Here is a 136783-nt window from a genome sequence, read left to right on the forward strand (position 1 = left end):
CTCTGGTGGGTCGCCCAGGCCCAGCCCCTCCCCAGCGCCTCCCAAACGCCACCCAGGGGGTGACCAAGTGGCAGAGCAGGGGCTGAGCAAATGCCCCCCCGGGGGGCGGAGACTCACAGCTCCTTAGTTTAACGGGGACACCCGTGGGCTTCCTCCAGCCTGGAGGTCTTCTGGGGAGACGAACCCCGATGTTGCATTTCAAGATCCGTGCCTGCAGCTGTGCGGAGAAGTGGAAGACGCAGGCCCTGCTTCTGACCATTCCTGCCTGCATTTCCTCCCCGACCCCCCTGCGCTCCCCCACCCCCCTCCCTGCCCCCGCCCTGAATGCCTGGGATGCTCACCTCCACACCATCAGGGATGCAGGCTGCGGTCTCACTTCCTCAGTTAGGCAGGACTCCGGGCCTCTGACGGGACCACGCAGTTCCATTTGGGGATTCTGCACAGCTGTGTTCGTCAGAACGATGCCATCTGTGGGCTTCTGGCAAACAGATACGTGGATTTTCCCGGTTTCGTGCTTGCTCTTGGGATTATTTTTTTTTTGACATGCAAATAAAGTGGGGTGTGGCATTCTGCCCCCACACTTTGCCCTGAAATGGGGAGGGATTTCATTGACGCGGCGGGTGGGGGGGCGGGGGGCGGGGGGGATGAAATGCCACACCATGGCCTGCAGGGGGCGGTGTGATCGTCCGCCCACGGGAATAGGGAAGCTTCAGCAGCTACCCTCGGCCCAGGGAATGCAGCGAATCTGTGAGTGGTGTGGACCCAGAGGGGCACCCAACGAAACCCCACAAGCTGAAGGGGACTGCGTGGTGGCCTCCCACACTCGGACCCCGAAAGGAACCCCCCCAGCACGGTCTGAAAACGAGAGCTTCCTAAGGCAGAGCTGGTCACGGGCAGGGAGTCCTGGCCGAGGCCGGATCGTTCTCTGGCGAGTGCCCATCTCCCCCTTGACCGAACCTGTCTGTGGTCTCTTCGCCTCTGTAACCCTCCTTGGGGGCGTCCGATTTCCTTGGCTGGACCCCTCGAAGCACAGACTCTGCACCTGGGGGAGACCGCCAATCCCTCCCTGTTATTGCTCTGGGGTTCATTGTCCACTGTTGAGGACCCCGCGCCCACCTGTGTGAAAGAAGCCATGGGAACCCCTTATGCCCCCTCCTCCGATTGCAATGTCTAAAGGCGCTCAACCGCCATTATCTGGAGCATTTTCTCACTCCCTTCGCACTCGGCTTCCGGGCAATGCTCGTCATTGGGGCTCCAACAAACTCGTAAAAACTCTGACCGTTTGGTCTTTCCGAGGTTGCCCGTGTCAGAGAAGTGGACGCTGAAAGACACCCTGAAAACGGCCCTGGCTGGTGGGGCTCAGTGGGTGGAGCGCGGGCCTGCACACCAAAGGGGCGTCGGTGTCTCTCCTGGCCAGGGACGGGTCCTGAGTTCTGTGACCTCACAACGCTGAATAAGCATGAGCCTCTTGCAGGGAGAGAGCCCGGCTGGCTTGTCAGAGGCAGCTGCTGACCCCTAGTGACCAAAAGTTCCACCGGAGGCACAAGGAGGAAGGAAGCAGCCTGCAAGGCTGGTTTGTCTAAAGCCCCGCCCACCAGGACGAGAGACCCTAAGGGACCCAGGGACGCTCTGTGGCTGGGCCAAGGGTCTCGGCTGCTCTGGCCGGTGGCCCCACTTGAGTTTCCCTGTGTCTCTGCCCCCCCGAAAATTAAAATTTGAACCCTTAGTCTTCTCAATACCATGTTGTCTGGACACAGGGCCTTTGCAGGTGGGGTGAGTGGAAGATCCGAGAGGAGGTTGTCCTGGGTCAGGATGGCCCTGTGTCCAATGACAGTGTCCTTAGAAGGGACAGAAGAGGAGACACAGACCCAGAGGAGAAGCCACGTGGAGACGGAGGCAGAGACGGGAGGGACGCGGCCACCAGCCCAGGCGGAAAGGCCCCTCCCTGGAGCCTGTGGAGGGAGCGCGGCCCTGGGACCCCTGAGTGACCTCAACCGTCAGTCTGGTCTCCAGGGTGGGGGAGGGTGTATTTCTGTTGCGTTAAGCCCCTGCTTGGTGGTCATTCGTTCCTACACCATTGCACAGTGACCGTATTTAGGGTGTGGCCCGGAAACAAGCAGCTGTGCAATCCCCCAGCAACTCCTAAAATGGCCCGGCTCAGAAATCGGCTCTGCCTGTCAGGGGCACCCACGGCGAGTGACCACAGATGGACCCCCGAGGATGGGACAGACCCGTTGGCCTGGCTCAGCTCTTGCCTTCGGAGCCCACTCTCCAGGCAAGGAAGACCACAGGCCAACCGGAAGACAGTGAGGAGACAGTGCGGACAGAGAGAGAATTAGCAAGGTGCCTGGAACATCTGAGCTGCCCCACGTGGAGGGGGGTGAGGCGTTCAAGGGGTGGGGGGAGGGGCAAATTTCCTCCGTGGTCCGCAAACCAGAGCCCGCCACCTGGCGGGCCATTCGGTCCCTCAATTTGTTTCCCGTAGGGACCCCAATGGAACTGGGTGGCAAAGACCGTTCTCCGAATGAGCCGCCCCTGAAAACGGAGGTTTCCACCCAAGGACTCCTGCGTGGTAGGAGGGATTCGAATTTCAGCATTTGTGGGGTGGGGGAGGGGAGGCACGCAGTTTGAGCCCCGTGGGGACACTGGCCACAGCAGCTGGGGCACAGAGGGGAGGCTTCATCTACCTGGTGGCTCAGCCCGTCCTGTCTCAGGGGCCAGAGTGTCCTGCCAGGCCGGACACACCAGGGACCTAGGGCTCTTGCTTCTCCTGCATTGTGTTGTCCTCGAATCGAAGTTTTGGCCACTAGGGGCCAGTAGTGCCCTCGGAAACGCCAGTGCCGTGTCCGCTCCGTGACCGGGACACTGCGAGAGCTTCTCTTTGGGCAGCTTGACGGGGGGGGGGGGGGGGGGGGGGGGGGGGGGGGGAGGGCGCAGAACTACGAGCAGAGTCGCACGCAGCCAGAGGTGCACACACAGGGCGCCGCCCAGCCCCTTCCACACCGGGAACACGCGTGGTTTCTGGGCGTGACTCCGCGCCCTGAAAGTCCCCACACGGCGAAGCAGCCCCTTCTGCCTCCTTGGTGGCAGGGACCCCCACCGCACTCGGCAGCAACAAGGGGTAGGGGTCCCTTTCCCGGTGGAGAGTCAAAGGGTCCGAGTGGACCTCCGGCTTGCTGAGATCGCCGCGTGTCCCTCAAGCAGACTGGTAGGGGCCGAGACAGGGCACGCCCTCGCTCCTCACCTGTCCCCCCCCACCCCGGCCTCCACCCCCTCTGCTCCGCGCCCCCCCCCGCCCCCCGCAGGTGCCTTGTCCCTGAGGCAGCAGAAACGGAAACCCTGAGGTTTCTGAGCTGGGATTTCAACACCCTCTACCATTCTCTCACCCCTGCCTGCCTGCTACACTCAAGGGTTCTGGGGAGGGGAGGTGTTTAAGGGGGGTCCGCAGCAGCTCCTGAAGAGCCCCGTACACACCCCACACCCGCTCCGCCCAGACACCCTTTCCTCACCTCCGTCTGCCTGCTGCTCCCCCATCAGAGCTGTCCCCCGACTCCACCCCACCCTCAATAATCAGCAGGGCGCCCCGGTGAGCCGCAGCCCCACTGCTCCTGGTGTGTCCACCCCTTGGACGTCCGAACGCCCCGGTCCACATCGTAGGAAGCAGCTTACAGAGAGAGGGGTGTGTGCAAAACGTCTCCTCTGGGCTTGGGGAACACAGGCAATGGTGTCACCCCTGGGCAGCCAGAGCTGGGGACCCCCGTCCCGGGCAGAACACACCGAGTGCCCAGGGAAGTCTGCATTTCAGGTCGGCGACGAACGAAGCCTGTCTGGGACTAGTCACCCTGCCGCTGGTGAAACGGTGTTTAAAGACAGAAGTGCAGTCCTGATTGATCTGAAAGTCAGGGCGTCTCGTGTTTCTAGTTGTGGCCAGGCACACTCTCTCGTGCGGTGACACGCCCCGTCCAGCCACCCTGCGGCGGCAAGCCGGCCCTTCAGACAACAAAGGGAGGAGGGAAGTCTCGGAAACGCTCGGGAATTCCCGGCTGGCAGGGAGTTCCCGATTCCTTGGACAAGTTTCTCGGTTTGGGGAAGTGTGGCTCGGAAAGCCTGAGGGTCATTGGCCTCTCTGGGGACTGAGGCTGTGGTTCCCGGCAACGCTGGGGGGGTCCCCAAGCCTTCCTCACTGGGACGGGGGTGGGGGACGTCTTCTGGACGGAGTCATTCTGACCCAACCGCACCTGTTCGGCCCCACAGAGCCGCTGGGGGGGCGGGGGGAGAGACCTGGCCTTCGCAAGGAAGCCAGAAGTCAAAGGCAGGTATTTATGGATCTGCCGTGGCTGGCTGACTTCTCGGGAACAGGAGATGAAAGGTTAATCTGTCCCCGGTGATACCCAATCCCTTCTTGTTCTATTGTCCCTTTTCAATGGGTTTTCATAAAAGTGAGCGCCCGCCTAGGCTTCCTCGCGTCCTCCGGAGAGCTGTTACTTCTTTTCACCCACCTCGGGTCAGGCCCCGCACGCTGCCCTGTGCCTTCCCGGCTTTGGTTTGTTTTCTCCCCTCGTAGACACCTTGCACCGCTGGTCCGGCGCCCTACCGGGGAGGGGACTCTCTTCTGTCCACCGCTGCGGCGTCTACTGTGTGGGAGGGGCCCTACGCTGCGCGTCCGGGCAGGCTCTCAGACTGCTGCTGGTGTTTGTTGTTGTGTGTGTTTGCTTGTTTCCCCCCCCCCAGCGTGTCCAAGCACAGAGCCCCGTGGGGTGACTCAGGGGCAGCTAGGGAGACATTACCGTCGTGACCTCGTTGCCCAGTTTGCCCCTGGTCACTGTGTGCCCCGCGTCAGTCGGGGATGTGTGTCTGTCCACATGAGTGCCGTACCGCCTTTATCAACGTTTCAAACCTGTATTTTTTCATCCTGAGAACATGCAGAGCTTTTGTGTCTCCGTGGGCGCACACGTGTGTGTGTGTGTGGCTATGTATGTGTATATACGAGGTCTGTTCGGCAGGTGTCCAGCCACGTCCCGTGAAAAATAGACACATTTACCGAAGAAGATACAAGAAAGATTGGCCACAGGACAAGGACGCCTCCGTGCCCTTCAGAGGAGGCACCAGGGGACCTCACACAGTTCTCCCAATCGCCATCCGCTGCCCCGTCCTACTTTCCTGAAGCTCCTCCACGGTCTGAAACCTCTTCCCTTTCAAAGGTGATTTTAGTTTTGGGAAACGCCAGAAGTCACAGGGCTCAGAATCTGGGCCGTGGGGGGCGGGAGGGGCACCGAGTCCCCTGGGTGATTGGACGTTTCGCCAAAAAACTCCGCCCGAGACGTGATGCCTGAGCGCGCACACTGTCCTCGCGCTGAAGCTGCCCCTGACCGGGTGCCCCGAGCTGCGGCCTTCCGCGTCATCTGAATCGTTCTGACGGAGGAAGGTTCGAGCGTCGCAGTGTGTAGAGGCTTTGCTGTACGGATTCAGTCATTTTTTATGTGACAGCCAGCCCGTGCCTATCCGCACTCGACAGCACGTACCACCCCCACGGACCAGTACAGCGAAGTCACCTTTGTTCACACAGGCACATTCCAGTCCGCTCTCCTTGGTCCTCCGAGGCCGGCGCGCCGGCGGTGACGTTTCTGAGCCGGTTCGGGAGTGTCCCGACTCGGTTCTCCGGTCAGAGTGGAAGGCACTCACGCCTGCCCCAGGAGTCACGGCCGCTGTGGAGACGGAGACACCCCACTGCACTTCTGATCGAATTTAGAGAGGGCCCCGCCCCCGGGCAGGCCTCAGGCTCCCTCCCCTGGGTCGTCAGCCTGCGGGTCCCCCCCCCCCCCGCCGGCAGGTTTTGAACTGGCCAGCCTCCGGGACCCTGTGAGCCAAGTCCTTACAGGGTCTTCTTCTCTCTCTGCTCACATCCACATCCCCTGGGCTCTGTGTCTTGGGGGAGACGTCGGACAAATACAGATTCTGCGCCCACATTGTGGTTCTACCGCTTGGCCCAGAGGGTGGGGGACGGGGGTCAGCCGGTAAGAGCTCTGGTCGTGAGTATGTTCGACGTTTCGACCCATCCCTCCGATTTCCACGATCACCGTCCTCACCGGGATGAACAGCACCTTCGTCACCGTCCCCACCCCCACCGTCATCACCACCACCTGGAGTGGACCCTGGCCAGCCGAGTCCGCCTGCTGTGGCTGAAGACGAGAATCCATGCACAGGCGACAACGATCCTGTGTGGAAAAGGGGAACAGGCACGACTACTCTCTCAAGAGGGGAGCACCCCTGCGGCTCTTAAAGGTTCCACCTGTGCCCGAGAGGTGAGGCAATTGTCAGAGAGAGAGCGTGCAAGGCTTCTGCTTCCTAAAGACAGTGTGGTCGCAGAGAGAGCGACCTTGGAAAAATACTCTTTTTCCCTAAGATACAACACACTCTACGCCCTCCGACAAGCGCTTGGGGTCGTCGGCCCTACCTGGGCTTTTGTGAGCATCCCACCCGTGTGGTTGTGTTGACCGCAACCTGGTAGCCTTGGCCGGTAGCCTTCGCGCCTCTGTGCCTGGGCTCCAGATGTAGTGATGACCACCACCACCACCCTCCTCACCAGACTGCAGCCCTCTCCCTGCCCTCTTTGCTGGCTCTACTTCTCCGCCGACTCAATGCCCAGCTTTCGGCCGCAAGGCCACCCCGGTCGTTCTGCCTGCCCCTCACCACTCACAGGGGTCTTCCCCCATCCGGCTGTCCTTCCGACTCCTCAGCCCTGGGACCCCGCTCACGATGGGGGTCTGCGGCCGCCGCACCAACATGGCCATCAGGGGCAATGACGGGCCAGGCCAGAGCTGGCTCATCTCAACCCACGGCTGCAGGCAGCGTGATCTGTGAGCTCAGCCTCCGTGCACACCTGCCCACTCATGAGGAGACGCTCGTCCCAGCCCAGGGCAGCCCGGGACCACTCACTTCTGCTTTAACCCGGGAGGAAGTGAGCGTGTCCTGTGTGGCAACATCCAGTTCTGTGCCTGTGTCCCCTCCCCCCACGGGCCTTGGGCTCAGCCTTCTCGTCGTGTGAGCTGCCCACCTCCTTCCCACCGGCTCTGCTAGGTGCCCACCCCTGGGGCGCCGGGGAAAGAAAGAGCTGATGAAGCGAGCGGAACAGAACCGGCCCACGTGCCCAAGGTTGCGGGCGGGCGTGCACTCCTGAGGACAAGAAGACCCAGCGTGGGGTCTACCCTGAGCCCCCTCGTGCGTCTGTGAACTTCTCGGGAACGTCCACGTCTTTGTCGATGGCCCGAGGCTTTGAGGATGTGGCCCCACCGAAAACAACAGGCGCGCCACAGTGCCCACGGGGAGCCGGGCCAGCCGGGGTGCGGGCCACTCTCTGGAAGACGACCTTCCCTGGGTTGCACCTGACCCCTTCCAAGAACAGGCAGCCCGAGGAACGCGTTCTGTTCGGTCGCCTCTCCCCCTTGCGGTCGTTGGAGACGTCACGTCAGCCTCTGTGTTAGAGGCACCTCTGTGGTGCCCACAGACACCCGCACACGCGACAGAAATCAGAAATGAGGAAGAGAGACGAACCAGGGGGAGGTCATAGAATTGACCACGCCAGAAACTCCTCAGTGTTGAGCTGACATTTCCTGAGTGCAGTCGGTGTGTGCAACTTTCGGACGCTGAGGAGACGCACGGAGGTGGGTGCGTCGGGAGACAGAGCCCGTAGAGGCGGGTTGACGGAGGAGAGCCTGGCGTCGTGGGGTAAGCCGGCGCCGCCTGCTGTGGGCATTGAATGGGTTGTCGCTGCCGTGCGTTTTTCTGTGTCCGTGGCTCCTGGTGGCAGGTTGTGCTCCAGGTCCGTGGGGAGCTCGGGGTGGGGCACGGGGGTTGTGGGATAAAGGGCGCCCCTCTAAGAAGCACAGCCAGGCAGTGAGTCTAACACACGCAGGTGTCCGTTCGCGGAGGGAATTTGGCAGCACGCGCCGGCAGCTTCCCGATCTCCCAGGCGACTGGGAGCGCCCCCCAAATGCTGGGGAAAATCTGGGAGCAGCGGCATGTATGCCATTCACAGGGCGAACGGGGGTCTCCGTGTGTCAGGAGATCGCTGGCTGGCAGCCCCCCTTTATCTCCAAGTCCTGGCAACCAACCTGAGCCTCTGGCCGGGCGGAGCTGGATCTGTCGTGGGGGGGGCCAGGGCGTTTCATCGGCTCAGGGAACAGGGGGGCCGTTCCTCCCCGCCGACATCTCTAGAAAGCTGAAATCTAGGTCAAGGAGAAGGGGAACGGCGTGGTGACGGCCGAAAGAACAGAAAGCGGGTTGGGAGTCCGTGCCAAACACCCAAATATGGTATGGGTTTCCGTTCACCCGAAGCGCCCGAATGTGCCTGCAGGAAGCCGCAGGGACCCAAGGCAGGCGGTTGCCAGGGCCTGGGGGACGGAGAAGACAGGGGTGCCGGGTCTCCTCTTGGGGGACAAAACAGCCCTGGAAGCAGATAGAGGCGATGGTGCCCCCCGCCCCCCGCCGTGCGGCCATTCCACGTCTCCGTTGGGCACTTGCAAGGGGAACAGGCTTACACGCCACGCGAATCTTGCCTTGATTTCACAGCGATCCCCACGACATGATAAGAAATCAGTGAGATACTCCTGAACTTCCGTTTGGGGGGACGTCTGGGGTGGGGACGTCGGGGTGTGCCTCATAAGAGGGGTGGGAGGGACAGACCAGGGACGACGAGACCGGCGGGTGAGAGCCCGGCTCCTCCCGGGCCGGGGCTGAACCCTGCTGGAGGGGAGGGCCCCCCCCCCCCCCCCCCCCCCCCCCCCCCCCNCCCCCCCCCCCCCCCCCCCGTTCTCATTGCCCAACCGGCCGGTGTTGTCCCAGCCTGTGTATTTAAAAGTGGAACCGTTGCGTAGGTTTCTGGGGGAGATTCTCACTCCTTGGGGCCTTTCTTCTCAGGGGAGTTTGGAGAACTTTACAGGGTTTCCCAATCGTGGTGAAAGGGCGTCTGGCTTCGGAAGAAGCAGATGGGGAACATGCATTTCAGGGCTCGAATCTGGTGTCACTTCCGTGCCGTGTCTACTTCCCTCCTGGGGAAGGGACTTCGCTTTGGGGGCTCAGAGCTGGCACCTCTTCCCTCCGGTGGGCACGCGCCCAGCCAGCCACAGGCGCCTGTGGCCACCCGGACCCAGGGGTGACGGTGGCGGGCTCTGACAAGGGAGACGCAGGCTCCCAGCCTGTGTGCCCTCTTCACCTGTTTCTGTCCTCGCCAAGCTGCCGGGGACGGGGCATTGTGACAAGTGTGCACATGTGGGTGTGGGAGCTGCAGGGCCCGCCCCAGGGCAGAGAGCCCCCCTCCCCACCCACACACCCACCCCTGCAGGGAGGCTGGGTGGGCAAGGCCAGCTTACAGGTGGAGGAAGCCCGTCCTGCCCATCTCATCCCTGGGGCCCTGGCCTGGGAGACTCAGGCGTGGTGTCCGAGGCTGCCATCTCCCCTTGGGCAGAGAGGAAGGCTCCCCTCCGTGCAGGGACGGCTCGGGCAGGTTGGGAGGGGTGGGCCGGAGGCTGGGTGGCCCCCAGGTGCTCAGAGGCCCAGGTGCACACACCCGAAGTGGGGAGTGGGCGGGGCTGTCCTGGGCCACAGCCCGGAGTCGGTGGTCCAGGGCCAGCGCGCGCAAGGCCTTCAGGGTCTCGATGAACCGGCAGACGCTTGGAGAGACGTGGAAAGCAGGGCCGCAGGTGGGTCGGTGGGGCGACAGGGACATTTAAACCTTGAACCGAACGTGCAAGGTTCAAGCTTGGTGTGGCTGGGGAGTCCCAGAGAGATGGCTTGGATGTAGGAGACGTGGTCAGGGGTGGGGCGAGACCCATAGGCACAGGGCTCTGAGGGGTTGGAGAAGGACCATGGGACCGGGGAAGTCCCTGCAGGTGGGTGGGGGGCCCTGAGACTCCCCGGGCGGAGCCCTGGGGTGGGGCTGTGGGCTCAGCCGGGGGCGTCGTCCACGTGTGGGGTTGAGCGGGGAGCGGAAGAGCGTCTGTGGGGACAAGAAGGAGCGGCGACGGAGACGAGCGAGACCAGGGGGCCGCTGTGGGGGGCGTGGTGGCTGGACCCCTGAAAGGGCACGCTGGACACCACCGGACAGGAGGGCAATTGACCACAGGAATGCCTGTAATGGAGGGCAGACAGGGAGGAAAGGGAGGGAGGGAGGGAATGAGTGGCCGTTGGTCGCCGCAGACCCTAGAAAGCTAACCTACCGGGAAAACGGGTGCACCATTTAGGCCAATAGAGTCCACGAACCCAAAGACACCGCAGAAAATGTGGAGCGTGGGCCCGAAAACAGAGAGAGGAGCCTCAAAGGAGAGACGGGTGGTCAGCACAGGGCTGGTGTCCCTGGGGCCACAGGGACGTGAGCAGGCACGAGGAGGGGAATGCTTGGGTGGCCGGGCAACGTACCCACTGGAGCCCCTACGGGCAAAGACCCCGCCCGCCGCCGAAAACAGCGTCGGGACACGACCCGCCAGTGGACACACAGACGCCAGCCAAGCTCTCCGTGGACTGAGCCGAACAGTTTGCTTTCCAACTTCAGCTTTTAGGTCGTTTTCGACAGACTGGTGTTGAAAGCTTTTTAAAAAAAAAATTCATGTGTCGTTATTGTGATATTACTGACGATGTTTCCTGTGTTGGACTTTACTATTGTCCCCGAGACTGCTCTGTAACTACTTCCCACACGTCTCGGTCCCTCCACCCTTTTCACCCCCCCCAAGCCCCCTCCCCTCTTGCGTTGGCTTTGTTGCTCAGATCCCCCATACCTGTGACATCATACAGCATCTGTGTTATGCGCCCGACACGCTTCCTCACACACAGGCGGGGCGGGGGGCGGAGAGCGCCCCAGGGTGCCCTTGCCCCTTCCGCCACATGTCCCCTGGGATTTGTCAGGGTCTGGGATCACAGGGGTAACTGCGTCCTCGTTCGTGAGCCGACAGGGACACGCCGTCTCGCCTCGAGGCCACCGCGGGCATCAGGAAGCACGCTCGCTGTGGGACCCTCTCTGGGCGTGGACCAGTGCGGGATGACGTGCGTCCACCCCCGTGGGGTCCCACAGTGGGGTGTCGTCACGGCCGTCCCGTCCTCTGCGCTCCCCGACTCATCCTCCCGCCAATCCGGCGACCCCCCATCTGTCCGTGTCCCCATGCACTCGCCCTTCCCAGGGTGTCCCGGAGTGAGGACCACGCAGTCTGTAGCCTGTGCAGACGGGCTCCTCACCGAGAGGTGGGCACTGAAGTGTCTTCCCTGAGGGCTCTCCACAAAGTCACCAGTTCTCTCTCTCTCCGCCGCCCCCCACCCTTCCCTCTGTCTCTGAAATCGATCAACATATCCTCGGGTGAGGGTTAGAAGAGCCACACCCCACGAATCAACGTTCGGGGATTTCTTCCAAAGGCACCGCAAGTCGGCGTTGCCTGGGGACCTGGCGTCCGGGCCCCCCCACCCCCGCACCCCCAGGCAGCAAGGCAGATCCAACAGGCGCATGGGAACGTCTGGGGTCCCTTCAGCCCCACCCTCGCCGAGCGGGCTGCAGGGGCTCCCAGCCGGGAACTTGAAAGCAGAAGCCTGTGGGTACCTAGGTGGGCGGGCCAGCTCCGGAGGAGGCGGCGAGTTTAGAAAAACAAAACCTCGGCGTGGGGCCTAAGGGGGTGACTCTGGGCTCCGCCCCTGAGCTCGGGCACAGAGAGAAAGGTGTGTCCCCGGCACCCGGAGTCACAGCCAGCCGCCCGGCCACACCTGGACAGTCTGTCTTCTCGAAGGGGGCGGGGGGAAGGGTCGCAGGGGGCGTGGGGGAATCCCAGGTCCGGAAATGAACTCCCAGGCCCGATTCGGTCGGGACGGTGGCCGGTTTCGGGAACCTGCAGGACACAGGGCAGGACGTGATTTCCGTAGGAACGGACCTCGGTTACAGTCACACGCAGCCTCTCAGCGGGGGGCCGTGGAAAGCAGTCTGCGTTGCGGCCCGCCCAGCTCGGGGCCCAGACGGCCACTCCCCGAGGGTCGGGCCGAGTTCCACATCCTAACCCAGAATCCCCGTGGCAGCCGGCTCCCCACTAGTGTGACTGTGTCTCTGTCCAGTGTTGCCGTGTCCCTCCGGCGGCCCCATGGGTCCACTGGCCACAGCCGTCCTGGTCGCCATGCTGCTGGACCCGGCGTCCCTCTTCACCCAGCACGGTGAGTGTGTGAGCGCGCTGGACGGCTTTCTGCCCCTCTCACTCCGGTGCCCGGGGTCTGGGGACACGTCCCAACGTGTGGCTCTGATTTCGTTTTCTCTCTGATGTGTGTGTATCGTGTGTGGGCCCCGCATGGGTCTGCCTCCCCCCACGGCGCTCGGCCGACGAGGAAATGGAGGCTCAGACAGAACCATGGTCTGACCCAAAACCCGTGAGCTTGTGGTGCGACCAGCGTGCAGAGCCGAGGTCGATCTGATGAAAGGGGGCCGAGAGCTCCCCCCCTGGGGTCCGCTCCTGAGGCGTGGGACGGGTAGGGCGTGGGGCGCAGACACGAGGAGAGAGTGATTTCGGCATCTGGCGCCCACCTCTTCCAGGTCCGCCCACCGTAGAGACCACCCCCAGTATCCGCGTGCAGTTCGACCCGTGGAGAATGACCTTGACGTGGGACTGCACGCAGAACGTCACGGCCGTCGCGTGTGGCATGATGAGCAAGGACACGGGAATGCTGAAAATGAAGGTAAGGGGTGGGGCACGCCGCACCGGGCGCCCTACACACAAACCGCGCCCGGTCGGACATGGGTGGGAGTGACAGACCCCCTTCCTGGGAGACCCTGGGGGGCCCTCAACGGCTCTGATGCCAAGGGCCCGGTAACAGCAGCAAATGAGGTGCAGCAGCAAGCGTCCCAGAGGTTGGACCTGGCAGACGACGGGGTGGCACCCTGGGGACCTTCAGCCGCCCGAGGACGGGGGGTTGGGGCTGGCTGGCAAGAGAGGGGGCCCGGAGCGGCAGCACGGCGTCCCAGATGGGCCCTGGAACGCTCCCAGAATTTCCAAATTCAACAAAGACAAAAACAACAAGGAGGGCACGTGGAGCTCCGTGACATTTAAGGTGATGCGAGACGTCCCTCCTCACGTTGAGGGCACAGTCGGCGTCCCCAGAGACCCTGTCTAAGACGCAGCGTCTCGGGCCACGCCCAGGACTTGCTGAACTAGAATCGGCACGTCCACGAGGTCGCCGCCGATGTGGGTGCTGTTCTGACTTTCTAAACATAGCCCTAGGGTGTGAACCTGCGGTCCCACCTGCCAGGGGGCTTGTGGGCGTACACCCGGAGAGGGCGTGTGGGGGGAGGGGCGGGTTTCACGCCGGGGGAAAGACAAGGTCACGGAGCTGAGGTGGGAGCAAGCAGGGTCGTGAGCAGAGGAGACAGGCCTGCTTCCTAATGCGCTGGCCGGTTGCCGTCTCTTTAGCTCCAGAAGAATACTTGCCAATGCCCGTTTCAAGACCGTATTCTCCACGAGGGCGCCACATTTACGGTGACAGTCAACGTCAGCCAGAGGCAGATTACAGAAAAATTGGTCTACACGAACCCAGGTAGGAGCGATGTCGCTGGAGACCCTTCTCCACCCTGCCAGCTTCAAAGTGGGTGCCTCGGTGTTCAGCTCTCTTGAGAGCTAACTGGAACATAAGGACTGACTGTATTTACGGGGTTTGGTACCTGTGCGCTCGGCGAAATGATTTCCATACTCACACCAGCCCTTTTCTTGCCGTGACTGATTGATTTTTCTTAGTGGGGAGGACGCTGGGGGTCTGTTCTCCTAGCCGGTGTCAAGTGAACAGGAGGTGAGTGTTCACGGGACGGCCCCATCAGGTGTCCAGAACATATGCCTTTGTGCAACGGGGCGGTTGTTTCTGTTGACAAATATCTTCCTGCTCCCCACCACCCTCCCTCCCCAGCCTCGTCGTTCCAGTTTCTGGTTCCGGGAGTTTGACGGTCTGGCATCCCACACGTGGGAGATCGGACGCTATTTGTCTCTCTGAGTCTGATTTATCTCACCGAGCATAATGCTTCCCAGGTCCATCCATGGTGTCACCAATGGCTGTCTCTCCTCTTTCGTGGCCGAGTCACATTTCATTATAGGCATCTGCCCCGTGGCTTTATTCTCACTCAAGCACGCGTTTATTGATTCTAGACAGAGAGAAGGGGATGAGAGAGAGAGAGAGAGAGAGAGAGATCGGTGTGAGAGAGAAACATCATTTGGTCGCCCGCATTAGGCACCCCGCCCGGGGATCAAACCAGCAACCTAGGTGTGTATCCTGCCCAGGAGTCGGACCCACAGCCTTCTGGGGAATGGGACAATGCCCAACCAATGGAGCCACCCGGCCACCTGCCACATTTTCTTGACCCCATTTATCCATCCACGGACCATGAGTTTCTCTTCCTTTCTCTTCCAGTTCTTCTCTGCTCTGCAGAACTCGGCAGGAAATCTCTCTTCAAGGGCCGGATCCCGTTTTCTGTAACGAAATACCCAGAACCGAGATTGCTGAGTCATATGGGGGTTCTATTTTTACTAGGTGGAGGAAGTGCCTTGTTCCCCCACAGGGCCACGCCGAATGGCCCTTCCACCCACACAGCACGAGGGTCACCATCCCTCCATGTGCCCCCCCAGCACTCACGACCCCTGGCCTTAGGTCAAGGTCCTTCTCCCAGGCGTGAGGTGGAATGTCCCCCTGTGGTTGCCACTTGCATTTCCCTGGTGGTGAGCGATGCTGAGCCCCCTCTTCAGGCGCTGGGTCGGCCAAACAGTGTCGGGGTTTTCCCGTAGCATCAAAGACACGCTTTTCATTTTTGCCAATAACTTTATGGATTGGGACATTTGGAGTATGTGGACAACCTCCGGCTAGTGGTTTCCAGTGGGGAGGAGCCAGGGGTGCTGCTGAAGGTCTTGCAATACCCGAGACAAGCCCACGGCACAGACGCATTGGCAAAAAAGGTCAACAGTACCAAGAAACCTTGCAGACCACGTCTGACCCGTTCCATCAGTCACCTCACCTTCCCTGCGCGCGGCACTTGTCTTTCTGTGCATTTCAGTTGCATCGTTACCTTTCTCAATACAACAAAGCACCCTAGGCCAAACAACATTGTGTAACTCCTTCCATCGTCAATGTTGAAATGGCGGCACAGAAATTCACCAATTTGAATGGGTGTTTTTTTTTTTTAATGTCCACGGAGATGACCACTCTCATAATACATCCTCACAAAATTCCTTAGAATGAAGCTAAAGACAACGGGTCGCGACTCGAGCCGTCGTACGCAAACACCCAAAATGGCCCCGGCTGGTGTAGCTCAGTGGATGGAGCGCCGGCTTGCGAACCAAAGGATCGCGGTTCGATTCCCAGTCAGGGCACATGCCTGGTTGCAGGCCAGTTCCCAGCAGGAGGTGCACGAGAGGCAACCGTACATGGATATTTCTCTCTCTCTCTCCTTCTCTTCCCCTCTAGAGATAAATAAATAAAATCTTTAAAAACAACAACAACAACAACAACAACAACAAAATCACCCAAAACGGACTTTTTGGCCAGCCCTACCTGTTGCCCACCCGTAGGTTTTCTTTGAAAACCCGTCTGGCCAGGTCCTTTGCGCGTTTTGCAATCCAGTTATTTGGGTGTTTTATTCATTGTTTTCTCTCCTCTCAGGTTGTCTGTCCCTAGAATACTAACCCCATTCTCCAGCAGGCTGGTATTTTGCTGAGCATCTCGACGTCACAGTTCATCAGGCACACGTCTTGTCTTGCGTTTCTGTTTGACTTTGACGTGAGGCGGACGCCGCCCCTGACGAGTGCGGCAGGTCTCCCTCTTTGAGGTTTTGGAAGAGTTCGAGGCGGGTTGGAATGACCGCGTCCTTGGCGGCCGGGTGGACGGGCCGACCCTGAAGCCATCTGGTCCGCCCCTTTCAGGTTCCCCCTTCAGGTGGACATTCCTTTGCTCTCGTCTCTCCCCAGGCGGGAACAACACAGCCGCGCAAAACTTCTCCTGCTTCGTCTACCAGGCCGATTTCATGAACTGCACGTGGGCCAAGGGCCGAGCGGCCCCCGAGGACGTCCAGTACTTTCTGTACGTCCGAGACTACAAGTAAGCCTTCCCTCGGTGGGCACGCCCTTGAGAAACGCAGCAGAGAAAGAAACACAACCATGTCCCGCTCGCTGTCTCACCCCCGGGGACTCTTGCAGGAGGAAGACCGAGAGACAGTGTGGTCACTACGCCACCGAGGCAGGGACCCACGTGGGATGCCACCTGGACTTTGTCTCCACGTTGCGTCACCAAATTTACGTCCTGGTCAACGGCTCCAGTGAGAGCGCGGAGGTCCAGTTCTTCGATGCCATTCTGCTGCTGAAGAAAATAGGTGAGACAGCATCCGCCCTGAGATCGATGCCTGGGCGTCGGATGCCGTTGGCGGTGGAATCTGCCTCTGTCTCCTGTTGGATGTAGGCAGACATTGGCCGCAGGCCGGAGGCTCAAAACAGGCACAGGTTGTCTCGCCCCACCCTGGAGACCCAGGTGTTCCAAGGTCGTGCTCCCTCCCAGGCTCCGGGGAGGGGCCCTCCCGCCCCTTCCAGCTCCCGGGGCTCCAGGCGACCCTCCCGTCTCCGCCTCTGTCTCCACGTGGCTTCTCCTCTGGGTCTGTGTGTCCTCTTCTGTCCCTTCTCAGGACACTGTCATTGAATGCAGGGCCACCCCGACCCAGGTCCACCTCATTTCACGTCTCTTGTTCAACCTCATCCGGAAAGACCCCGTTTCCAAATAAGTTTAGGTATAATAATAGAACGTGATCGTTTTAGGGCTTGCCGAGTTTAGGCTTCCTCTTGGCTCGTTCCCTTTGACTGCACGGAACCACGGGGCCGCGGACTGGAGACACGTTGCAAACACAGGGTGTCCCCTCTGCTTTTATTCTGAAGAGGACACAGGACATGGGCTGTTGCTGGTGACCCACAGAGGAAGCAAAGGCCCCTCTACGTCCCCTGTGCCCCTGGGTATGCCCTGGACACTCAGGGGGGTTGCCTGCCGTCAACAGCAAAGCCCCCCACCCCACCCCCGGGACCAAAGGGTGCATAGGAAGTTGGGTATGCGGGCCCCTGCACGGGTGTTCCCTACATGCCAGGAGTCACATTCCCTCTTACCTAACTCCGGGGGGGGGGGGCAGACGTGCCGTGAAACGTCTCCCTGAGCTAGAAATACAGCCTCCCAGGAGGAGCAGGGAGATGCTACACCAGACCCTGCACAGACTCCCCACGTGGCTTCCTGTCTCCCCCGCAGACATCCTTTCAGGGTCCTCCAGTCCCTGGCCCTTGTCACTCCCTGCTGGAGTGGCAGGTGCGTTAGACAGTCACAGGGAAGGCGGAGTGGCCGGTTTGACGCAGGGAAATGCACTCCGTGCCAATTCTGTTCACACCCTTGGGTGCGCCACCTGCAGGCTCACCTGTGTCGGAACCTCCTGCCGTACACACCTGGCCACGCGCCGGGTCCACCGACCAAGCCTGCCTCTCTCCATCTGCATTCCCCACAGGGGCCGCAGACGGGGGCTCAGCTAAATTTGGTGGCCCAGAATCTTTGTCCTCCCTCCCCGTGTTTCTGATGTTGTTATGCAAGCCAAGGCATCCCCCTCGTCATTGGAAATGTACTCCTGTAAGTTTGCAGTCTAGAGTAATACATCTACAGTGGGCCCGCCGTTCCCGAAACTCTTGGAATTTCCGGTCGTGAAAGGGAGAGCAGTGTCTTTAGTTAGGTCGAGGGGGTGGGTTCTGCAAAGGCCCTAAAAGCTGAGGCAGGTCACCACGTAGGCAGGAGGGGCGGCAGGCCGAATTCAGTCACCTATTTCCTCCGACTCGCGAAGGCCGAAACCCACCAGGATGGGGTTCGTGGAGTGTGGGGGTGGTGAGCCCGTGGAGATTCGGGGAGAGGGGAGCCCTGCTTGTTCTGAGTGTAGAAATCGAGGGTTTGAGGGACAGCGTCTGTCGACTCACAGAGCTCCCCGAGGCCGACGTGCATCCCACGGGGTGTTCGGCCCTCACAGGGGGCTGCCCTTGGCCGTGTTGTACAAACACAACCTTACGTGGTTCCAGTGACCAGCCAGGTCGCTGTGTGGGGAGCTGACTGGTCGCCAGTTAAAACGGAATCCAGACAACTAGCAATAGCTCCTGCCTAATCCCGTCTCCTTGCTCACTCGGCCCCCATTCCCCCCCTCCCACCCCCCACCCCCCGTCTCCCACCCCACCCAGCAACCAGCACTCTGCTCTCTGTGTCTGCGAGTCCCCTTCTGTTCGGCAACCACATTTCCCGAGGACACCACGGTGCAAGTTACAGAACCTCCTGATGGTGGCCAGGTGGTGCAGTGGGTAGGAACATTCCCCACCCCCCTCCGCCGACTGTGCACCAGAAGGTTGCAGGTTCAATTCCCAGTCCGGGTGCACGCCTAGAATGCATGCTCAATCCCTGGTCAGGGAGCACACGAGAGGCAGCGGGTGGATGTTTCTTTCAGAGTCCGATGTTTCTCTGCTTCTCTCTCTCTCTTTCCGTTCCTCTCTCTCTGAAAAATGAAAAGTAAATGCATATATATGAAAACATAAACACTGTTTGTTAAGGAGTCGGGTGCAGAGCCGCCAGGGAGTCTGCTCAGACGGGTGTGTGTGGCTCCCCTGGGAAACTGCGCCCCCCCCCCGTGGACCCTGGATCTCCCCCGCCCCTCACTTTTGGGTCTCCCCACAATGGCCGACGGGCATGTGACCCTACAGAGCAGCCGCCTGCCTCTCCTTACAACCCAGAACCCTGCAGGGAGCCCTCACGCCCCCATCTCAGGCCACAGGGGATGGGGGATGTTTTTGGTTGATTTGTCTAGTTTCCCAGCTTCTTCTTTTTCCCAGAACCCTGTCCCCAGAGGGCCTCTGGGGGACCCTCCCACAGGCCTTACACGCTCTTGTCTTACAAAGCTCCCCTTGGGTCTGCCCACAGACTCCCTGACCCGGTATTTTGCCTCTCGCCTCTGAAGCTTGTCGCCACCCCATGACCCCGTGAGCCTCTGTCCTGACCACCCCATGCACCCCCAGGTCCCTCCCTGGGCCCCCAGACCCCAACTGCCTGACCTCAGCGCATGGCAACCAGCCAATCGCCTCCCCCAAGTGCCAACACAGAGCCACGCCCACGCCCCTGTGGGCCTACAGAAGGGGACCCTCCGAGACAGTCTGGCAGGAAGGGTCTCACTGCCGCGGTCTCCGCACCGGGGTGTCACCTCCGCTCTGGCTCAGCGGCGCCCCCTGCGTTCTCCCGGCAGAAGTGCACAGCCCGCCCAGCAACATCACCGTGGGCTGCAACGCGTCCCACTGCCTCATCCGCTGGAAGAGGCCGAGGAGCCACCTCAGCACGTCCGACAGGGACTTCCAGTACCAGCTGCACATCCAGAGGCAGGTGAGCGAGCGCGGCGCCGCGTGCAGAGCCGGAGGGTGCGCCCAGGGCCCCGTGGGAGGTCTGGGGCGGTGAGGGGGGTGGGGCGCCTCGGAGACCCGGGCAGGGCACGGGCGTTCTTGGCGGAGCGTCACCAGGGCAACAGCCCCACGCAGACCACCACAGAAGGAAGCGTCCCTGCAACTAGATTCGGAGGCAGACAGGGCAGCAGCAGATGCGTGTTCCACCCGCACGCAGGGTAGACCAGGAGGGACCCCCTGCTCCCTGGGCCCCCTGCTCACGTCCTGCGGCCCGGCCGCGTGCGTCTGCCTGCGCTCCCTTCCCGGGTAGCCACCCTGCCCTTGACCCTGGCTGCCCCAACACCAGACCGCGGGAAACGTCAGAGAGGCCTTCGCAATGGAGAAAGGGCAACCCTTTTTCTGTTTGTCTTTCCAGGACAGGGAGCAGCAAGGTGACAACCAACTGGTGAGTTAAGGGTGGGGCGGAAACCCTCGCCCTCTGCAGCCCCATCAGAGAAGGGGTCGCACTCACAGAGAAGAAAGGCAGACCTGGCCCCTGGTGGCCAGCCTGGGGCAGGGCTGTCAATCATGGTTCCACCCCAGCGGGGGGTGCCATAGAGTCACGGGGCCAGAGGGGCCCCCCCTTTGCACAGGCATCACATGCCAATTCTTGGAATGGACCGCACACCTGCATGTGCACCTCCTTTTCCTCCTCCTCTGGGTCCATGCGGGTCAAGAAGAGGCCATTCCTCCCCATGGCAGAGAGATGACTTCCTCCCTCACGGCACGACACGTGTGGGCACCGGGCTTCGCCGCGCGCCTTGGGGGCACTGTCCGAGTCTGCGGCTGCTCTGACTGGGGGGGTATCCTCTGTCCCCCGCTGCATGCGCAAGCCGACCTCGAGGCTGACGAGGTTGCCCCTAGGGACGGGACCGATGTGTGGCTTGTTCCCATGGCGTTCGCTGTGGAAACCTGTCTGCGTGTGCACAGGCCATTCTGCCAGCCCCGCGGTGGCGGTTCAGGGAAGGGATGAATGTGGCCAGCCGAGTGCACGCCACCACCACCCCCTCCCCCCCCACCCCCCCACCCCAAATCTGCAGCAGGGAAGCCAAAACTTTGCAAAGCGCGCAATTTCAGATGGTGCTGACGCCCCCGCACCGTGATGGAACTGCTTCGCTTTGCTGGCCATGCTTTCCTAGGATCGCAGGAGTTTCACGCACAGAGTGTGGCTCTGACTCTATCGTCCATTCCCCGTTTGCAACCCAGAAAACAACCCCCGGCCCTCTCTCCCTTTTCTGTTGTCACTTCCTCGCTGACGCGGACTCTTTCCAGCTTTCTCTTCTCCCACTTTGCCTTGTCTCCAACGCTCTCTCACTCTCTCGTCTCGACGAAGGTGGAGCTCTCTGGAGATTCAGGGAATGCCTACGACTTTCACAGCCCACAGCCCAGAGCCAGACACACGGTCCAGATCAGAGCGGCGGACACCAGGGTGCTTCAGTGGGGTGCCTGGAGCCCCCCAGCCCAGTTTGGTAGGTGCCCCCCCCCCCGCGTGGCCAGGCAGGGGACGGTCAGGCCCTGACTTGACCTCAGCACCGACCCAGGAGCCTGAGGAATTTCTGTGTGTCGAGGGCTTGTGCGCTTTGGCCCCCTGGCTCTTCATAAAGGGTCGTGAACCAGCCCCATCCCGTCCCCACGGGAAGGGGCGAACAAACAGCTGCCTTCCAGTCCCCACGCCACCAGGAAATAACCTGTCCTGGTCACGTCCCGCCAGCCCAGCCTTGGTCCCCGGTGAGGGGACGTCGAAATGGGGCCTGTTTTCCCCGACAGAGATGTTCTTGAAACGGAATGAACACCCCAGGCCCCTGGCTCCCTGCCGCCAGCCCACTTTTATGACTTTCAAGAATTTCGGGATTTCGCCCTGACCCCAATCTGGCCCTTAGAAAGTGTGCACTCTCGCAGGGCCTGGAAATTTGGGTACAGTTCCGTGTTCCGCAGGCCCTGTTACGCACGGAGGTGATTCTTTTTTCTTTTCCTGACCCAAGAGGCGTGACTTTCACGGCTTCCAGGGCAGAGTTTGTGTGAAATGGGTGGTCAGCAACGTTTTCGGCGCCTGGAAGGGACAGCTCAGGGCGGTACGGAGTCCATCTGCGGCCTGGGGTTTCACAACGGACTGTGGGTGTGACTCCAAAGAGCAAGGACAACCGAGAAAAAAGTTGGGTCGACTGGCGTTTATAAAAATTAAACCTGGTGCACTCAAGGACCATCTCAAAGCAGTGAAAAGATGACCCACAAAACAAGAGAAAAAAATATTTGCAAGTCATGTATCCCTTAAGGAGTACGTCCCTGAAAGGTAGAAAGTAATCTAAGAGGTTGTCAACCAAAACACTAACAACCCAATGTAAAAATGGGTTAAAAATGGACAATAAGCCTTGGCTGGTGTAGCTCAGTGGATTGAGCACGGGCCTGTGAAGCAAAGGATCGCCAGTTCAATTCCCAGTCAGGGCACAGGCCTGGGTTGCAGGCCAGGTCCCCAGTGGGGGCCGCATGAGAGGCAACCACACATGGATGTCTCTCTCTCTCTTTCTCCGTCCCTTCCCCTCCCTCTAAAAATAAATACATAAAATATGTTTTAAATGGGCAACAACAAAAAAGAATAGACATTTCTAACCATGCAGCTGGGGGCTGGTTCACCTGCACTCTGCTTATCATCTCCAATTGGCCCTTTTTAGAAGTAATGTAGAACTTCTGTAATAAGGCACATTTTACGTTCATATTCCAACACCTCGAAACAGTCCGTTCGGTTTTGAGAATTCTTGTAGAATTGATGGTTTCCACTGGATTTTTAAACATGAACAGATCGGCCCTGGTGGGGGTAACTCAAGTGAAGGGAGCAGGGTCCTGTGCACCAAAAGGTTGCAGGTTTGATTCCCGGTCAGGGTGCATATGGGCAGTAAGTGATTGGGGGGTGTGTGTGTGTGTGTCTCTCTCTCTCTCTCTCTGTCTCATCAATAAACACATCGATAGGTGAGGATTAAAATAGAATGAGAACTACATAAATATGAGCAGATACCATGTGCTCCGTGACAGAGAGAACACATCGGATGTAGAAAGTGCGGATCCTAGAGGACACGAGAGACTCGTGGTCTCGTAAGGCAGCGAGCTCCCTTTCAGCTCCGCGTCTGGAAATCCCTGTTCGAACGCCTGGGCCCTTCTTCTACGTCGCTTTCTTGGTGGTGGGTGGCAGCCTTCTCGGCAGCGTGTTACGTCTTGGGGTCCTCACTCTCACGGGGTCGTGCCGTCTCGTGAGCGTGTGGTTGTGACGGTGCCAGGAGTAGTTGGGTTTTGTAGGTGACCGTCCCCTCTGGGCACACGTACTTCGATGGGAGTGTGCCAGGGCAGGAGGCGGCCGAGCGGGGACCAGTCACCACAGAGGGTTCCCGTGTGTCCTTTTCTGCCCTCAGGCTCCCAAGAACAGGCCCCCACCCTGGTGCACGTGTACCTGCTGGTGATCCTGGGGACCCTCGTCGGCGCCCTGACGCTGGGCTACCTCTTTAAAAGGTAACCCCGGTCGCAGGTGGCCGCCACACGCCTCGACGGGCAGGACCGGGATGCTCGTTCCAAAGTGGGCCGATTCCCATCACGAAGACGAAGGCCCCGTGCGGACAGTCCATGCCGTCCCGGGTCTGCGGGTCAGCGGCCAGGTTGCCAGAAGCGGCCGGAGGGAAACAGTCTCTCAGGGAGCCCAGGCGGAGTTCAGCAAGTCCCCTCGAGTCCCGTCGATCCCACAGGGCCTACACGGCCAGCTGACCCAAGGGGGTCATGTTCTGGTTCCTGATGGGCACCCCGGACACACATCCCAGATGCCAGCCACTCTCTGGGCCCTGCACCTGGGCCAGACCCCGGTCATTCGCAGAGCTGGGCGGTGCTGATGACATTCTCATCATGCTGTAGGCTACTCAGCATCCCAGTCCGTGGTCACGTCCCCCCGTAACTCTCACTAAGATCTTGGGGTCCAGCATGGCCAGCCCCCTGGCCAGCAGCCTTCCGGGGATCCCAGCCTGTGGCCCAGCGCCCACCAGCTACCCGTGCCCAACCCCCAGCAGCTGAGGGGAACAGAGGGTCCGCCCTGGGCTCCGGATGAATGTTGTCTGCTCCATTCGCTCTTCACACGTTTCTCTTTGTCACGGCAGGTTTGTCGGGACGCCAGTTCCACAGGTCAAGGACAAACTGAACAAGGAAGACGATGAGGTTCGTAGGGGGGGTGAGCCCAGAAATGTCCCATCAGGTCCCTCTGCTGCGCCCGCCTGACGGGGCCAGCACGATGTGGCTGGAACCCCGTGTCCTGCTCGGTGGCCCGCTCCCGGTGTCAGGGGTTAAGTCTTCTTGGAGCGCTACTGCACGTTGCTGTGTAGAATGCTCAGGTTTGGGCCCAAATTTTCGAGGGAAAAATAACAGTGCACATTATACACGGGTATAACGATTACTTACCATGGGTATGATAATCTCATGTACAATGCACCCAGAAATGCGGGTGCCCTTTATGCATGCCAAAATACGGTAACTCTGGGGAAACGGGCAGACAGACAGACAGACAGATGGGTGTCCGCCCTGGTCTCTTGAAGGATGTGCCCAGGGGGAGTGAAGCAGGACAGACATCAGTCGCTCCCAACACCTCGTGCATCCCTGTCCCCGGGGCGGGCACCTCATCTTGCTCGTGCTGGTGACTCAGTTGTGTCCCGTGGCCGCCCCACAGTGGACTTCCCACAGTGGCCAGAGCCACCTGCTCACCGCACCCTCGAGCTAGACGGCACTCACTTCCCCATCAGGACTCCACACCTGGTTGAGTGTGGCCCCCTGGCCCCCTCCTGGCTCCTGGTTCCCGGGGGACCTGCACGGTCCTGCTCCCTTCATGTCCGCAGGCCGAGCCACCTCCCTTGTGCTCCTCCTGCCCGAGCTCCGTCCTGCCCCAGGACCTTTGCACGTGCTGTATGCAACCTCGCGTCTGCCATGCACGAGGGCTCCGCCCAGGCCTCCCAGTCACGCAGCAGCCACCTCCGCCGCTCCCCGGGCCCCGGAACACCTGACACCCTCCTTGTCTGTCCCCTGCGCAGATCGTGTGGGAGAAAATCCCTGCGGCCCCGGGGAAAGTGGACGGCGATGACGTTCTGACCGTGCAAGAAGTCAGAGAGTCCACGGTCAGTGTGTGAGCTTCGCACGATGTCAGCTGCGAATCGTTCTGAAACGTGTCTGTGTGTTCCAGTGCCTGCAACGTGCATACATCTCCGTATTTTTTTTTCCCTTGGCTTGTAAGTCTTGGGAAAAAAGAGAAAAAAAAAACTTACCTAGGAGGACTCCTGGTAGCTCACGGAGCTGCCTGCACGCCCCTGGGCCCCGCTCACTGAGCAGGGATCCTGTTTCAGCCAATAGGACTGAGAGTTTCCCCATCCAATCAGAGCTGCACAGCCGTAGCCCCCTCCCCCCATTGTCATCCTCACCGACCCATCAGAGCAGCTCACGTATGACTAATCGGGACAGGGCCTTTTGGACCACTCACACTTCGAGGAGTCGGAGCCCTCATTTGCATGAAAGCGGACCAATCGGGGCCTGGGGGCGGGGACTTGTTTCTGTCCAAGCGAGCTGCTCGGGAGTGGGTCGTGCAGATTTCTCTGGGGCGTGTTCGGTGTTGCGGTTGTTTCGGAGCGGCACTTCCCCTTTCCGTGAATGGGGCCCTTCCTGTGGCCGTTGAATGCGTGCGCGGGACCGCGGGACCGCAGCCTCGCACCTCCTCCTGGACACTCTTGCCCCAAGTGGAAAAAGCCAGACAGCGAAAGGCGTACCATCTGGTCTCACCACGAAGTCGAACCTAACGAACAGAGCAAACTGACGACCTGAAGATGATGGAAACCCGAGATGTGGAGAGAGGGAGCAGACTGGCAGTGACCGAGGGGGGGGGAGGGGGATGGGGGGGTAAAGAAAGGGAAGAGGAACAGTCAAGGAGCATGGATGAAGGACCCACGGACAACGGGGGGGGCATTGGCCCTTGGTGGGGTGGGAGAGAGCAATCCGTAAAAAGGAAGACAACTGTAATTGGCAAAACAATCGTTTTTTTAAGTGGCCGTTTGTAAAGGTGTTTGTTGGTGGTGGGATGGCGCCATGGCCTTCCCATGACGGCTTCCAGCCTCCGCGCCCCCCTGAAAGAGCTGCATCTAACTTTGAATAGGTCAGATGTGCCCCCGCCCGGCTCGTGGCCGCCGCCCTGCTGGCCAGGACGCCTCGACGTCCCCTGTCAGAACGTGTTCACTGTCCTTTTCCCGTCTCCAGCCGTGCTTTACCGAGGTCGAGACGCTCCCCTGCTCACTGCAGAAGTGCCACAAGCTTAGCAACTGCCCGGCACAGACCTGCCATCTCACAGGGCTCGGAGCTTCCCGTCTCCCTGGGGCGAGGGCCGTGTGTGGGGTGCCGGGAGGCCACTGGGAGAGGGAACACCGTCGCACCTCTGACGGGCAGGCCACACGGTTGTCTCTCTGCCTCTCCACCGATAACTGTCCCTCCATGCGTCTACTCATCTGTCATCCATCTCTCCATCATCCATCCTCTGTCTATGCATTTACCATCCATTAATTCCTCATCTGTATACCCATCCATCACCTGTCTAGTCATCTATCTGCCTAGCTTACGCATAATCTAGCTCACCTTCCTCTTTTTCTTTCTTCCTCTCCCCCCCGCCCCCGTCTTCCTCAAAATTTCCATTGGGATGCACGTGGAGCCAGCTGGCCACGATGATTTGGGCAAATGCTTTTTGTATCTGTTGCTAGAAACAGGTGCGTGTCGGTGTTTTACCTTGCGAACATGAGCGACGATTCGGGTGGATGTTCTTGAAATGAACACAACTCACATTAGGGAGCGAAAACTCACTGGTCTGGGAGAAATCATTGGTTTCCTTTTCCTCTTACCGTTTACCTTTTTCCGTGCTAGTTTTCATTCCGTATTATTTTACGGGAGTTTCGGGGGCAGAGCCTAGTGGTCAGCCAACCGTGCGCCCTATGAAGGGGTCCCCCCGACGTTTCCTACCTGGCCCCACACAGAGTCATCACATTATTACAGAGTCTGTTCCCTGTGCTGGACTGTGCGCCCCCGTGACCGTTCTGTGAAGACAAGGGGTACTTTTCAGGTCCTGCTCGGTGTTCCCTCAGCCCCCCACCCCCCTCCTCTCCGGCCGCCATCCGTCTGCTCTCTGCGCGGAGGAGTCTCCTGCTGTTTTGATGTGTTCATTGTTTAGATTCCACATACAAGTGAGACCATGTAGCATCTGTCTTCCTCTGTCCGACTCCCTTCGGTGACCACCACGCCCCCTCTAGGTCCTTCCCCGCCGTCGCCCGTGGTAAGACTTTGGTCATTGTCTCCGTCGTGCACTCTCTGTCTCCCACGTCCGGTGCTGCCCCAGGGTGGCATGGATATGCGGTTGATACTGATGGAATCTACGAATCGACACCCTGACCAGGAGCCTCCAGCCCCATCATCCTGTCCACCCGGCGGTCGGCTTGGGGGTCTCGCGTCCGAGCCCCCAGAATGTCACTGCACCGGGCTCAAGACGTACACCCCGTTCCAGGTCGAAGCAGAGCCCCACCCCCACCACCTCGAGGCTCTTTTGGTTCCTACAAACCTCCCCTTTGTGCGGCATTTGGGCGTAAAAAGATCGACCCACTCTCAAAATAAACCGCAGGAATCTAGCAGAGATGGGCAGTGAACCAAGGCAGTGACCTACTCCACGTCCATGGTGGGCCCAGGGACAGCTGGGCTGAGCCCTTGGCTGGGGGTGCCTGGCGGCAGGTGAATGACAGCCCACGTTGTCAACGCCCCGGTCTTTGAGGACAGGGAGGAGGGAGGTCGGCATGCCTCCCGAGGAGAGGTTCGCAGCGCAGGACACTGGGGGGTCTCCACACTCACCTGCAATCTGGGTGTGCAGTCTTCTCCTCCCAGGGCGCCTGCTGGGATTCTCCACCCTGGCCTCTGAATGGACAGCTGTCACCCAGGGAGCAAGAGGCAGGGTCCCTCTCCTGCAAGGACCCCGTCCATCAGCACTGGGGGGGGCTTTGTGATGTCGTCCGGAGGAAGGGACATGCAGATCCTGCCTCCCAGCCTGGGGGGGGGGGGGGAGGGGTGGACACAGGCCGGGCCCAGAGGCACGCCCCTCGTCTTGCCGAACCGGATACTGACCAGTCGCCCCCCACCGAGGGGACAAGCTGCAGAAAGGGGAACCCCGAGATGAAGATAAAGGAGAGGGCCTGGAAACGGACAGCTGGTGGGGGTCGAGGGCTTCCCAGCTGCCGAGACGATAAGGCCACCGGGCTTCGAACCGGGGCGCGAGGCGAGGCTGGCCGCGGACTGCGCACCCCTCCGAAGGCTGACCCGGGGGGAACCCCTTTCTTTCCAAATAGGAGAACCAGAGGCAGCGCTCTCTGCTTCTTCTTGCTGCCGAAACCCCGCGGGCTGCCTCCAGGACCCTTGGGGACGTGGCTGCAGGCGGTCACGGCCCAGAATTGGCCAGCACCGGCCGGAAACAGCAGCACCGCCCCCCCCCCACCAGCCCCGGAAACAGTCCAAGAGAGACCCAGCACGTGGATCGGCCAGTAAGTGGGCTTCTCGCCACGTGTGGGGCGAGGTTGGGGGGACGGTGGGCTTGTCACAGGAAGGACAGCACCGCCCTGTGGGTCTCTCAGGGAAAGCCGGACCGAGGAACAGCGGGCTTGTCACCAGCGTGGCCAGGGCACAGACGACAGGGAAGGGCAGGCTTTGTTGTCTGCGTGACTTTAATAACAAGCTCAGCAGGCGTGGCCGGCGTGGCCGGGTGCTCGTGGACCCCTGTCTGGATGAATCACACCTGCCCCCCGGGTACCCTCACCTGCCACAAAGTAGTCCTTTTGGGTGCTTTGCGATCCTCCAAGTCATGACGCGTTGGTCTGGGGCATTGGGGTGGCTCTGACCTGGTTCCCCGGGGCTGGGTGGCACGGGGCCTGACTTCCCCACCCCAGTGTGGCCTGGACCCTGGAAGCGAACAGAGCAGGTGACAGGTAAGAAAACCCAGGCGCAGGTGCCCAAAACATCCGGATGGCGGCAGTCCTTCCGGTCGGGCAACCGGCGTCAGAATCTGCTCCGTCCTCAGCAGCCGGGGACAAGGGACAGGCCCCCAAAGCCTGGGGACACGGATTTGGGGACCCGCAGGAAGAACAGCCCCTGATGCCAAAACTCAAAACAAATCGGAGGAAACCTGTTTAATTAGGTGCAAATATTTTCCGTGTGGTGTAGGCGCCGGTGATACCGTTTGAAGCCTTCGGGGCACACAGTGAGCCGGTGAACTAGGAGCCGAGGATTTACCTCGACACCGGCCAGGAGGGAGGACGTTGGGGGGAAATGTGTGGGAGTCACATTTGCAGGGGCTGGTCATTTCGAGGCAGAAAGCAGGGGTTCCGCTGCCCTGTGCTCACCATAAAGGTGCCCCGTGGCCAATGCCCACACGTGAGCAAGCTCTAGGAAACCCAGAGTCCAGGAGAAGAATTTTTTCAGGGTGGTCGTGGGCTTGGGGCCAAGAGGGAAAAGCGAGAATCACAGCCCTTAGTGAGAGAGAGAGAGAGAGAGAGAAGAGAAGGAGGCCGTCAGGACAGCCAATGGATGTGTCATCGGCTCAAGGGGACAGAGTGTGTTTAAATGTAAAAGGCAGGGTCCGGGGGTCCCCAGGGACCAGGGTTGTCAGCCTCGTGTGGCCCCTGGATGGGGCTGCGCTGTCCCCAGGGCGCACGGAAATGCAGACACCCCCAGGTTTATTGTTCTGTGACTCAGCCGCATCGTTCCTACGGCGAGCTGTCTGTCCTTCCTAGGTGAGGAACAGCAGGAGGTGGAGCAGACAGACCCAGGGACGTGGGGATTAAAGGGCCCACGTGGTCTGGGGGTTACAGGGGTGGCAGCTAGTTCCCAGAGTGGGGACTGCGGGAGGGTGGTCCTGCTAAAGAAAGCTGGACGCTGTGGCGTCCCCCCCACGGGTTCATCTGTCTCAGGGGGCCCTCTGTGCAGAGCTGGACTCAGGGCACCCTCTCCTCCCACGGAGGGGACCCTGGGGACTCTGAGATGGGAGCTCTTTCCCTCCCGGGCCACCCACCCGCTCAGCCTTCCAGGGGACCCAAAACCCAGCCCGAAACACACACCTTTGGGACCTGGGTGGTGTTGACCTATAGCCCACAGGAAACCTGCCGCAGCCCAAACAGACTCTACCCTTCACCCTTTCCTCGCCTTTGGGAAAGGAAACTCGGTTGTAAAGACGCCCCTTAGGCCGATCTGTCTCTGTCTGCTGGGAGACAGATCCTATCACACGGGGACGCTTATCGACCGCGGCAGGCGGCCTGCCCTTCCGGGGGTAGCCTTCCGCCCTGCCCTCCGAGGCCTGACCTCCCTCCCCACCCCACCCGCAAGCCCACACCCCTTTTCCTGTGTTCACCCTGGAGGCAATTTAGGGGCCGTCACATCACGAAAGCTGGCTTTTCTGTCCGTCGTTTACCCATTTACTTTGCGGGCACCCGGCACCGAATGGAGGACGCTCGAGGGAGGAGATTGTTTTCTTCCCTCGCATCCATGCGCTGACCCGCCCATTCCCCAGACTCTTGCTGGGTTCTGTCTTATCTAGAAAGACGTCTCACGCGCTAAGGAGACACAGAGCAGAATGGAGCTTACCTGCCCCCGCCAGGCAGGGTGATACGTTTGTGTCTTTGTCTCCGGAGCTCGGCAGCTGTCTTCCCCAACGGCACAGATTTGGTGTCCTGGGGGCCTGTGACCCTTGAGGGGCTGGTGGCCTCCCGGCTGGGCTGGGGCCCTCTGTGCGAAGGTGTTCCATTCTCAGCCAGGTCACCTGCGGCCTCCCCACCCGGTGATGTCTGTTAACCAGCAAAGTTGTCCCCGCGGCTTCCTAGTGAGCCCTGACAAATTCGTGCAGTTACCATGAGGGACAAACCCATCGACAGTGAGCCAAACGCTGCCCCTTTCAATCACCAAAGCGGGAGAGATGTCCTCAGTCCCTCGGCGGCACCTGCTGTGGAAAGGCACCGGTGTTTCTGCACGCCTGCCGCCTCCCGCCCTGTCCACTCTGCAGACATGACAGGCAGCCTGACCTCCACGGACCCTCCCCCCAAACGCTCCGAACCAAGGTCACCCAACAGCTCCCTGCAGGTGAGGGCCTCTCGGCTCCTCTTGCACCTGGCCTGTCGGTGGCTTCTTCCAGGTGGCCGCCCCATCTCGCAAGGCTGCCTTCGTCTCAGTTTCTGCAACACAGCCCGCTCCCAGCTCCTCCGGGCCACGCTACTCACCGCAAGGACACAGGCACCAGTGACCTGCCCCGGACATAGTCTTTCCCCTGGCATGATGCCGGGACCTTTGTGAGGACCCAAAAATGACAGGCCACAGGGGTCCCGGGCAGCCTTAGACAGAGGCGCCTCGTAGTGCAGAGCGGCTGCTGTGGACCTGCACCCTCATCACATCTCCCTTCTTTTTCCCACTGGCGGCCTCCCCATTCTCACTTTTCAGCTGCTCCCTACAAGAAGATCAGCTGACACTCTTGGGTTCTGAGCGCATGGGGGAGAGGAATCTGGAGCAGAGGTGGCCAGGGATGGGGGGCCAGGGACAGACTCCCAGGGCAGGAGCCCAAAGAGCCCTGGGATGACCTCGGGGTGTGCTTCCCTTGCAGTCTGGTGATCTCTGACTGAGGGTGTCCCCTCCTTGCACGTGCAGGTCCAGCTGGGAGTGCGGACATGGCCTTCGTGTTGGGCTTCGCCAGCCTCCTGGTGGTGCCGCTGACCTCGGCGCGCTGTGCAGACCCCCTCCCGGGTAGGTGCAGGCAAGTTCCCCGACCCCCGAACGGGGGAGGACGGGCCGTGACCCGCAGCCCCTCGCTGTGCTAATCACTCCAGATGCGCGTGCGTGCCTTTTCCTCCCTCCTGAAGAATGCAAGGTCCCCGGTTCCAGCTGCATACGCCAAACCGCCAATGCAGCGCGGGGGGAGGGGGCGTCAGACCTGCCGCCTGGGCTGGGGACAGGTAGGAAACGCAGTCTCCTGCCGACGTGGAAAAGCTGTCCACAGAGGCGGCGGAGGGAGACAACAGTCTTGGCATTGACGGAGCACCCAGCCTGAATGGCAGGTCCCCGTGCCCCCCGCCCCGGGGTCGTAACCACACACGCCCTATGCTGGGCGCGCCGTGGGTGCCACTGAAGCCAGACGCTTTTCCTCGCAGGAGACAGGCGTTCTGGGATCCCCTGACAGGTGCTCCCGACACCTGCCCACGGGTGCATTGAGCCATTTGAAAAAGTCGTATCCATCCCGAGGGGACACGGAGAGAAACTCTGAGAAAAGAGAGGAGGTGGAGAGAGTCCCGCCCCCAATTTTCCGCGTTTAAAAAAGAATGCAACATCTGCTTTTTTAGTATTTTTCATTTGCTCTTCAGTTTTATGTATCTTTTAACTCTATTGTTCAATTAGAGTTGATGTTCGATATTACGGTGTGTTAGTTTCAGGCGCCCGACGTAGAGGTTACCCATGGATGTGGGGTGCCAAGTGCGCCCCCCTCCCGCCCCTAATATTTCCAGCACCCACCTGGCACTGGACATCGTCATGCCTGTATTTGCCTTTGAAAATCCTTTTGCAGTCCACGCCCTCCTCCACCCGGGACCCCAGCTCACAGGGGACGAACGCCCGGAAGGCACCCTGCCCGCCCACTCGCAGCAGACCTCGGGGGAAGTGGGTGTCGGGGGGCAAAAGGTACATACTTCCTGCACAAAATACGTCCCGGGGATGTGACGTGCCGCTCCCACAGTGACTCTAGCTGCTCCAGTACAGTGACAATGTCACTGGGACCGCTTCTGCCCTTGGGTGTATACCCCCCGCCCCGCCCACACACGCACGCACACACGCATTCATCAAACCAAGAGGTGGTGCATTTGACTGATACAATGTTACCTGTCCCTTACGTCTCAATTCGCAATGTAAAGAGAAGTCTCAATGTGGGTTACCCTATGCATCGTAATTTCTAGGCTAAATAAACGCAATCACCCCCCCCCCACACACACACAAATAAAATACAAAGTGAGCGAGTGATAGCTCACTGCACATTCCCACCCACAACGTACAGCCGATTGCAATGTCTCCACGTGGTGCCCAATAATTGTTTCCCATTTGATACAATTGTGGTTGTCACAGCTAGTGTCCTGGGGGTGGAGGGGCTCCTCCTCCAGGTGTTCTTTGCATTCCCTGGTGACAAGTGTCTCTGAGAACCTTTGACGTGCCCATAGATGTCTGAATTGCTCTCTTCAGCACGGTCCGTTGTATCTTATCAGAATGTGGCCTCCGTAAAGAAAAAAGCTCACCAAAACATCACGATCCATCCCGGACGCTTCGAAAATGCCTCCCTTCTGTGGTAATCACGTGCCCTCCCCAAGGAAGGGTCTCACTCGGAGAGTGTTTTAGTTTGTTCCGTTTTAACCTGCAGCAGAGGAAAACGCATTTCCCATAAGGAACATGGAGCTGGATCCATGGACGAAAACGTTAACCTGGACTTCCCAGGGAACTGTCACCGAGCAGCAGTGCCAAATCGACACGCCTCCCCACTCCTCCACCAGGGGGAGCCCCGAGGTGCGTTCTCAGCCTTGCTGCCCAGGGGCTTTGCTCCTCGTAAATCTCGAATGTCCCTGAAATGCCTCCTCGGTCCTCCCCCGGATCCAAATTCCTCCTTGTGGGGCTCTTGCAGAAGAGGAAAAAAACATTTCCTTGGTCTCCTAGGCTCCGTGACGGGGGAGGGGGGGTGCTGCCCATTAAACGAGGGAGAAAAAGAGAGAGAGACATGGCAACAAGCATACCCTTTGGTTCCTGCGCTTAAGGTTTACATAGGAAAAGAAGTTAAAACTGCAAAGGAGCGGATAGACTCGGGAGCTTATGGACAAGGCGTTTTAACAAAGGGCGATACCTGTGGAGAAGAGACAGGTGGGGGAGAAGGGATGGGGGCTTTAGGACTGACCATCTGGCGGACGCGACCCAGGCAGCTCACCCCCCAAGGTCACTGTCAGCAGGCTGAGGAAGCAGGCCCGATGTGGGGCCAGGACTTCCCTTCCGCCCCTCAGGTACCGGATAAAAATGGTCCGAAAAAAATAGCCATTTAAGTACAGCGCTCCTGGGAGTTTCTCGATACGTGTTAGAACCTTTGTAGGACGCTTCTTCCCCAGAGTGATGCCTCTGGCAGGCAGGTCCAGAAAATGGTTAGAGATCGTATCGCCTTTGGTCTTGAGTGACGAGGGCTCCGGACACCTGTGGTGCCAAGAAGGTTCTTTCTATGTGTACACGGCTTGGATTCACTGATGAGTTAGTTCTCTCTCTCTTCGGCAGTTGAAGAATTCCAGGAGCCCCTTTAGGCTTCGGTCTCCTGCTACAGAGTTACAGTTGCCCACCCCCCCCCCCCCATAGGAAATATTCGAAACATCCTTGTTGTTCCTCTGTGGCTGCCCGGCGGTTAGCAAATGTTACGTTGTTGCGGAGGACTCCGGTCTCAGGTGGCTGGGTCGCACACCGATTTTCTTTTCCCTGCCTGCTCCTGAAAGGATACAGTGTAGACAGTTTTTACCCGCACTGACACTGTATCCTTGCATTTTATAGAAAGGCCTTGAGCGGTTCTCAGAGTTCGAGGTTCAAGGCTGGTGGCTGATGGCTATACTGCCTTTGGTTGTCGCTTTGGTTTTTTGTTTAAGATTTTACTTTATTTTTAGAGGGGGAGGGAGGGAGAAAGAGAAGAGGAGAAACACATCCATGTGTGGTTGCCTCTTGCACGCCCCCTACTGGGGACCTGGCCCACAACCCAGGCATGCGCCCGGACTGGGATTCGAACCTGCCACCCCTTGTTTTACAGGCTGGCAGGCAATCCACTGAGCCACGGCAGGCAGGGCTGTTGTCACCCCCACCCCCCATCCCCATGGATTTGGCACATATACAATATATAGGTTCACGCCACCGAGGTGTCTGTTGGTTTTGGAGAAATCGGAACGCATATCACGACTCTGGTCACCAGGCTCCCATCTGGCCGAGGAGGGAGAGGCTCCCGTAGTGAGTGCCCACCCCTTGGCCGCCCTTTGTCACCGTAACCTGAGATTTCCGCTACGGGATACTGTGTGAGGCTTCCCGGGGGGGGCGGGTGACAATGTCCAAATCACCCGCAGGGCCACACAACATTGTGAATGTCCCCCGTGCTGCCGAGCCGCACACTTCCCACAGAGGACAACGGACGACTGTCTGCCCTCACTGACCACAGTACAATAATTAAAAATTTTTTTCTGAAACGTTCTAGTAGGGAACAAAATATAAGGACCTAAAATCTCCCGCCAGGGCAGCAGACCGTGTCAACGAAGACTAAGTAGGACACCAGGGTGTGACGTGCACACTGGGCATTGCTTGATGGCCAGCAGGCCACAGCCCTTGGCGTGCACGTTACGGTCTTGAAGGGACGTTAAAATCAAACTAGCCCCTTTCCAAATGAGTAGAAACTAGAGCTGCCCACCAAACTCTCACAAGAAGCGGGGAGGCAGGACCCAGGCTTCTTGCCCCATTTGCACAGGGGACGTCCTGCCCCTGAGGACACATTCTTGGGGTGCACAAGTGCCCGGAGTCTCCCCAGCTTTTAAGGAGACGGACGAGCTTCTCCGGGAGAGCACGCCGCTGTAGCCTGGCGTGTTCCCTAACGGAAACGTGTGAGCACAAGGCGGGCATTTCCTTGCCCTCTTGGAAGTAGGGACAACGTCAGCTTCCGACCCACCGCCGAGGTGACGTGCCCAGTCCTCACCAGGCACACGCCCGGCTCCCTCCAACCTTCTTTAAAAGCTCCTTAGAAACGGATAGACACCTGTGCCGGACGCACGGGGGTCCGATGTTTCTGCTGCCCCCTGGCTGCTTCCAGAACCTTCCTCCGGAAAGTCGGCCGGAGAACACACACCCCCGAGTGTGGGCCGTGGGGGCTCTCTGTGTCCTCAGGGTGACATGTCCCCTGACGTCCCTATACAAAGGGGTCTGACGCAGCCCATTCCTGAGAGGTCCCTGAGCGCTGGTAGAAAAATGGAATTAACAACCAATCCCCCTCGCTACCCAGAAAACCCCTCTCCCGAGGGGCAAGGCAAAGAAAATAGATTTAGGTGTTAGTGAGTGGGAGGCCTGTGGTGATAGACGTGCACCATGAAAAGGGGAGCGCGGACGCCCCCTCCTGGTGAGGGTGAGGAAACACACCCTTGTCCGCCCTGGGAGGTGCGGTTGCGCGGGGGCCTGCCAATTAGACTGGCAAGAGACGGGAAAACAGTGGAAACGGCGTACAAATTTCACACGGGGTTAAACATTGGACCCGGCGTGGGGAGGCATCAGAGGAAGGAGAGGGACCCAACCAGGCGTTTGGTTCCCCAGGGGCAGTGAGCTGTGGGAAGGCCGATGGGTAACGGAAACCGTTGACAGACCAGGGGTCTGCAGTGGGTGTGTTCACGGAGCTCCTTTTGGGGGCTGGGTTTCCGTTTCCTTCGTGGTCGCTGATGTCCCCTGATGGGGCCTCTGTGGCCGTCCTTATTTCTCAGATGTCTCCGCTTTTGCGAGGTCCAGGCAACTCCAGGTAGGGCGTCTTTCTGCCTCTGTCGGTTGCCCATTTGCCTCCAGCCGGAACGCAGCTTTGCCCCGACGAGGGGTGGCATTCTGCCCCCTGCACTTTGCCCTAGTGGAGGGGGCCGGGGGGCCTGGAGCAGATGTGGGCAGCTGACTACCAGCGGGGGGGTATATCCCTGTAGCTGGTGAGGGGTGCCCATGAGCTTTTTTGGTTTCGTTTTTGCATTGGTGCCCTGGTGGAAGCGGGCACCAAGGTAAGGACATTTCTCCATTGTTCATCCAGCCCTGCCCGATGGTTGCAAAAGCATCTGTGTAGTTAGTTAGCTCCCTGGTTCGCAGGACAGGGTGCCATCTGCTTCCTGCTTCCTGCCCGGGTTCCGCAGGTGGGGGGTCGGCGGTCCCGCTTTGTGCGTGGTCCTCTGCCGTGGTCTCTCTGTGCGTTCATCTGTCCCCACAAGGCCCTCTGTGCGTCACGGGCATTTGGTCGAGACGAACAGGAGTGGGAGTCTTTGGTGCCACCGAGTGGGGACGGCCCACTGCATTTCCCTTGTCGAGGTAAAGCTGCGAGGGTCGTTGCTTCTTTGTGTCCGAAGCGGGGCTGTGCCAGGAGGAAGCAGGTGACAGCGACCGCTGGAGCAGGGCGACCTCTTTCCGGGATATCTGCAGGGAGGTGGCATGGGACCTCCTGGGGTCACAGGTCAGAGGGGGCCCCGCCCCAGCTGAGTTGGGGGGCCAGGCAGAGGCCGAGCATTTGTCCTTACACTGCACGCATGAAGGTCAACTCAGGCACCTGGTGGGGACGGGGGGTGCGGGGAGAAGGCGGGCGAGGTCCAGGCGGCCGGTGCCAGGCCCTGGCTCTGCTGTGGGGTTGGCATGTGGGAACGCTGGTCGAGCTCTGCCCCCGGGGGTGCAGCTGCCGTAGACGGGAGGCTGCCCCCCTCCCAAAATCCGAATGCCAAAGCCCTAAATGCGCGAGGCGATGTGACTAGCAGGTGGGCCTTTCAGAGGGGTGAGGACCTGAAGGCCGGGCTGGGCCCTGTCAGGTGCTGTGCCGGGGGGCCTGCAAACTAAATGGACGGGGGCTGACTGAGAAGCGAGAACGCGTGTCATTTTTCTCCCTGTCTTTTTATTATCCATACAATAACAAAACTATCTAATATATATTTATAGATAGAGTATATATATAATTTTATGGTACATATTCATATATAAGTCACCGATGGATATAGAATTTTATTTTCTATTGTTTTAATCAATGTATTTTATTTATTCATTAAATAAAGTTTAATGAATAAATAAAACAATGTATTTTTAAATATGTGTTATTTTAAATCTATTTTAAAATACTTTATAATTATTATTTTAAAATGTATTTTAAATATAATCCGTTATAAACAATATATTTAAATACATTTTAAAGTAATAATTCTATTTAAAAATCTATTAAAGTACATTTATATTATTTTATAAATATATTTGTTTATAATAAAATATATTATTTTGAAATATATGTTAATAAATATGTTTTTATTAAATGAATAAAATAATATATTGAAAACATAATATAGTATTATGTATATATTTTTAATATTAAAATATTTTTAAAATGTATTATTTTATTCATATCGTTTAAATAAAATAATATGTATTTTATCGTTGCATATGGAATAAAAACTGTATATGCGCAGTTGCTAACGATGTTCATGGTGCCATCGAAGGCACGCGGAGGCCTTCCTACAAAACTCGTGGGGACCCAAAGTCGCGACGGGACGCGCAACACCTCTGGGGGGCGCGGTCCCAGACGGAACCGGGTGCGCGGGTGCGCGGGAGCGCGCGTCGCGGGTGGCGCGCCTGCCTCTCACTCTGCCTCCCGCAGCCTGGAGACCAGGACGCGTACTTCTGCCACTTCCCCAACGCCGTGCTGCACCGGGGCGCCACGCTGACCGTGAACGGCACCGCGGACGGCGCCCCCTTCCGGTGCGCGCTGCACTTCCACAATCCAGGTGAGGGCGCCTCGCCGCACTCCCGCGGTCCTGTGCAGCAGCGCAGGGCGCTGGCCTCCCCGCGGAGGGACCGCGGATACTGGGGGCGCCCTCGCTGACGCGCCTTCCGTTGTCCTCCCAGGCCGGGAAGGGTCCGGGGCCGTGAACTTCTCCTGCGTCATCTCTAACGTGCAGTTCCTGGACTGCAGCTGGGCGCCGGGCCCCGCCGCGCCGGGGGACGTCCAGTACCAGCTGTACTGCTGGGCCTGCCGGTGAGCCGGGGGGGAGGGCCTGCCCAGCATCTGGGGCCTGTCTGGGGCCCCCAAACTCACAAGCTGCCGAAGCTTCTGGCCAGTCCCCTCAACCCAGGGCTCTCGCTTCCAGGGCTTGGCCGTGTCCAAAGAGCGAGGGAGAGAGAACACCAAAGGGGAAAGGGGTGCAATTCCGCTTCCCCTCTTTCCTGGGCAAAATGCTTCTTCCGTCCTCGCGGGCCGTGGAAATGGTCGCTGTGTCCGAGGAGGGAGAGCCAGGGGGTGTCTCGCCCCACTCTCTGAGAAGCCGGCATTTCTTCCTACCTTGGCCAGGTCTTTGCAGTGACCTGGCCCGCGCATCCCCTGAGGTTCCCATGCGTATTCAGTGACAGAATTCCTTCCCTTCTCTTTGTCCCTTTTTCGGAGGGTTTTCCGAAGGTGGGGCTGGAAGTGAGGGGGTGCTGTGGCCAGTGCCATGCCTCTCCCTCGGTGTTTTTCCGAAATTATAGGGACGATGACCAAGTGGAGTGCCCCCGCTACATCCTGGACGACACAGGGACGCAGGTGGGCTGTCATTTCGGCGCGCTCCCAGAGGCACAGCCCACAGACACCTACCGTTTCCTGCTGAACGGAGCCAGCAGAGAGACCGGAATCCAGTTTGTGGACTTCCCTCCGATGAAAGCCATTAAAATGGGTGAGGCGAAGTTGCGCGTGACGGTGCTTCTCCCCCCACCCCCAACCCCAGGGAAGCATCTTCCAGTCACTGTCGTCGTGGTTGGTGCCAGCACTGAGCGGCATCCTAGGGTGGAGAACCAGGGCCCGAAAAACACGCGGAGGGGGAGGTGGGGTGCTCACACCCGGGCCGGGCGGTGGGAAATCAGGACAGCTGCATGCCGCTGTCCTGCATTCAAGAGCTTCCCCTGCAGCCCCAAGACCTTTCCGACATCGATGGTGGTGATCTCCTAGGGACTTCCTAGAACACCGAGGGAGCACAGGCTAGGTCGTCACGTCTAGGGGAAATACAAGGATACTCTTCGGCCACAGCATGTCCATCCACGGGTCAACGTCCTCGGTCCCTTTTATGTGCGTTTGTGTTGGAAGACACTCTCCCAGATGTACGGCTGTTGCATTAACCTTGAACTTGGGGCCGACGGCTCTGTCCTTTAAGTGCACCCCCCCCCCCAACAAAGCTTAGCGGTCCCACCCCTTTGAACTGAGGCACACCACAGTCGTCCTGTGCTTTGGGGACTACAAGGGAAGAAGAAGGCTTTTCTCCACCCTCTGAGGTTCCAGGACGGGGGGGTGTGGAAGCAACTCACACATGCGACGTGAACACGGTGTGTTTAACTTTTACCTTTTCCATGCATGGGACAGCTTTATAGAAATAAAACGAACCCCGCCACCCCCCAAAAGTGGTTCGATGCAAGCACCTACCTACCATTTTAACAGAGCACGATGAATGGGGAGGAAGTGAGCAGAGACGCACAGTAGGTCTGCACTTCTAGAAATGGTCGGTATAGGGGCTTTCCAGAGGAACTTGGGGATGACCTTAGTAAGGGCCTTAGTGCCAATCTATCTTCTTTCTTTCCCTTAGGAAAGAGTCTATTTTTTACATTTAAATATTTTATTGACTGCTACAGTTGTCCCATTTTTGTCTCCCCTTTATTCCCCTCCACCCTAGTTCACGTTCAGTGAAGTAGGTTCAGTGCTTGCCCTCCCAATAACGCCCCCCCCCCAGATCTGACTTCATGTCCATGGGTCACACACAGAAGTTCTTTGGCTTCTCCATTTCCCGTGCTATTCTTACCCTCCCCCTGTCTATTTTCTAACTACCTTCTATGCTTCTTATTATCTGTACCCTTCCCCCAGTCTCCCCTCCCCCTTTTCTGCTGATAACCCTCCACGTGATCTCCATTTCTGTGATTCTGTTCCTGTTCTAGTTGTTTGCTTAGTTTGCTTTTGTTTTAGGTGTGGTGGTTAATAACTGTGAGTTTGCTGTCCTTTCACTGTTCCTATTTTTATCTTCTTTTTCTTAGACAAGTCCCTTTAACATTTCCTATAAGAAGGGCTTGGTGATGAGGAACTCCTTGAATTTGACCTTATCTGAGAAGCACTTTATCTGCCCTTCCATTCTAAATGAAAGCTTTGCTGGATAGAGCCATCTTGGATGTAGGTCCTTGCCTTTCATGACCTGGAATACTTCTTTCCAGCCCCTTCTTGCCTGCAAGGTCTCTTTGGAGAAATCAGCCCATAGACTTACGGCACAAGTGGCAAACACAAGGCCCGTGGCCCGAATCCCGCCCCCCTCCCCCGCCCCGGTTTTATCCGGCCCCGCCCCTTATTTCTCCCCAGAGGCAGCACCAAACTCTTGATTAACTGTTAAGGAGTAGTGACATGTATACAGTCCTAACATTCCATTCAGCCCTTTGAAGGCAACCGGGAGGCTGATGAGGCCCCTGGCGAAAAGGAGTTTGACATGGCTATCTGATGGGCACTCCTTTGGAGGCGACTGTCCCCTTATCTCTTGCTGCTTTTAAGATTCTCTCCTTCATTTTCATCTTGGCTAATGTAATGATGAGGCTCCTTGGTGTGTTCCTCCTTGGGTTCAACTTCTTTGGGACTCTCTGAGCTTCCTGGATTTCCTGGAAGTCTATTTCCTTTGCCAGACTGGGGAAGTTCTCCTTTATTATTTGTTCCAATAAGTTTTCCATTTCTTGCTCTTCTTTTTCTCCTTCTGGCACCCCTATGATTCAGATGTTGGAACATTTAAAGTTGTCCTGGAGGGTTCCCAAGCCTCTCTCCATTTTTTTTGAATTCTTGTTCCTTCACTCTGCTCTGGCTGGCTGTTTCTTTCTTCCTTCTGGTCCACACCATTGATCTGAGTCCTGGTTTCTTTCCCGTCACTGTTGGTTCCCTGTGCATTTTCCTGTACTTCACTTTACTCAGCTGAATCTGTGAGCATCCTGATTACCAGTGTTTTGAACTCTGCATCTGGTAGGTTGGCTCCTTCCTCCTCCTTGAGTCCTACTTTTTGAACTTTGATCTGTTCTTTCCTTTGAGCCCTATTTCTTCGTCTTAGCACGCCTGTTACATAGAAGGGGCAGAGCCCGGACGGGGCGACCCACCTTGCTGCTTTGTGATGCTGTATGTGGGGCCGGGGTCCAAGAGGGAGCAAGGAGGCTTGCTCCACTCTCTGCCAGACTGCAGTCACTCCCTCCATTACCCGCGAGCCAACTGGGCCCTCCTGGTGCTGATTCCCAGGTGGGTGGTTTGTGGACATCCTAGGACCCTGTGGGTCTGTCCACCCAACTCTCCTGCGAGGCTGGGAGTTTCTCCCACCACCTCAAACCCCCCCCCCCAGGTTTTCTCAGTCTGCAGGCTGAGGCTTCATTGTCACACGCTGGACCCCTGGGTTGCATGGTCCATCTTGCCCCCCCAGTTGTTCCTCCCGGTTTCTCTGCACACAAATGTGGGACCGCCCACTGTGCCAGCCACCACCTTGCCCAGGTCCGCCGGCCCCTGCCTTCCCATGAGTCCTCTCCGCCCGGCTGCCCGTCTCCACCCCTCCCACCGGTCTGGATGAAGGTTTCTTCTTTAACTCCTTGGTTGTCGGGGTTTCCTTACAATTTGATTTCCTGGCAGTTCTGGTTATTTTTTTGTCTTTCAATTTGTCATTGTCCCTCTCTCTCGGTTGTGCGAGGAGGCCGAGTGTATCTACCTATACGTCTTCCGTCTCTGCTGGAAGATACGCCAGTTTATCTCTGTGCCCGCTTTTTACCCTGGTAATAATGGCTGTAAGAGTTTCCCAGAGTGTTGATTTTGGGGGAGACCAATGAAATTTAGGGAGCGGGAAAAATGGCTGATGTGGAACCCGTGCGTAAACACGATTATCGGGGAACCCAGAGGAGAGGCCCCCGTACCACGGGTCACTGGGGGCCCTCCAAACGCGCGCGTTGGGGACTGTGTGTCAGCATTTTATTTGCATTCCTGGTTGAATACACGCGTTTCTCTCCTTCCGGCAGAGGCCCCATCTGCGTGCTGTGGGGTTGCAGGCCGACCATCTGGTGCATGGGCTGGGGGTGGGGGGGAGGGCGGCGGGTGTTCCTTAGCTGGGCACTTGGAGGAGGTCGGGATGACAAGGGGTCAGCCCGCGTGGTTGGCTGGACATAGGGGGTGGCTGAGTGGGCCCCGGGGCGTTGTCGGGGAAGAGACGAGAGACGGAAAAGGAGGGAGGTCTCGCCGGCAACCGGGAGGCGCGGAGGCTGGGGCGTGGCATCTCCCTTTTAGGCCAGAAACATGAAACAGAGGCCGCGACGCATCCGAGGCACGCCGTGACGTCCCGGGCGCTGGACCCGTGCACACGTCCTCGAGCTGTCTCCGGTTGTGCTTTTCCCTAGAGAAGTTGAACCCCCCAGCCAACCTGACGGTGGACTTCAACGGCTCCCACCATGTTCTCCACTGGGACAACCCCAAGATGCGGTTCGACCTCTCCTGGAGCAGCCTGTGCTACGAAGTGGACATCCAAGTGGCGGTGAGGGCCCGGGCCAGGGGGCCGGGGCCGCGCCGAGGGCTCCTCCCGTTTTCTCCCGTCTGCGGTCACACCGTCACTGACGGGAGCTCCCGGTCTGCTCCACCGTGGGGCTCCACCTAGACCCGCACCCTCTCTTTGCCCTCAAAGGGACATCTGCTACTGTCCGAGGAAGCCCGGCTATTTCTTTCTCTTCTCCTTCTTAAGCTTTTGGTGTGAGAGCTCAGAAACCACTCGGCGTGGCCCGTGGTGTGGTCCTAGCTGCGCTCTGGTCCACGGGTTCCAGCCTCTGATGCTTGCTTATGTTTACTACGTCTCAGATGCACAGAGCGAGGACTTCCCTGTTTGGTGGGAGGCTGAGGCCCCGTGCCTGTCCCCTGGTAGGACGAGGTCTGGTGGTGCCCACCCCATTTGTTCTGAAGGTCACCTCTCGGCCCGCAGTTCTCGGCCTTTCCACAACCCTCTGGCCACCCACATGGGGTCCATTCTGGGCTCCCTGTTTTATCCCGCCCGTCTGTGTGTCCGTCTGGACGCCATTTGGATTCCTGTTGCTTCGGGGGGGACTGTGGAGGTCCGGACGTGTGGCGACTTCCAGTGGAGATGGCTTTGGTTGCTCGGGGGTCTTTGCCACTAAATGTGAATTTTGGGATGGGTGGGTGCAATTGCACAGAGCAAACAACAACAACAAAAAAAATGCTGTTGCAATTTTGATAGAGAGGGCATTGAATCACCGGACAAAGTCTGCTGACCTCTGAATGCGGGGTGGGGGGGGGCGGCGGTGTTTCTACTTATTTCAGTTTTCTTCCACTTTTGATGGGTTGGCTCATAGTCATCAGCATCTCCATCTCGTTCTTTTCCCGTGAAATGCGTTTGGGAGTATTTTGCCCTTTCGGACGAGGGTGCGATTGTGTTCCTGACGAATGAACACTCTTCCCATGGCTTTGGCTTGTTCTGGGATTGAAATCGGGGCCCTGGACGTGGCCTCCGGGAAGGGCGGACGCAGGTGACCTCAGACAGGTCCCATCATACAGGCCTCTCACTTGGGTGACCTCAAACATGTCACCTCCCACAGGACACGCACAGGTGACCTCGGCCAGGTGAAATCACAGGTGACCTTAGACAAGAGACCTCAGCAGGCGGCTTCACACTCACCTGCGCCAGGCTGGCCCAGGTGTCCCCTGCATCGGCGCCGTCTCGCTTAGGAACTGCAGGCTCGGGGGGACCCTCTGCAGCCAGAACTGTACCCGTCAAGGGAAGGGTCAGCCGCCACGCTCAGCCAGGTGTGCTTTCAGCAGAGTGCCCGGCACGCGCATTGTGCACACCCGCCCTGCAGGATGGCTCAGGGCCTGAGACCCTCCCAGCACGAGGCCCACTTACCCATTCACTGAGAGACCGAACGGTCCTCCCTACACACTCTCCTTCCGCTGCCCCTCGTAAGGTCCCCGGGGCACATCCCCGCACTGGCTGGAGCTCAACTCAGAGAAAGGGTGCTGTACGCTCGGTGCAAAAACATCTCCTCTGCCCTGTGAGGCTCTGCACGGGGGGGGGGGGGGGGGGGGGGGGGGGCGGTCTNGGGGGGGGCGTGCGCGTTAAACCGACAAACAGCGGATGAACGAGCATTAGCCAAAAAGGCAACGTGTGTTTCTGCGCCCTGGGCAGCTCACAAAACAACCGAGTCCTCAAACAGCTAAAGTTTGGGGTTTATCTACCTACCTCAATAGGAGGAAAAAGAGGGAGGGAATAAAGTTCTCTGGGAGGAAAGCATGTATTTTTTTTTTTTTAGCGAAGGCAAATGAGAGGCAAGAAAATGGGGGGGGGTTTGTTTACCCAGGGGAGGAGTGACCTTGTCTGTTTTCTTGTGGCCACAAAACACGTGGGTGTCTGGTGTCTCCCCAGGAGACGTGACGGGGGGCAGATTCCCTCCCTTTCCTTCCCGGGAGTGAACTGACCCCAAAAAAGGAATTCACGGGTCCGCGTCCCCCCCCCCGTGTTTCCTGCTTTCAGCCAGATACGGGGAGCACCCCAGAAACTTCTTTCTGCCTCTGCTGGATCCTTGAAATAGTTTCGGTTGCGAAGAGTGTTGGCACCGGTTCTGGGGTTCTTTGGTGGGGGTGGGGGTCCTGCGTTGGAATCCAACGTTGCAAACGCAGCCTCTCACTGTCTCCCTCTCGTCTGCTTTCTCAGGGCGCCTCTTCCTGGGAAGACCCCGTAAGTATCTGTTCTCCTCTGTGTGACGTCCGTGCCGTGGCCGTCGGCCCTCCCAGTCCAGCCCTCCCTGCGTGGGTCCCTCAGCTCGACTGCAGGGGTCGGGCCGGCGCCCCCTTCCAGGCTCACCAGGGTTTGGGTTTGGAGGGAGAAGCCGAGTTCTTCGTGCTGCTGGATAAGGCGGCCCCTTTGGCATTTCCGGTTCCAACTGCGGTGCCATGAACTGTGTGCACCCCAAATGCACGCCTGCCTGGCCCCTCAGGATGGGACCTCACCTGCAAACAGGGTGTCTGCAGGTGGGAAGAGTGAAGGGTCTGAGAGGAGGGCGTCCTGGGTCAGGGTGGCCCTGCGTCCAGTGACAGTGTCCTTAGAAGAGACAGAAGAGGAGACGCAGACCCAGAGGAGAAGCCACGTGGAGACGGAGGCAGAGACGGGAGGGACGTGGCCACCAGCCCGGGGATACCCGGGTGCTCCTTGGTGGCCGGGGATCTCCCAGTCCGCCTGCCTTTGGGCAGCTGCCCGTGCGGCTGTGGTGAGTAAGATAGGAGGCAGCCTGGGACCTGCCGCGTCTGAACAGAGCCGCCGATAAAAGCCACCGTCGGGGACGGCACACGGCGCAAATGCAAGAGAAGCACACTCAGTTCCCTGAGCTGAGAGGAACAGCCTGCAGCGTGTCCACGGCGCTCGGGGCTCTGCAGACCCTGGTCATCGTCCACCCTCCCGACCGGGCTCTGCAGACGCATCGCAAGCTGTGGACGCCCAGGAGCTGTGTCTGTCCTGCCCAGTCACGCCCCTCCAGGCTGGGCCAGACCTCTGAGGACACTGGGTGGAATCGCTGCAAGACGTGCACGTTCTGATTCTGACGGCAGCGGTGCCACGGAAACACTGCCCACACGGCTCTTGTCCCCGGGGCTGTGTAACCGGACCCCCCTCCGATGGCACAGGGGACTCACCCTGATGTGGACGCAACACAGGGGGGCAGGTGGGGCTGTGAGACCCAGACGTGCAGGGGGCCCCTCACATCCCTCCCGTCTGGGCCTGAGACGGGGCACACAGGGTGCGGAGGAGACCGTGGGGGGCGGGTCTGGGTGGAGGAGGGGACGTCAGCGGCGACACAGGGCGCGACTGTCCCGCTCCCGCTCCTGCCTCCTCCCCATCTGGGTCCGTCGCCCCCGCCTGCCGGTCGCCACAGTCCTGCTTTGCTTTGGAAGGTTTCCCAACGCGGACAGGAGAGGAATGTGTACGCGGTGCCTGGGGTGGCGGTCAGAGGCAGGCACGCGGTCCGCCTGAGAGCCAGGACGGTGCCCAGCGCCTTGTGGAGCGAGTGGAGCCCCACGCTGCGTTTCGGTGAGAGCCGCCTCCGGCTGGGCGCCGCGTCCCTCCGGTCCTCTGTCCTGGAGACCAGGCGTCTGAGACCCCCGGGTGTCCCAGGGGCCGACAGGGCGTGAGTTCTGTGTAGACACCTGCTGGGGGGCAGAAAAGCTGCCCCACGGAGCACCCCACTCAACGCCCCCTCACCCGAGAGTGCAAGCCTCTTTCCTCCTAGGCAGCAGCTTCCTGGGTCAAGAAGTGGTCCAAGCTACACACACACACACACACACACACACACACACACACACACACTGCCCCAGCCTTCCCATTTCACAGTTACACATTCATTCCTTTGGCGATGTCGATGCAGTGTTGAAAGTAAACACCCACCGAGAAGGGAAGCATCACGTGGCATTGTGGCCTCGTGGAAACGTACTCAGGGAGCTCTGTCTTATCAGCAGGGCATGGGGAAAACGGGCATTTAGTGAGGCGGGGTGGACGTAGCACCTGGGGAAGGACAGATTCGTCACTAATCACGTTTCCAGCCCGCTCGGGGGCCGCTGTCTGGAAGTCCCGTCTCCCCCTGGGTCCGGCCCCGCTTCCCTCGACCAGAATCTCACCTCACCATCTGATCGTGCCATGGGAGGAGGGGGCTGACGCGTGGACCCTGAGGTCTGGTGCCTTCTGACCCTCTGTCCTTCTCTCTACTGCCCGGCAGGCCACCCAGAGCCGGAGGTCAGCGGCACCTCCTTGGCCCTGGTGGGGCTGCTGGTGGGGGCAGTGGTTCTGGTCATCTCCATCCTGACGGTGCTCTGTACAAGGTGAGTTTCCCCCCTCCCCCCACCCCGGACAACTTGTAAACACGGTGCCCCGTGGAGGGAGGCGGACACAGAGGACCCAAGTGACACAGAGCGAGCAGAGTGGGAGAACCCCGACACGGAAGCCAATGGAAGTGCCGAGAGCTGGGAGAGGCGAACGGGGGTGGGGGGTGGGGTGGACCCCGGCACCACCACGGGGCTTCCTTCCACGCCGGCTCTGCCCCAGCACCGAGGTCCGAAGACTCCCACCCCGCTGCGTGCGGCGGGTGCCGCGGTTTCCGAAACGCGCCCTTGTAAACCACAGAATAGACAAAGCCCCTGTACCGGGAACGCGTCCTGTGCCCGGGGATGCCGTGCAGAGGGGGTCCACAGGTTGGCATCTGAGACCAGGAGAAGCAGGAAATGACCACACGGGCGGAGGCCGCAGCCGCCGGCCCCGAGGAGCTGCCTCACACGTCGGATGCCTCGCACCCTGAGGGCATTAAAACAGGCCACGAGTGCTATTCCATGGGGACGTCAGGTCGGCGCCAGCCTGAGTCAGCGCTCCCGAGGAGCCGTGGTCGAGGACCTCAGTAAAGGCTCTGTCCTGTCTCCATGGAAACCCTTTCACGGAGGGGTGGACATGTCACTTTGCACGTGGAGGAGGGCTGTGACGGATGCCAGGATTTCTCACGCAGACGTGAAGCCGGGGGTCTCGGCACAGAATGACCTGTGTCCCCAAGACAGCTCTGAGCTCCCAGCGATAGGCAGGGACCCCCGCTCCCCAGTAGCACGTCCACACTGAGGTGCTACCCAAACAGCTGAGCCCCCTGCACGGTGGGGACAGGGCTGAGCCTGTCCTTGCTCACGGCAGCCACCAGGGGGCAGCAGGCGTTTTCTGCGCCTCCCAGCTGGGGTCCCTGTGCCCCGGGGGGTGGGTGGCCCCACGGGGGTCCAGAGTCCACTTGCTACAGGGATGAGGCCCCAGGACTCCCAGCCAGCATGCCCGGTCAGGGTTCTCCGTGTCTCCACGCAGCCTCCTACACTCAGCGACTCCCTGCTGGTGGCTGGGCCGCCAGGAAGCCAAAGAGGCCCCCCACCCCCAGCATCGCCTCACCCCCGGCTGTGAGCACAGGAGGCCGCCACGTGCCCTCTCTCCCCGGCAGGTGGCCCCTGAGGCGGACGCTGTTCCCGCCGGTGCCGCAGGTGAAGACGGAGCTGGTGGACAGCTTTGCCACCTCCCCCGTGGTGAGTAGGCCCCGGGGCCACTGACCCCTCTCTGTCCCTGTGCTTTGGTGTCCTCTGGACATTTCTTATAGATAGAGGAAGACCCCACGGGGCCGTGGGTGTCTGGTGTCTCTCACGGAGCCTTCCATGCTCAAGGCCTGTCCACGCGGCAGCCCGCGTCACAGCCTCGCTCCTGTTCGGGGCTGCGTCATATTCCACTGTGTGCTGTGCACTCTGCTGGTCTATTTCCCCGCTGGACCTTTGGGCTCCTGGGAGTGCTGGTCCTTCTCCCGTTTTGCGACCCAAGGACACCAGCGGGTGGCCTCTGCTGTGCCGTGTCCCCTCTTAGATCACGTGGGACGGGGGCCACCGGCCACCGAGCATGCAGGAAGCCGAGGACATTGTCGCCGTGGAGGAAATGCTGCCCTGTGTGAGCGGACCAGCAGAGCCCACAGATCCCGCGGACCCGGCGCCGCCCCAGCTCCGAAAACACCCGTTGTGAGCGTCCTGCCCTCGACGTGTAGAGCTTCTGCCTGGAGTTGAGAGTCCCCCGCGCCCCCCCCCCGGGGATCCCGGCCACGTCCTGGTCTTTCTTACCTGCTTGCCTGTGCCCTGCCCAGCCCCTCGCTTCTGTGCGCCTCCCCATGGGAGGTGGCCCTGCCAGTTGCTCTGAAGCGCCTGGCAGGTGAATGAGCTCACATTTGGAAAAGGAGACACGCCTGATCGCCCGAGGTCGCGATGCAGCGGCAACTCTCAAAGCGATAAGATATGCAGACCGTGGACACGACTAAGGGAGCACTTCAGAGCAGTTTTCCCTGGTGGGGGCCGGGGGGTGACAAATGCCCGAGGCAGCTCTGCCACCCATGGGTGGGGACGAGAGGCGGAGGGCGGAGGGCAGGGCTGGGACAGAGAAAGCTCCCTGGGGCCAAGGCGGCACGCTCAGCGCTCTGGGCTGAGCGTCGTGGCTTCCCAATTAGTTCCATTGTTGCTTTTTTTTGGGGGGGCGGGGAGGCACAGTCCGTCCTCCTGTGAAAGCTTTAGTGCAGGTTTGGGGTGAAGGGGGCTGCTGTCCCCACCTGCGTGGGAGCCACACTGTCCTGTCCAATGGCTATGTATCCGATGGCACTGTGACCGGGCGCCTGGTATCCGCCACCAAGAACATGAAATAAAGCAAAGCGTGTGTGTAACAGGACTGGCAGGTGTGGTCTATGTACACTTGTTTCCAAAAGCTCGCCGTCGTGCTATCCGCTGTCCTCCGTGGGCTTCTAACAGCTCGTCCGTCCCAGACCGTCCCACCTGCAGCCCAGGGACAGGCAGCCCCGTGCCCTCGGACGGAGGTGGGTTCCGAGCAGTTGCAGGACTGCCTCCGTGTTTGTGGAGAGACCAGCTTGGGCAGCACGGGGCTCGGAAAGGGGACCTTGTCCTGTATTTGCCTGTGGGGGCCTATGCACAGCGTCGCTTCTGCAGAATGGGAACATACGTGGTACGGCGTGAGGTGGCGTGTGTGCCCGTGTGTGGATGCATGTGCGCCATCGTAGGTGCATGGGTGTGTGGGAGAGGGTGTGCGTGTGTGTGGCCTCTGCTCGTGTGTGTGCATGTGTGTTTACAGACACACCCCCCCCACGAGAATCTGACCCCAGGACGTCCAGCGTGCTCGTCATCAAACGTCAGGAAAGTTTCAGTCTGCTGTGTGTGTACTTGTGACTGTTTAAAAAGCCCGTTTCTGCCGGGAAAATAAGCTCGTGCACGCGACACAAAAGTCAGGTGTGCACGGCGCGTTCTGACGTGGGAACGCACCAACCAAGCGTGGAAGGCTGGGTGGAGCTGGCGTGGCGTTGTCCTCTGCGCCCCCACACCGCCCGGGGCGCACACACGTGCCTCTCCCTGTGGCCGCAAAGGGGGCGCCCGTGCCGTGAAGGAGGTTTTCTCTCGAGAGCTTCTTCCCTGGAGGGACGCTGCAGGGTCCACCATCCACACAGAGAAACCGGTGGCGACGGAACAGGTGCCGTTTGTTTTCAGAAGCAGAAAGCAGAAGTCGGGGTGTGGGCGCCCCAGCGCAGGAGAGCACCTGCCAGGTGGGTTCCAGGGAGGGGAGGGGCTCGGTTCTTTGTAGTCACACACCCCGACTTGCTGGCTGGAGGTCGGGGTCCCACAATTGGAGGGAAGAGTCCCCCCCCCCCCGTAAAACAGCTCTGTGCATCCTGGGCCACGGGCAGAGAAGAAGCCCGGCCTTCAGACACCCAGGGCTTTGCTCGAACCCTCTCCCCTGGTAAGGGGTGATGGGGGAAGGGGGTGCGCTCCACTGGAACCCCACTGGGCCCCTGTCCCCTGGCGTGGGGGCCCGGCAGGCCCTGGGGAAGCCCGGGTGGGCACCCGCCACCTCGCGTTCACACACCCGGACTGGCCGTGCCCCCGCACCGTCCACCCTGACCCCCACCCTGAACGCACCGGCCCGAAGCTCCGGCCGTCCATCGGGCTGTCCACACAGTGGCCACCTTGGCAGCTCTGAGTGGCCCAGGCTCCGAGCCCCCGGCTGTGGGTATGGCCTGGACCCTGAGGATGGAGGGTCTTCCCAGCACTCGTCCGTGTTCGGGGACGGGGACTTCACAGCGCGGCGCGGTTCTCAGACGCAAGCTCATGGAAACATGCCTGCCGCTCTCAGAACACACTACAGAGTCGATTCGGGCGTCAGGCCACCCTGGGGGACATCCTCAGTATTGTCCCCAGGACTGTTTCTGCGCACAGAAAGGTCTGATGTCCATCCGTGTCTCTCTGTCTCTCCAGGAAGAATACAGATGACATGACAATTACCACCAGTGACACGAGGTAAAGTCACAACGGGGACCAACCACCACCACCACCCCACTCCAGCACATTCTTGTCACCCCCAAACAGACCCTGTCCCCATGCCGATGGCAACTACTGACCTCCTCTCTGTCCCCGTGGTTTGGAGTCCTCTGGACATTTCTTATAAATAGAATAAGACCCCACGGGACCATGGCTGTCTGGGGTCTCTCACGGAGCCTCCTGTGTTCAAGGCCCGTCCACGCTGCAGCCTGGGTCAGAGCCTCCCTCGCTCCTGTTCCTGGCCGAGTAATATTCCACTGGGTGGGCGGGCCCATCCTGTGCATCCATTTATGTGTTCTCTCACTCTCTCTCCCTTCTATCGGTCGCTAACACACCTTTAACGCTGAGCAAAGTCATTGAGGAAAAGGGCGTCAAACAATCCCCCGCGGGGGCAGGTCCCAGGCACCCCCAGGCCTCTGAACACAACGACAGATGACCGTCCCGGCCGGTTTCCTGGGGGCTCACGTTTGTGCGTTTCCGGTCATGGTTGAATCTACCGCCAGGGGTCTCGGCACGTGTGTGAGCCAGCGGCGCGGGGAGACCCGGACGGCAGCAGAGCTGGGCGGGGCGAGCTAGGCTGATTTCAGGTCAGCCCTGCCTGCTGTCATTCCCGGCACCCACGCGCTGCCCGTACGCGTGGGTGGGGCTTCTCCCACTCAGAGAAGAAGTGTTCCCACCCAGCCAGTGCTCGGCAGTGAAGCAACCGACGTTTCACAAGGGACCACAGCCGGGGATGACGAGGCGCATTTTTACTGTTCGCACTGGACACTCTCGGGTGGGGCGGAGCCGAGATAAAGGACGGCTAAATCTTTCAAAATTGTTTCCGAGCAGAGGGCAAGGTGTGTTTTCTGGGAAGGGGCTGCCCTTATCGTGGGTGCCAGCTGGGGTTGGGACCGAAAGATGCCCCGTGTCGCAATCCCCCTCCACAACCGCGCCGGCGGTGACGGCCGGGTGGGGCGCCCGCCGCGAGAGGACCGTCCAGATAAGTGTCTGGTGGAAACAGAAGTGACGGCTTTGTGCATGAACTTGACCCCCATGGGGTCTCTGATGGGCACACATGTCTGTGCGTGGGTTCCAACTTCCCACATCAGAACCTGGGAAGTCGGTCCACGGCTGTGTGGGTGGCTGGCAGGTTCGGAAATGGACAGGCACCTGTGTGTGCGTGACTGGGGTTGGGGACCCGGACGAGGGGCAGGGCTGAGTGGGGAGCGTGGGGAGAAGAAAAGGGAAACGGGATTATCCCAGGAGGGTTCAGGGGCAGCTAAAATAACTGACCACAATGCAGACTTCAAACGACAGACATTCACCCTCCCCGCATCCTGGAGACCAGGCGTCTGAGGTCACCCAGGTGTCCCTGGGCTGGTGGCCACATCCCTCCCGTCTCCGCCTCCGTCTCCCTGTGGCTTCTCCTCCGTGTCTGTGTCTGCGTCTCCTCTTCTGTCTCTTCTCAGGACACAGTCATTGGACGCAGGGCCACCCTGACGCAGGACGCCCTCCTCTCCGATCCGTCGCCAAGTCTCATCTGCAAACCCCCTGTTTCCATGAGGCCTTGTTCCCGGACTTCCAGCGAGATGAATGTGGGGTCACCGCTGTCCAGCACAGTCCCTGAAAGTGGCAGGAAAGACCCCCGTCCCCCGACAGCTGCTGGTGAAGAGCAAACACAGGGTTTTCAGCCTGGGGCTGCTCTGGGCGGGCCAGTCTGCTGGGTCCCCACAGAGAGCAGAGGGCACCTGCCAATCACGTTGATGAGCAGGTTCCAGGGCACCTGTCCATCACATTGACGAACGCACCTCAGAGCCAGTGCTTGGGAGTGTCTGATCCAGCAGCATCCTCCCCCTGAGGTCGGGGGCGGGCAGAGTGGTGCAGGTGTGTCTGGGGTTGTCACTCCCAGCCCACCGCCCGGGCACCGGGAGCTTGAGGAGGAAGGCTTCCCAGGCCCTGCCCTGCTGGCTCAGCCCATGAGCTGAGCCCCATCACCCGCTGAGGACTCTAGTTGCGGGGGCACCTTGCCGAGCCCTGTGGTGGCTCCCCCTGGCCCAGCTGGCTGGCCCTGGGCAGGCCCACCCCCTTCCCAGTTCCCGTTTTCTGTTCCCCTGCCCCCCATGCGCGCAGCACCCTGCCCTGCCCGGGCGGCAGGTTCCACTCCCAACATGGGTTTCCTGACCCCCTACACCCCTGGGTGTCCGTTTCTGTCTTCCGTTCTCCAGTGCCCGGTCACCTCTATGTGACTGAGGGATGACGCCGGTCGCTGGGCAGCGGGTGGACGAGAGCCAGGTCTTCGGAGCGGAAGGTGCAGCCTCCCGAATCCCACAGGACGAGGTCCACACCAGGGGCACTGTCACCCCCTGGCGCTGAGGCCGGGCCGGCCTGCCCCCTGCCTGGGTCTCCCGGGCAGGCACAGCGGGGACACGGGACTCGCGCCCTCCTCGGGCTTGGCCCCTGGATTCATGGGATGGGCTGAACGCTCATTGCCTGAATGCTCACCAAGATGGGCTTGACCCCCCCACCTCTGCTGTGGGGCCAGGGACAGGGGTCCTGGTCCCACCCTTCCTTCTGGGGAGAACGGTTTTTGTCCCAACCTGGGGCTGGTCAGCCACCAAGACCCAAGATCCGTGGGGTGTCCTGGGGCAGCCATAGCCAACCCCCATCACCCCGGGGGGGTTCGAACCCACAGGGACTCACCATCCCCTGTTCTGGAGGCCCAGCATCTGACGTCCAGGTGTCCCAGTCCCAGGGCCCGAGCTCACATCTGGACGCTCCAAGGCAGGGCCTCCCGCCGGTCTCTCTCTTCCCAGGCCGCGGCCCGTGGACACCCACCGTGTTCCAGGGGGCGCGCACCCAATGTCAGGATAGCGGCAGCAGCCCCGTTTGCAGATTCATTCGCGTCCTGAGGTTCCAGGCAGAAGTCAGTGGGGACTGGGGGGCGGGGCTCAATTCAACCCAGGAGCCCGCGTCTTGGGAGAGGGCTTCCCGGGAAGGCGGAGGGGGATGGCGACGTGGAGCGAGGGCCAGGGGGAAGGGCCGGGAGGGACGCGGGACCAGGGGCTTTCCTGAGGGGAAGGAACAACAACCAGAAAGGAAGCCGGACGTTGGACGCAACCCAAGAAACGGCTTGGGCAGTGCCGGACCAGGCACGCGGAGTCATCGCCCGGGCCACCCTCCCCCCGGACCCCCGACCTGAGGGCACGCGCGACCCCGTGGGACAGCTGCCCGGCTGCATCAGCACCGGCAGAAAAGCTGCTCAAGTCCGTGTGGACGGGGACTCGGCCTTCGGGTGGCAGCAAAGAGGAACCACCGATAACAAACAAGCACAGGCGAAGGGCGCTTTTGAAAAAGGGCGCATTTCAGGGGAAACACTGCTCTTGTCATTCTGCCGAACCCCAGATTCAGAGAGAAAGACAGACAGACAGACAGACAGACAGACAGAGAGAGACAGGCTTCCCGGGCTAGATGCCCCCTGGCCGCCAGCCAGCCTGGTTGGGGGCCGGCGGTGGCCCCGCCCAGGTGGCTATAAAAAGCTGGATGGGGGGAACACACACTTTGGTTTCTCCTCAGTTTCTGTAGCAGAGGAAGCAACACGATGCCAAAGAGAGGGGCCTGAAGCGGGTGGGAGCCCCGGGCCCGCAGGCCGCCAGCCGGGAGGGGGCCTCTCTCACTCAGGCCTTGGCTGTGCATCCCAGGTAAGGCGACGACCTAGGCCGGGGTGACGCGGCGTGGGCACGGAGCTTTGACGGGTGTCCGGGGAGCACCCCGCAGCGTGGGAACTAGGGCAGGCCACAGGGAGGTGCATCCGCGCCCCACATTCGCACTCTGCGGGTCCTGGAGGGGGGCGGCAATAGGATGCTCCCCGCTGCACCCCAGCCCACCGTGCTGGGGGCTCCTGAGTTCCGGGGGGGGGGCGGGGTCGCAGGCCCCTAGATACGCACTGGCTCACGCACACCCACCCCGGTGGGCCTTTTGCAGCCTCGAACGCCCTGGGCAGGTGGGTCCTTAGAGCCCTGGGTCGCGACCACCTCTCAGCCTGGGACCTTCGGGTCAGGTACTGACCAGTGAATGAGCAGAGACCCGTCCATGGGGGCCGGCCCCGCGGCCAAGCCCCGGATACTCACAGCCTTCCCCACTGCAGCTGGCAGAGAGATGGGCTGAGGTTCCCTCCCTCCAGGCAGACGGGGTGGGGGTCGGCGGGAGGTTGGGCGCGGGGCGCGGGGGTGGGGGGCGGCGGTGCTGAGTCCCGACCCTTTCATCTCGCCCCTTCTCCGCCAACCGCAGCGTCGTGCGCCCGCTCCAGGCTCGTAATTGGGGGACCACGGCGAGGGTGGTTCTTGGAAGCAGGTCCAGGGCGGCGGGCGAGGGAAGAGGCGGGCGGGCAGGGGAGGGGGCTCACGCGGATGGGTTCTCCGCCCGGGGCGGCTCCGCCCATCCGAGGGGAAGGCAGGCACCGGGTCCCACAGGACGCCCAGCGAACGGCAGCCACCGGGCCTGTCTCCAGGAAGGAGAGACACGTCCCAAGGCCGTGTCCACGTTTCAAACGCCGGCCTTCCTTTCGTCCCGAGACGGGCTGCTTCGGCCTTTGATCACCAGGGCCTGAAATGTCCCATATTTAAGCGTGGGGGCGGATCCCTCGCTCGCCTCCTCCTGGTCCCTGTGCTGCAAGCGGGACGGCTGGACCCGTGTCCCCAGACGCCCCCACGAACAAGGCAGCCCCCTGTCTTGCATCCGCCCCTTGGGCCTTAGCGATGTTTCCAAGAGATGGGTCAGCGTCGGGGGTGGGCAGCGGGGGCGCCTCAGGAGCGTGTGAGAGGAGGCCGCCTTGGGTCAGGGTGGTCGTCCGTGCAATGAGAGAGGTCCTCAGGGGACACGGACACACGTGGGCCCAGGAGGCTGACCACCGGGCGAGGGTCCAGAGCAAAGTCCCGGCGGAGACTTCGGGAAGGCGCAGGGCTCGCTGACCGTAACTGGGCCCCTTCGGAAGTCCGCTCGGCCTTCCGCGATTGCTCCCTTTTAATGAGACTTCCTTCCGCGGGTTGGTCACCGCGGCGCTTCCCGGGGCTTTTCCTGGCCTGTGCTGTCCGGGATCTGGGCGGGGGCGGGAGCCAAGGGGCCGCCGAGAGCCCAGGGCGGGCGCTCCTTAAAGGCACACTGACCTACACGCACGTGCACACAGGCGTGCACGCACAAAGGGCACACACGCAGACGTGTGCGCACACGCACGGCATGCACACTGATATGCAGGCATGCACACGGATGCGTACACAGCGTGTGGGCACAGGAAGACACTGGCGTGCACAACCTGCGGCGCGTGCGCGCGTGCAGACGTGGGCGCATCCATGGACGCACCTGCGCACGCCCACGCGCGGGCACATGCGTGGAGAATGGAGACACGTGCACACAGACGTGCTCACCGCGGTGCACACACAGGCACACGCCCACAGGTGCACGTGCCCACGTGCAAGCACACGCCCTGAGCCTTTCGCCCGCACCCGGCTTCCTGCTCCGCAAGCACGCGGTTCCCGGGGAGGTCCCACGGCCCCCTCCACCCCGCCGCCCTCCTCTGTCCCCGAAGCCACCCCCACACGCGGTCTCTGTTCTCTCGCAGCTCCTCCGCCCCCCGAGGGGGTCCGCCCGTCCCATGGCCTTGCTGCGGCTCCTCCTGCTGCTGACGCCCGTCTGCTGCGCGCTGCCCACGGACGGAGGTAGGCGCACCGCTCACGGGGCGCTGGCCGGCAGCGCCGTTCTGCTCTGAGGGAGACTGTTGGTGCTCACAGTGGGACCGCCCTGCAAAGCGAGCGCGCACGAACCGCAGGCCAGGGCCTGGAGCTCAGCGCGCTGGGGCTTGGCCGTGGCTCTCAGAGTCCACTGAGAGCATTTTCCGGGTTATTTACTACAAAAACACCCGTGCTTTGGCCCTAAGCCTCCGCGCCTGGCATCGTCCTCGTCCCTCCCTAAAACTACCGCGTGTGGGGGCGACAGCGTCTCCGGCTGCTGAAGGTGTTCTCCCCGTGGCCAAGGATGGAGGCCACAGCGTGCCCGTAGTGACAAAGGGCATACCGCTCGTGCTAGGCTTCTGATTCGCAGCCCTTCCAACGTCCTGGGCATCGTGGCAATGTGTCGGCTCTCCTTCCCTTCACCCAGAAATCAAGGGCCTTTCCAAGTGAGTGACAACTGCATTTGGGATCCAGGAGAACACCTACTGGGGAAGCTCTGACTTACGCAGGAGCCCACACAGGGTCCCCATGAGGAGCAGACACAAAGGGTGGCACCTATGAGAAAGGGGAGGGGACAGGGACACCCAGAGCAGGGAGACGTGGCTGTGGGCGCAGCTGACATGGCATCGTGACGCTGGTTCTCCACAGTGTGTTTCATTCTGAGCCCTGTGCCCACCCGTCCGGTCGTCACCCCGTCAGCTTCCCTGTCCCCTTTGCACACAGCTCTGTGGGACCCGGTGGCTTTACACCTCAAGCGGAGGTGACTTGGTCCTGTTTTAACACCCACGGGGTGGAGGCACGAGTTGTGCGAGGCAGCTCCTCGGAGCCGGCACCTCCATTTTAAAGGGGCTCCATTTGTGTTACTCTCCTTGACACTCGGGGGCATGTTGGAACAAAGGAGATACTTTTAAACCTCCAAGGCCTGTGCCCAGCAGCTCTGGGCGCTTGCATCACCCAGGACCGCAGGGGCTGCGGTCCCGGCCACCAGATTTCGTAACCCTTGTGCAGGGCCCTCCTTCCCCCAAAGGGCGTGGGGGCAGGTGTGGGGTGCTGGGTGGGGAGCCCGGGACATCTGCTCACGGCACCTCCTTTGTCCACTGGGGCTGAAGGCAGTTTTCCACCGCCACGGTTGTTTCCGACAGTTCCGGAGGCTGAAGGCCACTCGCAGAGAGCTGGGGGCTGGTCCCCTGTTTCTGCTGTGTCCCGACGCGGAAGGTGGTGGGGTCCCACAGGACCCCACCGAGTGCTCCAACCAAGTACCACAAACAACAGACATTTATCCACCCTCCACTCCCCTGCCCCCCTTGTTCTGGTGACCAGGCGTCTGAGGTCCAGGCGTCCCCGAGCTGGTGGCCGCGTCCCTCCCCTCTCTGCCTCCGTCTCCACGTGGCTTCTCCTCCGGGTCTGTGTCTCCTCTTCTGTCACTTCTAAGGACACTGTCATTGCATGCAGGGCCCCGGACGCAGGACGACCTCCTCTCAGATCCTTCACTCGCTCCACCTGCCAAGACCCCGTGTCCATACAAAATCGCGTTCCCGGGTTGCAGGAACCATTTGGTGACCCAGAATGCTTCCTGGGTCCCCTCACATGCGTGCGGGAGTGTGTGGGTTCCACCGAGGACTTTTGGGGTCAGAGTCACAAGTGCCTCACATTGCTTCTGCCTTATCGCACTGGCCAGCACATTGTCGCGGGGCTGAAGCCAGGGACCTGACAGGTGTACGGAAGCGGGGGCCTGTCTGGCAGGGAGGGGGCCTCCTACGGTTCTGAGACACCCCTCCCCACATCCTGGCTTTCTGGGGGCCCCTCTCTGGGGCCCCCCACGGGGTCCGGCCGCGTTTGCAGTCTCTGCAGGGCCGTGGGCGTTCCAGCGTCGCCGACCACAAAGAGGAAGTGAGTCTCTTTCTAGGACACATTGACGGAAGCCTGAAGGTTGGAGGCAACAGGCTCCAGCACTGTAACAATTCCCTGCTAAAGACCCTAAAGCACCCACCTCGTTCGGGGGCACCTGAGGGGCTGGGGACACAGGACACAAGGCAATAGAAGAGTCGCAACCAGATGCCCAGCCTCCATCACTGGAAGGCCGTGTGGTTAGTCATTCACTGCTGAGTGTGAATTAGCTGCTGTGTTCCCATATTGTTTTTGAAAAATCAGGGTAAGAACACTGCCTTTCATTTCCAGTTTGCTGAGTTTTTAAGTCCAAATGGTGTGATTTTTTTTTTTTAGTCCCGAATAGGTATTAATGATTATTTTGTGCTTGTTTCCTGGTTGGCTGAGGTTTTTAAAAAGATTTTATTTATTTGTCTTTAGAGGGGAAGGGAAGGAGAGAGGGAAGGATCAATGGACGGTTGCCTCTGGTGCGCCCCCTGCTGGGAAATGGCCTGCAACAACCCAGGCATGTGCCGTGACTGGGAATCGAACCGCGATCCTTTGGTTCGCAGGCCCGCGCTCAACCCACTGAGCCACACCACTAACTGGATGAGTTTTTAAGCCCCATGGGTGTGAAATATCTTTATAAATCCCAAATGGGTGTCTTTATTTTTTTTTCTGCTTCTCTTGAGAAGATAATCTGGGTGTTTTTGTTTTTTTTTTGATTAGACACATAATATTGATGGTTAAAACACCCTGACATACCTGGAGTAACTAGCTCTCTGGGGTCTGGAGGTATTATCAGTTTCCTATGTTGCTAGATTCTCTTTGGAATTATCTTGGGAAGGAGTGCGGTGTCTGTGTTTCTAGGGAACATTGGCCTCTACTTTAACTCGAACGTCTCGGATTCGGCCTCGGCGTCACGCTGGCTTCCTCAAATCCGTCGGGAAATCGTCCCCGGCCCCTCTCTCTTTCGAAAGTTGGGGCACGTGGATGTAGTTTCTTCCCCGATACACAGAAGGTGTCTGCCCACACGGCTTCCGTATGGGAAGATTTTTATTAGAAACTCTATTCTTTTCTGCTCGATACATTTGTGGCAGCTGCATTATGGGATGAATAAGGTACCCAGCTGGTCAGGGTTTCTCTTTCTTACATCAGTGTTCATTTCTGTCTTTCGTGGAGTTTGTCTGTGTTATATATTATTGACTGTATCGATGTGAGTGTGTTCAAATGTCTTTTATGTTTCTTTTCTTTTTAAAGATTGTGCTTGCTTATATTAAGAGAAATGGGAAGTGAGAGAGAAAAAGAAGAAGAGAAACCTCCACGTGTGGTTGCCTCTCATGCGCCCCCTACTGGGGACCTGGCCTCCAACCCCGGCATGTGCCCTGACTGGGACGTGAACTGGTGACCCTTTGGTTCTCAGGCCAACGCTCAGTCCACTGAGCCACACCAGCCAGGGTGAAATTTCTTTGATTTTTCAATCGCAGTGGACATGTATCAGTATATTAGTTTCAGGCTTACATCATAGGGATTATATAACTTACAAAATCATCCCCCCGTAAAGTCTGGTACCCACCTGAGAAACAGGTATCAGTTTCCCACTTCCATTCATACGTTTGGTCGTTTTCTGCCTCTATTTTTTCTTTCTGGATTCTTCCAAGCCAATGGTTATCAATGACATGAATCATGACACACACCCAGCTTTTGGGTTTGGGGGTTTTTGGTTGTTTTTTTTTTTTGACTATCTGTGCCCATCTCCCAATCCCCTTTCAATTGACTTTCATCCTACCTATATTATTTTAGGAATTTGGTTTTCCTAAATAATGAAAATTTTAAATAAAAAAATTATTTTTTCACTTTAGCCTGCTCTTCTTTCTTGCACTGCTCAGGTCATTGAATTTAATTAAGCCTTTCTTGTCTAACATAGACATTGTAAATTACAAATTTCCTTCCAAGTCCTGCAGTAGCTGCCTACCACATTGTTTGATTTTATTTTCATTCCGTTCAAAACGTGTTCTCAATTTCCTTGAGATTTTTGTTTTTTGGATGACCCATGTGGTGTTTCAGAAGTGTGTTGTTTTCTTGGCCAATATTAGGGGTTCTCCCGATTTTTAAAGTTGATCTTGAATTCGATCCTATTATAGTGAGAAAATATGCTGGGCATGAGTTGGATCGTTTTTAATGCACCAACAGGTAGTTCAGGTTTCCTATGATTGCAAAATGTGCTTCTACGGCTTTAATTGAAGCTGTAGTTATGGTACTCTGAGCCGGGTCCCACCGATATGATGCGTTGCTCAGTTTGAGAATTCTACAGCAACGTGGATATTGCTGAGTAATGATCATGCCCCGTATCTTAGGGTGTAGAGCAAAAACATATCTATTCCATTGCAAAGCATCCCGAGACAATACTCTGTGTGAGAGAGCTTGAGCTAAATGTCTACACTGGAATTTATTGTCGGTTCTCAGTGCAAATAACATCCTAGGAGAGACCTGGTTATGAAAGGCCCATTTCATCGACAGGAGGGTCCCCCCCCCGCCCCAAAAAACAGAATGTATTTACAAAACGTTGCGCATTCAGTCCCTTCGGAGGACTCTCTGTTGGGCGCAACACACCTATCGAGACATTTGTTTCAGGCTGCGAAACGGCGTTTGAATGGGTCGATTTTGATGCCTTTTCAGGGCTCCTGCCATTTTTACTTTCACTTCTCCCGCATCGGCAAACCGCTTCCCTTGGGGGATTTTTTCCACCCGGGGAACATGAAACAAAAAGTTCCTCGGGGTGAGATCGGGTGGAGAGGGAGGCTGGGGCACGGGCGTCACGCCAGTTTGGGTTAAACGCTGCTGAACACTCAGCGCGGTGTGGGCAGGTGTCAATCACCCATCGTGAAATGGGGAAGCGCCTAGAAACAGTGTGCCAAAAAAAAAAAAAAATTCAGGGAAGCTGAATGCAGCCTCTCACAACAACGCCAGCTGGCACACCAACACAGGTGGGTTCGGAGAACACTCACCTAGTGGGGGGAGCCTGTCGTATAAGGGACCCGCCCCCCAGAAGGTAATTCTGAGGGGCTTTTTTTGGGGGGGGCAGTTCTTTCTTTGTGCACCAGGATGGCAGAAGTGATCTTCCACCCTGCATGTTCCCCCCATTAAGGGGGGTGGGAGGGGTCAGCTCATGAGTGGAGTAAGACACTATTGCTTATGACTGCTCTCAGCTTCGGCAATCCCTCCCCTGTGCAGAACGCCGCTTCCCGAGGCATCTTCAGCTGCTTCAGAGCAAGAACAAAGTTGCCCCCACCCCACCCCACCCCCGGAGGTGCCAGCTTCAGGACCCGTATCTCATCTCCCGGCACTTGCCCTCCTTGCAGATCTCAGCCCGCCCATCACGAACTTACGGCTGGACCCAGGAAATAAGAGGCTGACCTGGGACCTCAGTGGGAACGTCTCCAGAATCCAGTGTTATGTGAATGGGGCTGTTCGAGATTCGGTAAACCGGCCTCCCCCGATGGGCCACGCTGCACCTTCCCGACTGTTTCGGTGACGGCCGGGCCCGCCTCTGGCCGCAGAGAGGCGGGCTCCGCGCCAGGGTCCTAGGCGTGTTTCGTCATGGGGTTCCTTCTCTCGGTGCCCTCAGATTATCGCTGTTCATGTACTGTTAAGCTCTCTTCTCCCTAACCCTCTCTAAGCCCCTTCTCGTAGGCCGTGCTTCGTTCTCCTTTATTTGTTCTAGTTCCTATCCTGTTGTTATGGGGTTTTACCAGACTTCTGTCAGCCTCTGGTGGTCTGCTCACATGGAAGAGTCGGGGACTAAAAATCTAATTAATGGCTGGGAGGAGAGCGGATGGGTAGGGGTGAGGTCTGGGAGCTTCTAGCGGAGCGACTAGGGAAGGATGCTGGTATCGGCATCGTTGGGGCTTCTCTCCTCCGGGGCCGAGGGGCCACAGAAGACTCTTCTGATGTCCTTCACGGACAGAAAACGCTCCGCTGCCTGCACGCTGGGACCCACAGGCGAGAGGACTCGGCTTGCAGGAGACAGACACGCAGCAGGTGTGTCCGCTTTCCCCGGAGCCCGGCTCTCGGCGTGATGATGAGATCTCCGAGTCCCTATTTGGCAGGAACCCAGGGCGTGAAGGGCACAGTGCTTGGGCTGACGGGCAGCCCCAGGGGCGCGCCCTCTGCGCCGGGAAAGCAGGAGGGGAAACGCCTGCCTCTCCCACACGTTGCCAGCCTCAACGCTCTTCTCGATACATTGGTGGCAGTTGCAGGCATCGCTGGATGAAACAAGAGTGAATGTGTGTGTTTATGATCTGAGCCGGCAAGATCTCAGAAAGTTGGACATCTTTCTGTGATTTTTTCCTGCCCGATGGACGAACTCACACTGATTGACTGCCCAGAGCTCATGGTTTCCACCCAAGGTCACGGCTGGTGTCGTGTGTACTGCAGATTTGCACAAATGTGTGGTGGCGTGGGTCTCACAAAGTGTTTTCTCTCCCGTTGAGTTTCCCCTGGTCCACCTGTACCACTGATCTTCCCAGCATGCCACTGGGATGAAGTCGAGCCTGTAGATCAAATTGGGAAGAGCTATACCATCTTCATTAAAAATCTAAATGTCACCCCGGCTGGCGTGGCTCAGTGGATTGAGCCCCGGCCTGAGAACCAAAGGGTCGCTGGTTCGATTCCCAGTCAGGGCACCTGCCTGGGTTGCAGGCCAGGTCCCCAGTAGGGGGCGCGCAAGAGGCAACCACACATGGATACCTCTCTTCCTCTCTTTCTCCCTCCCTCCCTTGCTCTCTAGAAATAAATAAAGTGTTTTTAGGAAATCTAAATATCGTCCGTATCATACTCAGTATGTTCTTTAAACAATATATCCCTATTTCTGTCTTAGGAAAAAAACAATCGTTATTGCTCACTGTACGTATTTCCCAAATGTGAGGCATGGAACTTCACAGTTCACGCCACCGTGCCCAGCGGGAAGCCGTTTTCCGCGTGGATCGACTATCCCAGGCAAGGTGAGTGCAGGCTCTTCTGTTTCGGGTCTCTTTTGCCTTCGACCAGGACTTGCTCCGCGGAATGTCAAAATCAGCCCTTCGACCTTGGGTGGATCTCCAGGGATCGAGGCTGGGGGAAAAAAAAAAAGAAAGCGACATTCTTTTTTTTTAATGTATTTTATTGATTATGCCATTACAGTGGTCCCATTTCCCCCCCTTCATTCCCCTCCACCCTGCACACCCCTCCCACCCACATTCCCCCCCTTTAGTTCATGTCCATGTGTCATAAGTTCTTTAGCTTCTACATTTCCGACACTATTCTTGCCCTCCCCCTATTTTCTCCCCACCATCTATGCTACTTATTCTCTGTACCTTCTCCCCCCCCTTCTCCTCCTCCCACTCCCCTGTTGCTAACCCTCCATGTGATCTCCATTTCTATGGTTCTGCTCCCGATCTAGCTGTCCTCTTGGTTTGCTGGTGTTTTAGGTGTGGTTGTTAATAACTGTGAGTTGGCTGTCTGTTCACTGTTCCCATTTTTTATCTTCTTTTTCTTAGATAAGTCCCTTTGGCATTTCCTATAAGAAGGGCTTGGTGATGAGGAACTCCTTGAACTTGACCTTATCTGAGAAGCACTTTATCTGCCCTTCCATTCTAAATGAAAGCTTGGCTGGATAAAGCAATCTTGGCTGTAGGTCTTTGGATTTCATGACTTGGAATACTTCTTTCCAGCCCCTTCTTCTTGCCTGGAAGGTCTCTTTTGAGAAATCTGCTGACAGTCTGATGGGCACTCCTTTGTAGGTGACTGTCCCCTCATCTCTTGCTACTTCTAGGATTCTTTCCTTCATGTTAATCTTGGCTAATGGGATGACGATGTGCCTTGGTGTGTTCCTTCTTGGGTCCACCTTCTTTGGGACTCTCTGAGCTTTCTGGATTTTCTGGAAGTCTATTTCCTTTGCCAGACTGGGGAAGTTCTCCTTTAGTATTTGTTCAAATAAGTTTTCCACTTGTGGCTGTTTCTTTCCCCCTTCTGGTACCCCTATCATTCAGATGTTGGAACGTTTAAAGGTGTCCTGGAGGTTCCTAAGCCTCTCTTCATTTTTCTGAATTATTGTTTCTTCCTTCTTTTCTGTTTGGTTATTTCTTTCTGCCTTCTGGTCCATTCCATTGACTTGAGTCCCAGTTTTCTTCCCATCCCTATCGGTTGCCTGTACATTTTCCTTTATTTCACTTAGCATAGCCTTCATTTTTTCATCTAACCTGCGACCGAATTCAACCAATTCTGTGAGCCCCCTGATTACCAGTGTTTGGAACTGTGTATCTGATAGGCTGGCTATCTCTCCGTGGCTTAGTTGTATTTTTTCTGGAGCTTTGATGTGTTCTTTCATTTGGGGCATTTATGCTTTTGTCTCCATGTACCTGCTACGTATAAGGGGCGGAGCCTTAGGGGTTCACCAGGGCGGGGCAACCCAGTTGCCGGGCTGGGACACTGTATGTGGGGGCGGGGTCAGAGAGGGATCAATGGCACCTGTTCCCCACTCTCTCACACTTCAGTCCCCTCTGCCACTTCCCAGGAGCCGGCACCTTTTCAATCGGTGCTTTTAGGCTTTATTTCCCGTCGCGGGGGCCCTGGGCTGCGCGGTCTGTCTCGCTGCCCGTGTTTACCTAGTTTATCTGTGTGACCGTGGTCAGCCCTGTGCCTCCTGTGCTCCCAGGCCGGGCAGCCACCACCTTCTTTTCCTGCACCCCCTCTCCGCCGGCCACCGGCTGTGGACCCTTACTGGTCTGGTGGAACGGTTGTCGGACTTCCACACCGTTCAATCTTCCGTCTGTCTGGTTGTGTCTTTGTTTCTGAATCTTTGTGGCCCTTCGTTTTGGTTGTGCAAGGAGGCACGGTGTTGGCTGGACGTCGAAAGCGATGTTCTCCTAGGGGCAAAACGGTGGCCGTGGAGAAGAGGCTGCCGGGGGGCAGGGGTGGGCCCTGGCGGGAATAAGGGGACATTCTAGAATGGGCCACGTGGGGGGTCCCCGGTTGAGAGATGGTCTTGTCGCTTGGCTGCGTCACTGCGGGGGAACCTACCCAGAACGTCTCTGTATCATTCCTTCCAGCTCTTGGGGGTTTCCCAGGATCTCAACCTCATAACATGACTCTAAGTGGACTTGGCATTGTTCCTTGCTTTTGTTTGCTTGCTTATCTTCTTTGCGAGCCCAGAAGGGAACCCTCGGGCGGCCGCCGAGCACCTGCAGTGTCGGGTCCACGACTTGCACTTCTTGACGTGCAGCTGGGCGGTGGGCGCGGAGGCCCCCCGGGACGTCCAGTATGATTTCTACTTAGAGGATCTCAGGTAGGTGCGCCCTGCGGAACGGCTGGGGTGTCCTGGGCATGGCGGGGGGGCCCTGGGTCCTTCCTCACCACTCCCAATGTGCTGCAGCACCACCAGAAAGTGGCCGTGCCCACAGTACATGGAAAAGGAGCCGGGGACCCACGTCCAATGCCGGTTCGCTAACGTCTCCCAGCTTCCCAACGATGAAGACCAAAACCGTTTGTTCCGTCTCGTGGTGCAGGGCACCAGCAGACACTCCCGAGTACCCTGCTCCGAGATTTTCACATCCCTTTCCCAGATCGGTGAGTGAGGCTCCGGGACGTGCCTGCTCGCCTGACAGTGAGAGTGTCTTTCCACGTGAGAGGCGATTCATCCGAGATGGGTCGGAGCAGCTGTGGGGGAAGCGCTGACTCGGGCAGGAGCCCACACGGGGGTCCCCACGGTGGGGACAAAGGCAGGGGGAGCGGTGGACCCCGAGCAGGGCGGGCTGAGCGGATGGAACTTCATGGTCCCAACACACTTCTCTGTTCCGCGACCCGGTCTGTTCCGATGTTCCCCCTTCGAGGGAGTTTTCTTCCCATCCCCAAATCTGCAGGATGCCTGGGTCAAAGCCTCTCCCGGGGAAATAGTTTGAGGTGTTTTCACAGAATCCGTGTTTTCTTCCTTTCCTGCCCCAGAGGAGTTCATCGCCCCCAACCTGACTGCGGACTGCAACAAATCTCTTGCTGTCCTGCAATGGCAAATGTCCAGCCACTTCACCAAAACGTTCGAATACGAACTTAAAATAGAAGAGGTAAACAAATGCTCACCCCAGCAAGTCCCGGAGGTCCTGGGTGCGCCCTGGGGCTTCAGGTCAGGGCTCATAACACACACACACACACACACACACATACACACCCCAAGTACGGAGCCCTAAAATGATTTAGCTTCTGCCCAAGCTAAAGGAATCTCTGTTGGCCCTTCACAAGGCAGAGATGACCAGGAAAGGCAAGTTCTAGGACGGAAGGGTCCTCACATGTGTGCCGTGAAGGGGATCGAGTTTGGGAAACACCAGGAAGTCCCCGCACACCCGAGCATGTTTTGAGGCTGTCTGTGTACTGATTTACGTACGATATTATTGGTACCCCACCGGCGGCCATTTCATACTCAGTCATCCACTTGCATTTGTTATTTTCACGTACAGGGCACATTGGTATTTATTCTCCACTGATTGTGTCGTACTCAATTATCTGTGTGTATTTACTCTTTGTTTAAAGATTTTATTTATTTATTTTTAGACAGAGGGAGAGGGAGGGAGGGAGAAAGAAGGAGAGAAAGATCTATGTGTGGCTGCCTCTCACGCGCCCCCTACTGGGGACCTGGCCCGCAACCCAGGCATGTGCCCTGACTGGGAATCGAACTGGTGAACCTTGGGTTTACAGGCTGGTGCTCAGTCCACCGAGCCACACCAGCCAGGCCTCTCTTTATTGTTTTTTTTCTTTTGTATTGACTCAGCTATGATATTTGTTGTGCATTCTCCATTACTGGTTACTTTACACCCCGGCATCTACTTGGGATGTCTGTGCACTGGTTTACATACGCTATGATCGGTTGTCCGTGAGCGATCGCTTTGTGCTCAGCGTTTCCGTAAACCTAAATGAGGCCAGACCCTCTGCCGGGGACGGGCTGGACACTCACGGTCGTTCACTTGTGTCTTACAGGACTCGGGTGTTCCCATCATGCAGAACGTGAGTGTCCCCGTGTCCCCAGGTCCCCAGCCCTCCTGTCTGGGGCATCACAAACTGTAGCTGCCTGTGCAAAGGACTCTCTCCCCTGTGGGTTGCGCACCCTTAGGGCGATGTCCCCACGGAGGAAAGAGGACCCAGGTGTCTGAGACAGAGCCGCCTGGTGCTGCCCACACCGGGCCACAGTCACCCCTGAATTCCTCAGGCCAGGCCGGGCACTGAACGGCGGGGAGGGGGAGCCACCAAACCGTGAGCTGTGGGCGGCCAACCTGATGGTGCCCTTTCCGAATAAGGTCCCACTCGCCTGTCTGAGCAGGTGTGTCTTTCTCGGTGGGGGGGGCGGGGTGCAGCATCTAACCCTCTGCAGGGCTCACCACCCCGCCCCCCTCCGATGGCCCCCCTGTTCTTGGCCTGGCTGGCGGTAGCCGGGCCTTATTTACTTACCCCCCCACAGACTATAAAGAACATTTTGGTTTGGACACCAAGAGCCTGGGCGAAGGCGGGAAGGGGGCTCCACGGGGTCCCCCCCCCAGCACAGCCATGTCCCTGCTGCCCCGATGGGGGCTGCCCGGGCTCTCTCTGCGCCCCTGATGGAGGGTCCTGGGCAGCTGTAGGAAGTTCCACAAAATTCATCACTGCCTTCCCCCCACCCCCCCCCCCACACGACCACCATCACCACATCCTGGAGGCCAGACGCCAGATCCAGGTGTCCCAGGGCTGGGCTCCCTCCACATGCCCCAGGGGGTGCTCGGCCCCACGTTTCTGCCCCAGCTGCTGGGACTCCCTTGCCCCATGGTCACAGCAACCCCATAACCACGTGACGTCACCCTGCATCGGGGACTGTGTCACTTTCCGCTTTGTGTAGGGATCGGGGTCCCTGTACGCCAGCCGGGCTCCTCTCGATTCGTCACGTGGGCACGCGGGCTGTCCCCAAATGTGGTCCTCTTTCCAGGCACAGCAATTTAGGGAGGGCCCTCAGCACCTCTAGAAGGGCCACCACCCGCCCTCCCCACGGGTGACAATGGTCCCATCTTGTTCACTGTCCTCCCATCGACAGAACCTCTCCCAAGAGTCCTGGATCCTGCCCAACCCTGGAACCTTCACCGTCACCATCCGAGCCCAGGGCGGCCAGTGGAGCGCCCGCCAGCGCTTCGGTGAGTGAGGCGCCCTCTCTCCCTCCCTCCTGGGTGAGCAGTGAAGGTTTCGGGTGCCGGCCCTCCTCCAGGGAGCTGGGAGCCCATGAAACCCCCTGGGAATGAACGTCTGCTACCAAAGCCAGTGGGTGTCAGCCCACCGGCTCTGTGTCCCCAAACAGGAGGGGCCCTCAGGACAACAGGTGACCACCCCATGGGAAGGCAGAGGGTGGGTGGAGACAGTCCCGCAAAGAGCCACCAGAGCTGTGGTATAACAGCTGTTCCTAGCAACAGGGTCTTTGTTTGCTACCCAAAGTCACTGGGGACAGTGGCACTGCCGGATGACACGGATGCCCCCAGGGAGAGGCACATCTCCCTGACCTGTTCTAGAACCACACCCACTTCCTGCGCCCCGGGATTGTCCCATTTGGCAGGTGGCACGGCAGGAAAGGTTTGTCTTCAGGCCGGCGCCTGATGAGACCAGGCCCACCCCCAGCGGGGAGGGCAATCTGCTCCACTCCACATTTACCGATGCCCATAGTCATCTCACCTTTCAAAACTACCCTCCCCAGCCCGCCCCGGCCTCATGGCTCTGTGCGTTGGAGTGTTGTTCCGTACACCAAAAGGTTGTGGGTTCAAGTCCTGGTCAAGGCGCACACCCAGGTTACACATTCAAGCCCAATCGGGGCACCCCGGAACCCACCACCACCGTCTCTCTCCCATCAGCGTTTCTCTGTCTCTCCCTCCCTCGGGTGAGGATTTGAAAAGCGAAAAAACCACCTTCCCGGTGACACCTGGGCCACTGTTTGACCAAAGATGTCATCCTGTGGCCCAGCCAAGTGAGAAAATCCACTACCACGAGCCCCGACCCGGTTCCCTAGGGCTGCAGGGACGGACTGTCACGCACCGGGTGGCTCAGATCCCAAGCGTGTGTCCTCTGCCAGTTCCGGGGGCTGAAGGTCCCAGATCAGGGTGTGGGCAGAGCCAGGTCCTCCTGCAGGCTGTGTGTGGATCTGTCCCAGGCCTCCCTGCAGCGTCCCGGCTCCAGGCCGTCCAAGCCATCCCTGGGTTACTTGTAACTGGCGTGGCTCGTGGGCTGGGGGGGCTAGGGGTGTCCCTGGAGGTCTTCTGGCTCTGGGCAGCCTCACCAACTTGGTCTGCATCACCCCCTTCTGCTGGCCCCCAGCCGTGCTCTGGCCCTTGCTCCCCCCCCCTGCTGAGCTGCGTCCCCCTGCCAGACTCAGTCTCCCCGACCCCCAGGTCCCCCTGTCCCTGGCTGCTGGGCTCTCCCTCCTCGTCTGCCCAAGCTGTGCTGCCGGTCCCGCTTGGGGGCAACCAGCTTGCTGTCTCCAAAAATCTCAAAAATCTCAACATAAATCTTTTACAGCGGAACTGTCTTTTAAAAAGTCCAAATGGATGTGAGAAGTTCATGGTGGGCACAGTATCAAATACAAGAGCTGGGGGGGGGGCGGGGACGGGGAGAGCAGGCAGGAGGGAGGGACAAAGCTGGCAGTTCGGCGGCAGTGCCAAGGCCACCGCGGCGTGTGTTCCTGCCCCGCTGGGCCTCGCTGGCTCCTCCCAGGGGCTGGCTGAGGTATCAGAATGACACACCATGTCTTTGAGAAACACCCTCGCGCTGCAGGGCATCCCTGCAGTGGCCAGAGTAGGGCGCGATGGTCGTAGTCCCAAGTGTTGCTCGGTGGTGGGGGCACCCGTCTGCAGGGGAGGGTCGCGCAGGCTTGGAGGGGTCCCCGTGGATCCTGGCGCACAAGTGCCGTTGTCCCAACTTGGCGTGCTGCGTGCACTGGCCACCCCTCGGGGGCCCCGGGGAACTGCCGGCGCCTTCCCGAAGCACCCCCCCCCCCCCCGTCTGCTCCCCAGTGTGTGACCCCGAGGACGAAGCCCGCCTGTACGTCTGGCTGATCGCGCTGACCGCACTGCTGGCGGTGGGGGCCGCGATTCTTCTGTGCAAAAAGTGAGTCGCGCGCGCGTTTTTCTGGAACTCGACGCTCAGAGCGCTCCCTCCTCTCCGTGTCCACTCCCCGCCCCCAGCGCGTGAGCGCCCCTACCAGTCTTTCTGAGACGTGAGCCTGGTTTCGGCCGTCTGATTCCAGCCGGCCGCGGGGAGCTGGTACCCAGTGCAGCGTCGAGCTGGTACCCAGTGCAGCGTCCTTGAGGTCCCTTCCCTCCCCGGACCCTTTACCCATGTCCGGGGGGACGCGGGCTGCAGCTCCCCAACCCGCAACGCCCTTCAGACCTGTTCCTGGGTCCGGTCCCCCACCCTGCAGGCAGGCAGGCCAGTGGCAGCGTTACTGCGGGCCATCTGCCCGCGGCTCCCGGGCTTGGGGTCCCTTCGGAGCGCGGAGTGCTCTGCCGAATGGGGGACCCCTGCATAGCCTGCCTGGCCTCAGGGGTCCCTCTCGGTTTCACCCCCTGCCCCAGCCTGAGGAGAGGCTGCGTTTGAGGAGCAGGCCGGCCAAGGCCCCAGCTTCCTCCAGAAGCTGTTGAAGGGGAGGTTGCCGCGGTGAGAGGCCCCCTGGTGGCTGGCCTTTGGGAAGATACAGGTCCCAGCTGCGACTGAGGGCGCTCCACCAGGCTGGACTCCCCTCCCACGGGGACAGGCACCAGTGGGGCCCTGGGTGCTGGCTGCGGCTCAGGGGACTTTTTCGCTCACAGGTACTCGGTGCTGCAGAAGCTCTTTCCTCCCATCCCTCACATGAAGGTCCCCACTGCGGACAACTGTGTGCATGAGAACATGGTACATCCTGGCTTCGCGGGCGGGTCTGGGGACCAGGTGGCCACAGCCCCCAGGCGGGAGCAGGAGGCTTGTCTGTGCACCTGGCGGGTGGCGCCTGGGAGGGGCGGTCCCCACAGGGGTTCCTCCAGGTGGGCAGGGCGGGCAGCCCCACACCTGGTCCGGATGGGTGGGCCCCTGCTGCTGCCCAGGGTGCACTTGCTAACTGCCCGGGGGCCGTGTGACCCACGCGGTCCTGCCTCTCCCCGCAGATAGCCTGGCAGCCCGGCACCCCCACCCCGGAGGACTGTCCAGTGGCCGAGGTGCAGCTTGTGGAGGGCACGTGAGGCTGGACCGGCTCTCGGCCTGGTGGCCTGTGGGTAGCACACATTTGTCATGGGCGGGGAGGAAAAAGCCTGAATAAAGTGCTTTTTCCGCTCACTGGCCCAGCCCCTCACCCCAAGGCTGCCAGAAAGCTTCTTGCCCCCAGAGGTCCTGGTCGCCCCTCGCTCCTTCCCGAGTCGAGGGGCACCATGTGCATTTGGGGTCTCCTCTGTTATCTGCTTTCTGGTGGCATCACCTTGGCTCACGTAATAAAGGAGCTCACACACCTGGTGTGAGGTCCCAAGGGTGGCATCTGGACGGCAGGGGACCCTGAGCAAACCCCACTGCGGATTGAGCCCTCCCTGGAGACACTGGACACCCCCCTGCAAACTACCAAAACAGGACGAAGCGCAGGGGCACCCCCACACCTGCCCACCGGAACCCGGCTCTGAGACGGGGCCCCCTGGTCAGGTGCCCAGCACGGGTGCTCAGGGAGGGACTGCGGTCTTTCCCTTGTTTCCTCACGTGCCTCACCTTTCAAGTGCTCGGGGGGGGGGGGGGGGGGGGGGGAGCCCCTNGGGGGGGGGGGGGGGGGGGGGGGGCAGAGGCCCACAGTGCTGGCTTCCAGAAAGCGCCCCTGCGAAGTATCGGAACACGGCACTCACAGAGCACCCCCGGACGCCAAGGGCAGACCTGATCTTGACTCAGGAACGGGTCATCACACAGGCCCTGACTCACGGACTGGTCTGGGGCCCACCGGGTGGGAACGAAGGGAGGCGGGCCTGAGAGAGCTCCCATCCAGAATCCAGCCACTGCCACAGAGGCAGACAGGACGGACAGAAGGCAGGGACCGACCGAGCCCTCATGTGTGCAGCACCAAGACAAGGCCTGGGTGGGTCGGAAGCCAGTTCTTCTGCTGACCAGACCAAGGGTCTGGTCCCTTTGGCCTGCAGGAGCCATCTGACCTTGGCGCTGGCACCTGCCAAGGTCTCGGGCCCAGCAGGCGGCCTCGCCGGACAAGGTCACGACCGCCTGGCGCTGGTACACCTGCACTCACTCTGCAACATGGCCTTGGGCCAGTCCAGGGCAGGTGTGGGCGTGGCAAGAAGAGGGGTGCCAGGCAGGGTTCCTGGGTAGGAACCCACAGGAGGGGAGGCATGTGGGGCTCAGGGGAGGGAACCTGAGGCAAGTAAGGCCTGTTTCCGCAGGGATTTCCTGAGCACCGGCACCTCCCACCTCCACTTGTTTCTCCTCACCACCCAAGGGCAGCCCCGGAGTGGGGAAGGCACGCAGCCCCTGCCGGACCTGACCCCTGGCCCGGAAGGAAAGCACCCACGCTAGTTCTGTGTCTGGTTTTAATTCTTTGCAGCAATGCCCACCATAGAACGTCATCGCAGATGCTCGGCTGTGCAAAAAACGAAGAGTGCTTAGGTACAGATGGGCGACATGATTTCCTTTAAATAAAACGAAGCCCAGCCCGGGTCCCGGGAGCACGCGGCGCCCGGCCTGCGCGGTGCGGAGCCCCGCTCACGGGCCCAGAACGCCGGGGTCCCCTCCCCCACCCCGTCAATGCATGGAATCAGGGAGCGGCCCCGAGCCCTGCCCGGGCGCTGCGCGTGCCCCGGCGGGGCGGGGACGGTGGATGTTCTGCAGGTCAACAGTCCGTTAACAGGGAAGGGCTGCGTGCGGCTCCTGGTCCCCGGGTGCCCACGAGGGACGCCCTAGATGACCTTCTTCAGCTCGTCATACAGGACGAGCACAAAGGCGCCGCCCATGCCCCTCAGCACGTTGGACCAGGCGCCCTTGAAGAAGGCCTTGCCGCCCTCGTCCTTCAGGATCTTCCGCCAGCAGTCCACCGTGCCCTTGTACATGATGTCGGCTGCAGGCGCACGGGGGGCGAGGGCAGGCAGCGGGGTCGTCAGGAAAAGAGGCACAAGGAAAACAGAGTGTCAGACTCCGAACCCCGGACGCCACCCTGTGGGCAGGGGTGGGTCTGACCACAGAAGAAACGCCTAGGACCCCGAGTGCCCCCCCAGCCCTGCTTTTGGGGGGTGCCACTAAGCAGAAGCCTGCAGGTCCAGCCTCCGCCCCCAACAGGATGTGTGGCTGCCTCCAGCAGGAGATTGAGGGCAGGGCAGGGCGGGCTCAGGGATGGTGCCGCTGGAGGACCTCCCGGAGGAGGGCCCCGTCCCTCACCAGGCCTCCCCACCAAAGCCCCTCTGGGAAGGGCCACGTACATAGCTTATGCCTCCAGGCCTCCTACGGCCCGCACCCACCCTGGCCGCTGTGGGCAGCCCCGCCCCGCCCCCACCGCGACACGGTACCTCCTTTGCGGCCGGACTGCATCATCATCCGCCTCCGGACGGTGTCGAAAGGGTAGGAGACCACCCCCGCCACGGCCGTCACACTCTGGGCGATCATCCAGCTCACCACGATGTGCGTGTTCTTGGGGTCGGGGAGCATGCCTGCAGGGCCACACCCCAGTCAGGCCCCAGCTCCCCTCGCGGCCGCCCGAGACCGGAGCTGCGGGCACCCATCTCCCCCCACCTCTCCCCCGACCCCAGTGCGGCTCTCAGGACCAGGTGATGCTGGAGAGGTCAGGACAAGCTCAACGATGGGACCTGGGGTGGGGGACGCCACCCGCAAGGCACAGGGGACAGTCCCAGAGCACAGCTCCAGGCCAGGTAGAAAACGAGCCACCCATCGGAGGCCGTTTCCTTACGCGACTGCCAGCGGGCCGCGCCCGCACCTTCCGGGCAGCTTACTTTCGGGGACTGAATCGTGTCCTTCCAAAATCCACTGCGGACTTCCAGACCCCAGGACCCCATGCCGCGACTGTATTTGTAACATGGTGTTACTGGGTTAGGGTGAAGGTGAAATGAGGTCAGTAAGCTGACCACAACCTAGTCTGACTAGGGTCCTTGTAAGAGAAGATGGGGACACAGACAGACAGACGGACAGAGGGACGACCATGTGAGGACACGGGGGGACGTCGGCCCTGCCCATCCCTGGGTCTCAGACCCCAGCCTCCGGGACTCAAACCACAACCTGCCACCGCCGAGTGCCCTCGTCACAGCCACCCAGCCCAGCACACACCCACCTTTGGCCGTGTCGTAGATGCCAAAGTAGGCGGCCCGGTAGATGATAATGCCCTGGACCGAGACGTTGAAGCCCTGATACAGGCCCCGGATGCCATCCGACTTGCTGATCTTCACCAGGCAGTCACCAAGGCCTTTGAACTCTCGCTCGGTGCCCGTTTTCCCCACGTCGGCCGCGAGGCGGGTTCTGGCGAAATCCAGGGGGTACACGAAGCAGAGAGACGTGGCTCCGGCGGCACCACCCGAAGCCAGATTGCCGGCGAAATACCTCCAAAACTGCGTGTGCTTGTCCACGCCTCCCAGGAAGATCTGCTTGTACTTATCCTTGAAGGCGAAGTTGAGGGCTTGGGTGGGGAAGTAGCGGATGACGTTGGCCAGGTTGCCCCGCCAGAAGGACAACATGCCCTGCTCCTTGGGGATGCGCACGATGCAGTCCATGATGCCCTTGTACTGCTTGTCGGCCGCGATCTGCTTGCTGGCATGTTGCACCTGCAGGGTGGATGCAGAGGGCTCACGGGAGGGCCTTCCCCCAACGACGAGAAATAACCCAGCGGAGGGCGTTCTTAGTCAACTAAGAACGTGCACAGGCCCCTCGGCTCTCCTAACAGTTCACACCTTGGCCGTCGCCGCTGCAACAACGTTGCCAGGGACCTTCGATCAACAAAGTGGCAACTAACGCGTCACACTTGCAACAGTTTCACAGCACACCGCCCTTGACTGCCATTGAAAGCTGCACAGGCGACGATCAAAGTGTGGGAAGAATGCAAGTCCGACAAAAGGCACTGGCTGGGCCCCGCCGCCTAGCCACCCACGGGGTACCGTCCACGCAGTCGCCCCGCGAACTGGTCACCCGCCCGGCCCAGAAAACGCGTGCGCGCCACAGCCCCTCCTCTGCGCAGGCGCACCACTCACGTGAGGCGCCCCCGGAAGTCTGCGGCCCGGACAAAGCAGGGCAGCCTCGCACTTCCGGCGCCCTCCCGCCCGCCGGCTCTGGTGGACGAGACCGGGTGGGTCTGCTGCGCCACCCCCTCACCCCCGGCCCCGATCCCGGGCTCGCCGAGTCCGCGCATGCGCACACCGACCCACCTGCAGCAGCAGCTTGACCCGCTCGATCGGGGCCACGGCCGTCTTGGAGATGGCGGCGGCGATGCCTCCGGCCAGGAAGTCCTTGGCGAAGGAGATAGCCTGTTCCGTCATGGTGGCGCAGCGGGCGGCGCAGAGAGCGCAGAACAAAGTGGAGGCGCGTAAAGCCGGAGGGTAGGCGCCGCTGGCTCAGCGTTGCTGCGGCCGCCGGGACCGAAAGGACGAAGAGGCCAGGGCGCAGCCGCTAAGCCGCCGACGCCCCGCCCAGCGCCCCCGCGCGCCCATCCTATTGGCTGCGTCGCGTGCCGCTGCCCCGCCCCTCCCAGGCGGCGGCGGCCCCGCGGGTGGCCCAGAGCCGCAACGCGCCCTCCCCGCGTCCTCGTGCACCGCACCCATTGGCCGCACCGCCCTCCGCCCGCCGCGCCCCGGGGCAGGTCGAGAGCCGGGCCCCGCCTACGCGCGCTGAGTACCTGGGGCTTGACAGGCCGCCGTGACCTTGTCAAGGTCACGTCGGGGCCCGGAAGGAAGGGGAGAGGCGGCGGTGGAGCGGCTTAGGGAGAGGCTGGGGGTGGCAAATATCCCAGCCGGGAGGCCTTCTCGCCCCAGGCCCGGGAGGACCGTGCGGCTGCGGAGGCCAGAGCTGGAGCCGCCCGACACGTGCTTTCCGAACCCCGATCATCTCAGGACTCCCGGAGCCCCACACCCAGGTCTCCAGGGCCTGCCCTCCTCCTTCCCCGAGGCCCCGGCCTGCCCCGTGACCGTCTGCGTGCCCCTTGTTCACTTGCTGGGAAACATTGTGGACGTTTTATTTGCGTTGTAACTGAACGGCGCCCACAAGTCGCCTTTTGTCACTGGATGGATCTGTTTCAGATGTATCACATGTATCATAATGTATCAGATGGAGTCACAGCAGCGCCCAAAACAGCTACTTCGTAGCGACTCAGAAGCAGGGTCTCTTTCCCCGTTTTCCTTCCGTTCCTTTTTTTTTCTTTTGGTTTCGTTTTGTGTGTGTGTGTGTGTCCCCACCGGCAGGTGAAATCTGCAGACCCTGGGTGGATGATGGGTGACGCTGATAAGCGCCAGAGGTACCCTGGGCGCCCAGGCCTGCGGTCGTCACCGCGGGTGTCCTGGAACAGCGCAGCTATGTCCTGCCTGCCGGGACCTCAGGGAGCAACAGGTGGGGGCGGGGCCTGAGGCTGGCAGGTGCAGCGGCTGGTCCTTCGGGGGAAGCGGAAGGGCAGAGGGGGCACCCTGGCAGCAGGGCAGTGGGCCAGCCTTGGAGGTGCTGAGGCTTCACCTGGAAGGGGTGGGGGTGTGCTCTGGGGGTCTAGTTCTTGAAGCTGCAGCCACCACGGAGTTCAAGGGCAGCGTTCAGGGAGGTCGGGACTACCCAGAGGGAAAGGAATTTGCCCTGCGGGCTGGGCCTCTGGACTGTGGCCCAGGAAAGCATCCATCATCTGCTTGCCATTGGTTTTATCCCAGGACCAGCCCTTTTGGGTGTGGAGGGAGCGGGCAGGCAGAGGACTCTGGGGACGGTGTTCACTCCCCACTTGGCCGGCAGGGGCAGCGGCGCAAGCTGCTCACTCAGGATCTTGCCGGTTGGCATCTGCTCAGACCTGGAGCTGGATGCCCCTCCTTCAGTGGCTCTTGAGAGCCCTGTGGGCAGGGTAACCTCTGTGTGATCCATCCATGCCCTTCCCCGGGCGCCTGCGAGGCCAGGCCCAACCCACCGGTCTGCATGGGAGGGCGGGGGTTCCCCGGACACGGGGACTTGCCAACCAGATGCTTCCAGAATGGAGGAATGGATGAAGACTTGTGGCCTCCCGATTTCTCGTTAACGGTGCGGAACACAGAACCTTAGAAAGCATTGCGTGAGGGCACTGAGCACACCCCTCTGAGAGAGGAGGGTGCAGCCTCCTATTCCTCAGTACTGTCCCCAGGTTTCATGACAACTCGCATGGGGTCAGAGATGGGCCCATGCTGGGCCTCCAGGTGATTCCGTCTGTGTGGCCAGAGTATTGGAGACACCTCTGAAAAATGCATAGGCTCATTTTCCAAAACAAGGGTGGAGGGGGCGGGGGGGGGGCAAGATTGAAAGACATCAGGTCTCAGGGGAAGACTCGGAAGGAGTCATGAAGGGCATGGTGGGAGACGGGTGGTGGGAGCCAGGGCCTGCCTTTAGGCAACCTGGTCTGGTGAGAGGCCAGCAGGGTGCATGCGGTAGGGAGGCAAGGGGGACCTGACAGGGAAGAGGAAGGGGTGAGGCCATGTCCACTCAGATCATATTGTTACAGGCCGCTGCCCCGAGCTGTTCCCCACCCCCACCCCCTCAGGGCAGACTTTACCCCATGACAACCCGCCTAGACAGTCCCGGGTCCAGGGCCACTCACACACCCCTGAATGAGCAAGGGATAAGGGGCTGCACCCGAGGGCTGGCTCAGGTCAGCCAGCCCCTCCCCCCGCCCCCTGCAGCTCCCTGCCCATTCCTGAAGAGGAAAACCCTTTAAGGAGAGAGACACAGGGGTGTGCGCCCACGCCCCATCCTTTCCCAGACCCTCTGAAAACCACTGTGTTCCCACAGTGTCCCTGATCATCACACACTCAGGCTGGGAGTCTTCCCTTCTCACCGTGTTCATTGTTTCTAAGAAAAATTCCAACAGCGACAAGGGGACAGCACTTGGTCTCAGGGGACCAGGACCCTCCCTCAGTTCCCACAGACGTCACCCCACAGACGTCACTCTGTAGCCGGGGGTCTCCCGTGGGTGGGTCCTCGGCTAAGGGCACAGGGGAGAGTCCAGGACCACGGTGTCCATCCAGAACTGTGCATGGGTGTGTGTGTGAGTACACTGTCGATAAATCATGTGTGTGTATCTTGTTAATCAACTTCCAGACTGTCTATAAAACCCATTCTCACACAGAAAATGATGTGTCTACAGGTTGTGCATCTAACAATGGGCTGACGTGAGCTGCAATGGAGATGGAACGTATATATCTGAACGACACAACCTGTCACCCTTCTGACGGCCTCCCGCTGACGAGGGTGCCCATACTTTCTTATTTCTTACTCTTTAAGGAAACAGACACTTTACCGCAACACAGAGTCCCAGCGGCAGAGATCGGGGACATTGGGGTGAACAATCACTTCACCCAGTGGACCTTCACCTGCCTACCCTGTGAGCTTCCAAACAGGCTGGTTAACCAGTGGCGGGGAGAGGGGAGGACCATCCCCCACAGGGGTCACAGAACAGGACAGCTGTGATGTCACGGCATCACGGACAACTGGCTTGCATTATGAGGAAGGTGGGCGGGGGCGGGGTGCACGCCAGGCTGGAGGAGAGAAGGCAGCGTGGACACGGCCCCTGCTAAGGAGACACTCTGGCCACAAGGTCACCCTGCCAGGGCCCCCCACAGTGGACCAGCGGCCCAGCATCGTGAACGAAGGGACCCCAGCGGGCACTGCCCCTGTCCCGTGTAGCCCCACCGCCGAGCTCCTGGAGCTGGGGCCGGCCACGGTCCTGAAGCTGGGGGTGACACCGGCCCCCTGCAGCAAACGTCCCACCTGACAGGACGCACTTGGGGGCAGTGGGCTGGTGTCCCTCGGGGGAGCGACCCGGCGGCCGTCAGGCTCTGGTGGCCAGGATGGCGTCCACGGGGCTCCCGGTGCACACGGCCCGCACGTCGGAGAAGCCGTGCGCCCGCAGCAGGCTGCGGTACTCGCTCAGACTGCGCTCCCTGCCCCCGAGCAGCACCAGGGTGGTCAGCGACTGCACCAGGGCGGACCGCGCCTCTCGCCTCTCCTCGTCCAGCAGCAGTTCCACCACCAGCAGGCCGCCACCTGTGTGCACGAGAGCGGACGCTCGGGTGCTGCCCCGGGAAGTGGGGGAGGGGGCCTTCAGCCCTCACGGGTACAGGCCGCAGACAGATCCCACCAGGCTGGGGGATCGGACGGGGAGACGGAGGGAAGACCGAGAAAGGGGCAAGAACACAGGGGACAGAAAAGAGATGTGGACGGAGGGAGACACAGGGAGACACAGAGGGAGTGAGCAGGGAGGAGGGACAGGTAAGGGGGTGCGGGGGAAATGAGGGGTGCCTGGTCCTCAGTGGGTGCACACCAGGGCTCCCCCGAGGGAAGCTCTGCACAGGACACAGGAGGAAATTGTAGACTAGGGGGAGCCCCGGGAGCCCGTCACCAGCCTGGCCGGGGACAGGAGGGAAGGCACGATGGCGGAGAGTGGGTGTGAGCGCGTGACACGGGGAGGTTCGGACGGGGTAGGGCAGACGTGGGAGGGGTCTTGTTGGGCAGGAGACCCCAGGCCTTGTCCCTGCCCTGAGGGGCCAGGGCGATGACACCCGGGGAAACAAGCTCAGGGGCAGCTGTCCCCAAGCGCAGTCACTTGTCTCCACAGCCTCGAATCAAGAGTGTCCTCTGAAGACGGTACACTGAGCACCAGAGTGGGGGTGGCGGCCACTTACCGAGATAAAGTTCACTTCTCGTTTCTTTGAAAGGAACACTGTATTTACTTTTTGAAAACAAACAAACAAACAAACAAGAAAAGTAACCGCCCTGGCTTCTGTGACTGAGGGGGCTGCGTGCTGGCCTGTGTACTAGAATGTCCCCGGTTCTAGTCCCAGTCGGGGCACACGGAACAGGCCTCCAGTCGGGGGGGCACGCGAGGCAACCAATCCTGTTTTCACATCCCTGTTTCTCTCCCTCTCTTCTTCTCTCTCTCAACATAAGTAAAGAAATCTTGTACACAATAAAAATAAGTATTTAAAAAAGGAAGTAGAGGACGCCATCTCACCTGGTTTGCACCTGCTGGAGATTCGGCTCAGCAGCTGGTGCACCCTGTCATCCGGCCAGTTGTGCAGAACCTTGGACACGATGTAGAGGTCGGCCTCCGGGAGGGCGTCGCGGAAGAAGTCCCCTGGTTTGAACACAAGAGGTGATCGTTCCGTCAGAGACACCAGAACTGGCTCTCCCGAGACGGAAACGGGGAGGCTGCTCGTAGTGGGATGAAGAGTGTCCCTCAGAAACGTGCTCCACGTCCCAACCCTGGAACGTTGGAACTGAACCCTTACGGAAACAGGGTGTCTGCAGGTAGGAAGAGGGAAGGATCGGAGAGGAGGTCGTCCTGAGTCAGGGTGGCCCTGCGTCCAATAACAGTGTCCTTAGAAGAGACAGAAGAGGAGACGCAGACCCAGAGGAGAAGCCACGTGGAGACGGAGGACGAGACGGGAGGGACGCGGCCACCAGTCTAGGGGCGCCCCGAGCCCCAGGAGCTGGAAGAGGCCGGAAGGACCCTCCCTGGGGTCTGTGGAGGAATTGCGGCCCCCCAGGAGCCCTGGAGTCAGATGGCTGGCCTCCAGGACAGAGGCAGAAGGAATTCCTGTGCTTTTAAGGCTCCCAGGTTGTGTAGTTTCTATTTAGCCACAGGAAAAAAAACACACACAAAGAACCATTTTGAAAAAACCACACGTTGCTGGGCAATGAGGAAATGTTACACTGTTACTAGGCAGTGAGGGTAGCTGCCTGCATCAGCTCTGAGCACGGAGCTGTTCTTCTTGTTATTCCTGAAACCAGAGAGTGTCACAACTCCACATAGCACTGACGTGGTCTCAGGGGTTCTAAGGAATCCGGACAGGATTTAAAGTCCAGAGGGGGCAGTGGGTCAGTGAGAAGCAAACGCTAGGCTGTCCGATATACAGGCCGAGGATGTTCCCACAGGACTGGGGTCCTGCGACCCTCGCCGGGTGGACGAGGGACCCCTGTGCACACAGAGGTGAGCACAGCACACAGGGCCCCAGACACCCCCCAGCACAAACACACACCTGCAGAGGCACAGAGACCACACCCACGCGCACCCAGGGACACGCGCAGTGTCAGAGGTCGGCCGAGTGCTGCCCAGATGCAAAGGCACAGGAGCGCTGACCTGGCACGAAGCGGACCTGCCCCGTCTGTGGTCCATCGGGCTGGAAACACACGGCGTCCTCGATGACCTCGGGCAGGTCAAACACGGTCACCTTCAGACCCGGGTACTGCCTGGCCAGCTCGTAGGCCAGGGCGCCGGTGCAGCCTGCAGGAGAAATCACACACCTTACCACCGGACCTTCCTGGCACCTCGGGATGCCCGGGTGAGTTCCCAAGTTCGACTGAGGCAAAATCGAGCCATGTTCTAGAACACGCATCGAAGCCAGTGATGTGCAACAGAGCCGGCCATGACACAGACGGCTGGTGTCTCATGTGGGCATCAGGGCTTTCCAAGGTCAAGACCACGCAGGTGAGCAGGTCAGTCGGGCACGGGCAGAGTGTCACGAGAGAATCTTCAGGGCCAAGTTCTGGAGGTCTGGTAACCATCCCTAATTTTTTCTTGTTTGTGAACACAGACGTGATGGCTGCTGTTCCGGCAGCCACTCTGGGCCACCACAAGGAAGGGTGTGCAGGGAGAATGGGGAAATGCAAGCCGGCAGCTCAGGAGTCCTTGGGGTGTTTTTAAAGAGAGAACCCCATGGTGCGGTCTCCTGAGCACGTCAGCCACCCGCGATGTGAGACAGGAAAGGACGTGCACGCAGCCGGGGGACACGGAGTCCTGATGGGGTGTACGCACCCCCCAGGTCGCAGGCGGAGGTGAATCGAGACAGGTCGAAGGCCGTGGCCACCTGGCGAGCCGCCACCTTGGTGAGGCCGTGCATGGCCCGCAGGAACAGCAGCTTCTTCTCCTGGGTCTGGTATAAGGAGCCCTGAGGCAGAGCGGGGCGTGAGCAGACAGGCCGACGCCAGGGGAGCCCTGCAGGCGGGCGGCACTCCTAGCTGGCACGTCCCCGGGGCAGCGAGGTGGCAGGGCCTGGGGGTGGGCATGGGGCCCCTCAGGATGCACCGCACAGTCTTGCAGGTCAACCCCCAAAGCCTCTCTGGAGGAAGGGCACAGGGGGATGATGGGGGACAGGGGCAGAGGAAGTGCTTGAGACCTTGGGCTCCTGTCCAACGTGCCGACTAGTAGGGAAAACAGCGTCAGTCTGTGAGGCTGCCAGACACTTCCTCAGAGAGCCCCTGGGTGCCCCGGGGCTGGGGCCAGCCCGCACCCCATGCACCCTGACCCCCCTGTCTCTCTGGACTCCCGCCTCCAGAAGGCATATGCTCGGGACTGCCGAGAGTCCATGCGCCCCTGGGCCAGAGGGATCCTGGACCCGCACAGGGAAGGAACAGTCTCAGGGAGGCCACCTGAAACAAGTTGTCCACCGTGGTCTGCAGAGCCCTCGGGTGCAGGCTGGCTCCCTCCCGGAGGGTGGACTCCAGGTGGCCGTACAGGTGCCAGCCGTGGTCGTCGTTGAGCATAATGAGGCCGTGGAGGGAGTGCTCGCCGTCCGACAGCAGGTACAGGCTGGCCAGGTGCGTGTTGCTGTAACCTGAAGTGGCAGGTGAGGCCCTCCCGGGGACGACGGAGCTGGTCCCCCCGCCGCGGGACCACAGCTGAGTGCCCCAGAGAAGGGGCACAACCACCACCCGCCAGAGGACTGCTCGCCGCACCCTGGCAGGCAGCTCCGCAGGTGCCGGCGGAGGGGGAGCTTCCCCCAAGGGCCCCGGGACAGGCGCCGAGCCTGCTGCACTCCTCCCATCGGTCTGCTGTCTGCCCCTCCATCCCCGCATCTGTCCATCGATCATCCGTCAGCCCATCCACCCACATCTTGCACAATCCTCCCATCCACCACTCACTGGCTTATCTATCCATTCTTCCGCCTCTCCCTCAGTCTCACTAGCTACCTGTCCCATTCCTCAGCGACCCACCCGCCCCTCCACCACCCACCCACTTACACATCTTCCCGTCTGTGCACTCATCCATCCCCTGCACATCCTTCCATCTTTCCAACAAATCATCCATCCACCCACCCACGCACCATCCATCCATCCCTACAAACATACATTTATCTTTTGTGTCCACACATCCATCCATCCATCCATCCATGTACAACTTTCCATCCACCCATCCGCTCAACACCCTCTCTATCCATCCATTCCCCCATCCGCCCACCCACTGTATCTGTCTATCCATCCATCTACGTATCTACCATCTCTCCACCTCCCTGTCATCTGTCGATCCCAATAACCCCCATCTGTGGCTTGCACATGGACACGTCCTATTTGGTCTGGGTCTCTGGAGATCCCCGACCGAGACAGCCCCTCTGAGACCAGACACATAAGGAGTCAGTCTCCTCTCACACACGCGGGTGCAAACGCCCCCCCGCCCCCCCGCCACGCCTNACACTTTGCACAATCCACCCATCCACCACTCACTGGCTTATCTATCCATTCTTCCGCCTCTCCCTCAGTCTCACTAGCTACCTGTCCCATTTCTCAGCGACGTTCCCGCCCCTCCACCACCCACCCACTTACACATCCTCCCGTCTGTGCACTCATCCATCCCCTGCACATCCTTCCATCTTTCCAACAAATCATCCATCCACCCACCCACACACCATCCATCCATCCCTACAAACATACACTTATCTTTTGTGTCCACACATCCATCCATCCATCCATCCATCCATCCATGTACAACTTTCCATCCACCCATCCGCTCAACACCCTCTCTATCCATCCATTCCCCCATCCGCCCACCCACTGTATCCGTCTATCCATCCATCTACGTATCTACCATCTCTCCACCTCCCTGTCATCTGTCGATCCCAATAACCCCCATCTGTGGCTTGCACATGGACACGTCCTATTTGGTCTGGGTCTCTGGAGATCCCCGACCGAGACAGCCCCTCTGAGACCAGACACGTAAGGAGTCAGTCTCCTCTCACACCCGCGGGTGCAAACGCCCCCCCGCACCACGCCTTTTCCTTGCTTCCATCCATCCTCTATCCCACCCTCGGGGGGACAGCTCGGCTTCTGAGGGCAGACGGACGGCGGGTCAGGTTGTCCCTGCCTCGGCTCACAGGCCTCGTTCGCTCGGTGACTTGCTTCTGCCTCCTGAGATTGTCTGCCAAACACCTTCCGGTCCCCTCACCTCTCTCCGTCTTGTCCAGCAATCCCAGGGCTGCACAGACGTCCAGCAGCCGTCCAGTTCCTTCCTCAGAGGCGCCGGTTTTCCTGGCGATGTCCCCCGCGCTCAGGGGGCCTTCGTCTCTCAGTAAGTCGAACACCTTCATCTTGCAAGCCGTGAACAGGGCCTGTGCGGGAACAGCTGGAATGAGACCGGGCATGTGGCTCATCGAGACCTCTTCACCCCCACCAAGCGCCAAGAGGGAGGTCCAAACAGGCCAGATCATGCCCGTCGTCAATGGGACTCTCTTCCCCGCAGGAGAGAGGGTTGAGGCGCCAGCCGGTACCCACCCTGCACCAGGTGGAGGCACGTCCGTGCCTACCCATCAGGGAGGCTGTCCCGTGGGAGAAAACCCACAGGCAGCTGCTAGGGGCTGAGCCGGGACCCCCGAGCCCCTGGCGGATGAAGCGGCCAAGTGCAGCAGCTCTGAATGGGACTCGGCTTGGACACGGAGGTCCAGTCCCAGGTGGACGCGTTCCCTACACTTTTCAGGATGCGTGCCCTCCCGTGCCTTTGAGAACTGTCACGGAAGCTCCCTCTTTGCCACAGAAGACCCTCTGTGGCTGCTGAGCGTTTCCCTAAATGCAAGCTGTACGGAGAATGAACAAACAGGATGCACCAGGCAGCTCACCTCCACCCCAAGACCCTCTACGGCATTCCCGCTTGGTCAGGAGGCCGGGCCAGTGGGAGGCCTTTGTGATGTGAGGTGAGTAATGGGTGAGCGGGTGCAGGGACGAATAGGAAGATACACAGAGGACAGACGAACACAGGGATGGACGGTTGCACAGATGGGCGGTGAGTGAGGGATGCACAGGGAGAAAGACATGATAGACACAAGGATGGAAGGATGGATGGAAGGATGATGGACAGAGAGAGGGAAGAACGAAGGCAGGGATGGAAGGATAGATGGAGGGAGGGAAGGAAGGACAGACAGACATGGTGGATGGTGGATGGATGTGGATGGATGGAGGGATGGATGGAGAAATGATAAGACAGAAGGAGAAAGGGTGGGAGGGAAGGAAGGGCAGCCAGACACGGGTGGATGGACAGATGGACATGGCAGACAGACGGGCAGATGGAAAAGCGGATCTCGGCTCCACAGCCGAGGGGTGGAAGTGGCCGCCTGCCGGAACCACAGCCCAGCCGGGACTGAAGAGGCGGGGAAGGCCCCTCCCCGGAGCCTGTGGAGGGGGCGCGGCCCCGGGACACCTGGACCTCAGGCGCCTGGTCTCCAGGACGGAGACGGGATGAATTCCTGCCGCTGTTTCCAGCCCTCACTCACAGGCACCCCGCGACCCTCAGCGGGCCTACCTTGGATACTTTGTAGCCGTCGACCAGCTCGAGAACTGCGGTTGGAGGCACGCTCTCCACCGTGGGTTTATCATCTGCGCCCTTCGTGTCCTTCCTGCCCCGAGCCTGGGGACGCTCGTGGCCCCCCTGAGCCCCTCCCTGGCTGGACCTTCCGCCCTCCACATCGCCGAGGTCCTCGAAGGCGTCCACGGCGGGGATGGAATCACGTTTGACCCGAGGCACGTCCTCGGGGCGTGGCAGGCAGTACAGCTGAGCCAACTCCTTGCAGAAGCGGTTCAGCGGGAAGCCCACGACGTTGAGGAAGTCCCCGTGGATGGACTCCACCAGCATGCCGCCCAGGGCCTGGATCCCGTAGCCTCCGGCTTTGTCCCTGTGTGGGGTGGGAGGGGCCGGGGAAAAGAGGGAGGAGAGAAGGTGAGAGATCAGAGGGCTCACCCAGGGGGGCTCGGGTCCAAGCAGCGCAGCCCGGGTTTTGCGGAAACCCCAGAACCACAGGCAGACCGAATCCGGGGTGGGATGGATGGCTGCAGCACCCCTGCCACTTGGCTGGCTACAGGGTGCCCTCCATCGCCCTGAGCCCTGCCTGCCAGCGCTGACAAGGCGGAGCCGGCGTCCCCACTGAGATGCCGCCGTCCCATCCACCCCTGGGACGCGGCCACCTTGGGGGCGGGGGGTGCTGCAGGGAAGACTCGGTGGCAGGGCTGCCCTCTGCTGCTGCCGCAGGGTCCTGGCCCTCTCACGTCACTCAGACCCCGCCTCATAGGAGGCCCGGACCCAGGTCTTCCTGGTGCCTGTGTCGGAGCCTGTGCCCCTCGCTCCACCCCGACCGAGCCCCCGGGACCGGTGTGTCCTGGTCCTTCCCCTTTCTGCACCCAGACTTGCGTCCCCCATGCCAGAGCTGGCCCCCTGTGTTCGGGGCAGGAGGACCACTCCCTGCTTGAACTGCAGGCCACGGCGGCCCCAGGAGGATGGCCCTCCGGCCAGCGTCCCCAGGGAGAGAAAGCATCTCTGTCCGGCGTCTGCTCCGTGCCTTGAGCCACGGGACGGTCATGGAGACCGGCCGCCAGCCAGGCCCTCCAGCGTGCCGCCTGCTGCCCTGTCTGCCCTGGCCGCAGTCCCCAGGGGCGGACGCGGGGGGGACACCCACATGGGCTCCCCGCTGTGGATGTACTCCCACAGCAGCTCCTCTGACAGCTGCGAGAACCTCACGCGCGTCTCCTCGTAGAACTCCGAGATGTCTATGTCCAGCCCGCCGCCTGCGAGGACGGAGTCAGCCCTGAGGACACGTCCCCTCCGCATCCCCGAGGGGGCCCCCCTGCATCCAGGCATGGCACTCTGAGGGGCTCAGAGGCAACCCCAGACCCCACCGCCACCCCAGCTTCCCAGGCAGGGTGGCCGGAAGGGATGCCGTGGGAGGGCCCTTGAGCTGTCCCCTGTGGCCCTGGTCACCCAGAGTCCCTGGCAGCCTCCATGACCCCGAGATGGAGGCAGGGATGACACGGTACCTCGGCTGGAGCAGTGGACGATGGCCACACCCGTGAACACACTGTGTTCCTTTCCGTTCAGCCTGTAATAGAAGTCACACCCGTGGGCAAGGGAGGCGCCTGTGACCCATGTCCCCAGGAACAGGGTAACACTGCACCCCAGGGCCAGGACCCTCTTCCCACGCATTTGCAGCCCCGTAGCGCCCCCCCCATCGTCTTGGCCCGCAGGTCTCCAAGGTCCTTCCCAAACAGCCACATGGAGGAGAAGGCAGGGGTGGGGTCACGCTCTCAGAGTGGGTCGCAGCCCTGGGTGTCGCTTGCAGGACCCACTGTCCGGGTCACCGGGGAGCACACTGACACCCAGGAGTGGCGAGCTGTGCAAGGAAAACCCAGGTGGGACCACTGCGGGCAGGTTCCCCTGAGGGTCTGTTTGCTCTCCCCGGGGGAGGGGGACACAGGTCCACGGGACCTGTGGGGCAGACCCAGGGCCCTGACTCGAGCACGGGCTCAGACCCGCTGGGCTGTGGGAAAGCCGAAAAAGGGAGGGGGTCCAAGGGGGGGTCCCCTGCTCAGTGGGATGAGTAGGGACCAGAGCGAAGGTCACGATCGCATGGATTTCGGCTCCAGTGGCATTTGCGTGGCATTCATGCAGCCTAAGTTCAAGGATGCCGGGCCTGTCCTCTGCTCTGACCCAGAAGGCTGACGGGTGAGGTCATGCATTTGCCCACAAGGACCGAGGCCCCTCCCCACATGCCGGGTGCGCCCCCTCTGACGTGTGCAGGTGCCCGAGAGAGGAGCCATCAGGACCCACCTGGACAGCATTCTGTAGGCGTCTGCCTTATCCACGGGCTTCTCCAGGATCAGCCCCTCCAGTGCCTGCAGGGGAGAGAGAAGGCCACGTCCACCCCCCTGAGCCAGGCCTGCAAAGGTTGCCGCGTCCGCGTCTGACACTCCTTCTCAAAGCTGGAGGTGAGAGTCGCCCAGGACACGCAAACCCGGCTGCAGGCCCAGGGCTGGACTCACCACGATAGTGTCGGCTCCGATGAGGACGTCAGGGGCCCGCAGGTCTTTCTGCAAGAACCCAAACCCGGCTTCAGAAAGGATGCGTGTCTGTGGTCTGGTGCACGCAAACAGCTTCCCTGGCGGTCCCTGGGCTCACTTCGGAGAGCAAGCCCGACCTGTGTGGCTCCTGGTGCTGAGCAGGGACAGGAGTGTGTCCCCCCTCATCCTTGGGGCGCACTTACATACGAACCTTCCCCTGAGAACACCAGTCTCCTAGCACTCACTCACTCATACTCACAGTAGTGCCTACAATGCACTTAGTATCCGTCCCAACTGCCATAGGGTATGACTATAACATGCAGCGACAAGTTACATCCATTCTATGTAGTGGAAGAAACCCTTGTATTCGTTGCAGTAAGGTGTTATACAGTAGCACATAGTAACAGATACATTAAAAGAAGCGATACTGTTATAGTAATGTGACATACAACAAAGTAATTCATAATCTATACTCTAGAAATGATACGATTAGCTACAATCGTGTTATAAAGTCACACATGGTAGTAGGTAAGCCTCATGAATTCCTCATTGTAAATGATAGCTTTAGGCTCAGGAGGGTAGTCTGTCAGGAGGGTAGTCTGTCAAAGCAATAGACTGCCTATGTTAACTCTTTGTGGACAAGCTGTACTACAAAAATGCCGCGTGAGTATAAGAGCCCGCTCCACTGCGACGCCGAGCCATAAATAAGCTGCATTACTGCACACTCTGACGGGCATTTAAGTAGCGTGCCTCCTTAAAGCCCGGCCCCCCACCCACCTCTCCCATAGCCCCAGTATCCCCGGTGCAGAAGCAGAGCCCTTGCCTGGTGCATCCTCCTGGCCACCTCCAGGGCCTTCTGCTTGGCCGTCTCCATGGCATATGCGTAAGGGGTGGGGAACGAGGCTTTACTGAGCTGCTCTTTAAACCTGGAAGGAATCACCTCGAACCTGAGCCCCTGTGATGGGAGAAGAGGGGCAGTGAGGGGCAGCCAGTGTGGGCTCTCAGTGCCTGTGCCCAACACTGAACTTTCCCCAAGGGTCAGGGGCCGGGTGGCCGGGGCTGTGGACCTAGAGGGACCTGTGTGCTCACAGGCCACCCAGATGCCTGGGGACAGTATTGACTGAGGAGCTGGGCACACAGATCCACAGGGTCAGTGGAAGGGCTCCCAGACAGCCCCAATGGCCTGTGTTCCACCCCTACAGGGACCCAGGGACTGGAAATATACTGCCTGCAAGAACCGCAGAGGAAAGAAATGCTGACCAGGCAGGACGGTCCCTGGGGGAAGGGTCGTCATGAACACTGACACCGAGGGTCCCCACCGTGGACCCTGGCCACCGAGGGTCGGCGGCCCCTCTCCTTGGCAGCCCTATAGAGCACCTACATGGCTCTGGGCCCCCCTCCTCTGCCAGCAGCCCCAGGACAGAGGCAGCTGGGCACCCTGACCTGGCTTGCCCTGCCACCTCAGCCAGGACACACAGGTCGCCAGACCACGAAGCCCGGCCTGAAGACCCTGACCCCAGATCGCATAGGCTCCGGCTCCCCGAGGCCCACGGACCTGGACCCCGGTCACTAGGAGCTGCCTTCACACTGCAGCCCCAAGCCCTACGGGCCCGGGTCTCCAGGTCTCGGCCTGGAGACTCTGGACCTCACACTTCCGTCACCAGCCGCCAACTGCCCCCCGAGCCCGCAATCACCGGGCCCGGGTCACTTGGCGCGTCTGCTGCCAGCAGGCCGGGGTCCCGAGGCTCCAGGGTCACTAGGTTTCCGGATCAGTAACCTGCTCCTCGCTCCCTGAAACCCGACCCTGCCCCAGACATTCACCGCGTTGCTCAGAATCTCCTGGCGCCGCGGGGAGGCGCTGGCCAACACCACGCGCTTATCCAGCAGCTTCCGGATCACTGGGTACAACATCCTCGCCGCCAGCCGTGTCCGCGGTGCACAGGGAGCAGCCAACAAACAGGTCTTCAGCCCCGCAGACTGCGCACAGCCGCCGGAACCCCGCCCAGGATAACTCTCCGCCTCGGCCGACTTCAGCGCCGGGGCCTGAGTCGCGCGGCCTCGGAGCCGGCTCCGCCCCCGGCGGACTTTTTAAAAGCCCCGCCCACACGCCCTCGGAGCCACGCCCCCGATCCAGGCCCGCTCTCTTCCCGGGCCAGGCCCCGAACAAGGCCCCGCCCCTCAGAAGCTCCGCCCGCGACCTGACGCAATGGAGCCCCGCCCCCGAGGCTCGCCCCGCCCCCGCCGGGCGGAGGTCCTCGCAGCCTGGAGTCCGTTCTGTTGCGTGAACGGGGGCGCGAAGATCGGACTTGGCGTGGGTGCAGTAGGGGCGCGGAGAAGGGGATCCCCGTGCGTGCCATGGGCCGCGCGCAGACGGCAGGACTATATCTCCAGGCGGCCAAGGGATGGATGACGGACGGATAAACGCGCACGGCGTCTCCGGCGAAGGCGGGTTTCTGGACGTCAGCGCAGGGACGTCAGCGCCGGGGGAGGGTGGGGGCGGGGGCGGCGAGCGGGGCCGGAGCAGCCTGGCTTCCGAGCACCAGGTGGCAGCACCTGCCCTCCAGGCTGTGACCAGGGAGTCGCCACCTGTTCCCTGGGGACAGAATCACTGCCCGTTGAGAACCGCGTGGGGGGCCATAGACAGACACATAGATGTGTGTGTGAGAGAGAGAAAGGAATAGCGATATGCACGCTGTATAGATAGGTGATACATGCATGGATAAAAAATGATTGGTGAGCGGACAGAGAATGATGGATAACGGTGGACGGGCTCTGATTCCCATTTGGCCTCACTGGACTCAGCCCACGTGCTTGGTTGAGGTTTGTGTCTCCTCCCAATGTCAGAAATAGTCCTAATAAATTATTATCAAATATGTCATGAACAGTCACCAGCTTTAATCATTCGTATTTAATTATCATTAACTATCAGTTCATATGACTCGTTAATATTTCTTTTTTGTTTTAGATTTTTATTTACTTTCAGAGAGAGGGGAAGGGAAGGAGAAAGAGAGGGAAACATCAGTGTGTGGTTGCCTCTCCAGCGCCCCCTACTGGGGACCTGGCCTGCAGCCCAGGCCTGTGCCCTGACTGGGAATCAAACCAGCGGCCCTTTGGTTTGTAGGCTTGTGTTCAATCCACTGAGCCACACCCGCCAGGACAGAATGTCATAATAACTGTTACTCTGTCAGTCATTCGAGGGTACGTACAGCCCCATTACAAACTGTTTGAATCATCTCGGGGTATCACCCAGGACTCTCTGCAAAGGTCAGGATTAAGGGGTAAGTACCTCTTTCTCAGTTACCAGAGGGAGGGACCCTCTTTGTCAACTGACCTTGAGGACACCCCTCTCCCTTCTCCGTGGGCACCGATGGCCTCTGTTTGTGTTCCTCGGGACGAAGACAGTGCAGGAGACATTTCAAAGGCAAACTTGAAAGCTGTTTTCGAAGGGCCAACCTCTGAGAATCCAGCCCCTCGTCATTTCTGCAGAAACTGAAAGCAATCAGTGGGGTCACCTCCGTCCAAGTGGCTATCGTAGCAGGCCCCAAAGTTGCCTGTTCCTACCTCGTAACAAAAACGGGTGGTATATTATGGGGTGACAGTTTAGACGTATGGGCGGATTGTCGAGTAAAACGGTGAGTTCGCGTACGCTCGTCACATCCTTCCCATCCCATCCACGTCCTGTATTCGTGGGGCCCCTTGGTCCCATCCAACAACCCATGTCTGTCTGCACACTCTGTCCGAGGCTCCCCAGTACGCTTTGGGGGTCCCGTTCGTGGCCATGCCTTGTACTGGATGACCCGGAGCCCCTGGTTCTCGGGGCTGATGAGGAGGACCGCCGGCCACTGGGATGGTTCAGGACGACCTTCAGGTCAGTCCAGGGGGTCCGCAGGGTGGATGAGAGAGAGGGGGGGGATGGGCGGGTTCGCCTGTGGTTAGGGACTGGGGCCACACACCCACCCTGGGCTCCCCAAGGCCTGGGGTCCGGTCAGATGGTGGTGTTTCTGCATTTCTGTGCCTCACTTTGCTCCTGTGAACAGTGGTCCCAATGCCCACCCTGTTTTAGTGGGATGAAGGGGACCGTCCGCGTGACAAGCTGCGTGCACCCCATTGGCCAGGCCCGACCGTTGTTCCCCACTCGGGGGAGGGGATTGATTTGTGGGTCCCCTATACCTGTCACCTTCAGCAAGAACCCCCCCCTCCTGAATCTTCACTCCCCTTTATTTCCACAGCAGGTGTGTTCTGATAGCAGGAAAGACTGGTTTTTGTTTGTTTGGTTTTTGCATCAAAGAATCACAGACATGTCCCAAGACAGATTAGAAAACACAATCTATACAAGTCAGGGACCAGGCCTGTGGCTTTGGCACAGGCCGTGGGAACCGGGGCTGGTTTCTGCGTCGGCAGAGCGGGGACAGCGTGCTGGAGGCTTGGCACCTCTCGGGCGGCCCTCGTCCATGGCGTCTGCAGGAAGAGTCGGAACCTGGGACGGGAGACAGGTCCCAGCCTGGCGGGACAGCCGGTAGAGGTCGCCGTGCCACGGGCGATCGATGGCGCGGTTTCGACGGGATCCTTGGGGGAGGCTGAGGTCGAGTTGCGGCCAGCGGACGGTGATTTTGTTGCCGTCTGCAGCCTTTCGAGTAACAGCCACCGCAGTGTGGATGGAAGCACGGTTCCCCCCGCCCCAATAGTGGCAGACAGGTGGATACCACAGCATCGGGCATGGACCCCCAGGACACTGTGGCGCTAAGAAGCCAGCAGGTGCCACAGCAGAGGTGGCGTGGAAGCCGGTCACCAAACCACAGCCCTGTAGGGTTCCGTTCCCAGGAGGTCTCGGGATTCACAGAGACAAAGCGTAGAGGGTGGGGGCCCGGGGCTGGGGAGGGCGGTGGGCACTCAGTGTGCGATGCAGGCAGAGCTTGCATGCGGGGCAATGAGAAAGTTCCGGAGAGGAAGGCGGGGACAGTGGCACACCTCTGTGGGTGTGCCCCGCCAAGTGGGTAAGAGGGCAGATGGGTGGTTGTGTGTGTCTCACCACAATCCAAAAAAAAAAAAAAAAATCAGAAGGAAATAAAAAACAGCAAAAACAAAAACATAAACCAGGAATCTGGGGGAAGGTTCGCGTCTTCCAGACTCAGCGGCTCTGAGTGGAGATGGTCCCAGCAGACCCCAAGCCGGTCACCCTGTGTCCGGCAAAGCCTTCCCGAGGCGGTTTCCAACACGCCAGGTGTACTTCTGTTTTTATTATTTTTAGTGCAGAACCACATCATGAAATGCCGTATCCCATTCACCCACATTCGACTATTCTCCGTGACTAGCATTCTACTGTTTTTCTTCCACATCACCGAAACAGGTGTGTATGCAAAAATGCACGGGTATGCGCGTGTGTTAGGCATGTACATAAGCATTCGTGCCTGTGTGCATTTCCTGTATGCATGAACGGTGTCTGCATGTGCTGGCATTGGCTCTCGATTTTTTTTAAAATTGCTCACCTGAGGACATACTTACTGAAAGAGAGGGCTGCCGTCTATTTTAAAGCCCACATTACACATCCCAGCATTCCACCCTTGAGCATTTGCAAACACTCAAAACTTTTAATAGACGAGGACGTTTTTTTGTGGTTGTTTGAAACAGAGTCAGAGCCACGGCAGCCCACCCGACAATCCTTGATGTCGCCCCCTGCTCTGTCCGTGTGTCCACCCAGATTCCCGCCCTGTGCTGATTGCGCCGTGGATGGAGGGTCTTGTCCCCGAAGGCCCGGGGGGGCTGGCCGGAGGTGATGGGAGGGTTCCCATGTGAGGGAGGGGGGCTCAGGCGTCCCGGAGAGAGACACGTTCACCCTGTGCACCGGGAACGATGCAGAATGTCATCAGGGTGTTCCTTCTCCCAGGGCTCCTTCGGTCCCCGAGAGGTAAATGCAATGGCCACGGCTTCTGTTACGTGGACGTACAGGTGCCCTCTCGGTTTCCCGGATGCCAAGCAGGTGGACGGTTAGAATTCGTCTGTGGAAAAACACGCACACTGTGTTGTGGGCATTTGAAACGTGGACTGAGGCTGCCTGGCGTCTCGGGTTGAGGGACAGACTGCCTGCCACCAGAAGCCGCAGCACCTCGGTGGAGCACCCCAGACACCCATAGCACCGATGGGGGTGGTGTCGGCCACCCGCACTGCCCACCGGGCCGCAGGACAAAGTGACAACAGTCGTCCTGCTGTGGAGACGCTGCCCTGAGCCTGCACGCATCGCTCTGCGCCGGCCACGGGGAGCTGATGTCCACTCCGGGGACGTTCTGACCTAGACGGGTGTACTCCCAACTCTGGCTGCAGGCCGACCACCAGTGTCCCAACTTTTCCATTCCAAGCAGGCAGTTGGAGGTTTCTCACAGCTTTTTTTTTTTTGCGCCCGATGTGTGAGGATTCCTCCCAGAACACGGATGTGTTGGCGTGTTGCTGGATCAGGGTTGGCGGCCCGGCTCTGGCCGAGTTGGCGGTGCGTTCCAGGGTTTCGGTGCGGGAGGGTCCCCCTCGGGGAGGATGGGGGTCCCAGCCTTTTTCGGGTTGCCTGCGTCCGTCGGTCGAGTGGAGCCCTATACGAGGTGCGTCGCAGGCCGCCCCACAAACTCCGCCCGCCAGGGGGGCCGTCAACATCTTGCAGGCCCGTGGATGTTCAGGGCCGATGGGCTTGGGCAGCATCTCGAAAGGGGACACCCCAGATGCAGCAGACACTGGGAGCCGTGGCCCTGTGCACCCGTGGCCTGGGGCGCGCTGGGCTGAGGGGACCCTGAGACCGACTCTCAGGTCCCCAAGGCGGGCAGAGGGCCAAGGCAGCACGTGGGTGGGTTCTAGCTGCGGACATGGGCGGGGGGGTCTGCAGCCCCCACAGGGCGGGTGTCAGGGTCCACACTTCACACACAGCGGGCGACAGGCGGACCCAGAATCCGACGGGCCCCCTCGCTCCTCCGAGCCGCTGTCTGTGTGGAGGGTCCCCCACGGGCCTTGTACAGCCTTCACCTGACTCCACAGTGGCCACGGTGCCCCGCCGAGGGCTTGGGTCCCTGGAGGCTGGGTCCCCAGGGAGCCAGCACGGGGCTGGGTGGGCCTTCATCACCTGTCCATAGGTTAATGCTTTCTCCGTGCTGGAGTCCTGGCCACGGAACCTGGCGTGTCTTCCATGCGCGGCCTTGTGCTGGGGTGGCCGTAACCAATGACCACGAACCTGGGCCACGACACACCGAGAATTCATTCTCTCCGTCCTGGAGAGCAGGCGTCTGAGGTCCAGGTGTCCCCGGGCTGGTGGCCAGGTCCCTGCTGTCCCTGCCTCCGTCTCCATGTGGCTTCTCCTCCGGGTCTGTGTCTCCTCGTCCGCCTCTTCTCAGGACACTATCACTGGATGCAGGGTCATCCTCACCCAGTAGGTCACATTCTGAGGTCCCGGGGGGACATGGATTTGGGGGAGCACAGTGTTCACCCCCATACAGTTGTGTCTGTTTTCTTCCAAAGCAGGAAGTGAGGGCAGGAAGCGAGGCTCAGAATCTCCATCAGCCACTGGGCCCCCAGTCTCACCACCTGAGGGCCCCTCCCAGCCCTCGCCGTGCAGGCTCGGGGCTGTTCCCCTGTCTGGTGCGTTACCCGGGATGGGCAGAGTGCCAGAACTCTGCGGGTACAGGCAAATCCCCGGCTCCGAGGACCTGCCGGTTCTGGCTGCCTGGATGCCCGAGGGGCTCGCGGCCCCCGGACTTCCAGAAGCAGCCCAGGCCTCGGGGCTGGTTCAGGTGGATCCCGGTGCAGGAAGTCCTGTGCCGAACTGGCCAGCGGGCACCAGGGGGCTTGGCGGACACTGCTCCACTGGGCTTGTGCGCTCAGGCGCCTTCTCCTCGCAAAATGCCATGGGTCAGTCTGGGTGCTGGCTCGTGGACGAACCACCTCAGGCCCCGGGGTCTCTCCGTGGCTCCGGGCTCTCAGCAGGGCAGAGGGAACCCTCCATGGACGCTGCCCTTACAGGGTCCTGGGGTGCATGCAGCAGCCTCAGTCGGTCACTGTCCTCACACGGCCACTTCAGTCCCTGCTCATGCCCCCGGAGGCCCTTGGCCATCAGGGCCTGACCCGCACCAGCTGGTCGCCCTTCCTTCCTGCGTGAGACGTGGAGGTGCAGTGGGAGCCCATGGGGCTCGGGAGGCCCTGCCGGGCGGGGCACATCAGGGCGGGGCAGCAGAGTGTCCCGTGGGCGTCTGAGACCCCGCAGGTGGGAGGCCCCGGCAGGACATCGGGGCCCGATGGGGACACAGCGGGGGACTGGCCGATCACTCAGGAGGGGACGGCCCGGGCCGCCATCCTCAGGAACAGGAACCCAGTCTGCCTCGCATGCCGCCAGCGTCTCCCCCAAAACCAAACCCTGCTGTCTGCCTGTCCCGCCGCTCCGCCCCTCGTGGGCCAGGGCCGCCGGCCGTCCAGAGGCTGGGAGTCACGCCCCGGCAGCCTGGGGGACCGTTCCCCGTGCCTTCGGGACAGAGACAGCAGCGCCTGGAAGGGAGACGCGGACCTCCCCACCGCGCCCCCCCTGCCCACTCTTGCCCGACTCAGAACACGCTCTCCTGCCTCTGGAGGAAGGGCCGGGCAGCGGCGGCCTCGGGCCCGTCGACGGGGCCGGTGGACAGCGTCCGGGCCGAGAAGAGGCTGTCGCGGCGCACGTCCGGGGGGCGGGGCGGCGGCGCGCCGGAGCGCAGGTAGTCACGCAGGCGCACCTGGAACTCCTTGGAGGCGAAGTAGTAGACGAAGGGGTCCAAGCAGTTGTTGAGGCAACTGAGGCAGAGCGTGAGCTTGTAGACGTGGTAGTAGCTGGTGCCCAGGAAGAGGCGGCCCACCATGTGCGCCAGCAGCACGAAGTTGTTGGGGGCGAAGCAGGTGACGAAGGCCAGCAGCACCACGGTGGCCAGCCCCACCGCGCGCCGCCGCTGCGCGTGGCCCTGCGGGTCCGGCGCGCGCAGCAGCTGCAGGATGGTGGCCGTGTAGCAGGCCACGGTGATCAGGAAGGGGACGAGGAAGAGCACGATGAAGAGCGTGAAGAGGAAGATGGCCCACATGGCCACGCTGGGCAGCATGGTGGACTTGAGGACGTCGAAGCAGGTGACGATGCCCAGTTCCTCCACGGGGTAGGTGAGGTCGGTGCGCGCCAGCGGGGACAGGGCGCCCAGCAGCAGCGCCCACATGCCCAGGCAGGTGGCCAGGGCGTAGCGCCGGCGCCGCCAGGGCGCGGAGGCCAGCGGGTACACCACGCCCAGGAAGCGGTCCACGCTGATGCAGGTCATGGTGAGGATGGAGGAGTACATGTTGGAGTAGAAGACCAGCGTGACGCCGGTGCACAGGTGCGTGCCGAACACCCAGTGGTTGCCGTTGCAGTGGTAGGCGATCTGGAAGGGCAGGACGGCCGCCAGCATCAGGTCCGTGACGCTCAGGTTGATCATGAAAATGATGGACGGGGACCGCGGCCCGATGTGGCGGCACAGCACCCACAGCGAGAACAGGTTGCCGGGGATGCTGACCAGCGCCACCAGCGAGTACACCACGGGCAGCGCCACCGCGATGGCCGGGTTCTTCAGCATCAGGATGGTGGCGTTGTCAGGGCGCGTCATGTTGATGTCCATCCTGCCGGGCGCCCGGCGGCGGCGGCGGCGGCGGGGGCTCCGGGACGGTCTGGAAGGCAAAGGGCGCAACGGTGAGAGGGGGAGAGAGGCGGGTGGCCGGCTCCACGATGACCCTGCATTCCGACGCACCCAGTGCCCGGGACGCAGCCAGTCCCGACTTCCTGCCCTGCCCCCCTTCCTCTCCCTTCTCTCGGGGAGCACGCCTGCCACCATCTCTGCAGGGGAAATTCCTCAGGCTGCCCACCACCCACTCATTGCAGGCCTGGCAAACCCCTCTGTTCTTGGAAGCCCGCCCAGGGAGTGTGCCGTGAGGTACGGTGCAGTGGCAGCCACGTGGGGGCTGCGAGGAGGCCGGCACCGCAACGGTTCCAAAGTGACAAGTTCACCCAGGGACTCATCCTGCAAGTGGCTCTGTCGACACATTGTTTCTCTGGGATTTTGCTGGGAGCCGGTGCTGTCATTCGCCTGCTGTCCCATGGGGGGCACTGTGCTATCGGCATGACAGTCCCAGGAGGTTCCTTATCCCAACACCCTGCACCTGGCTTCCTGCTTTCTTCTGCCCTTCGGGGTGCCCATGCCGGGGGGGGGGGTGATGCTCATTAAGGGTGGGGGCATGTGGTGAGCCCCTGAGACATTATCCCCGGCTCTCCCCTTCTCCTGTCCCCCCACCCTCAGCCCAGGACCCTCCAAGGCAGTGAAGCCAGTGAGCCCAGCTGGAGGGAATGTGGTATCATAGCTTCAAGGCGACCCTCGGACACGACCCTCGGACGCCCCGTCTGCGGTGTTCTGTGACGGAAATCCGGCCGTCCTACTACAGCCCAGAACCCCGGGCCCCCTGTGTGGCCCCCAGAGGCGGTGGGAAGGCAGCGCTGCTTTCCTGTTTTAGAGATGAAGACACGGACGTCCCCAGATGGGACAGGGTGGAGCTGCGATCGGCAAGGAGCCCAGGGGCCTCGCCGTGTCTTGGCGTTTGCCCGACGGCGAGGCTTGCGCCTGCTCTTTGGACGACAGCTCGGGCCCCCAACGACATGGTGGCCAGGGGCCGAGTCTCTGGGCCCCGCAGTGGGGACAGAAACACTCCCAGGTCTCCACAGACCCTGTCCCTGAGGCCACAGAGCCTCCAGGTGGTCGTCCGAGCTCGGCAGGGCTGCTGCTGTGTTGCGCCTCGGGGGGCACCGCTGCCTCAGCTGTGAAGCCTTTCCCGCCCCCGTGCTGGGGGCTTGGAGGCCCCAGACACAAGAGGGTGTGAGCCACCGGGAGCGAACACCCGCCCGATGCCACGCTAGGTTTCTAGTCGGGGTGCCGAGCCCTGTCCCCACACGGGCCCCTGCCACCTTTCCTTTGCACATGGCTATGCGAGCAACAATGGGGGGGCTGCTGGAACTGGCCCCCCTGCCCCGGGCAGCGCAGCCCCATCACCACGCCAGGCTCACCCCTGTCCGGCGTGAATGGAGGAGGCTTCCAGGCCGCCCTGCACCCTGGGACAGTTCCTCCCCCCACCAGCTGCCATTCCCAAGGGGGTAGGCCTTTTTGTCACTGGGTCCTGGGGGGCAGAGGGGGCGCTTCCGGACCCTGGGTCAGCGGGAAACACTCGGTGCGTGTGCCGGAGAGGCACCCCCCGCGGCCACCTGCCCTGTGGGAATGGATTTTACTCACGGGTCAGCCGGCCCAGGCGAGGTGTCTGTCCCCGGGGCGAGCACGCCTGCACACTCTGCCGGCTTCAGCCCAGAGCTTCCTCTAACCCAGTTAGCAAACGGCCAGCCCGCCTCGGGGTTTTGTTTTGCGTGTGCATGCCCGCCCGGGGACTCAGCACCAACGGGCACGTGTGTGTGTGTCTCCGGGTCCCCTCGCTGCTGCGGGCAGACACACGGACTCGAGCGATGGCCGTCACTGCCAGGGACACGGGGAGGGAGGAGGCTGCTGGGGGCTTTAGAGATGCGTCCACAGCGGAGGTCTGAGACAGGACATGGCGGGCAGACCCAGGGCCACAGAAACGGTCCCTCTGTGGCCCGTGGTGCTGTGGGCTTCCGAGGTCGGCGCGTGTCTGGGGAAAGTTCTTTCCACGTCAGCCGGTGTGGCTCTGACCGCCCTCGAATCCGCGATGGTCCCGGAGAGCCATGAGCTTCTGAGGATGCTGAGGGTGGGCGCCACCATGGGGGGGAGGTCTTAGGACCGGTGTCCAGCCAGGTGACGGACGTTACGGTGGCAGAAACACCGTGGGCATCGAAGCCCCACACCCCAGGGTTCACAGTTTTGATCTGCCACGACCAGGGTGTGACTGGCCACCCGCGGGTGGCTTCCTGGCATCCAGGCCCCGGTGGGGCAGCGGGATCGAAGCCTGGGTGGCGGCGATGACTCATAAAGAGACCGCCTGGCCGGTCACGGTGAGCAGACACAGCGTTTGAGGTCTGGACCCGGAGGAGGCTCCCCAGCGTCAGAGGGAAATTTTATGAAATAAGCAAAACCAGCTGCTTTGCGTGGTCCCCCAGGCACCGGGCATGCGGAGGTGGTTCTTGCCAGAGGCAGGGGCGCGGGGCTGCCCCGGCAGGTGACCGGCCGCCGTCCCGGGCCCGCCAGCGGCGGGCGGGAGCCTGTGTGTGTGCTGTGCCCCACGCACGTCTCGGGGGCTGTTTGTCACCTGTCAAGGGTGGCTGTGCATCTGCCCACAATCCCTCTTTAGTTTTTCTGGACGGCTTTATTGAGGTGTGATTTACATACTCTACTGTCTGCCCGTTCAAAGGGTACACAGCTGAGCGGTTCTCACTGTCAGCACAGACGTGCCGTCTTTGCGGCGACGCCGGCCCACCGGGGTTGCATCACCCCTATGACTGGCCCTGCACTGCACGGCCCTCTCCTCTCCTCAGGGAGAGGAGCACCCTCCAGGGCCCAGGACGCCCCACGTCTGAGAGCCCTGCAGGGCCCATGTCACAGTGTGAGGCTGGGAAATGCTGACCTTGTGTGAGAGTCTCTGTCTTTCTATCTCATCTGTCTGTCTGCCTATCATCCATCCATCTATCCATCCTTTACTTACCTGTCTATCCATCCATGTGTTCCCCCATCTATGTATCTATGTATTTATTCATCCATCCTTCCATCTATCCATCGTCCTTTCATTATCTATCCATCCATCAACTATATCTATTTATTCATCCATCATCCATCCATCATCTATCTATCTATCTATCTATCTATCTATCTATGTACCTATCTATCTGTCTATCCATCCACTGATCCATCCATCCATCCATTCATCTATGGCTCTCCCTATTTACCTATCTCAGTGGTCCGCACCTGGGGACAGTTCTGCCGTCCAGTGTCACCGCGCCCTGACCCTGTCTTCTGTACCTTACACCTCTCCTAGGAACACGTTTTCTACCCCGTGACTATAGAGGGCCCCGCCCTCTCTTCCGAGTGCCCTCGAGGTTCCTATTTCCCAGGCCTCGCCCTGTCGCTCTCGCCCCGGCTGCGTTGCCCTGGTTCCTGCTTCCCACCCACCCAGGGCTTGTCCTCGCCTCTGCTCTGCCACCAGCTCAGCGACGGAGTGGCAAACGCAGGAAGGGACCCGAGAAAGCGCCACGGCCCGTGACAAAACGCTTGGGATGCAGTGTTCCCCGAGAGGTGCCCGGGCTCGCCCCGCCACCGCAGCCTGACCGTCCCCAACCTGGGCCTGCACGGCCTCGCCCGAAGCTGGCGTCACTTGGGGGACGTGCAGGGGGCGGGGGGGGGGGGGGTCAGTGCCCCTATCAACCAGGCAATTGCACAGTTTGTGGGAACCCAGGAGGCAGACTGGTCAGCCGGCTCAGTCAGTTGGAGCGCCGTCCCTGTGCCCAAAGGGCTGCGGGTCTGATGCCGCCCGGGGCACGCATGGGAGGCAACCGATCGATGGGTCTCTCTCACATCGGTGTTTCTGGTGTTTCTGTCTCTCTCTAAAAGTCAATAAACGCATCCTCGGGTGAGGACTAGGGGACGACGAGGCCCCACACGGCCGAGGACAAAGCGACAGGAGTCCTGAGAGCTGTGTCCCCGACACAGGGCGGTACTGCAGGACAAAAACGGCAAACAAACCAGGTCAATGGCACAGAACAGGGAGTCCAGCCAGGAGCCCACGAAAGACTGTCCTGCTTCCTAAAAACTAACCCAAGACAGATCGCACACCTAGACGTCAGGGGCAAAACTACAAATGCCTGGAAGCGAGGTGACCTAGGAGGCGACCTGGAACACCCCCCGGGGCACGGCGGGGACTTGTCCCACCCGGCACCAAAGACCCGGCACGTGAGCAAAGGAAGAGATGGTGCGGGCTTCCTCCACCCGAACCGATTCTGCTGGACGTGGCAACGCCAAGAGCGGGAGAAGAGAAGCCAGAGACTCTGGGAGAAGATGTTTCTGAACACCGTGTTCCTTCCCCGATTTGAAACCAAGGACCGTGCGGCAGCGAGCGGGGGCAGGTGGTGAGCGAGGGCCTGGCGGGGGACGGGGGACCGGGCCCATCTGGGTTCTCGCCAGGACCCTCAGATCAAAGGCTGAGACGCCTCTACCTTGGGCAGAGATGCACAGTATCCGTCTCCCCTCCGTATTTTCTCCTGGATTGCGCAACCCAGGTGCCCCGTGAAAGGGCGTCTGATTTGCATGTTCCTGTCTGTCTCGGGCACAGCAGGTTTCGTCTGTGGGCCCTGCCAAGATCGAAGCCCAGCTGTGCCTTCTTGCCTTCGGGCTGTTTGTCCACCCCTTCCCACGTGCGAGGGGCGCACCCCGCACTGCCGGTGTTCTTAGCACCAGCACCTGAACTGCAGCTGCAGAAGCGGCCCGGGGGAAGCGGGGCAGGAAGCCGCTGGGCGCCTGGAGGCATGAATCAACTGGAGGGCGCTCTGCAGGGGGAAAGCCAACAACCGCAGCCGCCGTGGGGGCGGGGGGCCTCCCGGGAAACAGGGGTTTTCATGGGCCGGGTTCTGGGCGGTTCAAGGTTGGGCCAAGGGTCCCTGGACCGAAACCCAACATCAGCAGTGCTCATACTTTGTTGGAGGGATTTGCTTAACAGATTGGGGTGTGGGTGTGTGCGTGTGGGGGGGGGGAGAAGAGGAGAGAGGGAGAGAGAGACGAGACAGAGAGAAAAATGGAGATACAGGCACACAGAGGAAGAGGGAGAGAACTAGAGAGACAAGAACAGAGAGAGAGGGAGACAAAGAGAGACACCTAGGTACATAAGTAGATATATAAATACACGACCACGACAGATGGTTGGACGGATGACGGAGAACAGGATTACGTAGATACGTCCATAGATAGATAATAGAGGTCCTGAGACGGAGGGTGGGTGGATGCACAGACAGGTGCCCAGATGGACAGAGAAGATAGATACATCCATGGATGATAGAAACAGATCGATCAATAGATAGACAGACAGATAGATGGTAGTTAGAAGTATGATGGATGGACAGATGCACAAAGAGATGGACAGAGAGTCGGGACCCATGAGGGGGAAGGGGGAGCCTGTCGACCCCCCCATGTCTCCTGGTCGACGGCCTCCTTTCCCCGCACCGCTCATGGTCCCGGCAAGCCAAGACGGGGCCTGTCTGTGGCACCCAGTCTGCCCCCAGCCTCGCGCCAGAGGTCAGTAGTCCCGTGAACCCAAATGCTGACTTTGTGGGTTCAGGAGGAGCGCAGGGAAGGAAAACAGCAGGCAGTGCCTCGGGGGAGGGGTGGGTGGAAAACCCCTAAGCAGGCCGCTCGCCTGTGTTTTCCGCGTGGGGTGGATCAGCTGCCCCGAGGCGCCTGCAGAAACACCGGCGGCTTGGGGGCGGCCAGCCTGGGCTCGGGGTTACGGAGGCCAGCGTCCAGTTCACCGGCTGGGGGGGGCCTTAGGCGACACCCTCCCTCGGGAAGCCCCTTTCCTGCGTAGCAACAGGGGGGATCCTGTTAGTTCCCTGCGGCCAGCTGGACGGATTTCCAGCAGCTGGGGGCTAGAAATGATGGACGTTGACTCTCTCACGGTTCTGACCTCTCCAAGCCCGGGGTCAAGGAGTCGGCCTGGCGGATTCCTGAGGGTGGAAGGGCCATTGGTCACTTGAGGTCCTTCTTCAATAGGATCATAAGCTGTGCATTGAAATCAGATCCTTGAGAGGAAAGCATTTGGGGCAAATAGGCTTACGTTTTCTCTTCCTGTGTCTGTGTGTTATCTATCTATCTATCTATCTATCTATCTATCATTTCTTTTAGCCACCTGCTTAATCTGATCTGTTCTCTAGACTTTTCCGTCTGTGCCTCCGTCTCCACGTGGCTTCTCCTCTGGGTCTGCGTCCCCTCTTCGGTCTCTTCTAAGGACACTGGACGCAGGGCCACCCTGACCCAGGACGACTTCCTCTCAGATCTTTCACTCGATCCCATCGGCAAAGACCCTGTTTCCACATAAGGTCTCCTTCTGGATTCTGGGTGGACGCAAGTGTGGGGAGTTACTTTTAACCCCCAAGGGGGGCGGTGTTAGGAACCCAAAAGACTGTTTGCAGATGACAAGGGGCTGACCACCACTCTCGGTGTGGCCCCTCGCGGGAGCACGTTCTCAATAGATTTGCGCACGCCTTCAGTCAAAGTGTGGGTCCTGGACGGCGAGCCAGCTGGACCTAGACGAGGCCTGAGCAGTCCAGGTGTGAAGTGGAGGGCAGGTGGGAACCCTCCGTGCACCCTCTGAGCAAGGAGCAGACTCATCCCTCCCCCCCTTCAACTCTTCACGGTGCGCAAATCGCCCCGTGAAAATCACCCAGCAATTCCTCCGCTCAACGCCGTAGTTCCACCACCCAGCATCCTTTCTGCTCCTAGGCAGAGCCCAAGAGAAGTAAAAACACAAGCCCACACTGACACAGGCACCCAGGAGCTGACTGCAGCACCATTCCCAGTCTCCGAAGAGGGGGAGCGACCCGAGTGCCCCATCCACGGGGGGATGGGGGCCCACACGGTGGAATACTACGCAGCCACGAACAGGAGAGGGGCTCCGACTCAGGCTGCCGTGGGGGTGCACCCTGAGCACCGCACGATGCCCAGTGAGAGGCACCAGACAGACAAGGTCTGGCGTGGATCCCGTGGGTGGGACACGTCCGGCGCAGGCCCGTCCGCAGGGAAGGGGGTCAGTGGTTTTCAGAGGCGGGGGAAGGAGGATGGCAGCGGGGCCCCTGGTGGGGAGGCTCGAGTCTTAGGGAACCAGACAGAGGGGGTGGCTGCAGGACACCACCAATGTACTCAGTGTCCCTACATCCCACACTTCGCCAGGTTCACTGCACCACGGGGTGGGAGGTGGTATCTCCACATCCATCCAAAAACACCTTCCATCGCACCAAAAAGCCTCAAGACACGACTGCTTCCCTTCTCTGTCTGCGTTGGCCAGTCCTCCCCCGTGAACTCCCGGCCCCTGGTCCTGGCGCGTTGTCAGGCTTCCGCCCCTTTGTTTGGGGGACCTTGTGCCTCGGGTCAGTGGCGCCGGCTGCCCACGCTTCTGGTCCGGGGTCACGGCCGGTCATTTCATCTCAGGCGCGGGCCGGCCCGGGAGGAGCGGCCGGACCTGCCCTCTCTGCCTACCACGCTCAGAGGTCGCACCTCTCCTGCCGCAATCCCGGAAGCCAGTGTTGGCTGCCTCAGGGTCTCCGGGGGCTCTTATTGTCCCCACTTCCTCCGAGTCCAAGGTCATTAGTCTTCCTGGCATGAGGGCCTGGACAGGATGTGGAAACCTCAGGCCAAGCCTTCCCGGAGCCCTCGGCCTGCACCTCCGCTAGCCGGACAGGCGTCTTCTCCCAGCGCTGTCCTCGGAAGACCCTCCGTGCAAACGGGGAAACCGAGGCACAGAGGGACTGGCACGCTGAGGGGCAGGTGCAGCCAGCAGGGGTGCCCCGTGGTTTGGGGCCAGAGGTGGAAAAGGCCGCAGGTCACCGCCCGGGTGCCGATCGGTCATTGCCGAGCCTCTCGGGCTCTGTCCTGGTAGGCCTGCTCCCTGCTCCCACCCTCCCGGTGCCCCCCAAGGGGGGAACTGGGGGTCCGCCCTGCAGTGTGAGAGCTTGGTTCTCTCTAAAGAGGGCAACTGCTCTCGCGTCAAACCATTCACCCTAAGCAGCCAGGTGGCCACCCCTGCTCCTGGGAAAGACGTGAGTCGTGGGCACAAGGACAAGTCACACCAAAGGGGAGAAGAGACACAGGGTCTCAGCAAGGCGCCCCCCCTCCCCCCAGCTGTCTACCCTGGGTCTCCTTGGCCTGCCCAGGGGGTGCTTTGGGGGAGTGGAAACGCAGGTGCAGCTCCCAGCCACAGTCCGCCCTGGTACGTGGAGGGCCACTGGTGGCCGCGAATCCCAGTGTGCTGGGGGGGGGGAGTGGGGCTAAGACCACCACACCGAGAGTGGTGGTCAATCCCAGCGTTGCCAGCTCCGTCTCAGGCACAGAGAGTGGGGCTAAGCGCCTGCCTCCCCAGGACGCGTCGTCTGCCTGGATGCACGGCCACACCGGTGGGACCCACTTCCCAGTGTCGTCTCTCACTTCCTTGCCCAGCCAACCCCTCACCCTGCTCTCCGCACCTGCATCGCGCAGGGGGGGCCGCACCCCCACCCTCCTGCCTTCCCCTCCCTGCCCGGCCATTGCTCCAGGATTGCCGCTGAGGGCCTCCCCCCCTCTGGCCAGGCGTGGGTCAAGGACTCCACTGTCCTGAGTGCAGAGCTGGGCACACAGGAGGGTGTCCATGCACGCAGAGCAGACACGTGGGGGACCCGCCAGACGGGTCCAGGAAGGGTGGCGGGAGTGCATGGATGGACGGGCGGGCGCAGGCATGCGTGCGCGTATGAGGGAATGAATGGATGAAGGGCACCCCAGACACTCCGCATAGATGCAGAGGGAGCGAACGCATGAACGCATGGCCGAGTAAAATAGACACAGGGTGTTTTCGCTCCGTGTGCGATGTGTGACTGAGTGGTCCAGTTAGTGGCGGCGCGAATGAGTGAGCGCGGTCTGCCAAGGGCAGAGGGAAGGAATGATTAAACGCATGGACGCACGGGCAGCAGGGGGGAGCCTGCGCATTTGGGTCCAGTCCCCCTTCCTGCACCCTGGACCGGCGGTCCTCCTGCGACGGTGGGGCCGGGTGTTCAGCCCTCCTCCCGCCCCTGGGTCCTCCCCCTTGAACCTGTGTGGTCCAGGGGACTGTCACTCACATCGCAGGGGGTGTGGCCCAAGCCTGCCAATCACAGAGCTCCTTCTATCCACGTGCAGGGACCGGTCCGAGAGGTGGCCATCTGACCCTGGCAGAGCCAAACAGAACTTTTAGGAGGTGTGCCTCGGCAGGGAGGGGGTTCCCTTTTCTTGCAGCCAAAATGAGGGGCCGGGTCTATCAAGGACCCTCTTTCCCTCCACACAGACCAAGTGGCCGTCTTCAAAAGCTGTGATAGTCTGAAGCTATAGGACACAGAGATGGCGCTAAACTAGCAGAGGCGAGAGACACAGAAAGAGCAGGAACTGAGGACCACTGGAGCTCCTGGATCAAGCCATGCCTGAAGCTGCCCTGAGTTTCCTAATGACCCAAGTTGGCCGTTTCCAAATCCAGCTCAGCCGGCATGAGTCAGTGGTTCACAGTTTGCCAGCAAAAGCCTTGTGACTCACTCACCCACAAGGAGCTGGCAGTGACCCGCCTCAGCAAACAGAATCCCAGAGGAGGAGGATTCCAGGGGACCCCCCACCCTTCACCGCCACGTGCAAGAGGCGCCCCGCACCCCCTTCTGCCCCTGTCTGGATATGGATCTTGGCCAAACTTCTGAACTCATGCCCTTTGCTGGGCCTGTGTATTCACATGTGCAAGAATCAGACCGGGTGTGCACAGGCCTCAGCCAGTGCCGGCACCCACGCAGACCGTGTGTTCTCTCTGCGTGCCCCACAAACAAGTTGCAGGACCTTGGGGTGCCCAGTTCAAACAACACACCCCGAACGTGAGCTGGGCTGAGCTGGGCAGCGTTGGACAGAGCTCACCACCCCCCATCCCCCCACCCCCCGTCCCGCCACCCATTAAACGGCACCTTTAAAATGGAGACATGGCCGTCACCTGCATCTGCCTTCCCTCCCTGGGACGTCTGCCCCACTCTGGTCCCGGGACTTACGGCCGGCCGAGGTCCTGGGGCGAGCCGGGCAGCGGCGACGACTCTCCTCTTGGGGCCCCTTCGGGGGAGGCCGCTGGCGGACCGGGCGAAGGCACAGCCGTGTGCCCGCTCTCCGGAGGAGCGCGCGCCCGCCTCCCAACCGGACATGTAACGGACCCAGTCCCCCAACCCTCCTGGGACCAAGAGCTTTGTTATAACGGCAAGCTGTCACCCTCAGATTTAATGAAACGCGCAAGGTTACGAAACCCAGAACTACCATGGATGACAAGGTTCCTCTTTTTCACGGGAGGCCCCTTGGTGGGGGTGGGGGGGGGCACACAGCCGCCCGAGGGGAGTTTACGTGTGTCTTCAAAAGCACATTTCCAAAAACATGTTGTTGGAGAAAAGAAAACAACAACGGTCAGGTGTCTCCTCCACACACAGAGAGTTGATCATTTCCTGCAGGCTCGTTTCGGGCTCCACGTCACACGGTTGGTAGGACTGTGTTTCAGATGAGGTTACTCGTTTTGACGTAGGTTTGAGATCCGCGGGAACGTGAAGTCCTGACGTGCTCGCCGCCCTGCTTGTGTTTGAAGTGGTCTCTGGTCTGCGCCGAGGAGCCCAAACGTCGTCGCAGGTGTGGGAGGATTCTTCCTGGTAGTGGGCGCACGGCCTCCGTCGCGGCCCACCCGGGCAGGAACGGGCAGGGGACCCCTATTCGGAGAATGGGGGGATGCGGGAGCCTCACGGAGGTCACCTGATTAAAATCGAGGTTGTGGAGTGGGCTCTTAAGCCTGTGTAACTGGGGACAGGTGGGTCTCTCCAGAAGGGATGAAGGTGAAATGGGGACCCTAGGGTGGCCCCGAGGCCACAGGACCGGGGTCCTTGTAAGAAGAGGCGATGGGGACACAGACACCCCCAGAGGGACGCCCGTGTGAGGACTCAGGGGGAAGACGGCCGTCCACACGCCCAGGAGAGAGGCCTCAGGGGGCACTGGCCCTGCCCACGCCTGGATCTTGGCCTCCAGAGAGGTCTGTGGTTGAAGCTGGCCAGACTGGGGCGGCCCCTCCAAACTACCAGTGCTCATTCTCCAATTTTTAAGAAAATTAGGAGAAAACTAACCCAAAACAACAGACAAGGGTGCTGGCATTCCACGCAAAGCAAAGGATAAAACTCTAGGCTCCTTTTTCTGTTGTGGGTTTGTTTTTTTTTTTTCCCTTTTAACTCCAGGGGGAAATGACTTGCAAAGAGTGTAGAGAAATGCCTTGTGCGTGGCCCCACGGGTCGTCAAGAAGATGGTGGCGTGGGGGAAGCAGGCCCCCTCGCCGCCCCGCACTGTCTTGTGTGGCTCTTCAGCAAACCTTCAGCCCACTCCCCCGCTCTTAAAGATCTATTTTGTTCTCATTGGAGACAGAGAGAGAAGGAGAAATATCCGTGTGAGAGACAAGCATGGACTGGTTACCCGTCGCATGTTCCCCGACCGGGAATCGAACCCACAGCCTCTCGAGGAGAGGATGATGCTCCAACCCAGTGAGCCACACCCCGGCCAGGGGGCCACATCCACGTTTCAGGAGCTAAGTCACTGCAGATACATGCCCCACGGAGGGGACAGCTGTTTATAATACAATAGTAGCTCGTGATGCGGGGTCCCCTTTTTAAAGTCCCGCCTTCCTGTGGCAAACACCAGGGAAATCGAGGCGGGAGCTGAAGAGGGGCCAGGGAATGCGTTTCTGTGGGTGCTCTGACCTGGGATCTGCATCCCCAGGGCTCGAGGCCACACACACGGATTTTGGGGGGGCGGTTTTGGGGGGGGTTGCTTGGCCTCTCTCCAGCCTCCACACGCCGGGGCCGGGGCCCCCTCCTTCTGTCTGCTAACGGGGTTGCTAGCACCTTCCATCCGATTTCTCTTCCCTGACTCTGTCTTCGTCGCTGGCAGACTGCGGTACTGCGTGGGGAGCCCCACCCCGATGCCCAGTGTGGACGACAAGGTGCCCCGCACAAGACCGGATAACTTCGGGGTGGGGCAGAGGGGGCGGGGGGTGGCCCGCCTGGAGGCCTTACCGCCTCGGACACGTACAGGAGCCGCACAGGATGGCCTGACGTTAGACACTTTCCAGGTGACCATAGGGCATGGCGGGTAGGGCTGTCATAGGCCACACGATCCTCACTGACAAAGGTCCATCTTTCCCTTCGTTCAACCACGTACTGTGGTTTTGCATCTGCGGTAATGCACCTTTGAGGCCTCAGAATTCCTTTTCCCAGACCCCTGGAGGCTCAGGCACCACACCGGGGGCGGGGCGGGGGGGCAGACCACAAATCCCTCACTGTTGACTGTTGAGGATCCCGTGCCCACCGGGGTGAAAGACGGGTGTGCCCGTCACCGTGCCTTTGATCCAACCCCAGAGGCTGCTTTGCTCTGTCCCGCCTCCCCCAAGGGATCACCCTTGCCCGCTGCGGAACCCCCTGACGCCCCCTCTTTTGAAGGCCGGGTGCAGGAGAAGGCGCAAAACGGCCATTTTCCGGAGCATGTTCTCACTCCGCTGAGGTTTGGCTTCCTGGCAATGCTTGTCTGTCTGTCCGCAATCCGCTCATAAAAACTCCTGGCAGGTTTGGCCCTTGCTTACATGGACACGGAGTCGCCGGCCCACTGCCAGGTCGGCCCCGAGCCGTTGCAGGGGCCCGGGTCACCTGCACACACCTTTGCCGATGAAGGACGCGCCCGTCCCCCGTCCCAGGGATGAGGATGCGGCCGCTCGTCAGGGGCGAGGGGGGCGGGTCCTGGCTCTGTTTCCAGGAACACGACCGACCGTGTGGGATCCGTCTCAGATTTCCGCCACGTGGGCCTGTGCCCGGCCCTCTGCAGTGTGGGCGGACGGGCGTATACACAGGCAGCCGGTCGCCGTGGCTGAGGACCCTGCTCTCTCTGAAGTGTGTCAGGCCAGAGACGGGCTTTGCGTCTTTGTTCGGCAGCCTGGAACCCCGGCGGTGGGAGGGGGCCGGGTGCCCGGCTCAGCCGGACCCCCATCACACTGCTCAGAGTCCCTAGAGGGTGCACCCTCGGTGCACGCAGGGTGTGTGTCCTCTGTGGCTGTGGTGGTAGAAGCCTCGGCAAACCTGGGGCGCACGGGTCTCTTCCGAGTCCTGATTTCGATGATTTTTTCAGTCTGTGCCAGGAACCGCGCTCCCCAGACCACACGGCAGCTCCAGTTCTGACCCTTTGCCGAGCAGATACATAAACTGTGCTTTATCCACCCCCGTGGAATATTACACAGCCAGGAACAGGGGCGAGGCTCTGACTCGGGCCGCCGCGTGGACGGGCCTTGAACACAGGAGGCCCCGTGAGAGACGCCAGACACGCCAGGACGGAAACTGCAGGATGGCCCTCGTGGGAGGTCCCCGGAACCACAATCACCGAGACAGAGAGCGGAAACAGAGGGGACCAGGGACCAGGGAGGGGGGCGGGGACTCAGGGTTGAGTGGGCACCGCGTCTCAGTGAGGGACGATGCCCACATCCCGCAGAGTGAAGGCGTTAGCGAGCCCGCTGAGCTCTTCGGCCTTTGTTCACAGAAGGCCCGTCTCCGAACTGGGGTCCTCACAACGAAAGGAAAACCAGATAAAGCGAAAGGCAGTGAAAGGAAGCCCCTGGTGAGAAAACGGGGCATCGGCCTTCCGGTGCCCGAGGAACTTTCTGGCGGGTGGTGGACGGACAAACGCCACACGGCGCTCACAGAGGTGGGGTTTGCTGGCCCGGGGGCAGCCCGACAGATGGGCGAGAAATCTGGGCGGCCGGGTGGCCCCGTGTAAGCACGGGGTCCTCCTCGATGCGGGCACAGGGACAGAACACATGTGCTGTGCGGGCAGAGCTCGCCTCCCTGCCCTCGTGTGCCCACAGCCACTAGGACCGGCGGGCCGCCCTTGGCTCTGTCCCAGCCACCCTGAGCCATCAGCCCAGACGTACCAGACGCCCAGACGCCATCAGCCCAGCCCAGGGCAGGTGGGCTCGTCCCAGAGGCAGGTGGCCCCCAGCCGTGGCCACCAGATGGCCAGCTCTGTGGGGATCAGGGGCTTCCCAGGACGAGGGACTTTCAGAGTCCCAGGCAGCGGGGATCGGCCAGTCTTGCCCGTGGGTGCCGGGGGAGGGAAGTGAGCCAGGGCAGAGTGAGGCTGGGCGCCTGGGGGAAGCGGGGAATTTCAGCCCTGACCTTTGAATGAGTCACAGGTCCATGCGGGACCCAGTGTGACAGAGAACGGGACTGGTGTGAGGTCTCAGCCGTTGGCCCGAGGGTCTTGGCCTTCCCCTGGGTGGGCGTGGGGCTGGTTCATGTGCCGGTGCCGGCACCGTGCGAGGCCCTGAGAGACGCGTGCATCCTCCTGGGAGGGAGCTGTCGGGCTCTCGAAGGCCCCCTTGGTTCTGGGTTTGGCTTTCCTTTTCATACTTGGAAGGAAAAGTCGTTTCTCGGCGGAGTCTGGTTGCAGCCTCACCAGGCAGCCCCGCTTGCAAAGAAATGAGTCACCTGCCTGGATCCTTGCTTTGTCTTCCTGCCTTTCCCTGCCCTGTGACGTGAGCGTTGTGTTGGCGACAATGGGATAACCCCCACGGGGGCGTGGGGGACAGTTCCTCTTTTTGTCCCCCCCTTGGGGGACCCTGACTGCTTCCCTCACACGCAACCCTGAGGCCCCCACCTGGCCCTGCCACCCACCTCGGCGGTTTCTTTGCCCAAAGGCCCTCTGGCTCCCTAGCTGAGGGCATGGGGGCCCCACGCACAGCCTGACCCCCGGGTCCCGTGGCGTGGAGGGCGGAGTGGCGGCCCCCTAGAGAGGTGGGTGTCCACATCCGTGTGACCCTCAGAACCTGGGAACCAGACGTTATTTGCCAATAGCGACTTTGCAGGTGGGACGAGGGGAGGGTCTGAGAGGCGGTGGTCCCGGGTCAGGGTGCCCCTGCGCCCCGTGACAGTGTCCTGAGAAGAGACGGAAGAGGAGACGCAGACCCAGAGGAGAAGCCACGTGAAGATGGAGGCAGAAACCGGAGCGGCGTGGCCACCAGCCCAGGGACTCTCGGAGCCCCCGGAGCTGGAAGAGGCGGGAAGGCCCCTCCCTGGAGCCCGTGGAGACAGCTCGGGGGGGCCCCGGGACCCCTGGAGCTCAGACGTCCGGTCTCCAGGAGGGGGGAGGGTGAACATCTGTACTGTTCCTCTTCCTCTGTACTTTATGGTCCTTTGTGAAGGCCACCCTGGGGAATTAGCACAAAAGGCTTTGTGTGTGTGTGTGTGTGTGCGCATTCTAAAAGCCCTCTCGGGCTGACAGCAACTACGCTCGGTGGTGGGAGATGCAGATACTTTCCGACAGAACGCGGACGTGGCTATTTAAACCCACAGCGTCTACGAGAAGCCGATTCTGAGCCGGGCGGGCCTCGGAAGCCCTGCCCTGTTTAGATGAGCCGGGAAGCGACTCTGTTTAGAGAGGAGGGGATTTCTGACTGCTCACCGGTCACCTGGCCCCTGGGACTGCTTTGTCCGCCGCCTTGGTGTCGGATTTCGGTCCCCGGGCGCCCGCACCTACGTTTGAAATTCTTTCACCGGGGCGGTGTGCAACCACGCACGTCGGGAGAACGAAAATAGGGGTGTGCACTCGAACGTGAACACCTGTTTCACTTCCCTTCCTGCTGACCTGTTGCTCCTCCTTAAGTTCGCCCTGGGGGGTCCAGATGGGTCAGAGCAAATCAATCCCCGGGGCACCTTGGGGGGCACAATTGCTGAACCGCAGAGTAAAGGTCTGCCGGACGCTGCTGCCCGAAGGAGGCTTCCTTAGGGACTTCGTCAGGCACTACGTTCGTACAGGTCACGCACCTGCGAGGGGGCCCCCCGGCCGTGCACACAGGTGTCGCCAGGCGGGGGACACAGGGCCTCTTGGTTTGGGGAAGCTGGGTTGAATATGAAGGAGGTGGGCGTTCTTGTTGCTTGAGGACACCGGGGTGAGGGGCCACAGTAAGGCTTCTCCCGCAGGGCAGCTTCCTTGTGTCCGCCCGACGTCCGAGAATTGTTCTGAACTTGAACTGTCAGGGAGCGGCATGGCGACCGAAAAAAAATGTTTTTTTCTCGTCCTGAGTCGGATGGGGAGAGCGACAAAGGACTCGTCGGTGTGGGTCGCTCTGACGACAAGATGCTCCTTCTTACATGCAGGGGCGTGTGAACGGAGGTGTCTCCAACATCCAAGCATGCGTGGAGATCCCTGAACGGTTCTTGGTGCCCTGCGTGTCCCCGTTGGAACAGTCCTTTTGCCCCAAATCTCCGGGCGAGGGGGAGGAGGGCACAGCCCCGGGGCCCAAGGGGGAGGGCAGAGCGCAAAACCAATTCCGGACAGATTTGCTCTGTTTTCGCGCTCCTGAAAGCGCGTGCTGACCCGCGCCCCACCCCACGAGAGGCCACGCGGCTTTGTGCGTTTCTCATTAAAAGGCGTTTCTCCGTGTTCCTCACGATGTCTTCTTCCACCCCTGGCTTATATTCGGAAGCGTCCGGCCATAGAAGGGTCTTTGGTCTTCTCTTAGTTCCTGGCTTTCCGCCAAAGTCCCCGGAGGTGAGACAGCCAGTCCTGAGTGGGTTCGTGCTGTGCCCGGCCGAGGCTTGCGTCACACACGCCGGGTCCACTTGGTGACCTTGGGGAGAATCCTCATGCCTGTGGGGTCCACAGCCTCCATCGGGAAACCTTGGGGGGGCCACAGCCTGAGGGCTAGGTACATGTCTTCCTTGTGTCCTCTGTCCTGTGGGGTCCCCACCTTCAACAGCTCACAGGACAGACACTTTTGTACTCCTGTGTCCCGCCAAAGGTTCCCACGGAAAGTGGCCTTGCAGAGGTGAGTCTCATCGGAAAGCCACCCCCAGACCGCATCTCGCATCGCAGTGGCCCGAGAGGCTTGTCAGGAGGACAGAGGCCTCTCTCACCGGGCCCCGGGGTCAGTCTCTCTTCAGAGGCGGGTCACTAGGTTTGAGACAGGACAGGCGCGGAGAGGCAGCATCCCCTTGAAGTGATTAGTCTTGAGGCTGCGTAGGAATGTGTCCCGTGAGTGCTCCACTAAAGGACTGCCGGCTGACATTTATTCTCTTAAAAAATGACAAGTGGAAAGTTCTTTCTCCCTGTGCTGAGAGCTGGAGGCTGAGACTCAGAGGTGGGCAGGGCTGGCTCCCCCTGAGGCCTCTCTCCTGGGCGTGTGGACGGCCGTCTTCCCCCTGGGTCCTCACACGGGGGTCCCTCTGGGGGTGTCTGTGTCCCCATCTCCTCTTCTCACAAGGACCCCCGTCCTGTGGGATCAGGGACCCCCACTGACCCAGGATGACCTCGTTTGAACTAATGACCCTGTCTCTAAATAAGGTCCTTTTCTGGGGCCTTGGGGGCCAGGACCCCAACGGCTGGATTTTGTGGTGCAACAAACTCAGCTCTTGACAAAGTCCCCTGCCGACCTCGGCCATCTGCCGTCATTCACGAGCGAACCCACGAGCTCCCTCGCCACGGACCTCGTTATTCTGCTGGTTCATTCCTTAACGAATTACATAACACTTCCCCCCGGGCGCCAGGCCTCTGCGGGTGCTTTGTATTGCTAACGACCGCAGACATGTGCTTCTGCAGATACAACATTTCACGCCCAGCCTCCCCCACCCCCCGCAGCCTCGCAGGCCCCGCGGGGAAGGGCCCCGTTTCCTGGGTGAGGTGCAGGCCAGTGGAGTGCTCACGACCAAGCAGATTTTTATCTTTCCGGGAACCGCGTGACATGCATCCCACCACAGGCCTTCCTGTCTGGCTCGGGGTCTCCAGGACCACGCCGACGGCTTGCTCAGCACATTTCCTAGGGTTCTCCGCGGTGGGATCTCCAGAGACAGAACTCCAGATGTCGGTGTCCTCTGACCACGGAGTTCAGACTGTGGTCAGTTAGCTTCAGGGCCCCTGGGAGCCAGGGGCCACGCTGAGGTATGAGGGGCTGGTTCCTCAGGAGAAACCCAGGGTGGACCTCAGACTGGGGACACCCAGGGGGGGCACAGAAGAGACTGGGGGGGGCGTGGGATGGACCCCAGGAGTCGGGCGCGTGAGTGTGAGCATCGGCGGTGAGCAAGGCTCCGGGACCAGGTGTCGGCCAGGAGAAGCACGGCCAAACTGTGAACGTTTTGCATCACCCCCGTGCCACCTGCAGGACCCACGTGTGGGGCCATGGACTTGAGGGGAGACAGACTGAGGTCCCCAAGGACGTGGAAACTCTGCCGGCAGAAGGCCTCTGGGGTCCAGCGGCACCCACAGCAGTGTGGTGGGCCTGTGGCCTGCTGGTGAGCCGGTTCTCTAAGGAAATCAGTCTCTCTCTGTCTCTCTCCCTTTCTGTCTCCTCCCCACCCCCCATCTATCTACGTATCTCTCCATCTATCCCATATTCTTGTCTGTTCTGTATCTTCCACGGATGTCTCCATCAATCAGTATTCACCTATCTTATCTACCTATGTATGTGTGCATATTTATCTCGTCTCTCTCTCTCTACCTGTCTACGTATCCATCCCTCGTCTCTCATCTGCCGCGGCTCCTGCGATTTCGGTATTGCCCAGACCACACAGAAACGACACACTTGTTGTAAGGAATCGGCTCATGTGATGGGGAGGCCGGGGAGTCCCGTGACCCGCTGTCTGCCCGTCTGCAGACCGAGCAGAGCTGACGCTGTAGGTGTCAGCCTAAAAGCATGAGGAGACCGGGGTCCCGGCTCGAACACCGTCAGGCCAAAGAGAGGGTGGTCCCTCCGCCCACGGTTAGTGCCGTTCGGGCCTCCAGCTGATGGGAGGGGGGTGCGGACCACCCACACTGGGTGGGCCCTGGTCTCATCCTGGAACACCCTCATGGACCCCCCCCCAAGAAAATGCTTCACCTGCTACGTGGGCACCCTGGGGTCCAGCCCCGGCTCACGCCCAGTGCACCACCCATCGGCTTCCTGGCAGAACCCTCACGAACGTAGAATCTGTCAGAAAAGCAAGACCCCCCCCCCACGTCGCTCCTGACTTTTCCCGGCATGCAGGGTGAATGTGACCGCCTCTGGGGTGCCTGAGACCCCCCCGCTCCCCCTTGGAGCCCTCACGTCACCTCCAGCCAGGCCCCTGGAGCTGCAGTGACAAACCTCTCCATCCACGGCAGAATCAGCCCACAGAGATGGGCCAGCTGTGACTTGGGGTGGTAACAGGTAGGGGAGGGGCAGTGTGACCACCACCGCCACTGGCCGAAAGCCTCGGGGTCCCAGGAGCTGGGCACGTTCGAGGCGAGAAAAGGCTCCGTCCTGGGCATGACCTGAGGGACCCCCTTGCTCCACGTTTGAGTCACAGGCCATTTGGGTCAAGAACTCCCCTCCCCATATGATCCGACTTCCGGAGGTCCCTCCTCAGGTGAAGCCCCCCACTTGCCTTGGAGGAGGGACGGGAGAGTGTGGGGAGAGCAGACCAGGACGGTCATTGTGCATGGGGTGCTGGGCACACCCTCGGGGCCACGGTACTTTCACCTTGACTCGCCAACACGATGCAATTTTAGGTTCCCCCCGGTCTCCCCTGAGAGACACCCCTCCTGAGCCCCCAGGCTGTGGTATGCGAAGCGTGGGGACCCTCCTGAGTCTTCATTCCGGAAATTCATCACGAAGCTGAAAGCTAACACTACGGTGTGCAGCTGAGCGAACACGGAAGGCCCTGGGGGGAGGATGGGGCCATTGCAGAGAGTGGTGAACGGAGGCCTGGAGGAGCCCCACCCAGAGCCGGGAGACAGGCCCCAGCCGCCCAGCAGAGCCCCGTCTTGTGACTGGAGGTGCGACAGTTCCACGTCACCTCGATTACGGGGGCACAGCTCGCCTGTCTGTGCAGCTCGGTGCTCAGAGGAACATGAGTATCAGCAGGGCACTTCTGCCGCCAGGCGCGAGAGAGGACCGTTTTCCCTGTTCTACTGAAGAGGAAATCGAGGTCAGGGCATCGGGTCACAGAGCGGCCACGGTCACACACACAGCTGCTGTCGGGGAACGCTGACCCCTCTGAGGCAGGCCCCAGCCCACGCAGCCACGTCCTCACGGTGAGGAGGACTGTGCACAGCCCATGCCGCGGCTCTCCAGGGGACCCTGCGGTCCTTGCCCCCACCTCCTGACACACAGGACCGGGCTGGGGCCCATTCCCTCTCAGTACAAACCCCGGAACAGACACCCTGTGGGTTCAGGAGAAGGTCAAGAGCTGGGGTAGCTGCATCAAACGCAACACATGCAGCATTAGCTGATTTTCTGATTGACGCTGTGGGAGTTCCCCCAAAAGGCCGGACCTCCCCGGTTCCTCAGAGTGCTGGGTGGTCAGCCAGCAAGACGCCGCTGACACCACGTGACCAGGCTGCGCGTCGGCCAAGGTGTTTCTACTGGGGGCCACAGACGCGCCACCCCGCGCCACTGGGCGATGTCTGCGGTGGTTCTGGTTGTCATCGCTGAGAGAGGTCAATGCCACCATCGGGCAGCCGGAGCCCAGGGCGGCTGCTCAACGCCCTCCCACCCAGGGCTCGCGGTGCCCCACATCTGAGCGTCCTGCAGCCCCAGTGCCGGGGTGGGAGGCTCAGGGTGGCAGGCTCTGACTACAGTGGGAGACACTCTTGTCTTCCTCTTTGGGCCTCTTTCCTTCCTATATCCATCTATGAATCTACCTACCTGTGTCCCTACGTACCTGCCTGTGAATCTGCGCATCCGCCCATCCATCCATCCATTTATCCACCCATCCATCCATCCACCCATCCATCCATCCATCCATCCATCCATCTATCCACCCATCCATCCATCCACCCATCCATCCATCCATCCATCCATCCATCCACCCATCCATCCATCCATCTACCCATCCATCCACCCATTCATCCACCCATCTACCCACCCATCTATCCATCTATCCACCCATCCATCCATCCACCCACCCACCCATCCATCTACCCATCCATCCACCCACCCACCCATCCACCCATCCATCCATCCATCCACCCACCCATTCATCCATCCATCCATCCATCTATCCATCCATCCACCCACCCACCCATCCACCCATCCATCCATCCATCCACCCACCCATCCATCCATCCATCCATCCACCCACCCATCCATCCATCCATCCATCTATCCATCCATCTACCCATCCTTCCATCTATCCATCCATCCACCCATTATCTACCTAGCTAGCTAGCCATCTTCTACTTGTCTCCCCAGTTCATCCATCCATCATCCATCTATCCATCCACCCATCATGTACCTATTACTCCTTTCTGTCTACCATCTGTGATCTAACTCCAACTTGTATCTCGCTATCTACCCTCTGTCCACCTGTATTCTATCATGTGTGTATGTACGTCTCTTTCTGTCTTTTATGTACCTCTCATCTGTCTAGCCATCTGTCTTCTATCCTCTGTCTGTCTGTCTATCAATCCACCTCTCACCCACCTATGATCTACCCATCTATCTATTTTCTATCATCTAGCAATCACTCTATCATTTATCTATGTCCCTGTCTTCTGCCCTCAGTCTATGTATCTCTCCATGTGTCCCTCATGTATCTATCATGTATCTATGAGCTCTCCACCATTGATCTGCCCTCTATCTCTCTCCCACAGTGACTCATAACTGGGGATGAGATGGCCACCCCGAAGGACCATGCTGTGAGGTCCCCACACCTCAGGGGACGGCACTGCTGGTATCCAGTGGCCGGAGACCAGACACGCCCAGGGCGGCCCTGCCTCCCAGCATTATCTGGCCCCAACGGTCCACAGAGCTACAGCCACCGAGTCCAGCCTGGGTCGCAAGGCCCTGCATGTGAAATCAGAGACCCAGTTTCCCCTGACAACATTGTGGGGTGTTTCCTGAATCTTTACAAGGTCCCAGCCTCTGTCCCTCCTGGCTGGGCCCTCCTGGGAAGAAGGAACGCAGCAGGGGAGGGGGGAGGCTGGAGGTCCAGGGCCCAGGTCAGCGTGGGGTCCTTGTCACCGGTCTGTGGTCACTACCACTGGGGACAACGTTAGCAAGAAGCTGTCCTCAGCTGTCCCTGTCCGAGCCGATTTGGCCATCGTGGGGTACACTGCATTGCCACGTTGAGGGGTGGGGGCGTGTCCGGAGCCACGCCGCTGAGGAAACATTGTGTGTTCCCTGGTGACCTGCGGCGTGGGTGACCCACCACACACCCACGCCCAGTAGGAAGCGGTCACAGAGCCCCGGGCCGGCCCTGGGCTCGCAGCCAACAGGTGGGGCTGGGCCCTCGGCACACACCTGGCGGACAGGTGAGAACACGGGGGTCAGGATGGGGCTGCATTGCACTTGGTGGGGGTGCGGCTGGACGTCCGTGGGGCCAGGGGCCTGGAAGAACGAACCACAGAGCAGCAGACACGGGCGCAGGGAGCCTGTGGCTCCTTCTGCCCTGACCCCCCCCCCCGTGCCCCACAGAAGTCCCGGCACATGACGCCCCTCCAGCAGCCTCCCCCCTCTGCCCCGAGCCCGAGGACCCCGTGAAAGGCCTAAGGAAGTTGTCGGAGGCTCCGAGCCACAGGGACACCGCTTCAGCGGCCAAAGGTCATCTGGGACCGCTGTGTGGGCTGGGCTGGGGCGAGGGCCTGGCTTTCTGCGTTCGCCCACTCCGCCGTGACCCGGGCAGCCCACGGGTGTGCTCAGGGAAAGTGCCCCTGACCCTGCCGTGAGCCGACAGACAGTGCCAAATGGTGGGTAGTGAGGACGCCATCTTTGGCCCGTGCTCCTAATAATGTGGCTGTTCCCCCAGAAACGGTCTCATCCTCAATATTTTCTGTGGGCCGCCCCCCAATAGTGTCTATGATCCTCAACAATCCGTCTAGTTTTCAATATCGGCTGTGGTCCCCCCCCCCGTTCTATCCGGTTTCCAATGTTCTCTTCACCGTCAGGGTTCTCTCCGGACCGCAGTGTCGTCCCCAGCCCCCGATCTTGTCTCCGCACCCCAGTATTCTTCCTCTGTGATCTGCAGTCATTTCCTTGTTCATTCTGGTCTTTGTCACCGCTCTGGCTCCCTCCCTGTACTCTGGCCCCTTTAAAATCTCCGTGGTCCTCAGTCCTTGGTCTGGTCCCCCGTCTGGTCCGCCAGCGTCACTGTGGACACCGTCACCTAGCTGGGCTCCATCAGCTCCCCTCATACAATCCCTTCGGATCACGGGCAAACTTCTGATGTTGTTACAGGGCAGCCAGCGTGGGGGCTGGGCACGAGTCCTCCTTGTCACCCCGAAGGGAGTCCAGCACGTACTACGAATTCGAGCTCTGGGCGGGAGGACGCCGAAGGGGCTGCCTGGGCACCCCCGCCCCCCACCCCCCACCTGGGCAGAAGCCTGCCTCTCCGGTCCTCTGCATCCACTGTGTCGAAGTGACAGCGGCGGGTTTTATTTAGCGGGCAGTCCCGCGCGGCGGACGGGCACCGAGTGGCGGGGTTTTGAGGAGCGCCCGTTGGCGGGTCTCCGGAGCGCGTGACTAGGGCGGGGGGGGCTGTAGGAAGCAGCCCCCCTGCCAGCCGCCTACCAGGCAAGGGGAAGTAAGGGCGGGCCCATCACAGGGCTGTGTGTGTTTCCCTCTCCCTCGCTTGAAAGTTGAGACACAACTTTGAATGATTTAGTGGCCTGTGGTGCCTTCAGGGTGCAACCGCATCCTGGGGCGAGGCCTAAAACTTTTCCACCCTTCCCCCCACCCCACAAAGACCCGTACTGAGCTCCAACTACCGTCGGCAGATGGGACACGCAGAATCCCCGGGCACGGACGAACGAGAACGCCCACCCCAGCGATACGATCGGTGACGATAGCAGTGAAGACCCCCCCGGTGGGGGGGGGGGACGCTGGCTACACCACCAGGTCTCTCCGGGCCTCGGTTTCCCCATACGCAAAGAGCTGTCCACAGCCTTCCCAGAGGGACATCATGAGGTTTCTGCGAGTCCCTGTGAGTCGCTCAAATCCTTCACCATCTGGGGGAACGATACTCATCCGGGATTGCATCTCCACCACCAATCGACGGACGCAGGTTGTTCAACTGTCAAAACTGCCCTACGGTGGACACACGACCGGGGGCTGTTCTCGACTGCATCTTGGCTTTCTGCGCCCTCCCTATCGCTTCCCTCCCGGCGCTTTCTCTGGGTTCGATCTAGGCCCGGCAACTCTTCTGCGCGCCTGAGAACGGGTTCATTCATTCCTCCCTCACTGTTCGGTGTCTGTCCTTTGATCTAGACATCGATGTCTTCATCACACACCTACCCACCCGTACACCCATGCTATTCATTCATCCGTGTCCTCACCCACCCATACACACATCCATCCATCGTCCGTCCATCCATCCACCCATCCACCATGCACTCACCTATCCATTCCTGCACCCATGTGTCCACCCACTCACAGGCACAGCCAGCCAGCCAGCCAGCCTCCCATCCTACTCCCACTGCCTGCATGCCGGTTTGTGTTTCTCGGGTGCAGGGGTGGGCTGCCCGTCACCTCCCGGACAGATGTGCATGTTAAATAAACACCTGGAGCCCCCGCAGCTCCCACCACCCATCCATCCTGGTCCCCAAACTTCAGGGGCCACGTCCTGGACTCCACCCCCCCCCGCCCCCCCTCCTGCACGAAGGCTGGCTTTGGCAATGCCCAAGGAAAAAGACCCCCTTTGCCAGCACGGGCACATCTCCGGAGACAAACATGGGCTGACGTCCAGCCCCGTGTGCACGCCCCGTCCGACGAGAAGACGCCCAGGCCAACGGCCTCCGCGGCCCCGCTGACCACGGTGCTCACTGAACAGAATGCGCCAAGGGCAGGCACGCCTCGACCCTGTTCTGCCAGACACCATCACGCCTGGCCCCGCAGTTCCTGTTCACGGGCTGGGACCCAAACCGCTGCTGACTGCGTTCCGTTTCTCAGGCCGCCGGAGGTCCCAAGCCGGCTCCCCAGGCAGCGTGGGGGGCTCCCCTTGCCCCCCACCCCACACCCTTCTGGGACGGCTGTAAGAACGCTCCGGGAAGCCCGATTTCCAAGAAGTCCAAGCGAAACGGTGGCCAGGCGCTGTCTGCCGTCTCACAGGTGCCGGGCCATGGGTCCCCAGCACAGACACCTGCCCGCCCGCCCTGGGTGCAGCGGGTGTCACCCGTGGCAGGTTTGCAGCGGAGTGGCTTTGCATCCCAGCCGAGTGGCTTCGCAGAGCGTTTGGGGGGTTTCTCTCGTTCTGGGCGCAGAACGCTCCGGCACCTTCCTCGCCCCTCTCATATTCCCCCACATCCGAAAACCCTGTGCCTCCCACTTCTGAGCGAGCGCTAAAAAAAGGAACAGGCACAGGCCTCACCTGGGACTGGCGGCAGCGGGGGTGTGGGGCGGGCGCAGACCAGGGGGTCAGGAGTTGGCACGGGGCACGGCCTGGGAGCGCCGGGTCAGGAGGCCAGTCTTCAGGACGCCTGCGCGCCCGGCTGTGTCTGAGCCAGCGCCCGGCAGCACGCCGCGGCGGCCCCAGTGGTCTGCGTGTGACTCACCGTTTGCACCGGGGCTGTGATGCTGGCCCGAATGCAAAGCGTTTCCGAGCCTGGAGCCCCACAGGAGAGTTAGGGTACACCGAGAGGAAACACGTTCTGAGTTTCCTGTGTAACTGTCTGCGTGCGCTTGGGGGGAGGCCAAGCCTGTGTGGGGCCCCCCCCCCCGCCTCCTCGCGGCGCTCACGGGGAGCCTGCCCCCGGGGGGAGGGGGGTGGGCAGCTGTCACAGCCCGAGGGGACACCGTGTGGACACGCCCCACGTGAGAAGCCAGGACTCGGTGCCTGAGCGGACCTACGGCAGGCGGGAAACTGAAGTCACATTTCTAGACAGAACAAATCCCAACTTTTTTTTTTTTTTTTGTAATGAAGTAAAAAAAAAAAAAAGTGAAGGAAGGCCGTGCTACCTCGATACATTTCCATGGACGTGGGGAGGCTGAGTCTATCGCAGCCTCTCGGGAACTGCAGCCAGGAGGGGATGCGAGGGCTTGACTCCTGGGGGCGGGGTGGGGGGGGGGAGGCACTGCCCAGGGCACCGGGCGGAGCTGGAGTTTCGGCCAGTAAACACGGTGATCTCCCAAACTCGGGCGGCGGCGTGGGAAGCAGGGCGAGGGCTTCCGGGAAGGAGCTCTGTGAGGGCCGGCGGCTGGGCTCACAGCGGCTCTGAGGCCGGTTGTGGAGACTGTCCGTGGTTCTGTCCTGAAAGCCGAGGGGGCTGCAGGGCCCGCCAGGACTGAAGCTCTGTCCCTGGGAAAACCCAGGGCTTTCGGCCTGTCTGTCTGTCTGTCTACACCGTACAAACCGCCCGTGTCTTTACCTGTAAGGTGCTGGCGGTTGCTCATCTATCACAGCCTGGATACTAGCTGTTCCTTGTGTCCATCTATGTCCGTCACATATGGGTCGGCTGTCTGTCTCCGTGCATCCGTCCATCCGCCCAGCACAGCTGTGAGCCACACAGAGGCACACGCTTGTATCATCTCTGTGTGTGTATGTATCCGTCATATGTATGTATCATGTATGTGTACCCGTGCGTCCACCAGCATCTTTTATCTGTTTGTATCTTCCACCCACCCACGCTGTATCTATGTATCCATTTGTGTGTCTAACTGTCGATGTATGTATCTATGTATCTGCCGTTGACCGTCCTGTATCTATCTGCTCGTCACCGCCCCACCCACCCACCCACCCCCTCTCTCCCTCTCCCTCTCTCTGTCCATCCATCACCTACCCACCCATCTACACACACACATCATTCTTCCATGGTCGGTCCCTGGAAGAATGGAAGGGACCCCACAATGGAAGCCCTCAGCTAATGACGACGGGACTGGCCCCACCTTGAGGACTCGGCCCACGCCCGGGGGTCTGTCTCTCCGTGACCTGGGGCTGTGCTCTGCAGGCACCGGAGAGGGTCCGTCTGGGTGGGTTCGGGCCTCCCGGTGTGTCTCTGGCATTTCGTTACGTCCACCCCAGTGACGGTGTCGGGGGCCACTCTGGTGGGAGGTTTGCGACCCGGTCCGCACCCTGCGAATCCCTGCGTGTCGCACAGAGCCCTTCTGGCCATCACACCTGTACGAGCGACACAGCGATGCCCACGCAGCCGGGACAGGGCACGGCGGTCCGCATCTTCCTCACGCGTCCTGTCTGCGGCGGCGGCTCCCGCCGAGTGCCCAGCCCGGGGCGTGCGTTCCTCCCACCGCCAGGAATGTCCGACGGGCGGTGAGGGGCGTGGCGGGGACGGGAGGACCGGCGCCAGCCACGCCATGTGGTCACGGGGATTGTGATGTCTCGAGATGTCCTCTGCGTGGGACAGGTGAGCTCACTGGGACAGAGCCACCCGCAGGCCCCGTGCCACCGGAGCTGAGGGCCAGCCCAGGGGACGACGCCGTGGACCGGTGTCTTCTCCTCGCTGTGCGTCTGTGAGTCTGTGTGCACCCGGCTGAGACTCACGTCGTGGGAGGGCTTGACACGGTAAACTTGGGGGGCACTTAGCGGTGCCCCCAAAGGCATGTCAGGTCGTTGCCGCTTGCATCCGGTTCCGATGCGGATTTTTTTAGAGAGGGGGAGGGAAAGGGAGGAGGAAAGAGGATGAGAAACGTCGAGGAGAGAGCACGACATCGGACCCGGGCCGACCGGGCGGACAGGGAACCCGTAACCTGTAACCCACACACCTATTTCCGGAATCGAACTGCTGACCTTTTAGTTTGCAGGACACCACCCAAGCCATTGAGCAACCTGGGACAGGGCCTCACTGAAAATCTGTCTCCGCCCCCAAAGGATGTCCGTTCCCACGAGTAGCCCTGTTCCCCGGCCCCCGCGCACCACCGGCCCCCTCGCTGTAGATTGACATTTCACACAGACAGAATCCACACCCGGGGACCCTGTGTGTCTGACGTCTCTCACGCAGCCTCCTGGGTTCAAGGCCCGTCCACGCTGCAGCCCGAGTCATAGCCTCGCTCCTGTTCATGGCTGCGTCATATTCCACAGCGTGGGTGCACCTCATTCTGTGTACCGGCCCCCCCCCGACCAGGTGACAGGCATTTGGAGGGTTTCCACCTTTCAGCCATAAACAGGCACAGAGTCGGGTTTTGTTTTGCTGTCGTCTTGATCAAGTGGCTCGAGCCCGTTCCCAGAAGTGAAATTGCTGGGTCATTAGGTAACTCTCTGTCGAACCATTTGAGGAACTCCCAGCTGGTCTTCCCGAAGCGGCCTGAGCATTGTCCTCCCACCTGCCGTCCACAAGGCTTTCGATGTCCCCACATCCTCGCCCACGCTGCTTGGGCTGTCGCCGATGGCGGGGGCAGACCCCGGGACCGGCCGCCGCGCAGACACGGGGAAGCCGGCACGGGCAGAGGCTCCATCGGCAGGTGCACGTCTTCGGGGCCCCTGGATTTCCGGGGTGGGCAGAGTCAGCCCCGTGCCTGCCCGCTGCCAGCAGGAGGAAGTCACAGACTCGGGACTCAGATCCCAGAGGGCCGTCCTGCGGTGACGAGTTGCCGGGACGTGTCTGGATGGCGACGGTCTGTCTGACGGCCGCAAGGAGAAAGGACCCACGGACAGCATTCTCTTTCATCTTAGAAAGAGGATTTGGAGCGTGCTGTTCACACCCCTCTCTCCAGGGGCTCACGAGCCGGCTGGCGGGCCCCACCGGGCGCTGTCTCCTGGGCGTGTTTTCCATCACGCATCCTCGAGACGCGGACGTGCCTCCCCCAAATCGCTACGCTGCCGGTTCATGGTGACCTCTGTGCCCAGCTGAGCCGGCGTGAGGTGCCTCTCTGCAGTTCCCGCAGAACCTCAGGTGTTTTTTGCATCTTTGCGCTTTTCGCTGGCCAGGCGGCCCCGTACAAGACTCCCGGGCCCAGCACGGTGCGGAAGGGCCCTGGGGTGCTCTGAGCTGACGGCACTGCGAGGCCACAGGTGTGGGGGCCACCGAGTGGGTAGGGGGAATGGGGGAGCGAAGGACCGCCGGTCCTGGGGGGTCCCCCGCGGAGTGTGACAGGCGTGAGGACAGCGTGTAGCTGGAAACGAGACGAAGCTCATTTCGTGAGCTCCNACCTCTGTGCCCAGCTGAGCCGGCGTGAGGTGCCTCTCTGTAGTTCCCGCAGAACCTCAGGTGTTTTTTGCATCTTTGCACTTTTCGCTGGCCAGGCGGCCCCGTACAAGACTCCCGGGCCCAGCACAGTGCGGAAGGGCCGTGGGGTGCTCTGAGCTGACGGCACTGCGAGGCCACAGGTGTGGGGGCCACCGAGTGGGTAGGGGGAATGGGGGAGCGAAGGACCGCCGGTCCTGGGGGGTCCCCCGCGGAGTGTGACAGGCGTGAGGACAGCGTGTAGCTGGAAACGAGACGAAGCTCATTTCGTGAGCTCCTTCCCGCACTGGCCGCGGGGATGATTCCAGACAGAGTGGCGTGTGGGGACGGGCGGGACCCCCGCCTTGTCGTGCCAGCTCTCGTAACCCTTTGACACCCAGTCGTGGGCAGAGAGGGGTCCCTTCCCCGTGTGGTGTGAGAGGACTCAGCCCCGCTCAACCGCAAATCCAAGCCTGTCCACTCGGGGGCCCTCTGCTGTGGGTGTGTGTGTGTGTGGGGGGGTGTTCTTCACCCACATGCATGGGAATCCCAGCCCCGGGCATGGATTGCGGGGGTTGCTGGGTGGGCAGCCCACCAGCCAGGATGGTCTGCGGACCCCGATGTGGATGTGGGGACAGGCTGGCTGGGACAGGCACGTGCCCCAGCTGGTGCGGGGAAACCCACAGGCTTGAGCCTCAGAGACCACACCCGCGGGCCGGTCCAGAACCTGCGCCACGGAACTCGGAGCGCAGCCGACCGGGAGACGGGGGTCGCCAGGCCCCAGCGGGCCCCAGCCCTCGGGGGCCCGTCCTGGGTGCAGGCCGGGGCGCCCTGGTGGCTGCTGAACGGCACAGGATGCCTGGGGAGGAAAGGACACACCCTGCCCCTCCTGCCCCGTGCCCCCTTCTCCACCGCGGCGGCTGGGGTGCGGCTTCCCTGCGGAGGTTGTCAGCCACGCCACCTCACCCAGCAAACACGTTCACAGGCACGGGGGGGGGGGGGGGGGTGTTTTACATCCNGGGGGGGGGGGGGGGGTGTTTCACTTCCCTGCAGAACCAGCTCACGGCCGGGGGGCGGGGCCTCGGCCTGTACAAGTAGGGCAGGCTCCCCTGTCAGGACCCGGAGAGGCCCCGGTGCCCATCCCAGAGACGCGGTGGGGGGCGGGGGGAGTGGGGTGGTGGCTCTGTGTCGTTTCTTTCTCCTGGTCACAGCATCCACGTTGGGGACCCCCACCCCGCGCTGTTGGCAATTGACCGGGTAGGGGCAACCAGGTATCCACAGAAGGGCTGATGGGTGGTTAAACAGAACAGGGTGCATCCACGCGGTGGAATATGACGCAGCCAGGAACAGGAGCGAGGCTCTGACTCAGGCTGCAGCGTGGACGGACCTTGAACACGGGAGGCTGCGCGAGAGAGGCCAGACACTCACGGTCCCATGGTATGGACTCTGTATGTGTGTGTCACCTGTCCAGGGCAGGTCAATCCCCAGGGTCAGGGAGGGGGACAGTGGTTCTCAGGGGCTGGGGGAGGGGGGCGAGGGGGCCCGTTCATGGGGACGGGGCTCCTTCTGGGGAGAGGTCAGTGTTCTTGAAGGAGGCAGACATTTGGAACCCGCCAAGGTGTCCGCCGTCAAAGTGACGCATTGCGGGTTGTGTGGATTTCATCTCCCGTTCAAAGAAAGGACCGTAGCAGACACGGGGCTCCGTTCATCCAAACGCCGGCCCCTGTGGTGGTGCCCCCCGATGGGTCCGCCGAGCCCTGAGCCCAGAGTCCAGATCCACACCCACCTCCGGGCGATGCCCACATCAGAGGCCTTTCTCGGCACGGCCCCCCGGGGCGAAGGGAAACCCGGTGGGCGAACCCAGATGCGGAGGTTCCAGGGCTGCTTCTCCGAACGCGAAAACAAAAAGTAAAACTGAATCAGACGTTGCTCCACACGAAGAGCTCATCCCCGCGCTCCCCTCCCCGCCCCAGGGCTGTTGTTAAGGCCACAGGACCGGGCGTTCCTCTGAGGCTTTGAGACTTGGCCACACGGGTATTTAAAACCGAAAAACAGCCCCTTGGGTGGTGGCGGAGGCCCGATTGGACTTGACCGGGCTGCCGTGAACTCTCGGGGCCTCCGCCGGGCCCAGCCGCCCAGCGAGAGCAGACAGGCCGGGGGCCTTCCCTCTGGGTGTCATGCCCGGGTGTCTCCAGGGCCCTGATTTGTCCCCAGGGACTGAGAACTCACACGCTTGCCTATTTTAAAAGCAATGGCCCTGGGAGAGCTGTGGGAAAAAAAAAAACCCAACCAGAAATGGGAGGCTTACAACCGGTGAGATTCACCCTCCCCACATCCTGGAGACCAGGCGTCTGAGGTCCAGGGGTCCCGGGGCCGCGCTCCCTCCACAGGCTCCAGGGAGGGGCCTTCCCGCCTCCTCCAGCTCTGGGGGCTGCAGGTGTCCCTGGGCTGGTGGCCGTGTCCCTCCTTTGTCTCCATCTTCTGCAGGTAGGACTCAGCCAGGGTGCCACCTGGACTCCTTAAATCTGTCTCTCTGTTCGAATTCACTGATCCGGTGAGGCTCACTGGCTTGTCCAAAATTATTAGCAGGCTGTAGGAGAATGGCCTAGGCGTGTGTGACTCAGTCCCCTCCGGTGGTGACAGCGGGGGTGAGCTACGCCTCTCTCTATCTTTCTAGCCGTTCTGTTGCCCGCGGCACAGGTGGAAACCGCGCGTGACGCTATTACGTGCTGGACGCTGAGAGAACAGTAGACATAGAGACTGAGAGAAAGCTAGAAATCACCGTCGAGCGTGACGGCCATTTGCAGACCCAGAGATGGGGGCCAGCGTCACAGTTTGGAAGAGGAAAGAGTCAGCAGGCAGGGGGCGTGCCCGCCGGTGGGCTGGATGAGGTGGGCAGTCGTGGGGACCTGGGTTTCTAAAATCCTTCCTGAGGGCGAGTCCCCCAGTGCGAGCCCCGTAAGGAAGTCTGGCCTCTGTGTAGCACGCGGGGGCGTTGTGGACACTGTCGTACAAGGGCCCGAGTTAAGTATCCAATGGTCTAAGGACCCAAGACGGACAGGGGGGCGTGGGAAGCGGCCAGGAGGAGCCTGGGGGGGGGGACTGGGAGGATTCTGGCTTTGACCTGGGGGTGCCTTATCCTGGGTCCGTCCTCGTCTCGGTTGGACATAAATGACTTTTCCGCAGGCATGCTGGTTCATCAACGCCAAGCGAATGACTCTCTAATGTAAAAGTCAGAGTAGTGTCACAACCCCACGGGGGTCGAGGACCTGGCTGAGAAGGGGGCCGTCCCATCTCTCAGCAGTTGTCCCCGCCTGGCCCTTGCGCCCGGACCACAGCGGTTGCCTCCTGGACAGCAGCCTTCCGAGGGTAGTCGCTAGGCGGACGGGCTTAGCAGGCCTCGGGCCTCGGCAGGGGCGGGCGACGAGAAGATATGAGAATTGTTACTTCTCACCTTCCTCTGTTTCTGGTAAGCAGCTTCTGCTCACGTTTCCTGTTAAAATCTCGCACACGGACGGAGAAAACGCGTGCCCCCGAGTGTGGGTTAGGGTGTCCTTGCAAAGAGCAGACAGGGAACAGGGCGTGGGGGTTACTGTACCTTAACCGTGCAGACCTCTGACACGCACACCTGGGCCAGGGGACTGAGGCCACAGCCACAGCAGGGACTCACCTGGAAGGGAGTAAGACCAGTGCCTTACCTGCCCGGAAGCCGCCAGCCCCGTCTGGCCTGGAGAGAAGCGGAGAAGGGGCGCCCTGCAAATGCCCAGCCCGTGCTCCCCAAAAGCATCCAAGTCCCCAAAGCGAGACAGGCGGTAGCTGGCAGCAGTGTATCGCTCTCTGCTCACAGGTGGTAACACATGCATCAGGCCTAGAGGACCCGTCAGTCACTGCCGGCCTTTGGGAACCGTCCGAGCTGACTCTGCCTTGTCCGGCTCACCCCTCTGTCGGCTCCTCTGAGCCCCAAGGCGGGCAGGCCTGCGTTGGGCCCTCCTGAGGGGGCCCCTCCCCGCCCAGCGCCTCCCCCCGAGTCCTCAGGTCCCAGCGCCCACTGCAGGGGGGGGGACCCCGGGGTCAGGGGCAGGTTTTACTGTGGAAGACGGGTTCATCCTGAGCCACGCTGGGGGTTGCGGGCCCACCCACAGAGGGCACCCACCCCCATGCGGTTTGGGGTTTTCCTCTGAGGCACGTGCCGGCCCGCCCCACATCTGAGCCTCTGCCAGCAACTGAAGACAGACCGGCTCGGGGGCAGGAGCCCCCTCCCTCTCATCTGCTAAGACACCCCTCCCCCACCTCCCACCCCCACCCCCCGCAGGCAGGCAGCAGCCCAGAAATGAGGCCGAGAGCCTCTTCTATCTGACCCCAATTTATCTGTCTCTCACCTATCGATCCACCTCCGTCTGCTTATCTATCTATCCACCTGTCTATCTATTGATCACTACCTACCAATTCATCCTTTAAACATCATCTCTCTATCACCTCTCTGCCTATGTGTCTAGCATCCATCCACATACCTGTTTCCCTACCAGTCGATTATTTGTTTATCATAGCTGTCAGCCATCTCTTTATCATCTGTACACCTACAAATGGATCGTTTTCTACCATCTCCATCTATGTATTTATCACCTGTTTATCTATGCAGCTATCATCTAGCTACGATTCTTCTATCTATAAATCTGCTTATCTACTAATTCATCATTTCTCTATCCATCGATCCCTCTAATCTATAATCAATATTCTTTCATCTATATCTATCAGTTAACCAATCAATAATCTATTATCAATCATATGTCTATCCACATACCAATCACGTCATTAATCATCGTACTTAACGATATATCGCCCATCTTTAAACGTATACCTAGGATCCCGGAAAAAACAAGCAAATTACTTCACAGCGCAGGACGTTCTCAGTTTTCCCCAGAGCCCAACGCCGAGCGACCCCACGCAGCAGGGCCTCGGGAGTCCCGGCAGGAAAACGTTTCCCACCCCAGACTCCTGCTCTGGGAGGGCTTGCTCGACCTGGCGGGTCGGCGACCTCAGCGGGGCCAGACCTCGGACCCGCGCCTCGTGTTGCGGTTTCCCGTTTCTGTACGGCGGCCGCGGTGGAGGGGATGGACGGAGAGCCTGCCGTTGTGTCGGTCCTGTGTGGGCTCCTTCCCACGGGCCCCAGACCCACAGGCCCCCCATCGACAGAGGAAGGAGCCGGCCGCCCAGGGCAGTTCCACCCGTCCAAGGTCGCGTGCCCTTCGGGACAGTGGCTCCCGGCTGGAGCCCCCTCCCTGTGCGCCTCATCCGTGGTGTCCTGAAGGCAGGACGCTCATTTCCTCCTGTGAACCCCCCCCCCCCGGACCCATCGTGGGCAGCCGGAGCCCCCTGCAGGTCGCTTCTCCGGCTGCCCGAGACGGGAGGGAGACCCAGGGGATGCCAAGGAGCGGGCAGTTCCACAGAGCAGCCTGGGCCCGCAGGTGCCGACCCCCTCCGGGTAGGAGAGAAGGCGGCCAACCGTGCTTCCAGATATCAACGTCCCTCCCTCCGGCTGTGCCTGTCAGTCTTGTGACAATAGCCCCAGGATGATGCCTGGGGAGTGGTGGTAAAAACAGTGCCAGAAGGAGACAGGAAGTGCACCGCCGGCCCCACCAGCCTCCTCAGCCCAGTGCAGCCCGGCAGAGCAGCCCCGGAGACCGCCCCTCTGTGAGAGGCCAGTGTGAAAACGGCTCCCCTGAACGCTTGGCGTCCCGGGGGGAGGATGGAGGGACAGCGGTGTGGTGGCAACCCAGCTGCTGAGGGAGAAAACGAAACCAAACAGAAACGCAGAGTGACAGTTTCCAGGTGTTTGCTGAGTGTGTCTCCTGGCGGGGGATGGGACGACAGGGGGTGGGAGAAAAAGGTGGCCCCAAGCTCACTCGCCCACATAACAATGCTCGTCTTATGCAATATGCAAAAACAGTAAAAACGGGCTGGTGTAGCTCGGTGGATGGAGCATGGGCCTGTGAACCAAAGGGTCACCGTTTCGATTCCCAGGCAGGGCACATGCCTGGGTTGCGGGCCAGGTCCCCAGTAGGGGGCGCATGAGAGGCAACCACATACCGACATTTCTCTCCCACTCTTTCTCCTTCCTTTTCCCCCTCTCTAAAAATAAATAAATAAAACATTTTTTAAAAACCGTAAAAACGGATGCAAAAATCAAGGATCCACAACACGCTGCCATTTGAAATAAGGCTGGGGGTGGGGGTGGGGGGCGCGGCTGGAGGTAATTTACATATCGTGGGGCAGGAGAAATGGGGAAACACAGATGCTCTCGCAATTGAACATGAGACGGGGAGGAAGGAGAGGTCGCTACCTTCTCCCAGCTGGGCGCTGCCCGCACATCTCTCTGGAGGGCCAGCGTCCGGGACCTGTTCCTGCTGACACCTGCCTCTGCAGCCTCCAGCAGGCCCATCGCTGGGGGCTGCACGCTTTGCTCGGGAGGCCCTGCCTCTGCCCGGGGCTGCCCACCCTGGCTGGGCACCGTGCCCTCCATGCTGCAATACAGCGCCCTTGCTCTGACGAGGAAAGGGAAGGCCAGCCTGTGAGTAATAAGCACATGCCACCTCTGTATCTCGGTTTTGTATCTCTGCCTTCTGCCCTTTGATCTGGTCTTTGTAACGTCTGATTCTCGCCCCGCCACCGAGGAGAACGGAGCTCCCTCCGCCCGCCCGTGACCCACGTGTTCGGCGTATCGCTCGCACATCCGCGGCCCGCTGATTCCTGGAACCCCCGTGAGCACAGGTTGCTTCTCCGTCCTCCCGATCTCAGTAGCAGGGCTGGACGCGGACCATCTGTTTTGCAGCCTCCCCTGCCCCAGGCACCTTCAGAGGCTGGGCGGCCCTCTCTCCCCACCCCACCCACACCAAACGCCAAAGAGGGCGTTATCGAGTTATGCAGTGGGGAGGGGGAGCAGGACAAAGGGACAGAGGGTTCCAGAAGACTCAGGATTATCACACCCTCTCTGTGAAGATTTACAGGGGCGAGGCTGGCACCATTTATTGGAAAAACAAAAACAAAAACAAAACCCAAATCTCTGTGCTAGCTACGCAGCCTTGGGGATAAGAAGTGGAGAAAGCACCAACTCAAAGAACCAGGTCTATAATGCAGGAGCAGACCACGCTGAAAACACAGCCTGTCTTTGAACAAGACGAGCGAATGTCCCGCTCCGGGGGACCCTGTTTCTCTAACTCGGAGCTGAGTATGACTGTCACCCAGTGCAAGGTCCCCAGGCGTCCCTGCTCCTGGGGCGCCCGTGGAAACTCGCTGTGACCTGGCCCATGGAAAGTCCCCTGAGCACACGCAGCTACGCCTCACTCACCCCCACCCCCTGGGCCAGGTGCAGGGGACAGCCCTGTGCACCTGGAGGCCTGGGTCCCCTAACTCCCTGCCCCACACCCTGAGCAGCTTGGTCTGCCCTCTTCAGGGGACTCCGCCCTGCTCCTTCCTTATCACGCGTTGGCATCTTCCTTCAGAGCACTCACCGCAAGCCGAGGCTCTTTCGGGCTGTGTCTTGCTGTGGAGATGACTTCCCCGGAGCCACACAGGGGTCTGGCTTTCGTCCTCTGCTCCTGACACGTGGTCCGCGGGTCCCTGGAATGTCCTCCTTGACAGGAGCATTTCTGTTGACCTGGACACTGGACCACCGGGCGGTTGATGCGGTTTCTGATGAGGTCTCAGGGACATGCTGTATCAGTCTCAACATCCAGGGGGGGATGGGGCTAGAGATACCATGTGGGACATCTGGGCGGGGGGTCAGGGGCTGGAGACTAAGGTGAGCCATGTGGACAGCCGCTGGCTGGGCACCAACAGAAACTGGACGTTGAGGCGCAGGGGAGCTTCCCCGGTCATCCGTGTTCCTTGTATGCTGTCACACACTGATGCCGGGGGGATGGCTGGAAGAATTGGGAGATGGATGGATGGACGGATGGATGGAGGGCTAGATGCATGCAGGGATGAAGAGGTAAATTGGTGGGTGAATGGGTGAATGGGTGGGTGGGTGGGTGGGTGGAAAACTGAACTGGGTTTGAGATGTTTGCAGGGCTGCATAGATAATCGGGCGGGTGGGTGGAGTCATGGATGGCTGGACGCATGAGCGGACGGATGACTTGGGAAAGAAAACAGTGGGGTGATGGCTCGCACACAGTCTCTTCTCTTTCTGCCCTGGGCCTGTGGCTCCCGCGTCACGCTTCTTTCTGCTTCTGGACTCACCCTGGGCTCCCGACCCTGCGGGGCCGCAGACACCCGCCAGCCAAGGCCAGCCTGACGGGAGCCACCTGCCTCTTTCCGCCCNATGTCCTCCTTGACAGGAGCATTTCTGTTGACCTGGACACTGGACCACCGGGCGGCTGATGCGGTTTCTGATGAGGTCTCAGGGACATGCTGTATCAGTCTCAACGGCCGGGGGGGGGATGGGGCTAGAGATACCATGTGGGACATCTGGGCGGGGGGTCAGGGGCTGGAGACTAAGGTGAGCCATGTGGACAGCCGCTGGCTGGGCACCAACAGAAACTGGACGCTGAGGCGCAGGGGAGCTTCCCCGGTCATCCGTGTTCCTTGTATGCTGTCACACACTGATGCCGGGGGGATGGCTGGAAGAATTGGGAGATGGATGGACGGACGGACGGATGGATGGCTAGATGCATGCAGGGATGAAAAGGTAAATTGGTGGGTGAATGGGTGGGTGGGTGGGTGGAAAACTGAACTGGGGTTGAGATGTTTGCAGGGCTGCATAGATAATCGGGCGGGTGGGTGGAGTCATGGATGGCTGGACGCATGAGCGGACGGATGACTTGGGAAAGAAAACAGTGGGGTGATGGCTCGCACACAGTCTCTTCTCTTTCTGCCCTGGGCCTGTGGCTCCCGCGTCACGCTTCTTTCTGCTTCTGGACT

General features: G+C 60.4%; 6 protein-coding genes across 8 annotated transcripts; 3 read left to right on the top strand and 3 right to left on the bottom strand.

The window, feature by feature from the left end:
* Positions 1-7534: 7534 nt before the first annotated feature.
* On the top strand, positions 7535-25035 carry CSF2RA (colony stimulating factor 2 receptor subunit alpha). 2 transcript variants are annotated; one of them, XM_037027723.1, is made up of 12 exons: positions 7535-7725; positions 12082-12177; positions 12551-12693; positions 13425-13548; positions 15957-16086; positions 16185-16357; positions 19280-19413; positions 19846-19875; positions 20803-20938; positions 22871-22967; positions 23600-23657; positions 24521-25035. In XM_037027723.1, the coding sequence occupies exons 2-12, from the start codon at positions 12108-12110 to the stop codon at positions 24614-24616; spliced, it is 1191 nt and encodes a 396-aa protein (XP_036883618.1). In that variant the 5' UTR covers positions 7535-7725; positions 12082-12107; the 3' UTR covers positions 24617-25035. The 2 variants fall into 2 exon arrangements, with proteins under 2 accessions (XP_036883618.1, XP_036883619.1); XM_037027724.1 differs by lacking the exon at positions 12082-12177 and having other exon boundaries at positions 7538-7661.
* A 6146-nt stretch (positions 25036-31181) lies between these two features.
* On the top strand, positions 31182-49246 carry LOC118974345 (granulocyte-macrophage colony-stimulating factor receptor subunit alpha-like). The gene is made up of 10 exons (XM_037027729.1): positions 31182-31277; positions 32932-33074; positions 37939-38065; positions 38187-38316; positions 38805-38989; positions 42693-42826; positions 45973-46375; positions 47058-47160; positions 48303-48384; positions 48713-49246. Exons 1-10 carry the CDS (start codon positions 31202-31204, stop codon positions 48863-48865), a joined length of 1536 nt encoding a protein of 511 aa, XP_036883624.1. The 5' UTR covers positions 31182-31201; the 3' UTR covers positions 48866-49246.
* A 5395-nt stretch (positions 49247-54641) lies between these two features.
* IL3RA (interleukin 3 receptor subunit alpha) lies at positions 54642-72100 on the top strand. The gene is made up of 12 exons (XM_037027725.1): positions 54642-54890; positions 56807-56903; positions 62144-62262; positions 63661-63784; positions 65973-66105; positions 66193-66386; positions 66762-66877; positions 67785-67811; positions 68866-68962; positions 70823-70916; positions 71618-71699; positions 71948-72100. The coding sequence occupies exons 2-12, from the start codon at positions 56840-56842 to the stop codon at positions 72020-72022; spliced, it is 1125 nt and encodes a 374-aa protein (XP_036883620.1). The 5' UTR covers positions 54642-54890; positions 56807-56839; the 3' UTR covers positions 72023-72100.
* Positions 72101-73337: 1237 nt separating this feature from the next.
* SLC25A6 (solute carrier family 25 member 6) lies at positions 73338-76398 on the bottom strand. Its single transcript, XM_037027726.1, has 4 exons — positions 76184-76398; positions 75100-75586; positions 74324-74464; positions 73338-73878 (listed from the first exon to the last, which is right to left on the bottom strand). Exons 1-4 carry the CDS (start codon positions 76292-76294, stop codon positions 73721-73723), a joined length of 897 nt encoding a protein of 298 aa, XP_036883621.1. The 5' UTR covers positions 76295-76398; the 3' UTR covers positions 73338-73720.
* Positions 76399-79790: 3392 nt separating this feature from the next.
* Positions 79791-91106, bottom strand: ASMTL (acetylserotonin O-methyltransferase like). Of its 2 annotated transcripts, none has more exons than XM_037027722.1 (13): positions 90882-91106; positions 89884-90015; positions 89043-89090; positions 88831-88895; positions 88041-88102; positions 87683-87791; positions 86536-86905; positions 85189-85351; positions 83418-83584; positions 82786-82918; positions 82111-82254; positions 80983-81105; positions 79791-80015 (listed from the first exon to the last, which is right to left on the bottom strand). In XM_037027722.1, exons 1-13 carry the CDS (start codon positions 90969-90971, stop codon positions 79801-79803), a joined length of 1821 nt encoding a protein of 606 aa, XP_036883617.1. In that variant the 5' UTR covers positions 90972-91106; the 3' UTR covers positions 79791-79800. The 2 variants fall into 2 exon arrangements, with proteins under 2 accessions (XP_036883617.1, XP_036883616.1); XM_037027721.1 differs by having other exon boundaries at positions 83400-83584.
* A 4833-nt stretch (positions 91107-95939) lies between these two features.
* On the bottom strand, positions 95940-98737 carry P2RY8 (P2Y receptor family member 8). Its single transcript, XM_037027716.1, has one exon. The coding sequence runs from the start codon at positions 98690-98692 to the stop codon at positions 97628-97630; it is 1065 nt and encodes a 354-aa protein (XP_036883611.1). The 5' UTR covers positions 98693-98737; the 3' UTR covers positions 95940-97627.
* Positions 98738-136783: the final 38046 nt, after the last annotated feature.

This window comes from Sturnira hondurensis, unplaced genomic scaffold, assembly GCF_014824575.4.
Source record: "Sturnira hondurensis isolate 20B ecotype Veracruz unplaced genomic scaffold, ASM1482457v3 Scaffold0019234, whole genome shotgun sequence".
Taxonomy (NCBI): Eukaryota; Metazoa; Chordata; class Mammalia; order Chiroptera; family Phyllostomidae; genus Sturnira; species Sturnira hondurensis.

Coding starts and splice junctions, on each gene's coding strand:
- P2RY8 (XM_037027716.1), bottom strand. CDS start 98,692: ATGGACATCAACATGACGCGCCCTGACAACGCCACCATCCTGATGCTG.
- IL3RA (XM_037027725.1), top strand. CDS start 56,840: ATGGCCTTGCTGCGGCTCCTCCTGCTGCTGACGCCCGTCTGCTGCGCG. Junction 66,387..66,761: donor CACATCCCTTTCCCAGATCG/GTGAGTGAGGCT, acceptor TTCCTGCCCCAG/AGGAGTTCATCGCCCCCAAC. Junction 67,812..68,865: donor GTGTTCCCATCATGCAGAAC/GTGAGTGTCCCC, acceptor TCCCATCGACAG/AACCTCTCCCAAGAGTCCTG.
- ASMTL (XM_037027721.1), bottom strand. CDS start 90,971: ATGTTGTACCCAGTGATCCGGAAGCTGCTGGATAAGCGCGTGGTGTTG. Junction 88,896..89,042: donor TCGGAGCCGACACTATCGTG/GTGAGTCCAGCC, acceptor TCTCCCCTGCAG/GCACTGGAGGGGCTGATCCT. Junction 88,103..88,830: donor GCCTACAGAATGCTGTCCAG/GTGGGTCCTGAT, acceptor CTTCTATTACAG/GCTGAACGGAAAGGAACACA.
- SLC25A6 (XM_037027726.1), bottom strand. CDS start 76,294: ATGACGGAACAGGCTATCTCCTTCGCCAAGGACTTCCTGGCCGGAGGC. Junction 74,465..75,099: donor CATCTACGACACGGCCAAAG/GTGGGTGTGTGC, acceptor GTGGCCCTGCAG/GCATGCTCCCCGACCCCAAG. Junction 73,879..74,323: donor GCAGTCCGGCCGCAAAGGAG/GTACCGTGTCGC, acceptor GTGCGCCTGCAG/CCGACATCATGTACAAGGGC.
- CSF2RA (XM_037027723.1), top strand. CDS start 12,108: ATGGGTCCACTGGCCACAGCCGTCCTGGTCGCCATGCTGCTGGACCCG. Junction 12,694..13,424: donor CGGGAATGCTGAAAATGAAG/GTAAGGGGTGGG, acceptor CCGTCTCTTTAG/CTCCAGAAGAATACTTGCCA. Junction 20,939..22,870: donor GAGCCCCCCAGCCCAGTTTG/GTAGGTGCCCCC, acceptor TTCTGCCCTCAG/GCTCCCAAGAACAGGCCCCC.
- LOC118974345 (XM_037027729.1), top strand. CDS start 31,202: ATGGCCTTCGTGTTGGGCTTCGCCAGCCTCCTGGTGGTGCCGCTGACC. Junction 42,827..45,972: donor AAGTGGACATCCAAGTGGCG/GTGAGGGCCCGG, acceptor CCGATGGCACAG/GGGACTCACCCTGATGTGGA. Junction 47,161..48,302: donor CTGACGGTGCTCTGTACAAG/GTGAGTTTCCCC, acceptor TCTCCCCGGCAG/GTGGCCCCTGAGGCGGACGC.